We start from the raw sequence: 139,493 nt of genomic DNA, 5'->3' as shown, positions 1-139,493 counted from the left end.
GGCCTCGGCTCCTGTCCCCTGGCCTCACTGCACCCACCTGGATTTCTATCCAGCATGGTGGCGGCGTTGTTCCCAGTGAATACCCCGGCTTTATGAGCTCACCTTGGCAGTCACATAGCGTCTCACCCACCAGTCACACGCTTAGCAGGCGTGGTGGCGTGTGCCTGCTGTAACAAGAGGGTTGAGACAGAAGGACCATGTGCTCTGGGCAGCTAGACCACAGAGTGAGGCCATGCCTCAAAAAAAAAAGCTACCCAAATTCAAGGAGAAGGGGTGGCAGCCGTGTGACATGGGGACAGGGACAGCACATGAAGAATTACAACCAACAGGACAGCAGGGGACGATATAAGTCCCTTCACCGTGTCAGCGATGAAGGGATGCAGAGACAGCTCCACACCGTCACCTCGACAGCCTGAGGCGTTCCCTGCAGGGATTAGGCTTATGTGACCCATAAACATTTGTGTTTGAGTGCTTGGTGTCCCGCTGATGGTAATTTGGGAGGTGGGGACCTTGCTGGAGGAGGTGTGTTGTTGGGGATGAGTTTTAACGGTGTCACAGCCAGCTCCCCCTTGCCAGAGCTCGGCTCATCCTCCTGATGCTGCTTCCCACCTGCTGTGGCAGAGGTGACGTCCAGCCTCTGCTTAGGTCATGCTTCCCGCCCCTCCACCCCACCCCGCCATCGTGGAGCTTCTCCTCGAGACTGTAAACCAAAATAAAAACTGCCCTCCTAAAAGCTGCTTTGGCTGGGTGCTTTGTCCCAGAAATACAAAGAGAACTGCAAACTTTTCCCTAGACTTCTAGCCACCTCAAGTGGGGCTGGACGCAGGAAAGTATTCCGGTACAAGGCGGAGTTGAGATTTTATTAAATATTTCAGCACAGGCTTAGGGCTGGAGAGATGGCTCAGCAGTTAAGAACACTTGCTTGCAAACCTTAACGCCCCAGGTTCGATGCCCCAGTACCCAAGTAAAACCAGATACACAAAGTGACACATGCATCTGGAGTTTGTTTGCAGCAGCTAGAGGCCCTAGTGTGCCCATCCTCTCTGTCTGCCTCTTATCTCTCTTCTTAAAAATAAATAAATAAAAAGTATTTTTTAAAAAATTATCACAGGCTTAAATACAAGGGTTAGGAAAAAGAAGGGGTGCTCAGAAAAAGAGTGAGAACATGCCCCGAGAGCATGACTGTGGGCTCCTCCTAGAGAAAGAGGTGCAGCCAAGTGTCCTTCTAGGATCTTTCTGGAGTTCTGTTGTTCAGTGGGTGCCTAGGGGACCGCCCCCCCATCTCTGTCTCCTCTTGAGGAGCTGAAATTAAAGGTATAGCTCCAGAGTTGCCACAATCATGAACCACCAGGTCGGCACAAGCGATGCAGGACGTGGCTTTTACTGTTGTTGATGAGGTTCTGGGTGAGACTTCAGGCAAACTTTTCAGTACACAGCGGGAAAGGGGACCACGTCTTGGAGAGGTGATCATTGTGCGGGAATTCTTGCTTCTCTGCTGGTAAGCGGCTTCGTCCAGACTGCTGGGGGTGGGGGGGACCCCTTTCCCTTCTCATGCCCCACACACACATTGTCCCTGTCTTTCGTTTTATAAATATTTATTTATTTATTTATTTATTTATTTATTTATGGAGAGAGAGAGAGAAAATGGGCACGCCAGGGCCTCCAGCCACTGCAAATGAACTCACGTGCGTCTGGTTTACATGAGTACCAAGAAGCTGGACTTGGGTCCTTAGGTTTCGCAGGCAAGCGCCTTAACCACTAAGCCATCTCTCCAAGCCCTGTCCTGTCTTTCTATCCTGCCTCAACCTCACCAGCAGCCCCTGTCACTCCAACTCAGATACAGGGGCGCCGGCAAGTAAGTTGGGTCGTGCAAAGTGCACAGCACATTGGACGCTGCATCTTGCTCCTGGGGGCGGGGAGGAGCAGGGCTCAAGCTCAGCCTCGTTCCTCCCACTTCTCTGCCCATCACAGGACACATGCTTTGGAGCCCAGAGGCTGAAATTAAAGGCCATGAGAGTCCAGCAGGGACTGACTATGTCCTCGGAGTCTGGGAAAGTTCGAGGTGGCCTAGGGCTGACCTCTGAGCTAGAAGGTGATGTCTGGTATGAGCTCCCTGGTGGCCCGTGACCAGGGTTCCTGGGAAAATGTCCCAGCGGCCCTTATGTGTCTAGGTCGTGGTCCTGGGCCCGCCACAGACTCAAGTACATTCCTCGCATTCCACAAACAGTGGCAGAAGCTCATTCCCATAACCAGTCCTCTTGCGTGAAGACGAGGAGTCTGGGCCTGCTCTCTGAAGCCTGGTGAGGTGTTGTGGCCCTTGACTTGAGCACCTTGCACAGGGGGGTCCGCTCCCCAACTTTGGCTTCACAGACGCACTCGCTCCCCAAGTCTTCCCCCACCCCTTCAGTTTTTCGAGGTAGGGTCTCACCGTAACACAGGCTGATCTGGAATTCACTATATAGTTTCAGGGTGGCCTTGAACTCACAGCAAGCCTCCCTCTCTGCCTGCCGGGATAAAAGGCCTAAACCACCAGACAGGGCTCCACCTCTGTCCTTTCAGAGCAGCTCCAAGGGAAATCCAGTATAAGAAAATCAGGCAAAGAAACCGCAGCAGGCTTGGTGCAAAGCTGCCATCTGCTGGCCACTTCTGTGAACTACAGCCCAGTTTAGTCACTGAGTAACTCCAAAGGGCTTCAGACTCTGAAGCCAGGTGACATGTGACATTGCAAGAGACTGAATGAATGCACAGGCAGATGTCCAGTCCCATTAAACCATTCACTAAAGAGATTTACAAAAAAAACAAGAATGATGCTGTCTTCCTCACTAAACCTGCTTTGCTTTGGAAAAGTATATTATGTATTTACTTATTTGCAAGCAGAGATACGGGGACAATGGGCACCCCAGGCCCTCTGGCCACTGCACATGTGTCACCTTGCACATCTGGCTTTACATAGGTACTGGACAACTGAACCCGGGCTGTCAAGCTTGGCAACCAAGCGGCTTTGACTGCTGAGCCATCCCTCCAGCCCTGGAAATATATTTTTTTTCCTTCATAAAGCATGTTATTTAAGTTAATAGGGCTATTATTACTGCTGGTTTCTCCCTGAGTCAGTTTCCCTGCTCTGCTCATACCCACTGGCTCATTTAGTGGGCCCCTGGGCTGTGAGGCTACAGGTGATCAAGGTGCCTGCATGCGTCCTGTGAGCCCCAGACACCAGCACCCTGGTTAACACAGACTGGGACTCGTCCATATTGCCTTGGGTCAGTGAGAAGAAGCTAGTTGACACCTGTGGCCATATGTCACAAGCTAAAGATGGAAAGAAGACTGAGTCCCAAATATCTGAGAGCTACATTGACGGGGTCAATGATGCGGTAATGGAGGGCAGGCAACGGTGAATCTGGACTGTGTACTAGCCTGAGAGATGTTTGAGGTTCAGAAATGCCCTCCTCTGGATGTCTGGGAGGTGCTTCCACACATGGTCACGAGGACTCTGTCCTCAGGAACAGATTAATCCACTGACGATTCAGAATGCAAATCCACCATGGGAAGACTAAAACTTCCAACTTGGTGGAGGAGGTCAGAACTTCCCGTGTGGTGGAGGAGGTCAGAACCTCCCGTGTGGGGGAGGAGGTCAGAACCTCCCGTGTGGGGGAGGAGGTCAGAACCTCCCGTGTGGGGGAGGAGGTCAGAACCTCCCGTGTGGGGGAGGAGGTCAGAACTTCCCGTGTGGGGGAGGAGGTCAGAACCTCCCGTTTGGTGGAGGAGGCCAGAACCTCCCGTGTGGGGGAGGGGGTCAGAACCTCCCGTGTGGGGGAGGAGGTCAGAACCTCCCGTGTGGTGGAGGAGGCCAGAACCTCCCGTGTGGGGGAGGAGGTCAGAACCTCCCGTGTGGGGGAGGAGGTCAGAACCTCCCGTGTGGTGGAGGAGGCCAGAACCTCCCGTGTGGGGGAGGGGGTCAGAACCTCCCGTGTGGGGGAGGGGGTCAGAACCTCCCGTGTGGGGGAGGAGGTCAGAACCTCCCGTGTGGGGGGAGGAGGTCAGAACTTCCCGTGTGGTGGAGGAGGTCAGAACTTCCCGTGTGGTGGAGGAGGTCAGAACCTCCCGTGTGGGGGAGGAGGTCAGAACCTCCCGTGTGGGGGAGGAGGTCAGAACCTCCCGTGTGGGGGAGGAGGTCAGAACCTCCCGTGTGGGGGAGGAGGTCAGAACTTCCCGTGTGGGGGAGGAGGTCAGAACCTCCCGTGTGGGGGAGGAGGTCAGAACCTCCCGTGTGGGGGAGGAGGTCAGAACCTCCCGTGTGGTGGAGGAGGTCAGAACCTCCCGTGTGGGGGAGGAGGTCAGAACCTCCCGTGTGGGGGAGGAGGTCAGAACTTCCCGTGTGGTGGAGGAGGTCAGAACCTCCCGTGTGGGGGAGGAGGTCAGAACCTCCCGTGTGGGGGAGGAGGTCAGAACTTCCCGTGTGGGGGAGGAGGTCAGAACCTCCCGTGTGGGGGAGGAGGTCAGAACCTCCCGTGTGGGGGAGGAGGTCAGAACTTCCCGTGTGGGGGAGGAGGTCAGAACCTCCCGTGTGGGGGAGGAGGTCAGAACCTCCCGTGTGGGGGAGGAGGTCAGAACTTCCCGTGTGGGGGAGGAGGTCAGAACCTCCCGTTTGGTGGAGGAGGCCAGAACCTCCCGTGTGGGGGAGGGGGTCAGAACCTCCCGTGTGGGGGAGGAGGTCAGAACCTCCCGTGTGGTGGAGGAGGCCAGAACCTCCCGTGTGGGGGAGGGGGTCAGAACCTCCCGTGTGGGGGAGGAGGTCAGAACCTCCCGTGTGGGGGAGGGGGTCAGAACCTCCCGTGTGGGGGAGGAGGCCAGAACCTCCCGTGTGGTGGAGGAGGTCAGAACTTCCCGTGTGGTGGAGGAGGTCAGAACCTCCCGTGTGGGGGAGGAGGTCAGAACCTCCCGTGTGGGGGAGGAGGCCAGAACCTCCCGTGTGGGGGAGGAGGTCAGAACTTCCCGTGTGGGGGAGGAGGCCAGAACCTCCCGTGTGGGGGAGGAGGCCAGAACCTCCCGTGTGGGGGAGGAGGCCAGAACCTCCCGTCTGGGGGAGGAGGTCAGAACCTCCCGTGTGGGGGAGGAGGTCAGAACCTCCCGTGTGGGGGAGGAGGTCAGAACCTCCCGTGTGGGGGAGGAGGTCAGAACCTCCCGTCTGGGGGAGGAGGTCAGAACCTCCCGTGTGGGGGAGGAGGTCAGAACCTCCCGTGTGGGGGAGGAGGTCAGAACTTCCCGTGTGGGGGAGGAGGTCAGAACTTCCCGTGTGGTGGAAGAGGGTACAACTTCCTGCCTGGTGGAAGAGGGTACAACTTCCTGCCTGGTGGATGAGGTGTATGACTGGGCCACGTCTTGCCCTGTGCTGCCCGTCCCCCGTGAGCTGTGCATCCCCTCCCACCACATGCTCCCATCAGCGCCATGATGTTGTGTAAGAGCCCAGGCAGCAGAGTGACCACAGGCAAAACTCTCTTAAAGGTGCTTCTGTCAGGAACTTCGTATAGTGATGAGAAAAGCACCTGATACAGGAGTCCTCTGGAGCTGGTGACAGGCAGTGATGAGCTGAGGGCATCGATGTCCCAGGGAAGGGCCCAGAGAGAACTTCAGGGGGATGTCAGGCCCTCATGCTTATATAGGAAGTGTGCTAACTGCTGAGCAGTCTCTCCAGTCCTCAAATTATTTTAGTAGAATCAAAATAGGGATGCAGGGCTGGAGCGAGATGGTTCAGTGGTTAAGGTGCTTGCCTGCAAAGCCTAACATGAGCCAGGTTTGATTCCCTTGTAGCCATGTAAAGCCAGATGCACAAAGAGGGGCATGCATCTGGAGTTTGTGTGCAATGGTGAGAGGCCCTGTTGTGCCCATTCTCTCCCTTTCTCTCTTCCTCTCTCTGCTTGCAAACAAATAAAAATATGTTGTTGGGCCTGCCATGGTGACGCACACCTTTAATCCCAGCACTTGGGAGACGGAGGTAGGAGGATCGCCATGACTTCGAGGCCACCCTGAGACTACATAGTGAATTCCAGCTCAGCCTGGGCTAGAGTGAGACCCTACCTTGAAAAACCAAAACAGAAAAATAAATAAATAAATAAACAGGGGGCTGCAGAGATGGCTTAGCAGTTAAAGCACTTGCCTGCGAAGCCCAAGGAGCTATGTTCGACTCTCCAGGTCCCACATAAGCCAGATGCACAAGGCGACACCCAGCACGCAAGGTTGCACACGTGCACAAAGTGGCACAAGCGTCTGGAGTGTGATTTCAGTGGCTGAGGCCCTGGTGCACCAATTCTCTCTCACGTGCACGTGTGCTCTCGCTCTCTCATAAAAATAAATAGGGATCTAGGGTTGTAGCTCAGTGGGCAGAATGCGTGCCTAGTGTGAACGAAACCCTGGGTTCCACCCCAAGGTGATGACACACACCTTTCATCTCAGCACTTGGGAGGTAGGGGCAAGAGGATCAGAAACTCAGCACCATCTTTGGCTGCACAGAGAGTTCAAGGCCAGCTTGGGATACAGGAGACCCTGAAATAAATAAATACTCCATGCTATGGCCTTCCCAGGTTATAACCTTGAGTGCAGCCTTGAGAAAAGGCTTAACTTGTCGATTCATCCCAGGCCCCACCCCAGAAAAAAACCACCAGGCACCTCTCCCCCCCCCTCAGAGGACATGTCCCCTCCTCCCTCATACATCAGTCATCCTTTGGTGTGGATTGATTTTAATATCAAAATGGCATTTTATACAAAAGGATCTACATGCATGGGTCAAAACCAAAGGGTCCAATGACACTGAGGCTGGACTGGTGAACAGTACTGGTGTCCCATCTACAGCTGAATTTCTGTGTCCACAACCAGCGTCCCCTGACGGGAATGACCAAACACAAACACTGTGGCTGACCTGTTTGTAAAACACTGTGGTCCCTGGACAGACTCTTGAAAGGTTCTTGGGGAGAGGTCCCTGGGCGAGGTGTACCCATCTCCCACCCTGAGCATCCCCCAGCAAAGTGTGCCACACACACACCAGTGTGGTACCCAGACAGGCTCCACAGTGGCTCCTCCCTTCCAGAGTACAGGAAGAGGCCCAGGCCATCTTCAGATGCAAGGTCCTCCCGCCAACCACAAGGCCCTGCTTTTGTCAAGCCTGATGTTTGGTGGGCTCCAGGGCAGAGGGCTGAACCTCAGCAGGCCTGGATCAGGTAAATGTGACCAGAGCAAACTTGCCTGCATGGGCTCAGTTTCCTCTGGCATTAAGCCATTGAGTCCCTCTCTCTCTCCCCCCCCCTCTCTCTCTCTCTCTCTTCCTCTCTCTTCTCTCTTCTCATCATTATCATCACTATCAACATCATCATCACCTATGTCAGCAGTCACCTACTCCCAGATCTTCTTGAGGTAAAAGACATACATCGCCAGCCTTCGTCCCCCCCACCCAAATCCTCCCTGCCCCCTCAGTCCCGGCTCTCCAGGCGCACCACGGCAATGTCCAGTGTCCAGTGGCGCAAAGCATTATGGGTCCCATGCCTCTCTGGGAGGGTGAGGGACAGAGGGATCCTCCTGTTTCCAGTCCTGTGACCCTTGTACATCACAAACTCCTCACAGCCCCCCACCAGGCCTGAAACTAGCTGAGGGTCAACCTAAAACTCTGGCCTCTCTCCCCTCTCAGCCCACATACATACCACCCCCCAGAGAAAGGCTGTGTTCCTAGCAAAAAGGCTCAGGTCCTGTCCATCGTCCCTGCTGCTACCTTCCCCCGCGATCCTTCCAGAATCTCCTCAGAGCTGCGGGGGACTCGTGTCCAGCCACCCGCCACTCACCAGGGTTCGGTTTGCAGAAACTGCTCTTCGGGACAACTTCCCTGCCTGCCACAGTCGAGGCCCTCCCGCCCGCTCTGCCCTGGGCCTCCCCAACACAGCAGCGAGCTGAGGACGGCCAGCTGGCGTCCAATCCACCGGGACCCGCCCATGCCGGCGCCATGACACCCAAAGTGACGACCCTGTGTCCTGGTGCCAGGGTCCAGAACAGCGACTGGCATACCACAGGTCCTCAGTGGCCTCAAACCACTGTAGTTGGGGAGCTGAAAGTTCCTGGGGAATTTGGCCACTAGCAGGCAGCAGCAGGTGCTATTGGGGACAAGGGGAACCCCCACGGAAGCTCCCGTGCACCTTTCTAAGGGCTCTCTCTTCTCCATCCTCTGCATCTCAGTACCTGGGGTCTTCCTCCCAGCTCCCTGCCAGAAGCACACACCGTTAACCCCAAGTCCATGACAAGTCCACTGGATTTCCTGTGCGCCCCGACGCTGTCCCTAAGCCTCCACGTCCTGCAAGCCATGACCCGTCCTGACCGACAAGACTCAAACTCCAGACTCAGTCAACAAGGTCAATCTCTCTTCTCGTACCTCGTGCCTCAACCTAGGGCCACCCCTTACTCCACCCAAGGGTCTCCCGGTCTCTGTTCCCAAACGACCTTCCTCCAGCCCTACCGAGATTCTGACAGCCAAACGCAATGTGGCTGCACAGCATGGCAGAGCTATGTCAGAATCGGCCATTTCACACGAAGGTGTCAATGGCTGGTGGATGTTACGACCTGTCAGAATTTATGTCCTAAGTCTACCAGAAAAGAAAAAAAAAAAAAACGCTACAGTCCCCAAAATAAAGACTGTATGCCCTGGCCCCAACACTGACGGCAGATCCTTTGAACACACTAGGCAGGTCAGGTTTACATAAGATTAAAAAGCTGTTTCTCCTCTGGGAACCAAGGCTGTCGTTTCAAAGAGCTGAAACCGCCCGCAGACGGAGTTGGTGGCAATGTGTCCCAGCAGCCAGCACGCTGGAAGGCTACTTCCCACCTCCCCACCCCACCCCACCCCCCGGTCTCAGTACACAGCATCCATCTAGCCTGGACCACATCCCAGCCCTGGCACCTGCTTGATTGGCATCAGGTGGCTCTGACCCCAGGCAGTCACAAGGTCTGATAGCGCTAGCGGCACTCTCCCTGTGCCAGCCCTTCCCAGCCATGCCGCCATCCAAGCTGTTAATGGCCATGGTCCCGGGGGCATGTGAGACCTGTTGTTAGTCAGAAAGACATCTGCAGCCATTGGTTTCTGCTGAAAGGAACAGACCAGGAAGGCAGGAGTTAGTCCAAGGGGAAGGGGAAGGTCAGTGACAGCTGGCCAAAGCCAGGCCCGGGAGCTGGCAGAGGGGGCGCACACACACCCCCTCCTTAGATGGGCAGGGTTGGCTGTTAGTGATCAGCCCCTGGGGCAGCCAGGGAGAGGCAGGGATTAGCTGGGTGAGAACAAGAGTTAGTACAAGGGAGCCAGACATTAGCCCAAAGAGACCAAGGAGCCTACTGGAGGCGAGGCATGAGATCACCCCCAGGTGTGGCCCTGGCTTAGCAGCTGGCGGGCTCTGGGGGAGGCTGGCTGGGCCAAGAGGTGTGGGCATAAACAGGACAGGAAGCTGGGGGTGGCTTCCAGGTTAAGCCTGGGGACCCTGGGATTCCTCACCTGTTCCCTTCCTGCAAACTTGCAAGGCCCTGTCACCAACTGATGCCCCCCAAACCCCAGCTTCTGAGGGCGGGGGCACGCCTTTCTAAATCACTTTCTGAGAGAAAAATGCCCCCCTACATCTACTTTCCTTGTGAAAATTGTGCCAAAGCTACTTCCGGTTTGATTTCTGCCTTTTACCTTGATATGGAAAGAGCCCATCTGATTTCCTGTGTGGAAATTTTCAAAAGAAAAGAAAAAGGCTCTTGTACTGGTTACTAGCCATCTAGGTGCCTCTCCCTGACTTGGATTCCAAACGCCCCTCTTCTCAGAGGAAGTGCCTCTCTCTGATTGACTTCCTGGAGGCCTTAAAAGCTCTCCTCTGTGACTTATTTTTTTTTCAATGTGGAAAAGGCTCCTTCCTACTTCCTACCAGAAAAGTCTCAGTTTACGGACTTCCAGGTTAGGACACAGCCTCTCTGTGGACTTCTGGTTGCACACACTTTTGATTTCCTGTCCCAGACTTCTCCCCTTCCAAAGGAGGAACTGCTCTACCTTGTCTCCTTCCAGAGAAAGACTCACAGGTCCTTCCCTCTCTCTCTCTCTTCCCCTAGCTGGGGTGAACCCCAAACTGTAATTCAGACCCCCAGCCAGCCCACCCCCCCCCCGCATTCAGGGCCCAGGATCCCCCTGGTCCCACCCACTCCTTGGTGGCAACCAGATTTTCTGCACAAAGGAGAGAGGTCATGCTCGGAGTCCAGCGCCCCCACACATCGACAGGACCGCCTCCTCCTCTGAGCATCATGAATTAATGGGGCAGTCCCCTGCCTCAGACCTGGCCAGGGCAGCCCTGCGATATCTGTTTGCCAGAAGGAGAGGACCAGCCCCCGGGGGGCCCAGAGCTCGGCAGGGCTGGGTTAGTAAGAAGAGAAAATGGTTAGTAAGGGCTGAGTTAGTAAAGTGAGAGCACGGATAACCAGCAGACAAGGGACACCTCAGCGGACACACACGGGAGTCACTAGGAGAGAAGGAAGAAGGCACGCAGGGCCGTCAGTTTGTTAAGGGACGACAGGACGCAGAGCAGGCGCTCCCCAACCCACCCCGGGTTAGACAAGTTAGTAATAGAACTAAAAAGCTGCCGGCAGAAAAAAATAAGCTAGAGAAGGAAGCACTGGGAAAAGACGGTTAAGGGTTCAAAGCAAGTGTCTGCCCCAGGCAGAAAGGTCTCTGTGCAGAACACCCAGAGAACAGGGGGTGCCCGAGTCACCCAAGGTTCCCGAGGGACCATCCTCCCCCCCCCCACCCCTGTACACACCCTTTCTCCTTGTATGTCAAGGACTTTAAATGGGTGGGACTGCAGCCAGTTGGGGAGAGTAACAGGACTCTCATTCTACCAGCGAGGAAACGGGTTCAGAGAAGGCAAGGCACCTTGCTCACAAGTGGCAGGGTTGTCGAGTCTCACGGGCCATGCCCCGTCCTGCACGGTGGGTCTGCACAAAGACCCCAGCCCCTCAGGAAGGGCCTTCCGTCGGAGCCCCCGTCCGCTCCCATGTCCAGGCCTCTGGCGAGACCCTCGAGCTGCGCGGTTAGTAGGATCTGGCTGCTGCGGGGTTAGTACGGGCATGCTCCGGGCCTGGTTAGTGGGTTAGTCGATCTGCAGAAGGCCAAGCACCTCATCCCGGGTCACAGCGTCCTGACCGAGCCCTGGGTTAGGGTTAGTAGGTTAATCACACCATGCAGCCCTCCCGGCCGGTACCCCCACCCCAGCCCCAGCGGCAGCTGCAGAGGCCTCCTGCCTCTACCAACCCAGGCATGGGGCCCGACCAGGGCAGGGGGTCTGCAACTATACCCCCTTAACACCCGCCCCCAGGATCAAGCCTGATCTCCTGGGCCCCGCCTGGAAGCAAGGGCTTCCCTGTTTCTCCACGGTGGGTCTTGGAGCCCTGCCCTGGGCAAGTACATCCCAATGGACCTTTCTATCCAGGGTGGAAACCCCCTGCCTGGTTCTGGTCGGCCCCTTCCCAGAGGGCTGTGTCTATTCATTCTATATACACACCACACACACGCACACACACATGCACACACACACACAGAGTACACAAGCACACACTCCAGCATCCTTCCATGAAACAGCTGATCGCCAGGAACACCATGGACGTCTCTCTTTTGTCACCAACTGTCAGGCTGCTCTCACCACTGATCCACCTTCCCCTGCCTCTACAAAAGCTATACGGTGCTGGCCTGGCCCTCGGGACCGAGTTGGAACTCTCCAGGGCCTCCTGGTCTGCTTTCTTTATGCCTCTCCGTACACTAGTCACAGTATCTCCTATTACCAGCCACACCCCGAATTCCCAGCCTGGCATCTCCCACAGTTCTCCATGACGCTCAGCGAGAAAACGGTTCCATGGCCAGAACGAGACAGGAACCCTCCATCCTACCCTGTCCCTGCGTGTTTCACGTCCTCGGTGGCCCTTGAAAGGCTCTGATAAGTCCTGCGCTAAAGAAACGTATGGATCGTACAATGAGGGGTTTCCCTGGAATATTCCCTACAAACTGTCAGCTAAACTGCGAGGTTCTCGTCCCCCGAGCCCGTGCGGGTCAGCCTCGCTGGGCAGCCCTCGTGCTAGGATCTCCCCGTCAGGCCCCCAAGCACGCAGAGCCTGGTTGTAGCTAATTGCTTTTATGCTATTATGCCACCCATCCTGGAACTCTCCGTGACAGCTGGTTTTCTCCCACCTGCCTACGACGTGTAAGGACTGGAAACAAGGCTGGCCTTGCACACCTGTACCCCCCCAAAGTAGCTGCTGTGGGAAAGAGCCCAGAAGAGGGTACTCAAAGGTAGAGACTCAGGTACCCCCGGAAACGTGGTGAGCTACACAATGTGGCCACTGTCCCATGCTTGCGGGCAGGGAATGGGCTTGCCATGAACGCCCTTGGATCAGAAGATGCCAGCGTTTATACTCCGGCGTGCCCAAGATAGATCCACCCCCAGCCTGAACCCCGAGGTGGAGGGGACTTTACTGAGCATCTGCTAAGCACTCGGCCAGGCACGTGACCTCACAGACGCTGCCTGTACCACCAGAAGCACCACACTGGGCTCCCATTTCAGAGTGGGAAGTCAAGGCTGGAAGAGGCGAGTCTCGCCCAAGGCTGTACAACAGAGGGCATCCCCAAGACCCTATAGGCTTCAGGCTCTCAGGGACTTGGCTCAGTGCTGACTACGGCTTCTCTGGGTCTCCGGGGTAACTCAGCCCACCCATGCACAGCCCCGCAGTCATGAACTCACTTCCATTCATCTGCCCCTCTCGCCCCTGTGGGAGGATTCTGAAGGGGAGAGAAGATGGCCTCAGACGACCATGTTTATATAGGACCATCATTCAAGACCAGGTTGTGCGACATCCCACCCCCACCCCCCAAAACACAGGCTGATTTCCGGCCTCCTGTGTGACTGCGTCAGCAACACGACCCATTAAGGGTAGGACAGAGCTTAAGCGAGGTCACAAGTATGGGCTCTGACGCGACTGGGCTGCCGTCCTTCTTGCTTGAGATCCCAGAGCCTTCTCTCTCCCACCGCCAAGAGAGGTGACCTGAAGACAAGCTACACCACCTGCAGAGGGTGAGCCAAAGCCACCCCTGGCACCTGGACTTCCGAGCCCCTAGCAGGGTGAGAATAGGAATGTCTGATGCTGAGCTGATTAAGTACACGACCCTCCAACCCTGGGGAGAAAGACTTCCCCGGTTTCTCAAGTGGCCTGAGGAAGGCCACACCGTGCCCTGTCTCAGAAGCTGCGACCCTCTCTTCGGGAGGCAACTGTGATTGGAGTTGGAGAATGGCCAGCGGGCCTCTGGAGGAACTGTGCCTAGAGAGAAGGGCCCTGGGCCTGTCTGCCAGTCTCTGCGCCCCTTGGTAGCCACGCTACAGGGAGCTGGGTTCTAACTGGGCAGCCCCGTGTCCTAGGGAGGCTCTGGGACTCCAGCCGGCTGGATGAGGCCCGTTCTCTCTGTGGCTAGAGGACATCTGAGCTGCAGATGGGTGTCTGTGGGGACCCCTCACCTCCGGAGCATCCCCTTCTCAAAGCCCTCTCTTCTGTCTTCTCAGGCGGCTTCCCTCTCCCCCAGAACCAGTAGGCGGGGAGAAGCCTCAGCCACGGAACACCCCAACTGGCAGATCACTCACGCGGTGAAAAGACGGAGGAAAAGCGGAGATAGACTGCAGGCTCAGAGGCGAAGGCCCGCCCCCTCCCAATGCCCGCTGGTGTCCCTGCCCATGCCAGGCAGGTCCATTGAGACCCCACGCTGGGGAGGCCTGTGCCCACACACAGCTCCCAACTGTGGCAAGGACTGCAGGAGGATTTGAGTCCACACAGGGTCAGGAAGGGGCCTCCGTTCCCCGGGCAGGTAGAGACCCGGCGCTGGGCTAGGGCCTCTCCCACCTCGAGCTGTCTATCAAAGCCAGGGCAGGTCTTCCATGGCACATCTTCAGAGCCGCTCTTCTCCACGGGGACTCCATCCCAGGTGTGGGGAAGGACGCTGTCTTCCGGGAAAGGCTGTTCCTCGGGGTCCCTGTGGCCAGAATCCAGAGGTCCCTGGAGCACCGAGGAAAAAAAAAAAAAAAAAAAAAAAACAGGCTCAGGGGCTGGAGAGATGGCTTAACGGTTAAGGAGCTTGCCTGCAAAGCCTAAGGACTCCTGTTCGAATCCTCCAGTTCCCAGTCAGACGCAGCAGTGACACAAGCATGCAATGCCATACATGCCCACAAGGGAGCACGCGTGTCCGGAGTCCGTTCACAGCGGCTGAAAGGCTCTGGCACACCCTTTCCTCTCTCTTTCTCACTCTCACTCTCTCAAAAAAAAAAAAAAAAAAAAAACGGGCTGGAGAGATGGCTTAGCGGTTAAGCGCTTGCCTGTGAAGCCTAAGGACCCCGGTTCGAGGTTCAATTCCCCAGGACCCACGTTAGCCAGGTGCACAAGGGGGCGCACGCATCTGGAGTTCGTCTGCAGTGGCTGGAGGCCCTGGTGCACCCATTCTCTCTCTCTCTATCTGCCTCTTTCTCTGTCTGTCACTCTCAAATAAATAAATAAAAATAATAAACAAAAAAAAGCAAAAAAAAAAAATCAGGACGGAGCCACCTGGAAGGAAGCCAGTCATGAGGGGGATGAGGCTACAGCCTTCATCTAAGTGCCCCAACATCCTCCCCACCTGGTCCCCAACTTGTCCTCCAGGCTCCCAGCACCTACACCAGGAAGCAAAGGCTTAGGACGCACATCTAGTAGAAGAAACTTAGGAAGGAAGCCAGGGGCAGAGCAAGCAACTTTAGCTCAGCAGGCCCACAGAATACCAATGTGGGGAGCCCAGAGTGACCCCCAATACGCCAGGGAGAAGGTGTGGTGAAGCCCAGGGGGTCTCGAGTTAGCCCCCTTTCTGGAGTCCTCGCTGGAAACAAAAGCCCTCTCTGCACAAGTGTCCACACGCGCACGCACACGCAATGCTCCTTAAGGAATGGGGGCGCTGGGCTGGAGAGAATGCTTAGCGGTTAAGCACTTGCCTGTGAAGTCTAGGGACCAGGGTTCGATTCTCCAGGCCCCACACTAGCCAGACACACAAGGGCACGCACGCGTCTGGAGTTCGTTTGCAGTGGCTAGAGGCCCTGGCGCGCCCATTCATTCTCATTCTCTGTCTGTCTCTCTCTCTCTCTCTCTCTCTCTCTCTCTCCAATAAATAAATAAGTATAAATAAAATCTTTTTTAAAAGAATAGGGTGGGGTGGGGAGGGAGGGAATTACCATGGGATATATTTTGTAATCATGGAAAATGTTAATAAAAATTTTAAAAATATATATATATTAAAAAAAAAAGAATAGGGTAGCTCACCATGTCCTTGCTAAGGTGCAACGATGTGTTTTTTCACGTGAAACTCTAAAAAGATAGGGCCATGTCTCTGGCAATGGCCTCTGGAACCTCAGCATCGCCTGGGAGATATCTGTGTGGAATGAAGGAACTTATTAAAGCCTCCGTTGTGTATGTGTTTGGGGGCGGGGGGGGGGGGTTGTAGATCATTATCATCCACCCCACAAATGCCACAAGAAGCAAGTCTTCCCTCAGGCTCCCACACCTCCTCAGGAGCAGGAGTGCTCTGACCCTGGGAGGGCTGGGCGGGAATGGGCGAGGGTAAAAGGATCATTCAACCCCCTGGAAGGGCTTGTCCATCAACCCTGTCTGCCTCCCTGCCCTGCCCTGCCCAGGCTTACCTGACAGTACTCGGGCCTAGGCTCATAGCTCCTTCTACACTGGACCTCATGACGGGGTGGTCCTGGAAGACAGAAGAGCCAACCACACACAGGAGGGAACCTCCACCAAGACCCCCCTTCCACCCCGCCTCCAAAGCATGCCTGGCCTGGGCAGAACTTGCTGCTAGAGAGAACAAGGCCCCAGGAGCTACCTGCCTCTCCCTCTTCCCCTCCATTCATTTATTTATTGACTTATTTAAGACACAGAGAGAATGAGAATGGGCACACCAGGGCCTCTAGCTGCTGCTAATGAACACTAGATTCCTGCGCCACTTTGTGCATCTGGCTCTACGTGGGGAATCAGACCCAGGTTATTAGGCTTTGCAGGCGAGCACCTTAACTGCTGAGCCACCTCTCCAGCCCCCTCTTCCTCCTCCTCCTTTCCTGCCACCCAAGAGCATCATTCACAAATGTGAGGCACAGACTGAGTGGGGTCCGATATGACCCAAGAAAAACCAGGACAAGTTCTGCAGCTGGGGACAGCCAGCGGGGAGCCCTGGATACCACGGGGATCTGGAAGGCTGAGCTCCGTGGTGCCCTTGCCACTGGGAAGTCTGTGTCTCTCTCTGGGCTCTGGGAATCCCCCCCAAAAAAAAACCACCCAAGGTCACAGTAGCGGCCTGTCCTCTGAGGTAGTGGCTTGGAACCAGCGAGGGGCCTTTTCTTTTTGCTCAGCCTAGTTCCCACCCTCCCCTGACGGCTCCACCGTGGACGCCCTGGGGCCAGAGAGTGGGGAGGGGCTCAAAGACCACCATCAGTTGCCAGTGTGGAGAAGGCAGTTCAGCCCGGGGCTTTGCTCTTAGGGATGACCACACTGCATACATCAGCCAGCAGACCTGAGCCAGGCAGGCAGGGTGTCTCCGAGCGTGCTCACAAGGAGGGCTTGCTACCTCAACCCAGCTGCACACAGACGAGATGTGTCCCTGAGATGCCCATGTGTCTGCAAGGCCGAAGAGCCCTGGCCAGGTTTAGGAACACGGTTCCCAAGGACCAGATGTCCCCTCCCGCTTCTAGCACGAGACCCAGTAGTGATCTAACTGAGCTGTGGCCAAGTTCCTGGTGACAGAGTCCCAAGAGATGGCTCCGCGGTTAAAGGCACCCGTGTGCAAAGCCTAATTGCCCAGGTTTGATTCCCTAGGACCCAGGGGTACACGCATCTCAAGTTCATTTGGAGTGGCAGGAAGCCCTGGCTCACCCATACAATCTCTCTCTCCATCTGCCTCTTTCTCTCAAATAAATTTTTTAAAAAATGTTTTTAAATGTCAGCTCCAATACCAAAAATGGGTGTGAAAACACATTTTGGGGAGCTCCATAATGTGGGAATGAGCTCTTGGTGTCTAGCAGAGAAGTAGAGAAGTGATTAAGGCACTTGTCTGCCAAGCCAACGGACCCAGGTTCAATTCCCCAGAACCCACATAAGGGTCAGATGCACAAGGTGGTGCAAGCGTCTGAAATTCATCTGCAGTGTTTAGAAGTCTCATTGCACCCATTCTCTCCTATTTCTTTCTCTCTCTCTCTCTCTCTCTCTCTCTCTCTCTCTCATAAATAAATAAATAAATAAATAATAGAACTGGAGAGATGGCTTAGTGGTTAAGGCACTTCCCTGCAAAGCCAAAGGACCAAGGTTCAATTCCCCAGGACCCATGTAAGCCAGATGCACAAGAAGGCGCATGTATCGGAGTTCATTTGCAGTGGCTAGAAGCCCATTCTCTCTCTCTCTCTGTCTTTCCCTCTCTCAAATAAATAAATAAAAATAAAATATTTAAAAATAAAAATAGTTTTTAAAAAAGGGGTGGAGAAGCAAATGTCTGTCTTGCAGCCTTCCTTTCCCCTGGGATTGTGAGATACGTTTTCCCTGCACACACCAACAGAGAGACTGTCGGGCTGCACGCTGGTGAACCCCAATACTTATCTGCAAGGCTGCTCCTCGTCGTGGCTGTGATGACCTCAATTTCCTTCTCGCGTCGGCATCCCCGGAACTCTGGGAACTCTGCAAATAAACCCTGTGCAGCTCACTGGGCCACCATGCTGCCCACAGAGAGCCTGTCTCTGGGCTTAGCAACCCAGATCCTGGTTATTATCAGGGGAAGGGAGGGTCTCAGAGAACCTTAGCTGTTCCCAGAGCCAAGTGTACAGAATAGAAAGGAAGACATGGTGAGGCTGGAAAGATTGCTTAGTGGTTAAGGCGCTTGCCAGCAAATCTAAATGTTAAATGAGCCAGGTTCAATTCCCCAGGACCCACGTAAGCCAGATGCACAAGGCAGAGTGTACATCTGGAGTTTGTTTGCAGTGGCTGAGGGCCCTGGCATGCTCATATTCTTTCTCTCTCTCTCTCTCTCTCTCTCTCTCTCTCTCTCTCTCTCTCTCACACACACACACACACACACACACACACACAAATAAAGAAAAGAGAAGACGATGTGGGTTTTGAGGTCTGGCAAGCTGAGAAGAAACGCTGAGCCCTATCCCCGTACTCAAGGTGCGGCATGGCTCCGAGTAATTATTCCAGAAGCTTAGCCAGGACCTGGGCCTGCGCTCTGACATTTTCACCAGTGAGTGGTGATTTAAATTCTATCTCTGTGTACCACCAAAGTTCCAGAAATATGACCATCATTCCTCGGTCTTGTGACAGTATTTTTGCCTGGCAGGGGGCTGGTAGGGAGGCTTAGTAGTATGTGCCTCAATTAGGACACACAGATCCAATTTAAATCCTCAATGATTAGAGAAGCCAAATGATAGCTCCTCTGTAAGAGAAGGCCGAGTGTAAGAAACCATATGCAGGAGACCTGGGAGGGGACAGACAGGGAAGGGCTATAGGGGACATTTTCGGGTGACAGAAATTTCCCCATCTTCCTGTAGTGATGGCAACCCTGGTGCACACGCTTATCCAAACACACCAAAACATGTGCTTGAAATGGGTATGTTTTTCTTTTTCTTTTTCTTTTTTTTTTGTGAGGTGGGGAGTCTCGAGGTAGGGTCTCACTCTAGCCCAGGCTGACCTGGAATTCACTATGGAGTCTCAGGGTGGCCTCGAACTTATGGCGATCCTCCTACTTCTGCCTCCCTAGAGCTGGGATTAAAGGCATGCGCCACCACGCCCAGCTAACATTTTTCTTGTCTATAAATTATACCAACTCATAATGAAGCCCAGTATTCTGTATGCTCACTTTAAAAATAAAACCAAGCACACGCCTTTAACCCAGCACTCGAGAGGCAGAGGTAAAAGGACCACTGTGAGTTCGAGATCAGCCTGAGGCCACTTAAGTTAATTCCTGGTCAGCCTGAGAACCTACCTCGAAAACCCAAACTATAAAAATAAGAAAATTTGGGCTGGAGAGATGGCTTAGCGGTTAAGCGCTTGCCAGTGAAGCCTAAGGACTCCGGTTCGAGGCTCGGTTCCCCAGGACCCACGTTAGCCAGATGCACAAGGGGGCGCACGCGTCTGGAGTTCGTTTGCAGAGGCTGGAAGCCCTGGCGCGCCCATTCTCTCTCTCCCTGTATCTGTCTTTCTCTCTGTGTCTGTCGCTCTCAAATAAATAAATAAATAATTTAAAAAAAAAATAAGAAAATTACATCTCCATGAGGTTTTTTGTTATTTTTTTTGTTTTGCTGTTGGTTGGATTTTGTGGAGAGTTTTGAGGGGTTTTTTGTTGTTGTTGTTTCCAAGGCAGCGTCTCACTCTGGCCCAGGCTAACCTTGAACTCATTCTGCATCCCAGGCTGGCCTCAAATTTACAGCGAGCCTCCCACCTCGGCATCCCAGTTGCTGGGACTAGAGGCATGAGCCACCATGCCCGGACTATTTGTTCTGGTAAAATACGTTTGTGTGTGATAAAAAGAGCAAAAGTGAGAAGCTCCAGGCCACAGGCTACACAAAGTGGGGTCAACAACCCTCAGGCCACGCAGACCTGCACACACACACACACACACACACACACATACACACACACACACACACACACACACACACACACACACACACAACGCCCTCAGGGAAGTTTTGGTAAAGAAAGTGGAGCCCAGGAGCACAGAGGCTTGGGGTCCCGGCCCCTGTGGATTTGAGGGTTCATTCGACCTCACGGCAGTGAGTCTGTCTCTCCCCTGCACCCACAGAAGAAATGCAGTCACACCTTGAGACCTCCTCCGATCCCACCAAGCTGCGCGGCTGTGTGAACAAGTCAGGAACCACCAGGGAGCGCTGGAGCACACACCTGTCACAGAGAGAGAGAGGAATATGGACCCCCACAACACATACACACGTGTGTGCACACACCCACATGCACACACAAGGAGAGCAGGGCTCAGCCAAAGTACTGCGCATAGCCCATCTCCTCCAGGACAAGTCAGAAACAAAGCAGGAAGCAGAAGGCTCTGTGCTTAAAGCCTGCCAGCCTGAGCTCAATCCCTCAGTACCCACAAGTAGCCACTTACACCAAGCGGTGCACGCAACTGGAGTTCAGTTGCAGTGGCAAGAGACCCTGGCATGCCTAGTCTCTCCCCGTGCCCTGCCCCGCACCACTTCTCACTCTACTTGCAAATAAGTAAAAATATTTTTTAAAGCAAACAAGGGCTGCAGAGGTGGCTTAGCGGTTTAGGTGCTTGCCTGCAAAGCCTAAGGACCCAGGTTCGATTCCCCAGGGCCCACATAAGCCAGATGCACAAGGTGGCACATGCGTCTGGAGTTTGTTTGCAGTTGCTACAAGCCCTGGCGCACCCATTCTCTCTCTCTCTCTCTCTCTCTCTCTCTCTCTCTCTCTCTCTCTCTCTTTCTCTCTCTCTCCTTCTTTCTCTCTCTCTTTCAAATAAATAAAATATCTTAAACAACAACACAAAAAAATCAAACAAACAGGAAACCAAAATGGAGAGATGGCTCAGTGGTTAAGATGTTTGCTAGAATACCTAACAACCAGGGTTTGATTCCTCAGTACCCAGGTAAAGCCAGCTGCACAAAGAAAGTGGTACATGCATCTGGAGTTCATTTGCAATGGCTAGAGGTCCTGGTGCACCCATTCTTTCTCTCCAAGTCCCGCCCTCCACACCCATCTATCTCCATGCAAATAAAAATAAATAAATAGGGCTGGAGAGATGGCTTAGCGGTTAAGCGCTTGCCTGTGAAGCCTAAGGACCCCGGTTCGAGGCTCGGTTCCCCAGGTCCCACGTTAGCCAGATGCACAAGGGGGCGCACGCGTCTGGAGTTCGTTTGCAGAGGCTGGAAGCCCTGGCGCGCCCATTCCTCCCTGTCTACCTGCCTATTTCTGTATATCTCTCTCTCTCTAATAAATAAATAAAAATAAAATATTTTAAATAAATAAATAAAACAGGGAACCAAAAAAAAAAAACTTTTTAAACACAACAGGAAACCAATGGGCTGGAGAGATGGTTCAGCAGTTAAAGGCACTTGATTGCAAAGCCAGAAGGCGTGGGTTCAATTCCCTGTACCCACGTAAAGCCAGATGCACAAGGGGGCGCGTACGTCCAGCGCTCGTTAGCAGTGTCAGGAAGGCCCGGCGCACCCGTTCTCTCTCCCTCTATCTGCCTCTCTCTTTCTTTCTCTCAAATAAATAATAAATAAATAAATGCTTAAACAGGCCTGTTGAACTTAAAAGGTCCAAAGATGTGCGTGAAGGCGTCGATTGGGACGCGGGGTGGGATGAATGAGCAAAGACCCAGGGACGGTCTGTGTGGGCCTCTGTCAACATGGGCGTCAGCAGACTTTCTGTCAGGAAACTGGGGTCATTTATTCGTGCTACCTTCATGGCTTACAGGTGACTGATTAAGTTGTTCCCTTTTTAGGAGACGGGTGACACAGGGGAGTACTCACAAGCACCCGCCTCAGAGTGAGACTCGATTCACCCTTGAATTCTGACTCTTAAACTGCCATGTGATCCTGACCTGGTCATCTCACATTCCTCTTCTTTTTTAAAAAATATTTTATTTGTATTTATTTATTTGTTTATGAGAGAGAGAGAGAGAGAAAAAAAAATGGATGTGCCAGGGCCTCTAGCCACTACAAGTGAACTCCAGACACACGTGCCACCGTGTGCATCTGGCTTACTATGGGTTCTGGGAAGTCGAACGTTGGTCCTCAGGCTTCACAGGCAAGCACCTTAATGGCTAAGCCATCTCTCCAGCTCTCATGTGACATTTCTAAGCCTCTTCTTTTTGTTTTGTTTTGTTTTTCGAGGTAGGGTCTTGCTCTAGCTCAGGCTGACCTGGAATTCACTGTGTAGTCTCAGGGTGGCCTCGAACTCACAGAGATCCTCCTACCTCTGCCTCCTGAGTGCTGGGATTAAAGGCGTGCACCACCATGCCCGGCTCTAAAGCTCTCTTGTTTCTCATGGATAATGGATGTCAGCTTTGTTTTTCCTGTTTTTTGAGACAGCTCCATATAGCCCAAGGTAGCCTTGGCTCTGCATGTCGTCAAGGATGATGTTGAACTTCCAATCCTCCTGCATCCACCTTCCTAGTGCTGGCCCTGCCCAGCTCTAAATGTCACCCTTATCATGGGGTATCCACAGAGAAGCACTGAGCAAGAACCTTGGTGAGCCAGGTGCGGTGGCGCACACACCTTTAATCCCAGCACTGGGGAGGCAAAGGTAGGAGGATCGCCGTGAGTTCAAGGCCACCCTGAGACTCCATAGTGAATTCCAGGTCAGCCTGGGCCAGAGTGAGACCCTATGTGGAAACAAACAAACAAAGAGCCTTGGGAAAGGCAGCTTGGAGTAGATGGGGTTTGCGCCCGTTGCCCCCTCCACACCCTCAGGGTCCCAAAAGCTCAGCTCCCCACTCCCTTCCATGACGTATGCAGCAGCTTCCAGAGGGGCCACCTGGCCCTGGGAGAGAAAGGGAACACCTGCTTCGTCTGATCCCAGAAAGGGCCAGGAGACAGATGTCACCCTCTGTCTCTGAACATCTTGACTATTGTTCTGAAGACCTAGAGCGACAGATGAGCCAGGCCTCCTCTGAGAGGAGGGAGGGGGTCCCCTGGGGACAGAGGACAAGCCTCAAGTTATTCACCAGCCCATTGAACCTGCACAATGGGGCTCATGCCGCAGAAAACAAACCAGGAGGCCACCGCCTGTTCCACACAGACACAGACCCTGGATCAAGGCCCAAGACAGGACTCAGGAACTCGGTGAGTAGGCCCAGCAGGCACCCAGAGGTGCACCAAAGACTCCCTCTATCCTTTCGAGCACCTATGGTTCACAGCCCCTCGACAGCCCCAGTGACAAAGGTTGGGACCCAGCTTTGCAGATTGGAAAACTGAGTCTGGGAGAAATGAAAGCCCTTCGTCATGACGTTGATATGGGTTGGGGGGGATTCGCTCGCAGATCACAACCCTCAGCCTATTCTCTCTCCACCACAGCGCCACCCACTGAATAAAATCAGAGTCCAATCTTGCTCTGAGAGGCAGCAGGGACCAGGCCTCCAAAAGGTAACCTGAAACAAAATGTAGGACGGAAGCGGAAGTGGCCACAAGCTCCAGAAGCAAAGTTCTGGGTGCCCGAAGTGTCTCCTCTGGGAAGCGCCAGCCACGGGGTGCTCCCTGTCATCGGCACTGCGGTGCCCTCTCGGGCTGGCCTCCCAACTCACAGCCATCCTTCTCCCTCTCTGCCTCCCGAGTGCTGGGATCAAAGGTGTGCGCCAGCACGCCCAGCTAAAACTCATTCTTGACGCCTGCGGTGGAGAGAGGCTGCCTTTAAGGTCACTGAAGACTCCGAATCTGTCCCCCTGTTAAGAGGTGGGGACATGTGTAGGGAAACAAACTGGCAATGGGTAGATTTCAGGTGCATTCTCAATGGCAAGGATCACAAAGGAATAAAATGGAGGAGGGGCCTGGGACCGTTCACAGAATTCTTTCAGCAGGACATCAACGAAACTCAGGGTGGGATGAATTTAGCATCACCCTAAGTGAGGAGGGCCAAGTGGTCCCCAGGAGCTTTCTGCTTTGTTTGTTTGTTTGTTTGTTTGTTTGTTTTTTATCGAGGTAGGGTCTCGCTCTAGCCCAGGCTGACCTGGGATTCACTATGTCCTCTCAGGGTGACCTCTTACTCACAGAGATCCTCCTACCTCTGCCTCCCGAGTGCTGGGATTAAAGCAGTACACCACCACACCCAGCTTTCCAGGAACCTTTTGCCATGACTGCTGTTTGGGTCTGGGCTGGGGTGAAGGGCGAGGCAGGGCATTGTTGGTTCCCCAATGCGCCCACCACACCTGGAGGAGGGAAAGGGTTTCCAAGCCATCGCCCAGATGTGCAGCAGCAACCTCCAAGTGTGCTGACGCATCGCCCTGGCCACGTGGCCAGACACCTGCGGGCGTTCGCAGCCAGGGTCCCCTGGAGTCTGAGAACCGGGAGCCGGAGCCTCGGGACTTCCCAGTCTCGAGTGGAGTTACTCATCCCGCCTCCCGGGCTCCCCCGCCCCGGCTGTCAACGCTGGGAATTGCGCTTTGGAGAGCAGGGCGCGGTGCCCAGCGCCAACGCGCTGTTCTGGGCTGTGCCCAGCTCAGTCCAAGGTTGGCACCGAGGAAAAAACAAAGCTGCTTCTGGCAAGTTCTCCCTCCCCCCCGCGCCCACCAGCTCACCTCCTCCCAACCGCAGCAGGTGGGAGCGTTTTCCTGGGGGACTTGAGATCCTGCAGTGGGGGGTGCGCGCTCCAGCCATCCTCCAGGGCGCGCTTGGAGCCTGGGACCCCTCAGACCCACACAGTCCCTCGCTAGGACCCTTCCCTGTCTGCAGGAAAAGAAGTCTTGTCCCCTCCCCTCTCAAAATCCCCAGCCTCTGGAAGGGAATGTTCCAGAGACTGAGGAGAGGTTAGGGGTGGGGGGAGAAAAACCGGGCTATTGGTTTTTGGAGTCTCCTGAGACCATCTTGGATACGGCACATGGGTTATAGAATCCATCGCCTCTGGACTCATAAAATACTGACAATGTGGCCCTTGGACAGGGCGCTAATCCTCTCTGGATCTTCGTTTTTCCTCGTCTCTGTAAAATGGGGTTCTTCCCACCTCGTGGGACTTTTTTTTTTTTTTAATCGTTCGTTGTTCTAATCACGCTGGCAAAGCGTTGGGCAGGGATCTTCTGGGAGCGATCGCTCTGCAAAGTGACGGATTGGCACCGTGAGCAAACGTCGCAGAGAGGGTGGGTCACCTACACTCTTTTTTTTTTTTTTTTTTGGTTTTTCAAGGTAGGGTCTTGCTCTAGCCCAGGCTGATCTGGAATCCACTATGTAGTCTCAAGCCGGCCTCGAACTCACAGCGATCCTCCTACCTCTGCACTCTGTCCTTCGGAAGTCACTCTGGACGTCTGGGATGGGGTCCCAGAAGTGCAGGAATGACAGGCGCTTGGGCAGAGGAGGAGGGTGGGTGGCTAAGGGGCGGGGGCGGGGAGCGGTGGAGAAGGGAAGCCCAGGCTCCCACCGCCACCGCCACCGCCACCACCCAGCCCCTCCTGCCGGGTTTGATCCGCAGTTTGCTGCTAACCCGCTGGGCTGAAGTGACCTGAGACTCCCCCGCGCCCAGGTGCGCCCAGCAAGCAGTGGGGAGCCGGAGGGTCTTTGTCTCCCTTTTCAGATCTTGACGGCGAGACCCCACGGGTACTGGCCTCCCCCGCGCATCCTCCCCTTCCCCACCCGTGCCATCCAGTTGGGAGTCCTCCTGCATTATGGGGGAGCCCGGTCACCCACCAAATGAGGGGAGGGGTAGGCGAACGTGGTGGTCCTGGGATTCCGGGAGCCACCCTCGCCCACCACCATCCGGGTGCTGGCGGGGACAAGGATGCTACTAGGTGGGGATGCACGCACACACACACACACACACACACACACACACACACGCACGCACGCACACACACTTCCCCGTGGCTTACCTCGGGCCGGCGATCCTGAGGCTGGAGTGCAGACCGCTCTTTGTGCCCGGGCTCTCTCTGGGCGCAGAACTGGAGGAGCCCCTGCAGACGCCTCCCATCGCTGACTCCTCCCCGCACGCGCTCATCCGCAGCCTCCCTCCCTCCCTCCCTCCCTCTGGTCCCCGGGGCGCAGCAGCCTGGCGTCGTCTTTGTAGCTGCCGCAGCGCCCATGAAATTTTAATGCAGGAGCGGCTGGCGGGCGAGACAACCCCACCCCGGGCCTCGCCTGTGCCCTGCTCCCTCTCCCCCTCCACCCCATTCTCTGGCCCCCTGACACACACACACACATACCCAGTGCCCCCAGCCCTAGAGACCAGAGGCAGCCGGCCATGGAGGGGTGGGGGTGGTGAGCACAAAGGGGCGACTGAGCTGCGCTCAGCATCCTGCATCCCGGCTAGCCACGCTACCATGGCAACGCAGGCCGGGTGGACTCGCGCGCCCTGGAGCTCGGGGCAGCAGAGAGAGCCCGGGAGGTGCCCTCGGTGCCAGAGGCTTAACCTGCAAGGCCGAGGCCCGAGGCCCCTGTCCCTCCTCTGAGCTCTACCTCAGGGATATGGTCAGGGCTGTGGCAAGTTTCGAACCCGTCTGATTTCATGCCCACGTACAACAGGCACCATTTAAGAACATTTGCAGGTTTGGCTTTTGTTGTAACTGCCCTCCTGAGGGCCTGTTACATATTATATTATATTATATTATATTATATTATATTATATTATATTATATTATATTTTATTTTATTTTATTTTATTTTATTTTATTTTATTTTATTTTATATTCTAATATAGAGGCGCTGAGAAGAAGCCCCAAAGCCATGGTTCTACTGATGCTGGGGCCCTGGGCTTCCATACCACTCAGGAACATATTAGAAATATCACCTCTTAAGCTACACTCCAGCGCTACTGAGTCAATAATTCTGGGATGGCAGCTGGAAAAAGATGGGTTAGAGGTTAAGGCGCTTGCCTGCAAAACCTAAGGAACCAGGTTTGAATCCCAATGACCCACATAAGCCAGATGCACAAAGTGGCACATGTGTCTGGAGTTCATTTGCGGTGGCTAGAGGCCCTGGCACACCTCTCTCTCTTTCTTTCTCTCTCTCTCTCTCTCTCCCTTTCTCTCTAATTAATTAATTTTTTCTTAATTCTGGGATGGAACCCAGATCTATAGGGCAGCAAGCCCACCAGGGAAGACTAAGGCCCTTTCCAGCTGGAGAACTTCTGTGTTAGAACATTTCCACCTGCCTCTAGAACCCGGGATTGTCCTGGTGTAAATATCAGCTCTGCCCACGCCCCTGACCAGACATGACCTTGGGCAAGCACACAGGGCCCTCCTGAGACTCTCTTTACATAACCTCCAGCAGAGCTCATGAATCTCTGCGAGTCTGAAGGGTTGCTGTGCCTGGCGCACAGCTCGCTCCAGAAGAGCTCAAAGCAGTTGTTGCTGAATAAACCAGCCGCCCTCCTTGCATCTCCACGCTTGGAACTCCTGTTTACCATCTCTGCTGTTTAGATAAAGAGGCAGTGAGATGCACGAGTGGCTGCTTTCATTCCCCACCCCCAGAGGATCCAGGTGGGATTTGAACACATCTCTCTAGACACATCTCTTGCCCGGAACCTCCAGCTGGCCTTTAATCCTCACACTCAAGAGGCAGAGGTAGGAGGATCACTACAAGTTCAAGGCCAGCCTGAGACTACATAGTAAATTCCAGGTCAGCCTAGGCTAGAACGAGACCCTACCTCAAAAACCAAAAACAAAACAAAACAAAAACAAAAACAGGGCTGGAGAGATGGCTTCGCCATTAAGGCAACTTGCCTGCGAAGCCTAAGGATACAGGTTTGATTCTCCAGCACCCACATAAGCCACATGCACAAGGTGGCACATGCATCTGGAATTCATTGTAGGGAGACAAGAACCCAGAAAAAAAGACTTGGCTGTAGGAAATTCCCTCCTTCCAGAACAGTCTCTGGAAACTACCGCTATAAGAAGCTCTGTGCTGGGACACAGGCGCTCCACACAGCTGTCCTTGGGGAGATGAAATTCCACTACTCATGATTCAGCCTCCCAATGGACACTGGCTGTCGACTCTTGCCTTTCCAGTGAGGTGGGAGCCCACGGCATGGTGCCAGGGGAAGTGTGCCACCACAAAGTTGAAAAGGCAGAGTTATTTAAAGTTTGAGAAGAGAATTTTGTAATAAACATGTTTTTAATTTGTGTGTGTGTGTGTGTGTGTGTGTGTGTGTGTACAGAGAGAGAATGAGTATGGGCACACTCGGGCCTCTAGCCAGTGCAAAAGGATCTCCAGACGCTTGTGCCACTCTGAACACTGGCTTTATGTGGACACCGGAGGATCAAACCCAGAGGCAGGAGGATCACCAAGAGGTCAGGGCCACCCCGAGACTACACAGTGAATTACACAGTGAATTACAGGTCCGCCTGGGCTAGAGTGAGACCTCGCCTCAAAAAAACAAACAAAGAAAAACAAAATCAATGCACCCTGAAAAACACTGAAGATATTCTATAGCCTGAAAGGTCAAATGTTCAGCAAGATTTAATTTTTTAAACAATATATTTTTGTTTATTTATTAGAGAGAGCGAAAAAGGGAGAGCATGGATGTGTCAAGGCTTCCTACTGCTGCAAGAAAATTCCAGACACGTGCTATTTTGTTTGTCTGGCTTTACGTGAATACTGAATTGATCCATTTCCAAGATTTGATTCTTGATGTAAAAATTTCTTGGGAGGGGGCTGGAGAGTTGGCTTAGCGGTTAAGCGCTTTCCTGTGAAGCCTAAGGACCCCGGTTCGAGGCTCAATTCCCCAGGACCCACGTTAGCCAGATGCACAAGGGGGCGCACGCGTCTGGAGTTCGTTTTCAGTGGCTGGAGACCCTGGCGTCCCCATTCTCTCTCTCTCTCTATCTATCTATCTATCTATCTATCTATCTATCTATCTGCCTCTTTCTCTCTCTGTCGCTCTCAAATAAATTAATAAAAATGAACAAAAAAATTTCTTGGGTCAAAAGGGGTCATGAATGGGAAAAGTCTGAGGAGCTCAGAGGTAGATTTCAGTCTTGAAAGTCCAAGGTCGCGTAGCTTCATCGGCACGGCACTGGTGAGGAGGCCTCACATCCCAGCAGGTAGATGCCATCATGGTGGGAGCCAGCATGGGCAGGGGAACAACCCCAGAGAGACAGGAAAGGAGAGACACCAAGGCCGGGCTTGCTCTGCTTCTTCTTTTTCTTTTCTTTTTTTCTTTTTCTTTTTTTTTTTTTAAGGTAGGGTCTCACTCTAGCCCAGGCTGACCTGGAACTCACTATGTAGTCTCAGGGTGGCCGCGAACTCACAATGATCCTCCTACCTCTGCCTCACGAGTGCTGGGATTAAAGGCGTGCGCCACCATGCCCAGCTCATTTTTGTTTGTCTTTTTTATTTTTAAAATTTGTTTTATTGATAAATTCCATAATTATAGACAATAAACCATGATGATTCCCTCCGCACTTCACCTTTCACTAATCGGCTCTCCATATCCCCTCTCCCTCTCTCAATTAGTCTCCGTTATTTTGATGTCATCACTTTTTCTTCCTATCATGAGGGTTTTCTGTCAGACACTGCGAGGTCAAGGACATCCAGGCCATTTTGTGTGTGGAAGACTGCAATGTAAGGAGTCCTACCTTTTCTTCAGCTCTTACAGTCTTTCCGCCACCTCTTCCACAATGGAACCTGAGCCTTGGAGGGTGTGATAGAGATGTTTCAGTGCTGAGCACTCCTCTGTCGCTTCTTCTCAGCACCACCGTGCCTTTTGGATCATCCCGGTGGTCACCGCCACCTGAAAAGAGAAGCTTCTCTAATCAAAAGTGAGAGCAGTATTAATATATGGGTATAAACATTAAGAAAAGTGCTTATGGGGCAGCTTGGTGACCATAATATATGCACTTAGCCAGACAAGAGCAAGCTTTACACTCCTAAGGCTCATGACCTACCCCACCATAGCCTTTTGAATAGGTTTTCAGTATCAGGCATGTATTCCCTCCCATGGAGCAGGCCTCCAGTCCAATTAGTGAGCGGTTGGTTTCCCCAACAACAGACGTGCCACTATTGCACCTATGGCTCACTTGGCTTGGCTGGCCAAATTTAAGACTTGCAGTGTCCACTGTTGCTTATCACCGCTGATGACTTCTCTCTCTCCCATTGAACTATATGCAGCATAGCTTTTCCCAGCTTTCTGTCAGCTGGTCTACATGGAGGCGGTTTTTAAGCTCAGCTCCAGCAGGATTTCTCAGTGACCTTGCAGCCCAAGCATGTGGAGTCATCTGCAACATTACTTTTCTAATTTATTTTATTATTTATTTGAGAGAGAGAATGAGTCAGAGAGAGGTGGAGGGGAATGAATGGGCGCGCCAGGGCCTCCAGCCACTGCAAACAAACTCCAGAGGTGTGCGCCCCCTTGTGCATCTGGCTTATGTGGGTCCTGGGAAATCTAACTGATGCCCTTTGGCTTTGCAGGCAAATACCTTCACAGCTAAAGCCATCTCTTCCCCCTCCCACTCCCGCCAAGATATTACTCTTCTTATAAACTAACCAGGACCCCTTCCAAGGTCAGAGTTCCCAAGAACCCAACCACCTCCCATAATGCTGTGCTTCTTAAAAGACCCACAAGCTCGGGCTGGAGAGATGGCTTAGCGGTTAAGCGCTTGCCTGTGAAGCCTAAGGACCCCGGTTCGAGGCTCAATTCCCCAGGACCCACGTTAGCCAGATGCACAAGGGGGCGCACGCCTCTGGAGTTCGTTTGCAGAGGCTGGAAGCCCTGGCGCGCCCATTCTCTCTCTCTCCCTCTATCTGTCTTTCTCTCTCTGTCTGTCACTCTCAAATAAATAAATAAAAAATAATTTTAAAAAAATTTTTAAAAGACCCACAGGCTCTTGATAGTGCCATGACGAGGAGACTCCAGCACACACATGGCCAAACCGTAGCAGTGCGCCAACGCCGTGACTAGGAACTTGGCTTCCCCGCGCCCTGGGCTCACGGGGCTCTGTGCTCTGTGCACTGAGAGACCTTGCCCTGATCGTGACGCGCTTGGCAAAGTAGCCCAAGTGGAAGCCAGGCCTCAGTGCTCTGGCCTACGTGCCACGTCCAGTGTCCATGAGCTGAACCGTGGAGGAAATTTAGCGGTGGTCTGGAGAGATGGCTCAGTGGTTAAGGCCCTTGCCTGCAAAGCCTGGCGTCCTGGATTGGATCCGCCAGTACGCACGTGAAGCCAGATGCATAAGGTGGAGCATGCACGTGGAGTTTGATTACACTGGCTAGAGGCCCTGGAGTGCCCATTCTCTCTGTCTGTCTCTCTTCTCCCTCTCCTTGCAAATAAATAAATATATTTCTTAAAGAAAGAAAGGGGAAGCCGGGTGTGGTGGCACACGCCTTTAATCCCAGCACTCGGGAGGCAGGGGTAGGAGGATCACCGTGAGTTCGAGCCCACCCTGAGACTACATAGTGAATTTCAGGTCAGCCTGAGCCAGAATGAGATCCTACCTTGAAAAAAAGAAAGAAAGAAAGAAAAGGGGGGATCAGGACGTGCATGACTGCTGTAACAAGAGAACACACAACTGGGAGTGGAGCCCAAGGTCTCCCACAGGTCTCTTGGGAATGAGACCACTCTCGGTAGAGCTGCAGCCTTTGCTGGGGCATTAGGTCAGAAGGGATAATTTCCTTGACTCCTCCAGCTCCTAAGAGCTGCCAGGTCCCTTGGCACCTGGCCTCACCCTCCCCTTTCAAGACAACAATGGCAATGGAGCCCCCCTCACATCCGATGCTTTGCTCGGCCTCTTTCCTCAACTTTATACATTGAAGGACAGTCAGGATCCCTGTGGGCCTACCACGCATGCCCCAAGGCATCCTTGGGCTCAGCGGGCTTGCCAGGGGGAGAGTTCAATTCTCCCTGACCATGTGACTCCACACACCTCCCCCTTCCCTGGCTTCCAAGGCTCAGGACGTGGACACTCTGGGGAGCCACCACCTCACATTCCATCTGCCAGGCTGGGACAGGTCTCACGCTGAAAACCCTGTGTCCACCACCAAGCCCAGCCCCATCTTTCTCCCCCAAAGCCCCCCACCCCCAACAGAGAGAATATCATAGGACAGAGGCCTGAAGGACCTGCCTGGAGAGCGGGAAGCTCTCTCATGCATTCCACCCAATTACACAGCAGCCCTTTGCACGAGCCTGCGGCCTTTCTCTGGCCCAGAGAAAGGTGAAATGCCCGAGGCTCAGCCCCTTCGGACTGCAGAAGCTCAGCGGGGCCTGCCAGACCCTCCGCACCAATGCCTCCGGCCACTGCAAACCCACTCCAGATGCATGCACCACCTTGTGCATCTGACTTGACATGGGCACTGGGCAATCAAACCCAAGCCATCAGGCTTTGCCAGCAAATGCCTTTGACCACTGAGCCATCTCTCCAGCAACCCCCCCCCCCGTTTTAAAAACAGACCCTCAGATTGGCAAAGCTCAGGGTTCGCAGGGCTCCCCCTCCCCTCTGCCCCCCCCCCCCCAGCAAGTCTTCGCTGGGTGGTGCTCACAGCAAAGGGTCAGTCCAGGAGCCTCCTCGTTCCTTGATGTCTCTAGGGCCACTGGCCTTTTGTACCCAGTGTCTGCTGGGAGCGGGGGGAGGGGGGGGACAGAGGGGGTGCTGTCCTCACATACTCTACTCCTTTGTCTGGGCCTTTGTGTCCAGGCGGCTGAGAGGAGAGGCGTGTGTTTGCTCTCCTCTTCCATCTCATTATCCTTCTGCAAACAGGCCCAGCAGACGCTCTGCACCTGCTCCCGGGGGCCCAGCCACCCAGCAGGTGCAGCGGCCACTGCAGAAAGGCCCAGCCACGCGCCAGCCAGCGCCACCTCCCTCCCCCCACAAGCCCCGGGCGGGAGTCTTTTGTGTTTCCCCCTGCACAGGCAGATGCTGAAGGAGCCAGAAATTAAGACAGAAGGAATTGGAGTCCGGGGAGGCGAGATCCGTGGAAGACTTTACCCAGACACCTCCCACACACGTCACACTTCCCCTCTCCCCCCCCCCCCCCCGGTCCCAACCTTTTGAACAGGTTTGCCCGTGTCATCCCCACCCATGCCAAAGAGAGGGTTCTGGAAATGCAAGGCTGACCTCATCCTCCCAGGCCCACAGCCCCACTGGCCTCAGGCTTAGTAAGAAGCCTTATGTCTGATGGCAAAGCGTTGGCCCTTGCTGGTTCTACCTCGCCCCGTTCCCGCGTGGCCAGACACACACTGCTGGCGTCGCGGTGGCCAGGGAGCCCTCTCTGATTTCCACACATGGACTGACAGCGCCCCTCTCCTTTGCTCATCTGCTGTGCACACCCGCGAACACACATGCCCGTGTGTTGTACACGCACATACACGTGCGCCAAGGGTGTGCTAGAAATGAGAACCTCCATGTATGTGCACCCACCGAATGGCTGAGTCTTAAAATGTTAAATGTCATGATTCCAGAAGGCCTCTTGGAAACATCTTGTAGAAAACCAGAAGGAAGGGAGTTGTGGGCTCTAGTGTCCGGCAGCAGCACCCTCCACCCCCGCCACCGCCACCCCAACTGCCTCCTAACGGCCATCCTCCCTCATAGCCGCCTCGCCTACCTCTGAAGCACTACAGAGATGCAGGTCCCTCCCAGGAACCTGCTGGTGGCTGTGGACTGGTGACGGCATCTTTTCATTTTGCTCCAAACTCTTTGTTCCTTTTTCCTGGATCACCTCCACCTGCCTGACTCCTGTCCTCCAAGCCAGACTCAGGGGGCGCCCACCCACCTCCCACCCCCACCCCGCCCCCCCGGAAGTTCTCAGTAGTGCCAGCAGCTGGGCACTTTGGCGGAGATGGCGTTGACCTCTGTATCCCCAGATCCTGGTTCCTGGATCGATGTTATAACCTCAGCAGGGCTGCTTAGTTGTCACCAACCACACTGACTTCCCCCAGTGGGGAAACTGAGGCTGATCAAACACCTATCCAAGCCAAGGTTCAGCTCCAACATTTTGCATGCGGAATCTGGCCTCGCAGACCCTCCCCCAGATTCCCATCCTGTCTGGGCAGCAGCCCGCGCCTCAGGTCCTCTGGGTCTCTGACTCGGCCCTTGGCCCTCCGCCCTTTGCCCGCGCCGTGCGCTGGTGCCGCTGCAGCTTCTCTGCAGGCCAGCGCATTCTTTATTTATGAGATGCATCTAGGCCTGCTGCAGCCCCCGCGGAGATAGCAGACTTCATGCTGCCGCAGGGAGGAGGTCTGCAGCCACAGGTGACCCAGCTGGGGGCTGGGGGCTGGTCTGGGGCTCTAGGCTCTAGGCTGGGCACACAAGCCGGCCTGCAGGGCTGGGGACTCATGGGCGCTTTGGCACCCTGGCAGCCTGGGCCTACCTAGGCAACTGCAAAGAGCCTGGGGGAGGAGAAGGGAGTGGAGTGAGCCCCATGATGGATGAACCGTGCCTGCCAGCCCACAGGGAGGAAAGCAAGCCACACAGAAGTTGGGCAAACTCTACGCTAACTGCTTAGCTTTGTCCCTCCTCTGCTCATCTCAGGAAGAGACTCGGGCTGTCTATAAAGACGCTCTAGGGCTGCAGCGGGGCTCAGTGGGAGCGTTCTGGCCCAGCACGTGCAAGACCTTGGCTTTGATTCACACATGCTCACACGCCACACGGCTGCTCGCAGTGTAACTGGAAAGGTGAACATAAAAATATAAACTAGCGGCTGGAGGGTTGGCTTAGCGGTTAAGGCGTTTGCCTGCAAGGCCAGAGGATTCTGGTTCAATTCCCCAGGACCCACATAAACCAGATGCACAAGGGGGCACACATATCTGGAGTTCGTTTGCAGTGGCTGGAGACCCCAGAGTACCTATTCTCTCTCTCTCTCTCTTTATCTCTCTCAGATAAATAAAACTATATATACACACATATATATATGAGTTCGAGGTCACCCTGAGACTACATAGTGAACTCCAAATCAGCCTGGGCTACAGTGAAACCCTACCTCGAAAAAAAAAAAAAAAAAAATATATATATATATATATATATATATATATATATATATACAGAGAGAGAGAGAGAGAGAGAGAGAGAGAGAGAGAGAGAGAAGACCGGAGAGATGTTCAGCAGTTAAAGACACTTTCAAAGCCTAACAGCCTGGGTTTGATTCCCCAGTACCCATGTAAAATAAGATGCACAAAGTGGTTCATGTGTCTGGAGGTTATTTGCAGTGGCAAGAGACCCTGGCATGTGTGCCCACTCCCTTTTGTTTGCAAATAAATAAATAAATAATATTTAAAACATATAAGGGCTGGAAAGATGACTTAACGATTAAGTCATGTGCCTGTGAAGCCTAAGAACCCAGGTTTGATTCTCCAGGCCCCATGTAAGCCAGATGCACAAGGTGGCGCGCGTGTCTGAAGTTCATTTGCAGCGGCACCCATGCTTTCTCTCTCTCTCTCTCTCCCTTTCCCGTTGTCTCAAATGAAAATAAGTAAATAAAAATTATATATATATGGTAAGGTAGGAAGCAGAGTGTGGTGGCACACTCCTGTAATTAATCCTACCTCTTAGGTAACTGAGGCAGGAGGTTCATAAGTTCAAGGCCAGACTGGGCTACATAGATAAAATGAGAAAAGGAACAAAGAACGAAGGATTTCATATTTCTGAATTCCTGTCACTCTGGTCTCAGCAGTTTCTAGGAACAGGGTGTTCAAGGATTCGCAGCATCCTGGGGGCCGAGCCGAAGAAGGAATGCGATTTACTTCACAAGAGTCCACTGAAGGTCACTGGCCGCTGCACAGAGAAGGAACTCAGGCCCTGACCTCACTTCGTGGACGCATCTCAGGGCCGCCCGGCCCCGCCCTCCAGTCTCCTATAACGCCCGGTGGGTGTGCTTCCGACGTTTCACCACCAGGGGTCAGTGCGGGGCAGGTTCCTGCTCATCCCTGGATCCCTTGCAAGTGGAAGCCGGTGGGCAGGAGAGGATCAGGGTGCCCAGGAGCCATGGCCAGATAGTGCCAGAACTTTTGCGGCTGGGATCTTGGCGCCCACTGGTGATCCCTGCACTCGGGAGGCCAAGGTAGGAGGATTGCCATGAGCTCGAGGCCAGCTGGGCTACAGAGTGAGACTCTCAAAAAACCCAAGGGAAAAGGGGGACTGGAGAGGTGGCTTAGCGGTTAAAGCGTTTGCCTGCGAAGCCTAAGGACCCAGGTTCAGTTCTCCAGGACCCACTTAAAGCCAGATGTACAAAGTGGTGCATGTGTCCGGAGTCCGTTTGTAGTGGCAGGAGACCCTGGCACAGCCATTCTTTCTCTCTCTCTCTCTCTCTTTCTTCTTCTCTCTCTCTCTCTCTCTCTCTGTCTCTCTCTCTCTCTGTCTCTCTCTCTGTAAAAGGCAGTTTCCACGCTGCAGGTTCAAGATGTATGAGCTGGAGTCAAGCTCAGTGCTCTCATATGGGGTACCTCCTAATGCCTACGGAGGAAATAGGAGCCAGAGAAAAATGATGGTATCCTGAGCCTCAGACTGTTTAGATGTTGGAGAACCTGAACCATCCAAGCTTGCAGGGGAAGAAAAGAAGGGGCACCTTCTCATGACAGAAACCATCAGACCCCCCCCCCTTTTTTTTGAGGTAGGATCTCACCCTGGCCCAGGCTGACCTAGAATTCACTATGTAGTCTCAGGGTGGCCTTGAACTCACAGCGATCCTCCTGCCTCTGCCTCCCGAGTGCTGGGATTAAAGGCGTGCTCCACCACACCAGGCTGAGGGGTCCCTATTGGGTTGGAGAGGCCGACCTTCCCTTTACTCTGGGGCTGGGGGAGGGGAAGTCAGGGTTTTTCCAGTGTCAAAGACAGGCTCAGTACTGAGAAGATGGCTCGGCTTGCTTGCGAAGCCTCACGGCTGTGGTTCGATTCTGGGGCAAGTCACATGCACAAAGTGGTGTGAGTGGCGAGGGGCCCTGGAGCGCCCCCGCTGATTTTTCACACGGACTTGGGGTAGACCGAGGGGCCTCCCCTCCCCCAAGTGCCTGAGCCATCTGGTCCTCCCAGCCTGCCGCTAACCGGAGCCAGAGAGATAAGAGGGCATGCTGGCCTGCTTCCCTGATAATGGTGTCAGGAGTCTGGCTGGCGGCAGGAAAGGGAAGCCTCCTTCCCTAAAGCTATTTCCCTTCCATCAATCTGGGAATTACAGCCTCAGTAAACAGAGTCCCTGGGAAGGGGGGCAGGGCGGGGCTGGGAGCCCTGAAGACATCTGATGAGAGCCGTGTCCCACCCACTGGTGTGCGGCGCGGTGGGCTAAGGAAGGCTAGATCTTCAACCTCCCAGTTTCCTTCTACCTTCTTCCTTTCATTTACTTTTTTTAATTGACAACTCCCATAATTGTAAACGATATCCCATGGTGATTCCCTCCCTCCCCACCCCCCACTTTCCCCTTTGAAACCCCACTCTCCATCATACCCCCTCCCCTTCTCAATCAGTCTCTCTTTTATCTTGATGTCATGATCTTTTCCTCCTCTTATGAGGGTCTTGTGTAGGTAGTGTCAGGCACTGTGAGGTCATGGGTATCCAGGCCATTTTGTGACTGGAGGAGCACGTTGTAAGGAGTCCTACCCTTCCTTCGGCTCTTACATTCCTTCAGCCACCTCTTCCGCAATGGACCCTGAGCCTTGGAAGGTGTGATGGCGATGTCTCAGTGCTGAGCACTCCTGTGTCACTTCTTCCCAGCACCACGGTGCCTTCTGAGTCATCCCAAGGCCAGTGGTCTACCTTCTTCCTGTGCTGTCCTCGCTGCCACTTGAAGCCTCTGTCACCATGTCTTCACCGCTTGGCATCAGCTGGGTGGGGAAGCAGGCAGGCTGGAACAGGTCAGCAGAGCCACCCAGGGGAGCAGACATGGATCAGAGACGGTCACTCACATGGCCGGCCTGATTTTTTTTTTAACTTTTTTATTGACAGCTTCCATAATTACATACAATAAACTATGATAATTCCCTTCCCACCCAGTTTGCCCTCTCACAAATCCGCCCCCTCCATCATATCCCCTGCCCCTCTCAATTAGTCTCTCTCTACTTTGATGTCATCATCATTTCCTCCTATTACAAAGCCAGCCTGATTTTTTGGGGTGGGGAGGGGGCTTTGGTAGGAACCTGGAATTCACTATGTAGTGTCAGGCTGGCCTAGAACTTATGGTGATTCTCCTACCTAATCCTCCTGGCCGCCAGCTGGATTTTTACACTCCTTCCTTTCCCAGCTGTCCAGGACCTTGTCAATGCCTGTCCCTTTAAGAGGAAAGCCCCTCCCCCCCCCCCCCCCCACCCCCGCGCAGGCCACCCTGTCTGATACAGCTCTTTGTGGTCCCAGGTCAGTCCCCTGGCCTTCTCTGGTCCAGGAATTCTCTGGTTTGGGACCCCTGGTCCTGAGTGAACCCTGAGGTTAATCTTCTTAGTAACGCTCAGTGTGATGAGCGCTCCAGCCCCACCCCTGCACACCAAATAGCATCAATAATTTAAGCTCTCTTCTTTTATAACCTAGAAATATTGGCCTCCTGGCAAGATACAAAAAAATAATTTCATGCTCGTTCCTTCCCTTTCCAAGAACGCCCCTGACAAATTGTCTCTGGAGTCCATCACTCCAGCATCGCCTTGCATCCGGGCTCCCATTTTTAAAAAATATTTTATTTAATTTTTTATTTATCAGAGAGAGAGAATGGGCATGCCAAGTCCTCTAACCACTGCAGATAACTCCAGATAAATGTGCCGCCATGTGCATCTGGCTGTACAAGAGCACTGGGGAATCGAGCCTGGGTCCTCAGGCTTCACAGACAAGTGCCTTAACCACTGAGCCATCTTTCCACCCCTTGACACCCATTTTTCTTGTAATTTTTTTTTTTATGAGAGAGAGAGAGTTGGTGCTCCAGGGCCTCCAGCCACTGCAATCATACTCCAAACATGTGTGCCACCTTGTATTCACATGCAGCCTTGTGTGCTTGTATCTCCTTGTGTGTCTGGCTCACGTGGGACCTTGAAGAGTCGAACATGGTTCCTTAAACTTCGCATCTGGCTTTACAAGGTATTGCAGTCAGGTTCTCATTGCTGGCAGAAATCACCCGATCAAGTGCAGCTTGTGGGGATAAAAAAAAAAAATTTATTTTGGCCTACAGACTCGAGGGGAAGTTCCACAATGGCAAGGGAAAACGATGGCATGAGCAGAGGGTGGACATCACCCCCTGGCCAACATAAGGTATACCATAGCAACAGGAAATTGTTGACAAGGGGACACTGGCTATAACACCCATAAGCCTGCCCTCAACAATGCACTGCCTCCAGGAAGTATTAATTCCCAAATCTCCATCAGCTGGGAACCTAGCATTCAGAATACCTAAGTTTATGGGGGACAGGGGCCACCTGAATCAAACTACCACACCAGGGTATTGGGGAATAGATTCTGGGTCTGTAAGCTTCACAGACAAGCACCTTAACCACTAAGCCATCTCTCCAGCCCTGGACATCCATTTTTTTATAGCTGCCTCAGCACTGGTTCTGGCTAGGGCTATCTCTTAACAGCACCTCCAACAAATTCTAGCGACCAGGTTGGAGTGATGGATGACTAGGTTTGCTTGTAAAACCTAACGACCCAGGTTCCATTCCCCAGGAGCCACATAAAGCCAGATGCACAAAGTGACACATGCATCTGGAGTTCATTTGCCGCAGCCTGGAGGCCCTGGCACACCCATTCTCTCCCTCTCTTTCTCTGTCTCTCCTTGCAAATAAATAAATCTTTGAACATTCTAGTGACCTCCCTTACTCTCTCTCTCCTTCTATCCCTCCCTCCCTCCCTTTTTGCAGCTTCCATTTGGGCCAGGCTCTGTAGAGAAGGCTGGGCATTCATGTGGAGGTGCCCCAGGGTGTCTGGGTATTTGGTGGCCAGATCCCAGGAGAGTTGTTAGGGGGGAACAGTACAAAGGGTCTGCCCCCACCACAGGGCACGGTGGTCTATCCCAGCCTCCTGCGCCCGCAGCACCACAGTCCCCTGTGGGCTCCCCCACCCTGCCCATGTCTGTTGGACGTGGTGTCTCCCAGTGCTGGGTTCCAGTACAACCTAGGTCAATAATACGCTGAGTGCTAAGGACCAAGACAATGAGGGCTGGATAGGACGTAGGTGCAAGTATTTCCGAGCATCCCCTCCCCTCCTCTTCCTGAGCTGGTGGTTATCTGTCCCAGCAGGCTCTGCTCGCCCCCCACCCCTTCCTGCCGCTATCTGACTGTGGGCAGGGGAAGATGGGATCCAGGCAGCCAACGACAGCCAGAGGGTTGGGGCGAGGCTGCAAAACACAGGGAGCAAGTAAGGGGGTGGGGAGGACAGAGACAGACAGACAGACAGACGCAGATGAAAGCAGGCTTAGAAACGTTTTCCCTCCACTCTGGTTATGAAATGGAAGTTATTCCTTGGTCTTGAAGGCTATCTTCAGGGGAAAAAAAAAAAAGTGTTACAAGAGAGGAGACTCTGGCTGGAGAGATGGCTTAGAGGTCAAGGCGCATGCCTGCGAAGCCTAAGGTCCCTGGTTCGATTCTCCAGGTCCTATGTAAGCCAGGTGCACATGGTGGCACATGCGTCTGGAGTTTTTTTGCAGTGGCTAGAGGCCCTGGCGCGCCCATTCTCACTCTCTCTCTCTCCCCCTCTCTGTCTCTTAATAAAGGAAAATCTAAAAAGTCTTTTAAAAAAAAGAGAGAGAGAGAGGAAACTCAAGGGCAGGATATGTGAGAGAGAACTAGAAAGAAGGATAGGAATATGGGAAGATTTTCTGGGAGAGAAACTGTTGTCTCTGGCTGGCTTTGGAAGCCATAATTAGGGAGGAGTTCTCCAGAAGACATAGCAATCATCAGATGTGCCTTTAATAACAGAGCTTCAAAATTCTTATTCTTTTAAAAAATATTTCATTTATTTATTTGAGAGAGAGGCAGATAGAGAGAGAATGGGCACGCCAGGGCCTCCAGCCACTGCAAATGAACTCCAGGCGCCTGCACCACCTTGCATCTGGCTTACATGGGTACTGGGGAACCAAGCCTGGATCCTTAGGCTTTGTAGGCAAGTGCCTTAACCACTGAGCACCTCTCCAGCCTCAAAATTATTATTCTTATTATTTTTTACCCTCAATATTATGGCAATCCTTCTGCTTCAGATTCTTGAGTGCTGGGATGACAGATGCACCACCACACTCAGATTTTCAAAATTCCCGAAGAAAAAAAAAATTAAGTTGCAAAGGTAACAACAGAAGTCGTTGTTAGCTCCATCGCTGAGAACCTGCCTACCATGTATGAGGGACTGGGTTAAATCCCCACTACTGAAAAAAGAAATCTGGATATTCTATGTGATCTGAATAGCCTTCCCCATGTGTCATTGGACAAAAATTGACTTAAGGGGACTGTGAAAATGGCTCAACAGCTAAAGGTGCTTGCTTCTAAGCCTGCTGACCAGGGTTCAATTCCCAAGCCAGCCATATTAGAAGGATGCAGAATTAAAAAAGGTGCAAGTGAAAGGCAGGATGGAAAATTTTCAAGTAAACTTAGTGAAGAAACAGCTGGTTGCTACAGCTAGGGGACAGCCTGAACTGTATATTCAGAAAGGAGTAAATCAAAAATAGGCTAAAAGATAGGATGCGGGTGGCCCAAGATATGGGTTGGTTGGGTCAACCTAAACTTTGTGTCCCAGGAAGAGGATAAACAAAAATACAGTTTTGAGAAAAACCAAAACAATAAAATAGTTTCTCAAGACAGCCTGACCAAGGACTTAAACTCTGGTTATGCACAAATAAAATATGTAGACATAACTGTACAAGCTTGGCAAATGCCCTTGTAAAACCCCCTCCCCTTTCCCTTCCTTGCTAAAAACCCTATAAAAAGAAACACCCAATAGGGCTCAGGGTCGACTCCTCTGTCTCCCGCATGAGATACGTGTCGACCCCAGAGCTCTGGTTTCTGGAATAAAGCCTCATGCTTTTGCAGCAAGTTTGGTCTCCTGTGTGTCTTTGGGTGCGTGCTATCTCGATACTTGAGTGAAGGTCTCCCTCTGGGGGTCTTTCACAAGCATCTGGTACTCATTTGCAACAAGATGCCTTCTCCCCTTACACACACCACATACACACACACACCACATACACACTTGTGCATCCAAATAAATGACATTTTTAAAAAACCAATTTCTTCTGCGTGAGAATGAAAATACTTAGTAGCAGAGGCCAGTAAGTTAAAAAGGAGACAGAAAGGGAAGAGAAAGGAAGGGAGGAGGGTACTTAATAGGTTGATATTGTATATATGTAAGTACAATGATTGTGATGGGGAGGTAATATGATGGAGAATGGAATTTCAAAGGAGAAAGTGTTGGGGGGAGGGAATTACCATGGGATATTTTTTTATAATCATGGAAAATGCTAATAAATTAAAAATAAATAAATAAATAAAACCAATTTGAGGGAGGGCATTACCATGGGATATTGTTTACAATCATGGAAGTTGTTAATAAAAATAATAACAATAATAATAAACCAATTTAAGGGCTGTAGAGATACCCTAGTGGTTAAGGCATTTGCCTGCAAAGCCAAAGGACCCAGGTTCGATTCCCCAGACCCATGTAAGCCAAATGCATAAGGGGCGCATTTGTAGGGAGTGTTTTTTTAGTGGCTGAAGGCCTTGGCATGCCCATTCTCTCTCTCTCTCCCTCTTTTTCTGTTTCCCTCCATCTCTCCCTTCCTCCATCCCTCCCTACCTACCTCTTCTTTCCCCCCTCTCTCTCTCAAATAAGTAAAATAAAATACATCTATTGTTAAAAAAGTAAATGAGCAGAAACAGAGCATGGTGGCCGAGGCCTGACGTCCAATGCTGAGGAGGCAGAGGCAGGAGCCCTGCTGTGAGGCTGAGGCAGACCTGCAATGTCTGTGGCGTGGGGCCCGGGCCAGCCAGGGCTATGAAGCAAGCCTCTGGCTCAAGACATTTTTGAGCTCACCTCCAAGCCCAACAGAGACCCATACAGAAAATAAGCTTCAACTGCTTTCAAAATAGACTCTTACAGAGCTGGAGAGATGGTTTAGCGGTTAAGCACTTGCCTGTGAAGCCTAAGGACCTCAGTTCGAGCCTCGGTTCCCCCAGGACCCACATTAGTCAGATGCACAAGGGGGCACATGCGACTGGAGTTCGTTTGCAGTGGCTGGAGGCCCTGGCGTGCCCATTCTCTCTCTCTCTCTCTCTCTCTCTCTCTCTATCTATCTATCTGCCTCTTTCTCTCTCTGTTGCTCTCAAATAAATAAATAAATTTAAAAAAAAAATAGACTCTTCCAGACTGTATGCTCCGGCTAAACTTGATTTCATTGTTTATTTATTGATTGATTATTTATTGAGACAAGTGCTCTCTTTGTGGCCTAGGCTGGCCTCAACCTCAGAAGGATCCTTCTATCCCGACCTTTTCATTGCTGGGATAGCAGGTGTATACCACTCCACCAGGCTTGATGTTTGAAAATTCAATAAAGAAATAGGTCTGGGCTGGAGAGATGGCTTAGCGGTTAAGGCACTTGCCTACAAAGCCAAAGGACCCAGGTTCAATTCCCCAGGACCCAGGAAAGCCAGACGTACAGGGTGGCACATGTGTCTGGGGTTCATTTGCAGGGGATAGAGGCCCTGGTGCGCGCATTCTCACCCTCTCTATCTCTCTTTATCTGCAAATAAATAAATTTTTAAAGATTTAAGGAAAGAAATCGGTCTAGGATGTAGCTCAGTAATACAGCATTTTCCTAGCTTGTTTCTGGAGTTCATCTGCAGTAGCAGGAGGTCCTGGCATTCCCATTGTCATGCATCCTCATTCTCTCTCTTTCTCCTTCTCCTTGCAAATGAATAAATACTTTTAATGAACTGTAAAAGCTAAGAACAAAGCAAACCTGGAGTCAACAGAAGCAAATACTCAAAAGCTAAAAGCAAAGACATACAGAGTGGCGCATGTATCTGGAGTTGGTTTGCAGTGGCTGGAGGCCCTGATGGGCCCATTTTCTTTCTCTCTCTCTCTCTCTCTCTCTCTCTCTCTCTCTCTCTCTCCTTCTCTCTTTCTGCCTCTCTCCCCCCTCTATGCTTGCAGCTAAATAAATAAATAAGATATTGTAAAAGCAAAGATCAGAACTAAAACAAGGAGCAGAAGTTTAATGAAGCAGGAGACAGGTTCTTGGGGATGATCAGTAACGTCAAAAAGCACAAGTTGGTGCTGGGCTCTCTCTGGTGTTTTGAATTTCTTTATTTCAGCTTCCTGCGCTGACTGGGCAGGTTGGCTCCCAGGGGACACTGAGGCCCAGAAGCCGGGTGCCCGGATCCCTGAGCAGCTGGCTCACTGCTGGATCCTGCGGACGCTCTGCACCTGGAAGGATTGTGCGTGAGAGCCCCATTCCCGGAAGTGCTTGTAATCCCCGGAGTGGTGGTCGCTCTCCAGCACGTACTGGAACCCTCGGTAGCCAGGATATTGGGAGCACACCCAGCTGGAAAAAGGGAGAGACAGCCAAGTTACCCTCCCGAGGCGCCCATGCCCCTCCGAGCAGCTGGCCCAGAGGCACTCTGGTGCCCTGTCCACCACTCTGCCTGGCCGGCTTGTAGCTGGCCCACAGGCCCCCGGGGCCACCCTTACTTCCTCGGGCTCAGCTGGCCCGTTCCCCATGGTGACTGGATCCAAACAGAGTGTGAAAACACACGCTGGGCCAGCTGCACCTATCTGGGAACCTCGTCTGGAATCACGAAGGACAGGGTCCTCGCCCCCTAGGACCGGATGGTAAAGAAGAAGCCACCACCTCGGCCCTCACCTGGAAGGAGCTAGGCCAGGCAGTGCCAGACAGACAGAGCAAGATGGGGAGACAGGGCAGCTCCCCACTGCACCGATTCCAGCTGTCCGGAACCTCCCCCGGCTGCCCCCTATGCCCCTATCTTCTCCTCCAGAATGCTGCAGCCCGAACCCGCCCCCCAAATCCTGTCTGCGCCCCGCCAAGAGGAGCCGTGCGTCCGCTTACGCGCCAGAGTGGACGTGGAAGGAACCCACTTCAGTGCCGTCCCAGCCCATGGCCTGCAGAGACGGGTAGTCATCGCTCAGTTCGCCCTTCCTGCCCAGGAAGTTCTCGTGCTCGAAGATGGTTAGCCTTGAGTCCCGGTGGTTCTACGGGCACAGAGAGCAGGGTCACACGGCCAGGTGGCCTCTGGCACCCAGGGGCCATTGTTGACCGCGCATAGCACCTTCATCTACCAAATCAGCCTGCTTCCCAGACCTTTGGGAAGGGCGGTGGGCAACAGGTCATTTGCCCTTCCAGAAAGTTCTGCAATGAAAACATGTTGGGGATGAAAGCATGATATCTGTGACCGTGAAAGGAAGGAGGAAAAGGACCAGGATGTGCAGGAGCAGGGATCTGGTGGGAAGATGGGGTGTTTAATCCCAGCACTCAGGAGGCTGAGGTAGGAGGATCACCTTGACTTTAAGGCAAGCCTGAGATTACATAGTGAATTCCAGGTCAGCCTGGGCTAGACTGAGGCCCTACCTCGAAAAACGGAAAGAAGAAAGAGAGGAAGGAAGGAAGGAAGGGGAGGGGAGGGGAGGGGAGGGGAGGGGAGGGAAGGGGAGGGGAGGGGAAGGGAAGGGGAGGGGTAGGGAAGGGAGGAGAGGGGAAGGGAAGGGAGGGGAAGGGGAAGGGAGGAGAGGGGAAGGGAGAGCAGGGGAAGGGAGAGGAGGGGAAGGGAGGGGAGGGGAGGGGAGGGGAGAGGAGGGGAGGGGAGGGGAGGGAGAAAGAAAGACATGAATATCTGGCTTCTGGTCCTCATTCTGGCCCTCACTGCTGGTGGCAGAGCTCAGACGGCCACACGACATTTCTGAGCCTCCGTTTCCACAGCCATGAAACAGAACCAGCTATACACCCCTGCCAGCTTGTTGGAGGATGAAATGGAATCAGGAGCTGCCTGGGATGAGGGAAGTCTGCAAGGATGTTGTTCTAGAAAGCCTCCTCGTTTTCCTACCATGAGTCCACACCTCCTCACAGCTCCCTGTACTTGCGGATGCGCTGGCCATGAGCAGAGCAGGTGAACAAACTGTCATGTCCACACTCAAACACTACAAGAGAACGCCCTAAGTACCATTCAGTCATCCAAAATTCAGGGAGAAAATCCCTGCTATGACTGAATAAGAAAATAAAAATGTCATTCACTGGGCTGGAGAGATGGCTTAGCGGTTAAGCGCTCGCCTATGAAGCCTAAGGACCCCGGTTCGAGGCTCGGTTCCCCAGGTCCCACGTTAGCCAGATGCACAAGGGGCCGCACGCGTCTGGAGTTCGTTTGCAGAGGCTGGAAGCCCTGGCGCGCCCATTCTCTCTCTCTCCCTCTATCTGTCTTTCTCTCTGTGTCTGTTGCTTTCAAATAAATAAATTAAAAAAAATTTTTTAAAAAATGTCATTCACAGTCCCACCTGTGAGGCAGATACACACATTAAAAAAAAAATATGTATATTTTATTTTTGAGAAAGTGAGAGAGACAGACAGACAGCGAGAGAGGGCTGGAGAGATAGGTGGCTTAGCGGTTAAGGCACTTGCCTACAAAGCCTAAGGACCCAAGTTCGATTCCTAGTACCCACCTAAATCAGGTGCACAAAATGGTGTATGCATCTGGGGTTCATTTGCAGTAGCTAGCAGCCCTGGTGTACCCATTCTCTCTCTTTTTCTCTCTCCTCTTGGCTTGAAAATAAATAAATAAATAAATAAATAAATAAATAAATAAATAAAAGATGAATGGTGACTGGAGAGATAGCTTAGAAGTTAAGGCATTTGCCTGCAAAGCTAAAGGACCCCAGTTCAATTCCCCGGGACTCATGTAAGCAAGATGCACGGGGGGCGCATGCATCTGGAGTTTATTTGCAGTGTCTGGTCTGGAGGCCCTGGTGTGCCCATTCTCTCTTTCCCTCTCTCTGCCTCTTTCTCTCAAACAAATAAAGAAAAATAAAAAGATAAATGGCTGGAGATATGGCTTAGCAGCTAAGGCACTTGTCTGCAAAGCCAAAGGACCCAGGACCCATGTAAACCAGATGCACAAGGTGGCACTTGCGTCTGGTATGTGTTTGCAGCTGCTGGAGGCCCTGGTGCACCCACTCTCTCTTTGTATCTGCCTCTTTCTCTCTCTCTCTCTCTCTCTCAAATAAATAATTTTTTTTTAAGATGAAGAGGGCTAGAGGGGTGGCTTAGTGGTTAAGGCATTTGCCTGCAAAGCCAAAGGACCCAGGTTTGATTCCCTAGGACCCACGTAAGCCAGATGCACAAGGCGGAGCATGCATCTGGAGTTAGTTTGCAAAGGCTGGAGGCCCTGGCATCTGGCATACCCATATTCTCTCCCTCCCTCTCCCTCTCTCTCTCTCTCTCTCTCTCTCTCTCTCTCTCTCTCCCACTTTCTCTATCAGATAAATAAACAAAAATAAAATATATTTTTTTAAAGATGAAGAAAACAAGGGTCACAGAGGTGAGAGACTGCTCTGGCCACATGCATGGAGAAGGGGTGAGAGGTCGGAACGGGGAGACCTGGTTCCCGGAGCGTTCCAGGCTGTGGGGAAGACTCACGGCACAGGCGATAGGCCGGAAGGAGGTGAGCCTCTCGGCGGGGTACGCCGTGTTGCCGCTCCAGGCGTCCCAGGCCGGGTATTCGCCCCGCTCCAGCACGTACTGCTGCCCTTGGAAGCCGGCGTGTTCGAAACCCACCCACCTGCGGACAGAGGGGTGAGAGGGAAGCGGCCCCTGAGAACAGGCCTGGAGTCTCCGTGAGATCGCGGTGCTCCCAGGAGCATGTGGCCCTGCCTGACTTTGTCGTGGCCCAGGGAGGGGCCGTCCATCCGTGACCATGGTGGTAGAACCGACCACAAACATTCCAGAGCCAGGAACTCCTGCCCCAGCCCAGACCTGGGGCAAAGCAAGAATGGCAAGGCTTCCCGGGCCCAGAGTCTTCTTCATGTGGCTTCCTGTGTCCTGTTGGTCGGGGACTGCCCCGGGCAGCTGCTCCGAGGACCACACACTCGCATGCGCGTGCCTGTGTGCGTGCCTGTGTGCGTGCGTGTGTGCGTACGTGCAACCACTGAGACCGTGTTATGTGGACAGGACTCTTGGTCAGCTCCCCTGTCCCCTCTGGCTCCCCTGAGTTGGGGGACTATGCACCTTGCTCCCCCATCAGAAGCGGGGGAGGACCCCTTATCAGACCCTTCGGTTTGGCGTCACCCTGTGGGCCCAGGTGGCAGTGTGTGCCATCTGTGTGTGCCATCTGTGCACACTACAGGCACTAAATCCGTCATGGCCAGCCTCACTGGTCAGCCTGCCGGACATCTGTGTCTCTAGGGAGCTGGTCATTGGCCTGTGAGCCCCGTCTCCTCCCTGAGCAGAGACAGCCTGCTGTGAGAAGTATACGGACCAGCCAAGGTGACTGGGCGACACAGGCTTAGCCTTGACTCGGAATGACCCACTGTTGCTCTCCTTTCAGTCTTCCTAACCTTCTAGAATCTTCTGTCCAGTAGGATAGCCATTGGCCATGTGCAACTAGATATATTTGAGCTCAGATTTAATAAAAAGTAAAATTAGCCGGGCGTGGTGGCGCACGCCTTTAATCCCAGCACTCAGGAGGCAGAGGTAGGAGGATCGACGTGAGTTCGAGGCCACCCTGAGACTACATAGTAAGTTCCAGGTCAGCCTGGGCTAGCGTGAAACCCTACCTCAAAAAACCAAAACATAATAATTTAATTAAATTAAAATTATGGGGCTGGAAAGATGACTCAGTGGTTACGGTGCTTGCCTAACAACGCAGGTTCGATTCCTCAGTACTCGTGTAAAGCCAGATGTACAAAGTGGGGCATGCATCTGGAGTTTGCTTGCAGTGGCTGGGAGGCCCCAGGCACACCCATCCCCTCTGTCTGTCTTCTCTCTATCTCTCTGTGCTTGCAAACAAATAAACAAATAAAAATGTTTTTTAATCTAAAAAAAAATTAAAAGCATGCAGTTCTCGATGCGGTCCACATTTCAAATCCCCAAGGGTCACATGTGCCAATGGCTTTGGATTGGATGCAGTGCCCCAGGGCTGCAGGAAGGGCTGCTGGAGAATGCTGGTGTCAAAGATGTGTGTGAGAGCAATGCGGGATGTTTTTAGACCCAACACTCACCCTAGGGCTCTGCCCCCACACAGCTGCCTCACCCCATGGACAAGGGACCATATGAACGGCACTCTACAGCTGGGCTGGGCACAAACTGGGTAAGGTGATACAGCAGTCCTGCACACTCCCCATCACTTTAGGAGGCCCCTGAGATCCCGCTAAAGCCTAGGAAGGGGTGGGGAGATGGCTCAGGGGTTAAAGCACTTGCCTGGAAGCCTAAGGACCCAGGTTCGATTCCCCAGGACCCACATAAAGCCAGATACACAAAGTGGCACATGCATCTGGAGTTCATTCGCAGTGGCTGGAGGTCCTGGTGCACCCATTCTCCCTTTCTCTCTCTCTCTCTCTCTCAAATAAATAAAATGTTAATATTTTAAAGCCTAGGACGCCAGGGCTAGGAGCATGTAAAAGTCCTAGCTTTCTTCTCCAGGTCCCTTCCTTCATCCCCCCATCAAACTTCACATCGGGGCTCCCCAGACTCACGCTCCACTCAGCACTTTCAAGGATCGCACGGTCTCAAAGCCCAGTTCGAGCACGCTGGGGCACTCGGCCGTGAACTCGTGCCGCCGGCCCTGGAACCCTTCTTCATCCCACACCACCATCTGTGTAGGAAAGAAGGGGTGGGGGGCATGGGCGTCAGAATCCTGCAGGGGACAGGGTTAACCCAGGACTCAGAGTGCAGCCCACCAGGTAAAGTGGGAATGGAAAACGCGAGTGACTCTTAGGGCAGACAGGTGAGCAGAGGGTCACGGTTCCTATGTAGAGGATGGGCAGCTTTCACTAAAGACATGCGGCACCTCCACTTGTGTTTTGAGAAAGGTCTCACTGTGGAGCCCAGGCTGGCCTTGGACTCGTGATCCTCCTGCCTCAGCCATCCTAGTGTTGGGATGACAGGTGTGCACCACCACACCGGGTGTCCAACCTTTCCAACGCAGGAGTGGCCAAAGAAATCTGGCGGGAAGACAGTACGCAGTGGCCCAAAGGTGGGGATCAAAAGACCCAAGTTCAGCCGGGCGTGGTGGCACACGCCTTTAATCCCAGCACTCGGGAGGCAGAGGTACGAGGATCTCTGAGTTCTGGGCCACCCTGAGACTACGTAGTGAATTCCAGGTCAGCCTGGGCTACAGTGAGACCCTACCTCGGGAAAAAGAAAGAAGGAAGGAAGGAAGGAAGGAAGGAAGGAAGGAAGGAAGGAAGGAAGGAAGGAAGATAGGGGAAGGGAAGGGAAGGGAAGGGAAGGGAAGGGAAGGGAAAGGGAAGGGAAGGGAAGGGAAGGGAAGGGAAGGGAAGGGAAGGGAAGGGAAAGGAAGGGAAGGGAAGGGAAAGGAAGGGGGAGAGGAGAGGAGAGGAGAGGAGAGGAGAGGAGAGGGGAGGAGAGGGGAGGAGAGGGGAGGAGAGGGGAGAGGGGAGGAGAGGGAAGGGGAGGAGAGGGAAGGGAGGGGAGGGGAGGAGAGGGAAGGGAGGGGAGGGGAGGAGAGGGGAGGGGAGGGAGGGGGAGGGGAGGGAGGGGAGGAAGGGAAGGGAAGGGGAGAGGGGAGAGGGGACGGGACAGGGGGAGAAGGGGAGAGGGGGGGGAAAGGAAGGGGAGAGGGTGAGAGGGGGAGAGGGAGAGAGGGGCGGAGGGGGAGAGGGGAGAGGGGAGAGGAGAGGAGAGGAGAGGAGAGGAGAGGAGAGGAGAGGAGAGGAGAGGAGAGGAGAGGAGAGGAGAGGAGAGGAGAGAAGAGAAGAGAAGAGAAGAGAAGAGAAGAGAAGAGAAGAGAAGAGAAGAGAAGAGAAGAGAAGAGAGAGAAGAGACCCAAGTTCAAACCCAAGCTGTATGTGACTTTGGGCAAGTTGTTGCCCACTCTGAACTTCGTGCAGAGGACAGGCAGTGCCCCTCCCCAGGGGAGATTCTTCGGAAGGGGCGTGGGGGAAGGAGGGTAGGTGACTTCCTCCCGCCCTCCGCCAGGTCCCAAGGCCTCTCCCTACCCTCCAGTGTCCCGCCGACTTGGTGCACTGCAGAGCCATACTGCTGCTGTCCTGCTCAGGAGAAGCACGTGGTCATCCTCTGCCCGACTCTCCGCTCCGTCCTGAAGGCTGCCTTGGGCGGGGTCGGCACCCAGGAGGGACCCAGGTGCACCTGGGCTGAGGGTGGAGTCCCTTTCCCATGCCTTCCGTCTGAGACCAACACCACCCTTCTTGGCCCCATGGCCATCTCAGAATCAACCTATGTGGGGTACAATGGCCTCCAGCCCTGGACCATGGCTGGAGGGTAATGGATACATGGCACCGTTAAGGACCAAAGTGGTCCGCTAAGGGCGTCTCAAACACAGCACAGGCCATCTCGTGGGCTATGCGGATCCCTACATAACAGAAAGGCTTGGGGTTTGGGCGAGGGTCACGGGCAGCTGTCTGGGCATTTGGAGGTTCTCAGAAGATGACAGTAGTATTCAGGGCAAGAGGGACATTGCTCTGTACGCCCCTAGAGCTCAACCCTCTCCCTATCTCCAACCCAGACTTACCAAGATGGGCCCAGAGTCCATGTCAGAACCAGGACTGGCTAAGGTCAGGCTCTTATAGGCAGGAAGGGGAGAGGGGCCCCTGGAGACAAAACTCCAATTCAGCAAGCTAGCTGGCGAAACAAAAGCCAGCCCTGGCCCAGCCCCAGGGGACATGTCAGCAGCTCTGGCCATAGCTGGGAGGGAGTGCTGGCCTCGCCCTGGTTGTGACCAGCGGGAGCAGTGTCACAGGAGTTCAGCATCGTCCCTCAAGCTGTGTGACCTTAACTGGATCTCTCCTTTCAGTCTCTATTTTTTTTTTTTAATTTTTATTTATTTACTTGTTTTAGAGAGAGTGAGAGATAGAATTGGCACGCCAGAGCCTCATCCACCGCAATTGAACGCCAGATGCTTGCGCCACCTAGCGGGCTTGTGAGACATTGCGCTTGCCTCCCCTTTGTGTGTCTGACTTAGGTGGGATCAGGAGAGTAGAACATGGGTCCTCAGGCTTTGCAGGCAAGCGCCTTGACCGCTAAGCCATCTCTCCAGCCCAGTCTCTGTCTATGGACAGGACAGAAATCAACCACACCCCTCATGCCTGTTGGAGGCCTCATGCCTGTTGGAGGCAGCATGTCAACTCAGCTCTGAGGAGTACAGAGAACTGCACAGCAACATGGAAGGAAGGAGGGTGTTGCAGACAGCTTCACGTTGCTGCAGTGAACTTCCAAACCTGGCACAGTTTATAAGAGGAAAGGTGTATTTCTGCTTACAGATCCCAGGGGGCGTTACAGATCCAAGGGCGGAAGCCACTGGCTCCCATTCATAAATACAAGGGGGGTGGGGAACCACCAGCAGCAAGCAGCCAGCAGCACAGGCACCAATAGGGCAGCAAACAGTGGGGCCCAGGCAGAGCCGAGACCTCCTAGCAAGCCTTTAGCCTGGAAATCAGATCCTCCCCCAACGCACCTCAGAGCCGGACCCCAGGATCGGCCCCCAGGGACATCTCTCCCAACCAGGCAGCTGAACTCTAAATGATAAGCTTTAAACCACACCTTTAGTCCCAGCACTCAGGAGGCAGAGGTCGGAGGATCGCTGTGAATTCCGGGTCAGCTTGGGCTACTGGGCTAGAGTGAGCTTCTACCTGGAAAAAAACAAAACAAAACAAAACAAAAAAATCCCTAACGCATGAGTCTATTGGGACATAGATTCAAACTTTCAAATTACCACAGAGGGATATTGTAAGCAAAAGTTGGGGGGGTGGGTGAAGGCTTTAGACACAATGCAAAATAGAGCTAGTACCCCACCTGGGCCGGAGCTCAGGGGTCCTGAAGGATGCGCCATAGGAGAGGCGGGTAGGGCTGGATAGGGGTGGTGGGCGTGGCTCGTAGGAGGTGGGTGGGGCTAGGCAGGAGGAGGGGGCGGGGCCAGAGCCTGCAAGGATCTGCAGTTTCTGGAAGCATCCTAGTGGCTATAGGGACAGAACCGAGGGTCTGCAGTCTTCCACGGGTAGCTCATGTGCCAAACCCGGCGTGTGCCCGCTTCTCTGTGTGCACCTCCGTTTCTTGAGGGAGCCTGTCTCAGGAAACGGGAAAGGGCATGGCTGGGAAGCAGATCACCTGGGCTGAAATCCATCCTTGTCTCTTTGTCTCTGTGTGACCAGGCATCCTTTCCTTCCTGGGAGAGAGGTGCGGCAGGTCCACCCATGTGTGACTCGGATGCGGCGCATCTGGGTCGCAGCCTCTGTGGCTGGTGGTCCAGCCCTGTGTCCACCGCACGCCTGCGGGCTGAGCAACTGGGGACCGTTCCTCATCTCTCTGCGCCTCAGTTAGCTCATACGAAAATGGGTACAAGAGCTGGAGGGGGGTGGTGGCCCACTCGGTCGTCATGAGTTCAAGGCCACCCTGAGACTACATCGTGAATTCCAGGTCAACCTGGGCTACAGTAAGACCCTACCTCAAAAAAAAAAAAAAAAAAGGAAAGGAAAGGAAAGGAAAGGAAAGGGAAAGGGAAAGGAAAGGAAAGGAAAGGAAAGGAAAGGGAAAGGGAAAGGGAAAGGGAAAGGAAAGTGGATACAAGATGAGCCGGGGCTTCCGTGAGAGGTTGGGGTGTTGTGAGGATGATCGTGACTCAGCCATGAACATTTGTACCTGTTTCAGGATCACAGAAGACATTCTGGTTTCTGCCATTCTGGAGAATGATAAACGTTGTTGTAAGTAAATAATCTTTCCTCAAAAGCAGGTGTGTGGGCTAGGGAAGGTGGCTCGACTGGGGTTCAATTCTCAAGCGGCTGGACAGAAAAAATAAATGGCTCAAGGGCTGGAGAGATGACTTAGCAGTTAAAGGAGCTTGTTTGCAAAACCTTACTGCCTGGGTTTGATTCCCCAGGACCCACGTAAAGGCAGATGCACAAGGTGGCGCATGCATCTGGAGTTGGTTTGTAGCAACAGGAGGCCCTAGCGTGCCCATATGCTCCCTCTCCCTACCCCCCTCTGTCTTTCTTTTTTCTCCTCAAATAAATATACACATATATGTATATGTATATATCTTTTTGTTTTGTTTTGTGAAGTAGGGTCTCACTCTAGCTCAGGCTAACCTGGAATCCACTATGTAGTCTCCGGGTAGCCTTGAACTCTCAATGATCCTCTTACCTCTGTCTCCCGAGTGCTGGGATTAAAGGTGTGTGCCACCATGCCCCGCTTATATATCTATTTTTAAAAGTGGCTCAAGTGTCTGATGTTCCTTTGATTCCTTTGCAAGGGTAAGAGATCCTGGTACATTCCCTAACACACCACACACATCCACCAGTGTGTATATAAATAAATTATATATATACATACATACACACACACACACACACATATGTATATATCTTAAAAAGCAGAACTGTCTAACATCTAAGAGGTCTGACTCAGGAGTTAGAAGGTGAATTGTCCACCAAGAATAGCTCTCTGAAGGTGGAGGCAGAAGGATCAGGAGTTCAAGGTTATCTTCCGATATGTCGTAAGTTGCAGGTCAGACTGTGCTACCTAAGATTCTATCTCCAAAAAAGGAAGGAACGGAGCTGGAGAGATGGCTTAGCGGTTAAGACCTTTGCCTGCAAAGCCAGATGCACAAGGAGGCGCACACAGTAGCCCGACGCCCTGGAGCGCCCATTCTCTCTCTCTCTCTCCCTCCCTCCCTCTTTCTCTCTCTCAAATAAATATATAAATAAAATATATTTTTAAAAAAGGAAGGAAGGGGGCTGGAGAGATGGCTTAGCGGTTAAGCGCTCGCCTGTGAAGCCTAAGGACCCCGGTTCGAGGCTCGGTTCCCCAGGACCCACGTTAGCCAGATGCACAAGGGGGCGCACGCGTCTGGAGTTCGTTTGCAGAGGCTGGAAGCCCTGGCGCGCCCATTCTCTCTCTCTCCCTCTATCTGTCTTTCTTTCTGTGTCCGTCTCTCTCAAATAAATAAATAAATAATTTTAAAAAAAAAGGAAGGAAGGAACACAGATAGGTGGATATGAGTTATACTTCTACGTGGAGAGAAAGGGAACAGAGAAAGGAGCTGCCTTGACTTCTATAAATGAGGCTGGTTCTGAGGAGGAGGGAGAGACCGTTAGGCATGGGGGCTGGAGAGGTGGCTCAGTGGTTAAGGCGCTCGCCTGCAAAGCCTAATGACCCGGGTTCAATTCCCCAGGTCCCACATAAAGCCAGTTGCACAAGGGGGTGCACGCGTCTGGAGTTCATCTGCAGTGGCTGAAGGCCCTGGCGCGCCCATTCTCTCTGTCACTGCTTCTCTCCCTCTCTCTCTCTTTGCTTGCATTTGCAAGTAAATAAAAATATTAAAACTATATATATCAGAGGGAAGCCGGGCATGATGGCGCATGCTTTTAATCCCAGCACTCATGAGGCAGAATTAGGAAGATGGCCACCCTGAGGCTACATAGTGAATTCCAGGTCAGCCTGGACTAGAGTGAGACCCTACCTCGAAAACAAAGCAGCAACAACAACAACAAAAATACCAGAGTGAGCCGGCCGTGATGGCACAGGCCTTTAATCCCAATATGTGGGAGGCAGAGGTAAGAGGATCACCATGAGTTTGAGGACACCCTGAGACTATTCCAGGTCAGCCTGGGCTAGAGCAAGACCTCATCTCAAAAAAAAAAAAAAAAAAAAAAATAGTAAAAGTCAGAACGGAGCCTCCCAACAAGACCAGACACCCCATCCTCCTCCCCCAACTCTCTGGCAAGCAGCCCATTGTGGTGGGTGGTGGGGGTGGGGCGGTAACTGCCCCAGACGTCTGCCCAGGAGGTCTAGACCTATGGGTGGTCCCCACCACAGGCATCTTGGCCTGGGCTCCAATGGCTGCCCCTGGTCCATGGTTTCCCGACTTCCAGGCTTTGGCCCCGGATGAAAGGCCACAGGGAGGCTGTTGGCAGAGAGAAACCCATGGGTGCAGGGTCACAGCTAGTGCTGGGCCCAGGCCAGAGCGACCACAAGATGAGGCCAGGCTTCAAGGGCGCGCAGGGTCCCATGGGAACTTGTGGACCCTGGACACATCCCACTGGGTCTAGGCTGCATGCAGATAGCCCGGCTGTACTGTCCTCCCACCGCGGGGCCGGGGACTCCACTTGCCTATGAATTCACATGGTGGGAGCCTGTGCGTGGACCTCGCTCTGCCTGGGCCTCATATTCCGCCCTTTGCGAGAGGAGGTGTAGCGCATCTACCTTCCAACAGCTTTCAGCCTTTGGGAGTGCTTATTGCCTTAGCTGGACGGATGTCTGTCTGTCTCTCTTTTTGCGGTGGGGTCCCCACAGTGTCCAGTGCCTGGTTCAGGATTCCTTGCCTGGCAGCCAGCAGGGGCCCCAAGCCCCTCCGCAAACTGGGGTGATGGGAGCCAGGAGTCAGGGTGGGGTCAGAGACCAGGGGCTTCCCTGCGTGCTCCCGATCTGCGCCGGAAAGTGCTGGCGTGTGCAGTAAGCACGCAGCGCTGGGCCCGGGCCCTGCTCAGGCTGCTGAGCCAGCTGCCTCTTTGTGTCACACACTATAGAGCCTGCCGTCTGCCAGGTTATAAAATGGGGGGTTGGCCCCTGGGCACCCACAGACCCACTAGTCCTCCAGCAGGAAGTACTGGAGTCCAAAGGTAAGGGGGGGGGCTGCCACGCTGCCAAGAACTGGGTCTGGGGAGGGCGATGAAAATAAGCAGCAGAAAGTGTTCAGGAACAGATAGGTGGCTGGGGAGAAACAGAAAGAGGAATGGGAGCTGGGGGTGCTGGTGCACACCTCTAATCCCAGCCCGTGAGGGGGTGAGGCAGGAGGATAGCTGCAAGTTTTAGGCCAGAGTGGGCTAGAGTGTGAGAGCCTATCTAATAATAATAATAATAACAACAACAACGACAATAAAATACAGAAGGCCAGCGTGGTGGCGCACGCCTTTAATCCCAGCACTCAGGAGGCAGAGGTAGGAGGATCGCCATGAGTTCGAGGGCACCCTGAGACTTCATAATGAATTCCAGGTCAGCCTGGGCTAGAGCAAGACCCTACCTCAACCCCCCCCCCAAAAAAAAGACCTCAGAAGGAAGGGAGGGAGGAAAGAAGGAAGGAAAGGAAGTAGGAAGGGGAAGAGAGAGGGAAGGAGAGAGATAGGAGAGGAGGGAAGAGAGTCAAAGATGGACGCGAACAAGAGACAGGCAGATGAGGAAGGAGGCGCACATGGCCTGGAAAGAAGCATAACCCCTAGGGAGTCTTTCCCAGAACAGGGACCTTGGCGGGGGAGAGATGGGAAGCCCCAGATGTGGCGCAGATGTGTGGTCCTCCCACAGTGGCGGGGCTCCACAGTCTTGCCATGGGCGCATTCCAAATAGAGAAAGGGCGTCGGGACGACCAGCAGCTCTGGGCTGCCAAGGGTCTTCCGGTCCTGCCGAACCCTGGGAGGGCATAGGCCGGGCAAGCACAGTCCGCACCCAAGAGTGCACGTCTGCAAGGTAACGAGGGACCTCTGAAGCCGGCCAAAGCCCCCTCCACCCAACACCCACACAGCCACAGTCTTTGTTTCTAGAACGCGCGGCGCGCACGCAGCCCGTCCCTCTGCTTTGCCTGCGTTCCCAAGCCCTGAGCTGGCATCTGCGCCTCCACCTGCCCGGCCTCCACCCGAGCCGGAGCCAGGCGCCGCAGACTGGCACAGGGTCGGAACGTGCACGGCGTAGCTTCCCGCGGTGGGCAGAGTCAAGCACCGAAGTGAATAAGCCACGTGTGTGCGCTGGGTACATGTAGCCCAGTGGCCCATCCGTCCCACTGTGGCCTCGGGTAAGGGTGCCTGTCCCTCCAGCAATCCTGTCCCCAGCCAGCCCATGGCCAAGGTCAGGGTGAGCGGCTTTCGTGCCTATGACTGTGTCCCCCTGGGAAGCCGAGATGGACAGGAAGCTGCAAGGCATGTATCTCCAAGGAGGAAAAAATAATAATAATAAAATAATTGGAAGACGCCCACGGACACAGGAACGGGGGACTCACATGCCATCCCAAAGTCACCCAGGCCAAAGGTTTCTTTTGCAGCAGCGGGAACCATGTCTCAGGCTGCCAAGGCTGCGACCACCTCAGCCGTGAACCCGGCCCCCGATGCCAAGGCAAAGGGAGCCCCTTCCATTGGACTGGCACCGGCCGCCGGACCCACCCCAGCCCCGGCCCCCGCCCCTGTCCCGGCGCCTGCTTCTGTGCCCAGACCTAGCGCCAAAGTGGGCGACCTGCCTCCTGGAAGCTACAGGGTAAGGGCTAGGGTGGGGCGCTGGGCTTCCTTGAGCCATGGCCCCCGTATCTCTCCCCTTCCCTTCCTCCACAGTTCCTTCTTTCCTCCTCTTCTTATCTCCTTCTTTCTCCCTCTTCGCTTCTCTTTCTCTTTTCCCTCTCTCTTCCTCCTCATGTTCTTTTTCTTAATTTTTAAACTTTATTTATTTATTTGTAAGCAGAAGGAGAGAGAGACAGAGAATGGGCGCGCCAGGGCCTCTATCTAGCCACTGCGGACGAACTCCAGACGCATGCGCCACCTTGTGCATCTGGCTAACTTGGGTCCTGGAGAATCAAAACTGGGTCCTTAGGTTTTGCAGACAAGCACCTTGACCGCTAAACCATCTCTCCAGCCACAGTCTTTGTTTATTTTTATTTATTTAATTATTACTTTTATGTATTCATTTATTTTAAATTTTATTATTTGTAAATTTTTATTTATTTTATATATATATAAAGAAAGAGAGAGAGAGAGAAACCACGGGCTCACCAGGGCCTCCTACCACTGCAGCCACACTCCAGATGCACACTTTATGTGGTCACTGGGGAAATGAACCGGGGCCATCGGGCTTTATGAGCAAGCACCTCTAACCACGGAGCCATCCCTCCAGCCCCTCTTATTCATTCTGCCCTTTTGCCCGTCTTCTGTCCTTGCTTCCCCGTCCTTTCCCCTCCCTCAGGAGCGAAGTCTCCACCGACACACGGCCCTCCCTGTGGAAGTTCACTGGCACCCACCCGCCTTGCTCATGCTGTGCTTGGGGTGTCAAAGCCAGAAGTAGGGTACGTGGCTCAGCGGTGGGCACAACTCCTCCCAGGAGAACCACCAAGGTAGCAGGCCTGTCTTTGACCCCCACACTACCCCCCCAAAAAAGGTAATTCTGTCAGGCTCCAGGCTCCAGGCCTCCTAAAGAGCCAGACGTTCAGCCCCTGGGACAGGGCTCGTTTTCGACAGCAGATGCAGAGAACTGAGCATCCTTGGTTCATGACAGACACATGTCTGGTCTGCATATGGCTGCCTTTCATTTATGTTATTTTGTTTAATCATTAACTTAAATTTTGTATGTATTTATTAAAAGACAGGGAGAGAATGCGTGTGCCAGGGCCTCTAGCCACTGCACATGAACTCCAGGCACATGCGTCACCAAGTGCATCTGGCTTACATGGGACCTGGGGAATTGAATCTGGGTCCTTAGGCTTTACAGGCAAACGCCTTAACAGCTAAGCCATCTTTCCAGCCCCATTAATTTAAATTTTTAACAAGGCAGAAAGGAGGTACCTGCAAATCTACAACTCATAGAAAAGTTGGGATTCAGGCCGGATGTGGTGACGCAAGCCCGAGCTATACAACAAGCTCCTATCTCAGGGGCCGGAGAGATGGCTTAGTGGTTAAGGTGCTTGCCTGCAAAGCCTAAGGACCCAGGTTCAATTCCCTAGTACCCACGCAAGCCAGATACACATGTGGCACATGTGTCTGGAGACCATTTGCAGTGGCTAGAGGCCCTGGTATACCCATTCTCTCTCTCTCTCTCTCTCTCTCTCGCTACCTTTTTCTTTCTCTCCCAAATTTAATTTAGGTCCTAGTGATAGGGTTGTCATTTAAAAAAAAAAAAAAATCCTATCTCAAAAAAAAAAAAAAAAAGGGAAGGGGCTGGAGAGATTGCTTGCAAAGCTTAATGACCCAGGTTCGATTCCCCAGTACCCACATAAAGCCACAAAGTGGTGCACGCATCTGGAGTTTGCAGTGGCTAGAGGCCCTGGTGCAGCCAATCTTCCTGTCTGTCTCTCTTCTGTCTCTTTTTGCTTGCAAATAAATAAATGAATTAGAAAATAAAAAGGAAGCGTCTGGAAGGGGGACACTCCAGGACCCCATTCCTACAACTCAGTAAAGGCAGACAGAGGAACACACTCAGTTCACAAAGTGGCTCACAACACCCTCATGGGACCCAAAGTACTTGAGTTGTCTGGTTTGGTCTGGTCTGGTCTGGTTTGGTTTGGTTCGGACATCAGATGCACGGAGCTGGGCCACTCCTCACTCTGTTCCCCCACCCCCGGTGGGGGGGGGGGCTTCTCTCTCTGCAGCTGGTGGTCTTCGAGCAGGAAAACTTCCAGGGCCGTCGGGTGGAGTTCTCAGGGGAGTGCCTGAACCTGGGGGACCGCGGCTTTGACCGAGTGCGCAGTCTCATCGTCACCTCTGGACCGTGAGTGTTGGTGGGGGAGGGGTCCTCTACCACAGGGAGAGTCGCAGTCAGCTGGCATTTGATGATGCAGATTGATCGCTTTCCTCCTCATCATCAGCTGTTACCCCAGTTCTGATGGTGGGTGTCTCTGGGCCTTAGTGGTCCCTGTAATAAGCAAGCGTGATGGTCTCTGGGACAGACTGGCTGGGAAGGGCCGGCCCCGTGAGCTGAGGCCCTCCCGGCCAAAAGCCTTCCAAGGGTGTGGTCACTGGGAGTTCTGAGCAGCTCCAGCTCTGTTCGGTGCAGAGGGTGTGTAGGTGGTCAGATAAGCTTGGGTTCAAGGTCACACTGAGGTCTGACCAGTGTGGGTTGGAGTCCTATTGTAGTCACCTTCTCGTTGCTGGCGCAGTGCGCCCAACCAAAAGCAGCTGACAGGAGGAAAGAGTTTGTTCTGGCTCACAGTCTCCAGGGGACACTCCGTGATGGCAGGGCACAGCATGGCATGAGCAGAGGCTGGACGTCAGCTCTGCCACAGCAGGTGGACAATAGCAGCGGGAGAGTGTGCCAAACTCTGGCAAAGGGGAGGCTGGCTCTAATACCCATAAGCCCGTCCTCAAAAAGACACCTCCTCCAGCAAGGTTCCACCTCCCAAATTGCCATCAGCTGCGGACTGAGCATTCAGAACACACGAGTTTATGGCGGGGCGGGGGGGGGGGGGGGGCATCTGACTCACACCAACACAAGTGCCAACTCCCTCCTCTGCCTTGCTCCCTCTCCAAGCCTGTTTCCCATCTGAGGAATGTGGAGAACCGCGGGGCCCCCACTGGCCAGCTCAAGGCGGTTCTGAGGTAGAATGGGACTGGCATTTTTGTGGACACCCAAGGGGTAGCAATGATTGTCCGCCCTTGGCCACTGCCTTGTGAGTTTCCACGGGGCAGTCTGGTCCGTGTTCCGATCCAGAGGCCACTTGTGCCACTGTGCCCACTCCGGCTCTGGTGTGGTTAGCTTTCGCTCAGCCCTACCCATCCCCCAAGCCCAGCTGGGAGCAGGCACTGCAGGATGTGGCCAAGTTGGGGTGGCAGTCTGTTTTGGGTGCTGATGACTCAAAGCTAGAGCACAGAGGCAGCTCCTCTCTCTCTCTCTCTCTCTCTCTCTCCTTCTCCCTCTCTCCCTCCCTCCCTCCTCCAGGGCTGTTCCTAAAGAGGATAGACACAGGCCTGAGGTCCAAGAGTGAGGGCTACGTCAGGGGTCAGCAGGGATATGGGAAGAAAAGATGGGCAGGAAAAGTAAAGGTGGGCAGGGGGAGGAGAGGAGAGCCATGCTTCTGTGAACTCTGCCTGGCACCCAACACTGTCTTTTGAATGACCTTGGCTCAGGGGGCCTCTTTCCCCATAAACTCAAATCTGGAGCAAACTGGCCTCAAACTCAGAGATTTTCCTACCTCTGCCTCCGCACTGTTGAGATTAAAGGCATGTGCCACCACACTTGACTTAAATTTTTTTTTTTTTTTTTCGCGGTATGGTCTCCCTCTAGCCCAGGCTGACCTGGAATTCACTATGTCATCTCAGGGTGGCCTTGAACTCACAGAGAATCTCCTACCTCTGCCTCCTGAGTGCTGGGATTAAAGACCTGCGCCACCATTTTAAAAAAATAATAATTTTTTTTTAAATTAAAACACAAGGGCCAGGTGTGGTGGTTCATCCCTGTCACCCCAGCACTCCCGAGGTAGATGCAAGAGCACCAAGCGTTTGAGGCCAGCCTGGGCTGCACAGGGAGGCCCTGTGTCAAAACCAGAACACCAAATCTGAGGTAATAATACTCCCAGAGGCTCAGATGTGAGATAAGAGCTGATCCAACTTCGGTGATGACCAGCCCCATGGCCAGGAGCCTCTGGTTCGAAGCATCGCAGGCAAGCACACTGAGCCATCTCTCCATCCCCCAAGCTGTTAATTTCTAATCACTGCTTGTAAAGGGCTGGCCCTGTCCTGAGTACCTTAATGTCAAATGAATTCAGCACGGAGCTGAGATTCACGTTTATTTCCTCCCATTATCCGTCCAAGCTACTGAGGCTCTTGGACATGAGGTTGGTCTGTGAGTTCGAGGCCATTCTAGGACCACATAGTGAATTCCAGGTCAGCCTGGGCTAGAGTGAGACCCTACCTCAAAAGCAAACAATATATATGAATATAAATAAATTAATGAAATATTTTTTAATTTCAAAAAGTGCTGCAGAGATGGCTCAGCAGTTAAGGCACTTGCCAGCAAAGCCTAACAACCTAGGTTCGATTCCCCAGTGCCCATGTGAGCCAGATGCACAAGCTGGGCATGGGTCTGGAGTTCATTTGCAGTGGCTGGAGGCCCTGGTGCACCCTTTCTCCCTCTCTCTCTCTCTCTGCAAATAAATAAAAGAGGATATCTCTTGATGTGTTCTTTGGCTCTAGGTCCTTACAGTAGTCAAAGCTTGTATGAAACTTTCTATTTGTCGTAATAGTTTGCTCACATCATGGTACAAGGTATCTTATTTTATCCTCTACCAACATCCTTCATACTATCCACAGAATAGTCATGTTAGGTGATGAAGGGTCAGAGAGGTGAAACTACCTGCCCACAGTCACACCGCAGGTAAGGAGCAGAGCATCAGGTCCGCCAGCCCCAGACACTCTGGGCACACTGTGGACTTTCATATCAGCCTCCCAGGTTGCTGAGCAAGCGGAGAGAGAAAGGCAGGCTGGTGGGGAGCGGATGCATCTGCTAATGATTTTTCTCCTTGTCCCTTTGCGTCTCGTGGTGGCCCGTCCTGTGTCCAGCTGGGTGGCCTTTGAGCAATCCAACTTCCGAGGGGAGATGTTTGTCCTGGAGAAGGGCGAGTACCCACGCTGGGACACCTGGTCCAGCAGCTACCGCAGTGACAGACTCATGTCCTTCCGGCCCGTCAGGATGGTAAGTGGCGGGGGCGGGGGGAGCTGGGCAGGGGCCAGCTTGAGGTCTGATGGTGGGTAGAGAAGCTTGCTGACTGGGTGTTCAAGGGCAGGAGCCCTTGCCCTTAGTTCTGCAATGCCCTCAGTGCTGCGAACATTCTGGCACACCCTGCCCATCACCATCACCATCACCACCACCCAGTTCCCCCCGCCAGGTGCTTCCTCTGGCGTCAAGGAGCTCAGGGTCAATTTCCGCTGTTAAAGAGCCTGAAATATCAGCGTCCACCTTGATCTTCTCTCTGTGCACGACGTTCGCATGTCTGGCTACACGTCACACCCTTCTGGGGAGCTTTTAAAATCCCAGTGTCCACAGGACAAGGTGGTCAAGTGGTTAGAGAGGTGGGCTGCTAAAACCCCAGTGCCCACCCAAAACAACCGACCCACAGGGTGAAAGGCGTGCCACAGCGCGGGACAGGGCGGCACGTGCCTGTAGTCCCCACACCTAGGAGGTGCAAATAGGAAGATTGCGAGTCCAAGGTCAGCCTGGGCTACAAACCAGGCCTATCTCAAAAAGAAAAGGAAACAGCAGTGGCTGAAGGGGAAAGTCAGGGAAGGCAACCAGCACCTGCCAGTAACGGGTCACTGTATTGAATTAGTCCCGGCATGTTTAGCCAGGTCAGAATGAAGACGCCCAGGGTTCAGATCATAGAGTCACCTCAGTGATTCTCATTGTTTCCAGAACTGAGAATCCATTATCCAGAGTCGTGAGCCAACCATAGCTGACTCCTCTATGCCAGTCCCTCCTGGTGCCCAGCTTTTTTTGTTGTTGTGTTTTGTTTCTTAAGGTAGGGTCTCGCTCTAGCCCAAGTTGACCTGGAATTCACGATGTAGTCTCAGGGTGGCCTCGAACTCACAATGATGCTCCTACCTCTGTCTCCTGAGTGCTGGGATTAAAGGCATGCCCCACCATGCCTGGCCATATTAATTTTTGAAAAGTATATTATTAAAAGAGAGACTGATTGAGAGGGGGAGAGGATATGATGGAGAATGGAGTTTCAAAAGGGAAAGTGGGGATAGGGAGAACATTACCATGGAATATTGTTTACAATCATGGAAGTTGTTAATTAAAAAAAAGTATATTATTTGATTTGCCGGGCATGGTGGTGCATGGCTTTAATCCCAACACTCAGGAGGCAGAGGAACACTGTGAGTTCGAGGCCACACTGAGACTATAGTGAATTCCAGGTCAGCCTGGGCTAGAGCGAGACCCTATCTCAAAAAAATCAATCAATCAATAAATAAATAAATATGGAGGGCTGGAGAGCTAGCTTAGCAGTTAAGGCAATTGCCTGCAAAGCCTAAGGACTCAGGTTCAATTCTCCAGATCCCACATTAGCCAGATGCACATCATGGTACATGCATCTGGAGTTTGTTTGCACTGGTTAGGGGCCCTGGAGTGCCCATTTTCTCTCTCTCTCTCTCTCTCTATCTATCTATCTAATTAATAAATAAATAAAATGATTAAAAAATTTAATATATGGAAACTGGGTGTGGTGGCACATGCCTTTAATCCCAACACTCAGGAGGCAGAGATAGGAGAATCACTGTGAGTTCGAGGCCGCCCTTGGACTACATAGTGAATTCCAGGTCAGCCTGAGCCAGAGTGAGACCCTGCCTTGAAAAACCAATGAATAAATAAATAAATGAAAAGTATATTATTAGAAGATTTTATAAACTAACACCTCTACATCCCCAGGTCACTTAGCTCTAAACCTCTGCCACAGGGCTAAGGACACTGACATCTTTTCTACACCCTTAAGGAGTCTCCTTGCAGCCAGGGCTAAGGTCCAGTGACTCGATCCTTCCTCTGTGTCCCCTCCTGCTATCCTGGTGCAGGGTCACCATTGTCCCTCTCCTGAGCAGCTCCACCCTGCTGTGTTCCTGCCTCCCTTCTAGCCTGGTCCCTAGGGAAATTAGAGGGGATGTTTTGAAAACCTGCCCATCTACTTCAGCGCAGGCATTTCTGCACCTGGGGCAGGCTTGCTCATGCCAGCTCTTCTCTCTCTCTTTTCCTTTTTCTTGTTTTGTTTTTGTTTTTGAAGTAAGGTCTCATCTAGCCCAGGCTGACCTGGAATTCGCTATGGAGTCTCAGGGTGGCCTCGAACTCACGGTAATCCGCCTACCTCTGCCTCATGAGTGCTGGGATTAAAGGCGTGCGCCACCACACCCAGCTGATCGCTGTGAGTTTGAAGCCACCCTGAGACTCCATAGTGAATTCCAGATCAGCCTGGGCTAGAGTGAGACCCTACCTCGAAAAACAAAAAAAACAAACTCACAGTGATCCCCACACACACCTCTGCCTCCAGAGTGCTGGGATAAAAGGCGTGCACCACCACATCCGGCTCCGGCTCCCCTCTAACCTTGGTGCCTGGGTTAAAGGAGACCCCACTCATGCAGGGTCATGGATACCATGTTCTCAGGTCCTATTCCTGAAAAATCAATCAACAGCCACACACAGTGGCCCCTGCTGCAGCGGACTGTGGGCCCTGGCTAAGAAAGAGGAAGAGAGGAAGTGGGGGTGCTGACGGAGCCCATCTAGTCAGTGGGGGCAGGGAAGCCAGCTCCTAAAGTGGTGGTGGGAAAACTGAGTCAGCTCTGAGGAGAGTGAGTGCAAAAGCCTTCCAGGAACCTGGGAAAGCAGAGTTCTTGAAGCAGGGACGGACTAGATGTGGCCGAGGACGCTAAAAACAGGCAACTGAACCGACAGCTGCAGCCCAGCAGAGCCTCAGAGGGCGCCTAGAGGAGTTTGGTCTTGACCCCCAGAAGCAGCGGGGAGCCATGGACTGGCCCACAATAGTAACCAGGAGTTAAGTAGCACTCCTGAACTATTTATTACTCCAAGAGCATTGCTCATATGACAGCTCAGAGGTTATCTGGGGTCCCCTTCCCCCACCTTCCTTCTCAGAATCACACGCTCCTCATAGGAAGTCTTCCCTGATCCATTTTCCTTCCCTTTGGGAGGATTAACTGAACCCTTCATCTTCCGTCTATGGGAGTCTTTTAAAATACATACATATGTTGTTTAGCCGGGTGTGGTGGCGCACGCCTTTAATCCCAGCACTTGGAGGCAGAGGCAGGAGAATCTCTCTGAGTTTGAGGCTACCCTGAGACTACATAGTGAATTCCAGGTCAGCCTGGGCTAGAGCAAGACCCTAGTACAAAAAAATAATAATAATTTAAAAATATTGTTTAGAGACAGAGAGAGAATTGGCGCACCAGGGCCTGCAGCCACTGCAATCAAATTCCAGACACTTGCACCAACCTTGTGTGCATGTGCGACCTTTCATCTAGCTTCCATGGGATCTGGGGAGTCGAATGTGGGTCCTTAGACTTCGCAGGCAAGCGCCTTAACCACTAAGCCATCTCTCCTGCCCTAAGTATTTTTATTTATTTATTTTCAAGCAGAGACAGACAAAGGAAGAAAGAGAATCAGGGAGAACGGGTGTGTCAAGGGCCTCCAGCCACCGCAAGTGAACTCCAGATTCATGTGTCACTTTGTGCATCTGGCCTTACATGGGTACTGGGGAATTGAACCTGGGTTGTCAGGCTTTGCAGGCCAAGTGCCTTAACTGCTGAGCCATCTCTCCAGCCCATAAGTCTTTTTTGTTTTGAGGTAGGGTATCGCTCAAGCCCGGGCTGTGTAGTCTCAAGCTGGCCTCAAACTCACAGTGAACCTCCTACCTCTGCCCCCCAAGAGCAGGGGCTGTAGGCGTGCACCACCATGCCTGGCTTTATTGGAGACTTTCATGGAAGGATTAACAGTAAATATAGCACTCGTTTACTGAGCACCATCATACGCTGGGTGTGGACATCAGAGAGAACTTCCAGGCCAGCCTGGTTCTGCACTTCGGTCTGCTCATCTCCATGATACTCCGTGCAGGGCTGGAGAGGTGGCTTAGTGGTTAAGGCGCTTGCCTGCAAAGCCTAAGAACTCATGTCTGAATCTCTGGGTCCCACGTAGTCAGACACACAGTGACACAAGCAGGCAATGTCGTGCATGCACCACAAGGGGGCGCACACATCTGAAGTTCATTTGCATTGGCTGAAGGCCCTGGTGCACCTGTTCTCTCTCTCTCTCTCTCTCTCTCTCTCTCTCTCTCTCTCTCTCTCTCTCTTCCTCTCCCTCTTTCTCTCTCTCTCAAAAAAAAAAACATATATATATATATATATATATATATATATATATATATATATACATATGTGTAATTCCATGCAGGATATGGGTGTGGCTCCATGGAAGGGCACTGGCCTAGTGTGTACCAGGTTGGGATTAAATCCCTAGCATCACAAAAGAGGAAAAAAACAGCAACAACATCAGTGCAAGCCAGAAGAGAGTCATGTGAGGCCTGGATGTAGGTCTCTTCCAGGCCTATTACTATCACCTTGGGCATCATGTGCCCGACATCCCATCCTGTAGGTGGACTCACTGAGGCTTGGAGGACAGTGTGAAATGCCCAAGACCACTAAAACATAAAGGTCAGAAGCAGGATTCAAACCCGTTCCAAATGCCTCCTTCTCCTAACCCGAGGGCCTCCCTGTGACTTTCACTGTGTGTAACCCATTAGAGAGCAAACGTCTGGCTGGAGAGATAGCTCAGCAGTTCAGGCGCTTGCCTGCAAAGCCTAACAACCTGGGTTCAATTCCCAGGACCCAAGTGAAGCCAGATGCACAAGGTGGCACGTGCATCTGAAGTTTGTTTGCAGCGTCTGGAGGCCCTGGTGTGCCCATTCTCTGTCTCTCTTCTCTCTCTCTCTCTCTGCAAATTAAATAAATATTAAAGAGAGAGAGAGGAATAAACATCGATGGCCCAGGGACATTGCTATGGCTTAGAAATGATATGCTTTTCTTAAAGCTCCTACCCCTTGCTAGCTGTTTGATGTGGGTCAAGACCTGTGACTTCTTCCCACCATACACAGTAGGGATGCACCCAACTCTGAGCTTGAACTCACTACCTGTGGGGACAGTCGCTCGCTCTATCCTCCTGACAACCCCCTAACCCCGCTGCCCCACGCTGGACCGAAGATACTGTCATTTCGTTTTCCCAGACGAAGAAGAGGCCTCACCTGCCAGGCAGTAGCCGTGCAGAAGGGGCCCTTGTGGGCCTGCCAAGACTCAGCCCTCCAGACAACTTCAGGGGTCCCCAACTCTGCCCCTTCTCTCTGCTCCCTTCCTCCTTCAATTCCTGACCTGCCTGTGCCTCCCCAGGATTCCCAGGAACATAAGATCTGCCTGTTCGAAGGGGCCAACTTCAAGGGCAACACCATGGAGATCCAGGAGGATGACGTGCCAAGCCTCTGGGTGTACGGTTTCTGTGACCGCGTGGGCAGCGTGAGCGTCTCCAGCGGAACGTAAGAATCTGCCCCCCCGCCCCCCACCCCCCACCCCCGCCATCACACATGGCCAGGCTCCAGGCTGCCTGGGCTGGGAGGGCACAGAGCTCACGACTGGGTTCTGAGGCAGTTGGCAAACATCAGTTTAAGCAGTGTGCCCATGAGGCCCAGGGCAGATGGGGGACTGATGGCTGCTGAGATAGATGGCCTTAAAGGAGTAACCAGGGGGCAGAGTTGGTGTGGATCGAACCTGGACGGATGGAGGGAAAAGAAATGTGTGTTGGGGAGCTGGTGGTCCCTGGGGATATAAGATGGTGACCTCTGACACGCCCCTCTCTGCACCTCAGTGTTGCCGGCTGCACAATAGGTCGAGTCCCTCATCCGAAAGGCTCTTGCCCCTTGATTCCTAGAATTCGAGGGATCCCAGGCAGAGCCCTATCTACCCATGCGCAGGAGGATACTGGGAAGGCCAATGCTGAACGGGGGCGCTCCATCTATCCTCCTGCCCCAAGCCAGGCCCTAGACCCTGTGTCCCCCTGGGGGCAGATGGCAGACTTCCTCCCTCCTGTGACACTCAGGACTGGGGCTTTGCCCCTCTCCCCAGAAGTCAGCGCGCAGGGAGGGCTGGCCCTGCCTCCGGGGACTTCCTGGGCCCAGCCAGCGTGCAGGCCTGTCTGAGGGTGGCCGCCGAGTGCGGGCCTGACGGAGGGTGGTGGTGAGGTGTGGGCCTGTCTGTTAGTGGTGGTGGAGTATGGGCCTGTCTGAGGGTAGAGATCAGGGTGTGAGCCTGTCTGAGGGTGGAGGTCAGGGTGTGAGCCTGTCTGAGGGTGGAGGTCAGGGTGTGAGCCTGTCTGAGTGGTGGTGTAGTAGGGGCCTGTCTAAGGGCGGAGGTGGGGATGTGAGCCTGCCTGAGGGTGGAGGTGGAGTGCAGGTCCCCCTTTTTTTTCTTCTGAGAAGTGGGGAACAGAAACCAGCCTTTGAGCAGTAGGTCTGAGAAGGGCCTGGAAAGACACCAGGCACAGGCTAGGATGAAGTTAGACAAGAATCGCTGCCAATGCCTCCCTGTGAGAACTGCCTCAACACCAAACCCTGACGTCACCATTCAAGTGGACAGTGAGGGAGACCTCGCCACCAGCAGCCGAGGGACAGTGCCAATATTATTGTCCCCACCCCTCAGCGGGTACAACAGAGGCTCAGACAACAATCTCTCAACTAGTTCAAAGCAGTCCTCTCACTGGGGCCCAGGCTGTCTGATCAGAGATGTGGATTCCCAGGGCCCACCCAGACTTCCTCACATAGCGAAGGAGCCAGATTCATGCCAACCTGGCCTCTGGTCGCCTCTGTCCTCACAGCCTCCAGGCTTCACGTTCTTTTGTTTCATTCTGTTCACCCCTGCTCTGCACAGTCACCTTCAGTGGGATGCGTATTAACTTCCTACCTTAGCAGGCAGCATGCTTGGCCAACAGTGAGGCCAGTGTCTCTGTATGGCCCCCGAAAATACTTTATTTTTGAGAAAGCCAGCGAGCGAGAGAAAGAGAGAGAATTGGCACTCCGGGGCCACAGCCACTGCCACCGAACTCCAGACGCTTGCGCCACCTAGTGGGCACGTGCGACCTGGCGCTTGCCTCACCTTTGTGCGTCTGGCTCACGTGGGATCTGGAGAGTTGAACGACACGGGCCCTCAGGCTTCGCAGGCAAGCGCCTTAACCGCTAAGCCATCTCTCCAGCCCTAAAACACTTGCAACTGGTCGGTCGCATGGTTGTGCCCGCTTTCCAGAAGGGAGCATCTGAGGCCCATCAGAGAGGGGAAGACTGAACAGCAGCCGGGCCAGACCCGTATGACCCCGGCCAGCTTGCAGGGCTGAGTGACGGATGGGTGGAGGACGCAGGGTGAGATGACAAGGCAGCTGGTCCGAGAAGGGGCCCGGGGCGTCAGGTAGGCTGGCCATCTCCACACCGTCCTCTCTTTCCTCCCAGCTGGGTCGGCTACCAGTATCCTGGCTACCGTGGCTACCAGTACCTGCTGGAGCCCGGAGACTTCCGGCACTGGAACGAGTGGGGTGCCTTCCAGCCGCAGATGCAGGCCATCCGCCGCCTGAGGGACCGGCAGTGGCACCGTGAAGGCTGCTTCCCTGTGCTGGCCGCTGAGCCCCCCAAGTGAGCTCCCCCAAGTGATCCACGTTGTGCCCACTCGCTGCCCCCAGCCCTCCAGGCTCCGAGTCCCATCTTCCCCTGCAAATAAAACTTCCTACAGTCAAAGTGCCTCCTCGTCCGTGACCAGTGTGTGGACAACAGCATGGGGCGGGGACACATGTGACTTCCTTGCTTAGTAGTAATTATGGTAATAAACACAGCAAGCACACAACAGGTCTTTTTAAAAAAATTATTTTTTTGAGAGAATGGTCGAGAGAGAATGAGAATGGGCACTCCAGGGCCTCTAGCCACTGCAAACAAACTCCAGATGCATGGGTCCTGGGAATCAAACCTGGGTCCTTAGGCTTTGCAGGGCAAGCGTCTTCACCGCCGGGCCATCTCTCCAGCCCTGTCTTTTGTTTCTGAGACAAGTGTTCACGTATACAGGCTGGCCTCAAACTCACCCAGTAGCTGAGATCGACCTTGAACTTGCCATCCTCTGTCTTCACCATCTGGGACTACAGACATGCGCCAGCAAACCTGGTTGTAGACATTGCTGGGAATTGAACCCAGGGCTTTCTGAAGTATGCAGGGCAGACACTCTACCAGTTGAGCTACATCCCTTTTGTTTTGGCTTGGTTTTGATCCTCCCCCTCCCCCACCCCCTGCAAGGCCTTACTCTCACCCAAACTGACCTGGAATTCACTCTGTATCACAGGCTGGTCTCGAACTCATGGTGCTCCTCCTACCTCAGCTTCCGAACTGCTGGGGCTAAAGGTGGGCACCATCACGCCCAGCCTGTTGTTTTGAAGACAAGGTCTTGTTATGTTAGAACCCAGGCTGGCCTCGAACTCGAGATCTTGCTTCACCAGGAGTGCGGGGTCACGGGGGTGGGGGCCCTCCCTGCAGCAGAAGCACACGTGACCTTAGGGAGCCGTTCAGGTTATACTTCAGTAGCATTGTAATTCTTCCCGCTTAGCATTCAAAGAAACTAAGGTTCAAAAAGGGAAAGTAGGGCTGGAGAGATGGCTCAGGAGTCAAGGTGCTCGCCTATGAAACCTAACAACCCAGGGTTCGATTCTCCAGGACCCACATAAAGCCAGATGCACAGAGCGGCACATGCATCTGGACTTCATTTGCGGTGGCTAATGAGGCCCGGGAACACTCATTCTTTCTCCCGCTCTCTCTCTCTCTCTCTCTCTCTCTCTTTCCTCATTCTCCCTCCTTCCAAATAAGTAATTTTTTTTTTAATAAAACCTGGGTGTGGTGGCGCCCTCCTTTAATCCCAGCACTCAGGTGGCTGAGGATCACTGTGAGTTTGAGGCCAGCCTGAGACTAAATAATGAATGCCAGGTCAGCCTGAGCTAGAGCAAAACCCTATCTTGAAAAACAAACAAACAAAAACCCTACTAGTAGTAAAATTTTAAAAAATGGCAGGGGGGAAACTTGCCCAAGGTCTGACCCCACAGCCTGCACCAAATCTGCATTCTAAACTCTGAACCTTTGGGCGGCCCTCTTGTGATTTTGGGCCCTTCCTGCTGTGGTAGTTTGAATGTGTGTCCCACACAGACTCGGGTATTTTACTAAAGCTTGTAACTTGGTCTCCAGCCACATGGCTGGAGGGAGTGTCACTGGGGGGGTGGGGGGCAGATGCTGTGGTCAAGCCCTAAGGTGTGTTTGGGGCGGCTCTGATTTCCAGTCCAGAGGTGTGCGGAGCAGTCTGGGCTCTGCCTGGGCCCCTGCTGCCCACCTGTGTTCGTTGCCTTTTGGTGTTGCTGGCTGGTGATGGCCTGCCCCCGCCCGCCTCGCTCTCCCTCTCTCTCTGCTTGGATTCATGAATGGAAGCAGTATTTTTCCTCCGTGGATGAAACTTCCCCCTGGATCTGTAAGCTTGAACTAAACCCCTTCCTCCCATAAACTGTGTCTAGTTTGGATGTTTATCCCAGCAACATGGAGCTGCCTACAACATCTGCGTAGCAGTGGTCTGCCAAGCGTTCAAAAACCTAGTGCTTTGAGCTTTAATACACTGATTTATGAACAAAACTTTTTTATTGTTATTTATTTGAGTGAGAGGAGAGAGAAAAGGAGAAGCACACAGAGAGAGAATGGGTGTGCCAGAGCCTGTAGCCAATGCAAACGAACTTCAGACGCATGCGCCACCATGTGCATCTGGCTTAAGTGGGTCCTGGGGAGTCAAACCTGGGTTCTCAGGCTTCGTAGGCAAGCACCTTAACGGCTAAGCCATCTCTCCAGCCCATACATGAAACTTTATATCGCTCTAGGAAGCAGAAAATCAACCGCAGGTAGAAAGCAGCAGAGCAGCCACACAAATAGATCAAATGCTATTTATTGAAAGGAGGTCAAGCCGGGCGTGGTGACGCTCGCCTTTAATCCCAGCACTCTAGAGGCAGAGGTAAGAGGGTCGCACCATGAGTTCGAGGCCACCCTGAGACTACACAGTGAATTCCAGGTCAGCCTGAGCTAGACTGAGACTTTACCTTAAGACCCCCTGCCCCCCCCCCCCAAAAAAAAGAAGGTCGAGTACTTATTCGAAGCACGCACTTGCACCGATGGAGATGTGTGTAACTTTCCTTGACTTAATCAGGGACAACTGAAAAAGAGCTTTATTGTTTATTTATTTATTTTGAGAAATTGATTCGGTGTTATTTAACCTGGGTCCATGGTCCTCCCAGGAGTCTCTTGGAATTCTCTGTCTGACATTATTGACTCTTGTACCAACGTCAACTGATGCTAACCATCAGTGTCTGTAGGATGCCCATGGGGACAAGGGTGTTGCTACGGATATCTTTAGAGGAGAGAATACTTAAAGGAGCCTTGGAGGATGGAGTGGGCAGACGATTAATCCATAGAACATGGGAAAGACGCTATTCCAAGCAGAGCAAACAGTGGAGGCACCCACCTCTGTACAGAAGATAAAAAGGTGCCCCTCCTTCCTTAAGAAATTTTCCTGCCAGCTGCCAGAAGTTATTGGTAGAGATCTGTGATGCCCACGGTGGGATGGTGGTACCCTTGTGTGGTGGCCAACTTGCACAGCTGTCCTGGGCTGTGGGTAGCACCGTGAGCAAAGGCACTTGTGGTAGATGGAGTCAAGTTCACTGGAGTGGGCACAGCAGTTTGATGTGGTGTGGGCAGACAGCAGGACTAGGGAGGGGCTGCCGAACCGGGCAGGAGGTGAAATTGGTTTGAAATGTGAAGCCTCCAGATACCCCACTCTGGTTTTTCTGAGGCTCAAAGCAGAGTTGCTGAGCTGCAGAGATGGCTCAGTTGTTAAGGTACTTGCCTGGAAAGCCTAACAACCAGGGTTCAATTCCCTGGTACCCATGTAAAGCCAGATGCTCAAAGTGGCACATGCATCTGGAATTCATTTGCAGCAGCTGGAGACCCTGGCGTGCATATTCTCTCGATGTCCCCCCCCCCCCGTGTGTGTGTGTGTGTGTGTGTGTGTGTGTGTGTGTGTGTGTGTGTTTGTATGTGTGTCTTTCTCTCTTGGTCTATCTGCTTGCAAATAAATAAAAATATTTTTTAGCCGGGTGTGGTGGTACACGCCTTTAATCCCAGAACTTGGGAGGTAGAGGTAGGAGGATCGCTGTGCGTTTGAAGCTACCCTGAAACTACATAGTGAATTCCAGGTCAGCCTGGGCTACAGCAAAACCCTACCTCGAAAAAACCTATGTATATATTATTTTATATAGAGAGAAACAGAGAAAGAGAGGCAGGGAGAGAGAAAAAGAGAAAATTGGCACACCGGGCCTCAGCCACTGAACTTGAACTCCAGACACTTGCACCATCCAGTGGGCATGTGCGACCTTGCACTTGCCTCACCTTTGTGAGTCTGGCTTAGGTGGGATCTAGAGAGAGATGAAACATGGGTCCTTAGGCTTCATAGGCAAGCTCCTTAACCACTAAGCCATCTCTTCAGCCCTACCTACTTTTCGAGCGGAGGTGACACATCACCTAGCCTTCTGTAGGATGAGGCCCTTCCTGCAGCCTTCTGCTAGGGTCTAGGAGTACAGTGGGGTTTTTTGTTTTGTTTTGTTTTGTGTTTTAGTTTTTCTAGGTAAGGTTTCACTCTAGCCCAGGCTGACCCGGAATTCACTATGGAGCCTCAGGGTGGCCTCAGTCTCACGGCGATCCTCCTACCTCTGCCTCCCAAGTGCTGGGATTAAAGGTGTGCGCCACCATGCCCAGCTGTTTTTTGTTGTTGTTATTGGTGGTGGTGGTGTTTTAACATCAGGCTGACCTGGAATTCACTATGTAGTCTCAGGTTGGCCTCAAACTCACAGAGATCCTCCTACCTCTGCCTCCTGAGTGCTGTGGTTTGGTTTTTGACACAGAATCTCATGTAGCCCAGACTGGCCTTGAACTTGCTCCATAGCCAACGCTGGCCTTGGGCACCTGACTTTCTTGTGTCCTTCTCCTGAGTGCTGGGATTACACCATAAACAGCTCTTAAATTCTGCATACTACAGGCATGTGAGCCACATGCACTTAACCTTCACGCTTGTCAGCTCCAGGGTCTTGCTGGCATGAGACACGCCATGATCTTGTAATACAAGAAAGAATAAGAGAAAGAACATTAATTAAAATAGCTCAACTGGGAGCTGGCATGGTGGCACAGGCCTTTAATCCCAGCATTTGGGAGGCTGAGGTGGGTAATCGATGTGAATTTGCAGCCAACCTGAAACTACATAGTGAATTCCAGGTCAGCTTGGGCTAAAGTGAGCCTCTATCTCAAAACAAAACAAAACATGCTTGGGATGGAGAGATGGCTCAGCACTTAAGGAGCATGCCTGCAAAGCCAAAGGACGTAGGTTCATTTCCCCAGGACCCACATAAACCAGATGCACAGGGGGCACACGCATCTGGAGTTTGTTCACAGTGGCTAGAGGCCGTGGTGTGCCCATTCTCTCTCTGTCTCTCTCTGCTTGCAAGTAAATTATATATTTCAACTGAGTTGGAGAGATGGCTCAGAGATTACAGGCACTTGCTTGTGAAGCTTGACAGTCTTGGTTCAATCCCCAGTACCCATGTAAAGCCAGATGCACAAAGTAATGCATGCATCTGGAGTTTGTTTGGCACTCACATACTTTCCCTCTCCTCTCGCTCTCTTTCAAATAAAAATAGATTAATTTTTAAAAACAACTCAACTGCTGTCTAATCAATCATCAGAATTCTTATTTTTATGTATTTATTTTAAATATTTTTATTTATTTATTTATTTGAGAGAGAGAGAGGGTGAGAGAGAGAGAGAGAGTGGGCAAGCCAGAACCTCCTGCCATTGCAAATGAACTCCAGACAAATGTGCCACTCCATGCATCTGGCTTTATGTGGGCACTGGAGAATCAAACCCAGGTAGTTAGGCTTTGTAAACAAGTGCCATTAACCACTGAGCAATCTCTAGCCCAAAGGAAGTTTTCTTTGTACTTATTTAAAGAATGATTTGGGGGCTGGAGAAAACTATTTTGGGGCTGGAGAGATGGCTCAGTAGTTAAGACTGTTACCTGCAAAGCCAAAGGACCCAGGTTCGATTCCCCAGGACCCATGTAAAACAGATGCACAAGGTAGCACATGTGTCTGGAGTTCATTTGCAGCAGTTAGAGGCTCTGGAGCACCCATTCTCTCTCTGTATGTATCTGCCCCTTCTCTCTGTCAAATAATAATAAATGAATGGTTTTTAAAAATTATTTATTTTTTTTTATTTGGGGGGGAGGAGGGAAGGAGAAAGAGGCAGAGAGGCCGGACATGGTGATGCATGCCTTTAATCCCAGCACTCGGGAGGCAGAAGTGGAGGATCTCTGTGAGTTCAAGGCCAGCCTGAGAATACATAGTGAATTCCAGGTCAGCCTGGGCTAGAGTGAGACCCTACCTCATAAAGAACAAAAGAAAAAAAAAAAACCTGATAATAATAGTAAATAAATAAATAAATAAGAAGAAAAAGGCAGAGTGAGAATGGAAACATCAGGGCCTCAAGCCATGTAAACAAACTCCAGAAACATGTTCCACCTTGTGCGTCTGACTTACGTGGGTCCTTTGGCTTTGCAGGCAGATGCCTTAACTGGCAAGCCACCTCTCCAGCTTTAAACGAACAATTTTGATCTTCTTTAAGTGGTTTTCTTTTCCACGGGTCTGTCTGATGAGTCCTATAAAAAGAAAGTATACTAGGAATTCCCTCGCTTGGGAAATCCGAAAGCTCCTCCCACTCCCAGTCCTGACTCTGGGTTGCTGAGCTCAAGAGCCCCATTTTTCTTCACAAGTGCTAACAGGCAAATTAACATCCTTGAGACAAGACGCACTTACACTCGCCAAAACAAACAAGGCCCACAAGCCATAATCTCATATTAAATTTATTTGACACGTTGTAGTAAAAACAAAATGCATAAAATTGTAAGCAAAATAAACAATGATGCAGGGTAGAAAGAGCCAAGCAAAGGAAATAACATGTAATGTACAAAGGATTGGGGGAGGGTACCGTAGGAGCTATGAACTTGGAGCTCCTGCCTCTTGTCCTGCTTCTAACATGCCATCAAAATTTGAGTGTTGGGGCTGGAGAAATGACTCAGTGGTTAAGGCACCTGCTTGCAAAGCCTAAGGACCCAGGTTCAATTCCCCAGGACCTATGTAAAGCTGGTTGCACAAAGTGGTGCATGTGTCTGGAGTTCGTTTGCAGTGGCTAGATGTGCCCATTTTTTCTCTCTCTCCCCTTGCAAATATGTATATATATATTTTTTAATTGAGTCTCTTTCCCCTGGAAACAGAATTTCAGAACTTAAAGCAAGTCACATTTCAGAAACTGAAACTTCCAGTTTCGACCTCAACAGGTGCCCAACTCAAAACATGACCCAGGGACACTGGAGGGAGATGGGGGCTAGTCATGGCGTCCATCTTCTCGAGGGTTTCTTCAAGGTAGTTTTCACCCTGCAAGGGACTTTCTACCGACTCTGGCCCGAGAGCTCCCAGCCGGAGCAAGCTGGGGTGGGTCTTGGCCCTAGATTGGGGAGCTTGTGTCTGTCTTTTGAGTCGTGGGCCTTCGGGAAGACAAAATGTCTTTGTTGTGAAACATTATCTCTCCTATTCATGATGACCAGGGCTGACCCAGAAATTTTTTAAAACTGGGGTTTGGCACAAAATCTTTGGGGTGTATGCACAGGCAGAGTGGGGGGCAGAAGGTGCACCCCTAAAGCAATCGGAGGCAATGACCAGTCAGCATCAGATACCGAGTTTTAGAGAAAAGATATGCATGCAGGCCAGGTATAGTGCCGCATGCCTTTAATCCCAGCGCTTCAGAGGCAAGAGGTAGGAGGGTTGCTATGAATTCAAGGCCACCTTGAGACTCCATAGTGAATTTTAGGTCAGCCTGGGCTACAGCGAGACCCTACCTGGATAAACCAGAAAAAAAAATTATATGTATGATGTGCTTCCAGAGTGTGCCGGGGAGTTCTGAAGAATGAGCACAGGCAGCCGGCCACATACGCTCACTTGTATTCCCCGCCCCCAGGAGGTGGAGGCAGGAGAACTATGAGTTCAAGGCCAGCCTGGGCTATGTAGTAAGACTCTGTGCCAAAAAAAAAATGGGGCTAGAGAGATGGCTTAATGGTTAAGGTGCTTGCCTGTGAAGCCTAAGCCCCAGGTTCGATTCCCCATTACTCATGTAAGCCAGATGCACAAAGTGACGCATGTATGTCTGGGGTTTGCTTGCAGTGGCTCCAGGCCCTGGTGCACCTATTCTCTCTATTTGCCTCTTTTTTTCTCTCTCTCTCAAATAAATTAATAAATAAAAATTAAAGTTTTTTTTTATTTTTTAAAGAGGTGTAAAGAGCTGGGCGTGGTGGCGCACGCCTTTAATCCCAGCACTTGGGAGGCAGAGGTAGGAGGATCGCTATGCGTTTGAGGCCAGCCTGAGACTACACAGTGAATTCCAGGTCAGTCTGGGCTAGAGAGAGACCCTACCTCGGAAACAAGCAAACGAAAGAGGTGGATGGGGTCCCTGAGCTTGACAAGGTTGTCCTTTATCCTCCACCCCCGAGCACACGCATCATCCACACGTGCACAGAAGCGTGCATGTACTCATGCACACCATTTACATGTGTACAAAAAGGAAGGAGGGAAGCTGGGTGTGGGGGTTCGTGCCTTCAGTCCCATCACTGATCTCCATCGCCTGGGAGAAGCAGCCTTGGCCCCTTGGCCCCAGGGCTCAGAGCCTTGCGGCATCTGCCCCACAGTCCCCCGAGTTCTGCTCTCACCTCCACCACATCCTGTCCACACATTTACCCCCTTCCTGCAGGGCCCTGCACCCGCCGCCCCCACGCCCACCGTCCCACGGCTAACAGACTCTGGGTGACTGACCGCACACCCCCACCCCGCCCTGCGTCCGGCTGTATAAAATATCCCTGTGCTGTCCCCCTGAACCAGCTTAACCACCTGCTCTTGCCTGGTCAGTTACAGGTACTTGTTGTGATCATGAAAGCTTGCTGGGGCAGGGAAGCAGCAACCCCAACTCCCGTCACCTGCTGAATGGCCAGTGCCCAGCAGAGCTGTCAGCAAATGCCGCTAAACAAACATCCCCATCAGATGTGTCTTTCTTTTCATGCGCCTTTCTTTACTTTATTTTTTATTTTATTTGTGAGAGAGAGAGAGAAAGAGAGAGAGGGGGGGGGGGAGGGAGGGAGGGAGGGAGGGAGGGAGGGAGGGAGGGAGAGAGGGAGGGAGAGAGAGAGAATGGGCACAGGAGGGCCTCAGCCACTGCAATTGAACTCCAGACACTTGCACCACCTAGTGGTCATGTATGACCTTGCACTTGTCTCACCTTTGTGTGTCTGGCTTATGTGGGATGTGGAGAGTTGAACATGGGTTCTTAGGCTTTGCAGGCAAGTGCCTTAACTGTCAAGCCATCTCTCCAGCCCTCCCTTTCTTTGTGTTTTTTAAAATTACTTATTTATTTGCAAGCAGAGAGAGACAAAAAAAAAGACAAACACAGTGAGAATAGGCATGACAGGGCCTCTAGCTGCTGCAAGTGAACTCCAGACGCATGTGCCACCTTGTGCATGTGACTTTACATGTGTACTGGGAAATCAAACCTGGGTCCTTAGGCTTTGCAGGCAAGTGCCTTAACTGCTGAGCCATGTCTCTAGCCCTCACCTCCCTTCCTGCAGGCACAGACACATCGTGAAAACAGCTAGGCCCTGGTTAAACTGTGTGTGCTCCAGCAGTCACCAGAAGCCTCTAATGTATACTTAATAAACGCACGCTGTGGAATGTCGTTTTCTCCCTGGTCACTGGCGTCACCGAGGTTGTACATTTCATTTTGCCAGTCCAGCATCGTGCACAGGGCAGGCACGATTTCATGGCACGTGTGGACAGATGAATGGATGAGTTATGACCACCACATACCCTCGTGCCCTGGTTTCTCAGGTGTGTGCGCATGTGCAGCTACAGGCATAACTAGTACAGAAACCTATTTTAAACAGATAACACACCCACATATACACATAATTAAAAAAACGGTGGGCTGGGGAGATGACTCACCGGTTAAAGGTGCGTCTGGAGTTTGTTTACAGAGGTAAGAGGCCCTGGTACACCCATGTCTCTTTCTCTCTCCCCCTGCTTGCAAATAAATAAAGTATTTTTAAAAGAGAACCTAACGTGAAGACTGCACCCCTTTCTTTGCCCCTTCCTTCAGGTAGTGAGTGCATATGATTCTGGTTATAATATAATCTTATTTTCTGCTGAGTGGATGAAGAAACAGAGGCATGGGAAGGAGTTGAAGTTACACTGAGCTGAGATATCTAGCCTGCACTCTCTCCCAATATTGTACTGAAAGTTGTTTTTTTTTTTTAATTTGGATTTATTTGAGAGATATGGGGGAGGAAGGGAATGGGTATATCAAGCCCTTGTTCTACTGCAAAAGAACTCCAGGCGCATGCGTCACTTTGTGCATCAGGCTTTACGTGGGTACTGGGGGATTGAATCCAGGCCGACAGGCTTTGCAAGCAAGCAGCTTTAACCACTGAGCCACCACCCCAGTCCTCAAAAGTTTTTTGTTTTGGTTTGGTTTGGTTTAATCCCTGCACATTTTAGGCTGTCTGGTTACGTTTTGTATGTGTGTGTGGAGGGGTTCCTGTGTCCTGCAGGATCCCAACTCTCCTCTCTGGAAGCCATTAATTCCTCATCCCTAGCAGTGACGGCCAAAAACTGTCTTCACACGTTGCCAACTCTTGGGCTTCGGGGTGGAAGATGTCAGGATGAAACGAACCCGCCTTGTCTTGGAACCAACCGTACCTGTGAACATACCACACAGTCTTTTGCTCCGGGCTTGAGAGATGGCTCAGTGGTTAAAAGAGATTACATGCAAAGCCTGCCAACCCGGGTTCGACTGCTCAGTACCCATGCAGAACCAGACACACAAAGTGGTGCATGTGTCTGAATTTCGCGTGCAGTGACAGCAGGCCCTGGCATCGCCTCTCTCTCTCTTTTAAATAAATAAATGTATTTTTCGTTTTTTTTTTTTTTGTTTTTTTTTTGAGGTAGGGTCTCACTCCAGCCCAGGCGACCTGGAATTCACTATGTAGCCTCTTAGGGTGTCCTTGAACTCACAGTGATCCTCCTATACCTCTGCCTCCCGAGTGCTGGGACTAAAGGCGTGTGCCACCACCACCAGCATGATTAAATAAATATATATATATACATATACATTTAAAATAAACAGTGTGCCTTCTCTGACCCCCACCTCCTGGCTCTATCCCCTTGCTGCTTGTACAGACGAGGGCAGAAGAGAGCATGCAGACAAGACACGGAGCGGCCGGTCTGGGCCTGAGAACGTGCAGGACCCTCGGCGCCTCCGCTCCGGGGTCAGAGATGTGCCCTGGGCCACGCCGTACGCACGCACGCACGCACGCACGCAGGCCGGAGAACGGGCAGGCAAAGGGGGCGGGGCCACAGCAGGGGCGCGGCCACGGGGGCGTGGCCATGAGGGAGGGGCGGGGCCACGCAGGAGCCGCGGGAGGGGCGGGGCCACAGACGTGGGCGGAGCCGCGCAGGGTCCACGGGCGGGGGGCGGGGCCATGCGATGGGGCGGGGCCAGGCGGGACGGGCCAGCGCAGGCTCCGCCCCCAGCGTCGTCACGGCGCGGGGCCCCGCCCCCCTCGCGGCTCCTCCCTCCCGGCGGCGGCGGCGGCGGCGGGGAGCTGGGCTTCGCGGTCCGCCGGCTCCGCGCCTCGGCACGGTAGGTGTCCCCGGAAGGTGCGGGGTACCGAGTGTCCCCGGGAGCCTGCAGGGCGGCGGCGGTGGCAGCATCAGCAGCGGAGCGCGCGGTCGGTGCGCTCCGGGCGGGGCGCGGCGCGGCACTCGCATCGCTCCGGGTTTGCGGGGGGTTGGGAGGTGGCGGGGTGGGGGGGGTTAGTTGGAAACCGCTGAGCTCCGCGTGCGTGGGTCGGGGACGGAGGGACAGCGCGTGTCACCTCGGCGGAGTCCGCCCCGCCCCCTCCCGGCGTGGGGACCCTCCCCTTGCCCCCCTCCTCCTCCGATGCCGCCCGCGCGCGCGTGGAAGTTTAACTTGGAGCGCGGGGAGGAGTCGCGAGGCGTGGCCGCGGAAATCGCCGGCTGGGGGATGCGTAGAAGGGATGCGAGGGGAATCTGGGGATGGGGGGGCTCCCAGCCGCGAGCAAGGAGAGAGCATTTCCCCCCCCACCCCGGCCACCTGCCCCCCCCCTTCGTCGTCCTCCTCGCAGTGACCGCGGGGAGCCCTCGCCCCTGTCCAGCACACACACGGTCATCTGGTAGGTGGACAGAGGTCAAGGTCCGGTTCCCACGTAAGAGTCCGGTCCCTGCGGCGAGGGTGGGAGCCGTCCGCGGTGGTGCAATCCTCTCACTTTGCACGCTTCCTCCCCCAAATCCTACGGGACGGGGAAACCGATGCCCTGGGACCCTGTGGACGTCACATGGCCCCGGGCTTCAAGGCTAGAGCTGAGTGAAGCTCGCCAGCCCTGGCCTTCTTGGAGAAGGACGACTTCGCGTCCTGTGTGTGCTAGTTGGGAAACCCGATCGGGATGGTGAACTCCTACCCAACCTTCAGGAACCTTCTCTGGCATCACTTCTGGGAAGCTTTCTGTGGCTCAGCTCAGGCTTTGTTGGATCCCGGTCTCTTCACTGAATGTGAATTCCTTCCCCTTCCCTCCTTCCCTCCCTTCCCCCACTTCCATACTCCTTTGATCCCAGCAAGGTGGCCTGATGGTGGGGAGCACACGGGCCTTCTGTCACTGGGACACCGACCTGGGTGTGAGGCCCTGGGTCAGCATGGGGCCTGGTAGGGTCCTTTCTCCTCCTAAACTCAGTTTACTCTGGCTGCAGTATCTTAAAGAAATTTCTCCCTCGTTGGTGAGGCCATCAGACCCACTTGGAGCCCTGGCAGGTACTCACTGTAGCTTTGTTCCACGCTATTAAAAAAACAAAATCTAATGGAAATGTTCCTTTAAATTTTTTTTTTCCAATTTGTTTGAGAGAGAATGGGCGCACCAGGGCCTCCAGCCACTGCAAACAGACTCCAGATGCATGCACCTGGCTTGTGAGAGTGCTGGGGAATTGAACCTGGGTCCTTTGGCCTTGCAGGCAAGTGCCTTAACCACTAAGCCATCTCTCCAGCTCCTTCATGTAAATGCTTCAGAGAAGTTTGATTGACATGTAGCTCACTTCCCATACTCAGCTCACCCTGTGGGAAGCACACACTTCAGTGGGCTTTAGGGTGTTCACGGGGTTATGTAAAGTTATGTAATCCGTCACCACTGTCTAATTTTAGAATGTTTCCATCATCCCCCCCCCCCAAGCAACACTCATTAACAGGCCTCCTTTGCTGGATCCCTGACAACCCTCATTTACTGTCTGTCACCAGAGGTTTGCAAGATAATGCTCGAGGTAGCATTTAGCAGTACCTTTTCTTCTTCAAACTTTATTACTTTTCATGGGCGAGTAGTATTTCTTTCTTCTTCTTTTTTTTTTAACATTCCCAGCCCTTACCAGCTAATATTTCAACAGACGATGGTGGGTTAGATAACTACTTCTTTTCGGCTGTTGTGAAAAGTGTGGCTGGAGACGTCATGTGCTGATTCATGTACACGTGTTTTCAGTTTCGTCCATTGTTTACCTAGGGTTGGGAGTCCTCGCTGTTGAGTGCCTCTGGTTAACCTTGTGAGGAACTTCTGGCCAGGCAGGAGGGTTCCAGTGACCTGTTTGAGACAGGGTCTCCCGTAGCCCCTGCTGGCCTCAAGTTCACTGTGTAGCCTGGGCTTGAGCGCACCTCCTGAGTGCTGGGATTGCACAGATGTGCATTGCCTCATCTGCTCGAGGGTTCTGTAATCTGACAGAAATTTAGCCCCATTTGAAGCCGATGTGATCACACTGGCTTGGGTGCGTTGGTTATAGATGATGTTCTAGTTCTTTTAGACTGAGCGCCTTGTTAGCGAAGGAGAGGTCATCTGCATGCATGTGGGGCCACCTTGGGACCAGCACATATGGAGCAGGGATGAGTTTACATAGTGGTAGCCGGGCTCTGTATGCAGCGTGTTAACGTCTAATAAGCCCCAGCACTGGCTGGTGCAGGGGCAGCAGTGAGGGTCCCGGGGCTCTTGCAGCCCACCTGAGACCTGGCGCCCAGCACAGGGGTTTGGAAACCTGGGCTTCTGTCCTCTGTTTTCTTGCCACAGCTGGACCTACCGCTCTCTGTCCCCTCGCACCCTAGCCCCCGTGAGGTGAGGATGCTGGAGGAACTCTGGGGTTTGTGAAGTAATGAAAATTTCTTGAAGTGAGTCAGGTCTCCTGAGGTCGAACCCATAAAAAGCCTGGCTTGAGAATTTAAAGAGGCATTACCCTGCAGGGTCCAGACCCTCACCTGCCATCCTGGTCTCCTCTGGGCTGCTGCTGGGTGGGAAAGTGGGGAGCCCAACCCCCCTCAGATGCTGTTTGTTAACTCCACCTGTGTTTTTTTTAAATACTTTATCTTATTTATTACACAGAGAAAGAATATGGGCATGCCAGGGCCTCCAGCTACTGCAAACGAACTCCAGATACATGCGTCACTTTGTGCATCTAGCTTACGTGGGTCCTGGGGAATCGAACCTGGATCCTTTGGCTTTGCAAGCAAGTATTTTAATCTCTAAGCTCCTTCTAGCACCCCGTTATCTATTTCCTCCCATCTTTTTTTTTTTTTTTTTTACCTGTCTCCCATGTTCCTAGAGAGCCATCTAGGGATGGAGACACACCTGAGATTCCCTGGGCCACAGAGCCCCCACGTGGTCATAGACTTCCAGAGCCCTGTGTGGTGGTGGTACCTTGCTATCCGCAGCCGCCAGCGTGCATTGTCCTTGTGACGCCGTAGCCAGCATGGCTAGTCAGTGGTGGCTTCACAGCCTGGGGTTGTGGCAGTCAGAACGCGTCGTCCTTTAGCCAGCTTACTTGTGGCTTAGTTCGTCTTGATTTACCCAGTGGCCTCGCTGAAGCGCTCCTGAGCAGCTGCCCTTGTGCCACCCACCCCTGCTCCCGGCCAGGACCCACGCTGACCGCAGACACAGCCGCCCCGTCTGGGGCTACTCCAGCAAAGGCCTGGGATGCCTGCACCTCCTGTGTCCCTCTCAGATCTTCCCCACCCCAGGCTGTGGCAGTGAGTCACTTAGAACAGCCGGAGAGCTTGGGCCAAGCCCCGAAAATTGCAGGGAAGGATTGAGAAGACGCTTGGGGAAATGCTTGTCTGTTCCTGCACACCCACGTGTGTCATCCCAGGTACCCTGCTGAGTGGCTCTCGGACTCCAGAGCAGCCCCTCGCAGACCTCAGGCTTCCCTCCCTGTCAGAGGCAGCGACTGTCGACATGGTGGGCAGGTGACAAACACAGGGCTGCCTGGGGGCCAGCCACTGGCTGAGGAGCCCCCCACAGCTTCATGTGATGGGCCAGTGCAGGCACCGCGGTCGGTCCAGTCACGCAGCTGGGAAATAGCAGAGACAGGATTTGGGTCCAACAGCAGTGGTAGATAATTCACCGTCCTGACTGTGGTAGTTTGAAGGCACGGCCCCATAGACTCGGGTGCTTTATTGAAATTGAGTTTGAATGCGGGCGTGGTGGCGCACGCCTTTAATCCCGGCACTCGGGAGGCAGAGGTAGGAGGATCATCCCGTGAGTTCAAGGCCACCCCGAAACTACATAGTGAATTACAGGTCAGCCTGGGCTTGAGTGAGACCCTACCTCAAAAAAAGCGGGAAAAAAAAAATTGAGTTTGCAACGTCAGCCTCCAGCAGGCCGATTCCTGCTACGAGGAGGTATATCGCTGGGCTCCATCTTTGGAGTTTCACCCTGAGGTGTGTTTGGGGGCAGATCTGAGTTCAGCCCTCAGGTTTGTGGAGAGCAGTTTGGAGCCGCCGCTGTGGAGCTTGAGCCCGGCTGCTTTCATGGTGCCTGCCGCCGTAGCTGGTGCCTCTCTGCTTGGCTCTGTGAGCGTGAGCCAGCGTTCTCCGCCGTTAATGGTGTGCGCCCTAGATTCTGTGAGCCTGAAATAAACCCCTTCCTCCTATAAGCTGCTTCCAGTCGGGTGTTTGTCCAGCAAGGAGAGGCTTGACTGCGACGCTTACCCCATCTTGTAACCTGCGACGCTGAGATCTTGTAACCCATCCCGAGGCCCGGCACCTGGTGCCGACATTTGTTACAAGCATCATCCACTGATGCTCACCCATTAGCAGTCAGTCACACTCCTTCCTTGGTGGCTGTTGACTTGTGAAGGTCCCAGCTGTCGGCTCCCCTTACTCCCCTAAGCAGTGCGTGGCCTTGGGCAAAGTGCTCCCCGCCCTCCGAACTGTGTTTCCCTTCTTGCTAAATGAACGGCTTCAGCCTGGGACGCGGGTGTTGAGCTCCCAAGTCCACGCGGCTTTTCTAGGCTGCCTGCTTTGTTCTGTGGGGCTGGAGTTTGATCCTTGGGCCTAGAGCTAGGCAAGCGCTCGACCGCTGAGCTACTGTCCCAGCTTGCTCTTTTTTATTTATTTTTTAGAGAGAGTAAGAGCAAGAATGAGAGAGAGAGGGCCTCAGCCATTGCAGTCAAACTCCACAGACATTTGCGCCACCTGGTGGGCATGTGCGACCGTGCACTTGTGCCACCTTTGTGCAGCTGGCTTACATGGGATCTGGAGGGAGATTGAATATCTGTCCTTAAGCTTCGCAGGCAAGTGCCTTAATGGCTAAGCCATTTCTCCAGCCCTAATTTTTTTTCAATTTTATTTTGAGAGAGAAGGCAGATGGAGAGTGAGTGAGTATGGGTGTGCCAGAGCTTCCTGACACCACAAAGAAACTCCAGATGCGTGCGCCACTTAGAGCATCTGGCTTTGTGTGGGTACTGGAGAATCGAACTCAGGACATCAGGTTTTGCAAGCCAGTACCTTTAACTCTGAGCTTTCTTCCTATCGTTCCTTGTCCTTTTTTTTTTTTTGAGGTAGGGTTTTACCGTAGCCCAGGCTAACCTGGAATTCAGGCTGGCCTTGAAGTCGCAGCGATCCTCCTACCTCTGTCTCCTGAGTGCTGGAATTAAGGGAGTGCACCACCACGCCTGCCCCTTGTCTGATTTTAATTGAGCCAACTTTCAAATACTTCTCTTTCAAATTCTTCTCTTTGGAAGCCCAGGAATTTGGGCCACAGGGAATTGTCTGCAGCTGCCCCTTAGATGTCCTGGTCATTGGAGGAGCCACTAGTCCCCAGTGCTCATGTGCTGACTGACCCCAGGGCTTTCTGGCCCGGGGCAGAGCCCCCAGGCTCTGAGAATGCTTGGGGGTCGTCCTGATGTCAGTTAGCAAACAGGTCCATCGCTTTTTTTTTCTGTTTTGTTGTTTCTTTGTTTGTTTGTTTCTCAAGGTGAGGTCTCGCTGTAACCCAGGCTGATCCGGAATTCACTGTGTAGTCTCAGGGTAGCCTCAAACTCACGGTGATCTTCCGACTTCTGCCTCCCGAGTGCTGGGATTAAAGGCGTGCGCCGCTGGTTTTGACATTCTCCAAGAGTCCTAGCTCTGCTGGTCAGTGAAAGCCGTGTGCAGGTGCCCGATACACCTTATCTCGCCTGGGACACCCCGTAGGTGGGTGGGTGTCCCCGTCTCACACTCGCCACGCTGCGGGGACCCCTCTTACTCACCTGAGCTGCCATGAGGTCCGCTCCTAGGCCTCACTGCATGTGTCCAGTCCTAATGCGTCTGAGCCCCTCCCCTTAGCCTCTGGGGCCCTGTTCCATTCCCTGCTGTGTCTTCACACATTGCTGGGACATGACTGAGCCCCACCACTTCATGTCCCAGAATTCAGAATGAGGCCAGTCAGATCACGCGGGCTTAATGTGACAACTCTGGGCCTGGAACTCCTGCTGCTGGCCCCAGAGGCTGCCTGGAAAGCCAGGCGTGCCCAGGTCTAGTCACTGCCTGGGGAGAAGTGGCACTGGGTCCCAGACACACTCGGCCTTTAGTAAATGATTGTGGCAGGAGGCCCCATGGCAGCAAGGTTCTGGCTTCAGGCTGGTACAGGCATCAGGCCTAGGATGGTGACTTGGGAAGTTGGGTGCTGACTGTACCCAGATGCCCGAGACCCTGGTAAATAAAATACAGGTATGATCAGGAGGTTCGGAGTAGGGCCCAAGGTTGTGTGTCTAACCAACACCCAGGGGTCCTGATGTTGTTTCTCAAGACCACATTGGAAGCAGTGAGGGCCTGGATTGGAAGTTAGCACGTTCTGGCTGCTGGCTAAGCGTGGTCTGCCTCGTGGTTTTTATGAATAAAGTTTTATTGGGACGCAGCCATGCTCATTTATTGCGCTTTGTTTGTGGTTGCTTTCACGCTACAGCTGCACAATTGAATGCAGCCGTTGCTTCCGAGATCTGTGGTTTTCCCTTCCCGGAATTTTCTTTACTCTATGTCAACTGTCTTCTGAACATAATAGATGGAAATTTCCAGAAATAAGCAGTTCATAAGTTTAAATCATGTGCCGTTCTGAACAGTGTGATGAAAACGTGTTTCTTTGGGCCTTGAATCATCATCTCTTGTCTTGGGCATCCGCCCTTTGTGTGCTACCTGCCTGTTCATCATTTAGTAATTATTTCTTATCAGAGTGACTGTCACAAGCCTTGGGAAACTGTCACTGAGGCCCACAAGCTCCTGGCCGTCCTACTGAAGCCTAGCAAGAGCCTGTCTCACAGTAGCAAAGGAAAAAAGGAGGGAGAGGAAGGAAGGAAGGAAAAGTGTTCTAAAGATGCAGTTGTCTAGGGCTGTATCCAGTTGGTAGTATGCCTGTCTGGCGTGCATGCACGTGCACACACACAAAGCCCCGGGTTTGGGCATGGTGTGGCACAGAGGTATAGAGGCTGGAGGATCAAGAGGTCAAGGTCATCCTAAGCTACATAGTGAGTTCAAGACCAGCCTGGCTATATAAGAACCTGTCTCAAAGAAAAGATTGAAGAGGGCTGGAGTGATGGCGTAGTGGTTCAGGCACTTGCCTGCAAAGCCTTAGGACCCAGGATCAATTCCCCAGAACCCACGTGAGCCAGATGCACAAGGTGTTACATGCATCTGGAGTTCAATTGCAGTGGCTATAGGCCCTGGCGCACCAATTCTCTCTTGTGCTTGCTTGCTCTCGTGAAAAAAAAGATTAAAGAATACCATGTGTCTGGAGTTCGTTTGCAGTGGCTGGAGGTCCTGGTGTACCCATTCTCTCTTCTACCTCCCCCAGTTTGCAATATATATGATTGAATCATTTATCAAGAATACCTAAGAGGGGGCTGGAGAGGTGGCTTAGCACTTAAGGCGCATGCCTGCAAAGCCTAAGTACCCCTGTTTGATTCTCCAGGTCTCAAGTAAGCCAGATGCACATGGTGGTTCATGCGTCTGGAGTTCGTTTGCAGTGGCTAGAGCCCCTGGCGCGCCTATTCTCTCTCTCATAAATAAATAAATAAATAAATAAATAAATATAGATCTTAAAAAAAAAAAAGAATAAGAGGGAGGGTTCTTCACGTGGCCATTGTCTGGAAACTCATTCTCAGCATGGTCGCTGCAGAGCCCGTGACGGGTGCTGGGGCTGTGTCCCGACCTTCCTCCCTCCACAGAGTCCCCTGACATCCTGAGCCAAGCTGTGGGCACAGGCCCGGGGAGTGGGGCTGGCGCAGGCTTCCGCCTCAGCTTACTCAGGGTGTCTGTCTTCATCCGCTCTGGGTCTCCCCGATTGGTACCCATCTCTTCTGCACGTCTTCCTCTGCCATTACAGACCGCGTCTCCCCACGACCTCCCACTTCTTCCCACAGCTGCCCTTGCCCGCCTCTGCTCACGTCTCTCTCCCAGTTCTGCCCTCCCCTCTGCCGACTGTCCCTGTCTCTCCTCCGCACATCTACTTCCCGGTCTCCCTGGCTGCTTCTCCATCTCTGTCTCTGGCTCCCTCTCTTCTTCCCTCCTCTGTGTCTCGCTCCTTTCTCCCTTCTCCTTCCCTCCCTCCCTTGTGCTTGTACACTCCCCCCAACCCCCCCAACCCTCTAGCTCTGTCCCTCTTCCTTTGGCTCCCAAATGACATCCTGCCAGCACCACCCAGACCTTTGCTCTTGGATTCATGGAGAAGGTTGGTGTGGCCACCACCCGGGTGAAGGGTGAGGCATGTCTGGTGCAGCTGTGGTCCTCCGTCCCCTTCCCCCAAGCTTTCCTGTCTGGGGACTGTGGGCAGGAAGAGGAAACCGGGGCTGGCTGCTCTGGGTTCTGCGCTGGGCCTCGAGGGACCCCTGGCGCTGGCATACCGTAGGTTTCCTTGCTCTGCGGCCTGTCTCCGCTCTGCATTCCTCGTGATCGGCTCACACACACAGTAGACCCGAAGTGTGTATGTGTGGTGAAGAGTTTGGGGAGAAAAAAAAAACAAAACAGGTTAAAAGTGGGTCTTGGGTTAAGACACTTGCCCGCAAAGCCAAAGGACCCAGGCTCGATTCCCTAGGACCCACTTAAACCAGATGTATAAGGGTGGCGCATGTGTCTGGAGTTAGTTGGCAGCAGCTGGAGGCCCTGGTGTGCCCATTCTCTGTCTCATTTGCCCCCGTCTTTTAAAATAAAAATAGCAAACCAAGCTGGGCATGGTGGCGCATGCCTTTAATCAAAGTACTCGGGAGGCAGAGGTAGGAGGATTGGTGTGAGTTCGAGGCCCCCCTGAGACTACATAGTAAATTCCAGGTCAGCCTGGGCCACAGTGAGACCTTATCTTGAAAAACCAACCAAACAAACAAACAACAACAAAAAAAATAAAGCCGGGCGTGGTGTCGCACGCCTTTAATCCCAGCACTTGGGAGGCAGAGGTAGGAGGATCGCCATGAGTTCGAGGCCACCCTGAGACTCCATAGTGAATTCCAGGTCAGCCTGGGCTAGAGTGAAACCCTACCTCGACAAACCAAAAAGAAAAAAAAAAAAATAAGATGGGTCCTGAGGCTGGGGGGATGGCTCAGTGGATGAAATGCTTGTCTAACAAGCGTGAGTGCTGATGTTAAGATCCCTAACATTCATGTAAATGCCAAGTGGGCACAGAGGCACACCTGTTACCCCAGCCCTCTAGGGGCAGAAATGGGATCACGGGGCAGACTGGCTGGTAGGACTAGCCAGACCCCAAGCTGCCAAGTGAAAGACCCTGCCTCAATTAATGAGGTTGAGAGTGATTAAGAAAGATCTGATGTCAACCTGTAACACATATGTGCGCGCACACACACAGTTGGCTGACCCCACCCTTTTCCAGGTTGGGAAACTGAGGTGAAAATGTCAGTGACTCAGGCTGGAGCGATGACTTAGTGGCTAAGGCACTTACCTGCAAAGCCAAAGGACCCACGTAAGCCAGATGCACAAGGTGGCGCATGCATTTGAGTTTGTTTGCAGTGGCTGGAGGCCCTGGTGCGCCCATTCTCCACCCCCCTTCTCTGTCAAATAAATAAATGTAAAATATTTGTTTAAAAAAGAGCTGGGCATAGTGTTGCATGCCTTTAATCCCAGCACTCAGGAGGCAGAGGTAGGAGGATCACCATGAGTTCAAGACCACCTTGAGACTACACAGTGAACTCCAGGTTCAGCCTGGCTAGAGGGAGACCCTACCTTGAAAAACAAAAGCAAAACAAAAAAGAAAGAAAAAATGTCAGTGACTCACCCAGTTTTGGAGTGAAGAAGATTGGGGTCCTGGAGTGGGCAGCAGTAGAGTGTCGGGCATGTGGGTCGGATGTCCCCCGGCTGTCCTGTGGCTGTCTGCTGGGGATGGAGATGCCGTGGAGGCCTCACTCCTACGGGCGCCAGGCTGACAGCTGCGTGCTGTGCTGCAGCAGCCGGGTTAGTCTGGTCTCTGTATTCCTAGAAAGTTCCTGGGACCGGTGCTGCCTGGAGTGGAGGGGGAGTGTGTCCAGGGTGGCTGCAGGGGAAGGTGAACAGCCATTGAAGACCCTGCCCGTGTGGGGACTCTGCTTCCCAGTAAAATGGAATGACTTGTCCCGCCCAGCTCATCCAGTGTCCTTCTTGGGGCCTCACAGGCATCACAAAGGTCCCTTGGGGACACTCCTCAATGTCCTACCACAGTGTGTTTCCATCAGGTCTCAGAGAGGGGCCCAAGGCCCAAGGGGTGGAGCCCTGTGGGGATGTGTGGTTTTCTTGATCAGTGAGAGCCGGATCTCTGCCTTGCTTGGACCCAGGTCCAAATTCAGGTTTTCTTCCAGCGGTGCGGCCTTCGGTCATTTCCGTTGCTTCATTGCCCTTGCGCTTTCCTTTTGCGAGGACGCTAGCGCCCTCCCCGCGGTGGGTTTTCTGAGGGTGCAGGGGTCTCGTTCACGCGGCTGCTATGACTGGCTCAGTCAGGCACCAAGGACCCCATCAGCGAGCGAGACACACCTTGTCTCTGCTCCTGGAGGGTTGATCTTGTAGGGCCCATTTGTCCTGGGAGGGTGCTCTGGGAAGGGCACCTTAGCGGTCGGCAGCCACCACGGTCACTGTGACTGCTGTCACTCTGTCATTACTGGGGACGGGCAGCAAGGGAAGGTGTGGAAGGGCCGTGCTCTCGGAACGCAGTAGCAAGGTTCTGTCACGGTCATGATCGCTGTGTGCTGATGGCCTGTGTGCCACATGCTCCGCTGAGGGTATCTCGGGTGTCCCTGCCCCTCACCCTCCGGGCTGTGTTGTGACCGTCCCCACTCCAGGTCAGAGAGCACGTGGAGCACTGGGACACTTGTCTGGACAGGTGGAGGAGCAGGATTCAAACCCAGCTCTCCCTTCTACCAGGGGTGAGGCCACTTGGCCCAGCCTCGTGCCTCCCTGATACAGGAGTGAGAGGCCCTTATCCCGCTGTCACCCCGCGGGGTCACTGCCGCGACCACACTGCTGGCTTCCAAGGCTGGGGCACCCCATGCTTATCCTTCCCTTGCCTCGCAGGTCTGCTCTTGGGACCCTCCTGCACTTACTGCTGGGGACAAGGAGAGCCCAGAAGACCTGAGGACCCAGGGAGGTCGAACTGTCTCCATTCCTCTGACCCACCAGGTCCCGGGAAGTGGCTCCCCCCCCCCCCCAGCCAGGAGCTCACTCTATCCCAGGCTGACTTGGAACTCATTCCGTAACCCAGGCTGGCCTCGAACTCATGGTGATACTTTTGCCTCAGCCTTCCGAGTGCTGGGGTTATAGACACGCATCACCACGCCTGGCGGCCGTGCCTTGTCTATATGTGATGCCATTGGAGCCTTGGGACTTCTCATGACCCGCTCGGAGTGGGCCTGCCCCGTGGTTGGTGTGAAGGTTACGCCCGAGACACGTTGTCTGTCTTCCTGCTTCCAGGAGCAAGTGAGGAAGAAGGTCTCCAGTCTGTCCAAGAGAGGGGTTGGGTTCTAATATGTACTACCTCTCAAGCTAGGGCCAACATTTGATTCTCATCCTTCTTCTCTTCTCTTCTCCCCTCCCCCCTTTTTTTTTGTTTTTTTTTTGAGGTAGTGTTCGCTCTAGCCCAGGCTGACCTGGAACTCACTATATAGTCTCAGGGTGGCCTGGAAATCATGCCGATCCTCCCACCTCTGCCTCCCGAATGCTGGGATTAAAGGTGTACGCCACTATACCTGGCTTTTTTTTTTTTTTTTTTTTTTTTTTGACATAGGGTCTCACTCTAGCTCAGGCTGACCTGGAATTCACTGTGTCGTCTCAGGCTGGCCTCGAATTCATGGCGATCCTCCTACCTCTGCCTCCCTAGTGCTGGTATTAAAGGCGTGCGCCACCATGCCTGGCTTCTCCCTCTCTTTCTCCAGGCTTTTGCTGTGTGGCACAGTCTGATCTTGAACTTGCAATCCTCCTATCTCAGCCTCCAAAGTACTGACTGGGATTAGCGGCATGTCTCAACCTTGCCTAGCCCATGTATGGTGCTCTTAACCCATGCCCACCCTAAACTAACACACCAAATGCTGGGTGCTGCTTGATGAACCCCAAAAGAGGCGGAGGCCATCTTGCTGGGGCCATGACACCCAGCGGGGATGTGTCCTTTGCCGACTCTGTTCTCTGCCAAGCCTTTCACAACGGAGAAGCGGAGTGTGAGAGCGGCAATGCCTCCGGCGGTGTATGGGGCTGTCGTGTGGGCCAGAGAGAGCAGGTTGGGGTGTCGGGAGAGTTAGTCACTTGAGGGAGCCAAGAGGATATTGGCAGGCACCTAGGCACTGGGGACACCGCTCCACCGCCTGAGGAGGCAGCAGTGTGCTTCAGATACAGCGAGGGGCCACCATGGGGGAGAGGACGTGAGGTGGGGGCTGCTTGGAAAATGGGGCAGAGAGGTAAGGTGTTGCAGTCAGGATTACATTGCTGACAGAAAACACTCAACCAAGAGCAGCTCGTGGGAGGAAAGGGCTTATTTTGGCTTACAGACTCGAGGGGGTCTTCACAATGGCAGGGGAAAACAGTGGCATGAGCAGAGGATGGACATCACCCCCTGGCCAACATCACAATAGGAGAGCATGCCATACACTGGCAAGGGGAAGCTGGCTGTAGCACCCATAAGCCTGCCCCCAACAATGCATTGCCTCCAAGAGGCGCCAGTTTCTAAATTGCCACCAGCTGGGGACCTAGCATTCAGAACACCTAAGTTTATGGGGGACACCTGAATCAAGCCACCCCATAAGGAGTGTAATAGCCTGGACTGGCTTTCCTGAGGGAGACAGGAAGGTTTCACAACAGAGGAAGGGCCATGGTTTGACTTCATGTGGTCACGCTGAGCAGGGACCGGTGAAACTGGCCACACGGGGCAGGCTGGTAAGAAGCGGGTGCGGGCACACCGTGTTGAGAGTCCGGTGACCCTGGCAGATTCTTGTCCTGTCTTGAAGAAGTGTGGCTTGGCGGGGTTGAGGTACCTACAAGGTTTATATTTATAGCTTGAGATAAAAGGATGGTTTCTCCCACCTCCTGCTACCAATGCAGGTAGGGCCTGGGAGACGAGCAGATTCCATCCCCAGCAGAAGGCCCACAGGGAGCCTCAGCCCGCAGGAGCCTGCGGGGAGGGGACAGGCATCCTGGCATAGGACACCCCAGTACCTGGCCCAGAACGTTGGCGTTTGGCACCACATAAGGAAAAATCTTACAGGCGTCCCTATACCCTGGAGCGCATGTGAGGAAAGACAGGCAGACAGCCTCCATGGCCTCTGATCTGAGGCCCCACTGCCGGTTTATGGGGTGTGAGTGTGGGGGTGTGTGCCAGGCACTGGGATGTGGGTGAAGTGGTCAGAGACCGCAGTGTCTGCCACTCCTATGATCTGGTGCCCTGGCAGGGGATAAATAGGGGTTTATGTGTTCCTTGGTAGCAGCCAGGAGAAGGGTGTGGGTGTCAGGTGCCCTAAACAGTGACGCTGCTTCAGCGCTGACATGTTTATTTTTTTTAAATATGTTTGTGTGTGTGTGTGTATGTGTGTGTGTGTGTGTGTGTGTGTGTGTATTTATTTATTTATTTTGAGGTAGGGTTGCACTCTAGCACAGGCTGACCTGGAATCACTATGTAGTCTCAGGGTGGTCTCGAAGTCACAGTGATCCTCGTACCTCTGCCTCCCGAGTGCTGGGACTAAAGGTGTGTGCCACCATGCCTGGCTAATATGTTATTTATTTATTGGAGAGGAGGAGGTAGAGAGAGAGAAACAGAATGGGCATGCCAGGGCCTTCAGCTGTTGCAAATGAACTCCAGACGCGTGCGCCCCTTTGTGCGCATGTGCGACATTATGCGCTTGTGTCACTGTGCGTCTGGCTTACGCGGGACCTGGAGGGTCAAACATGAGTTCTTAGTCTTTGCAGGCAAGTGCCTTAACTGCTAAGCCATCTCTCCAGCCCAGGTTTATTATTTTTTTTTAAATACTTTTTAATTTATTTATTTGCGAACAGAGAAGAGAGACAGGGAGTGAGAGATTCTGAATGGGCGTGCCAGGGCCTTCAGCCACTGCAGACAAACTCCGGATGCACACGCCACCGCGCATCCGTCTTCACGTAGGTACCGGGGAATTGAACCTGGGTCCTTTGGCTTTTCAGGCATGCGCCTTGACCACTAAGCCATCTCTCCAGCCGCACTGGCAAGGGACCTTCCAGATCACAGAGAAGGGGTTCAGAGAGCATCTGTGCCAGGTCCCCCCCCCCCTGCAGAACTGGGAAGTTCCTTTGTGCAACCTCCTTGCCACCGCTCAGTGTTGTCTTCTGTTCCGTTTTGTCGCTGAGATAGACGTGTGGGTCCCGGGCGTACGCTCACCCTCCTCCACCTGCTGGTTTTCTTGGTGGGAAATGAGGTCGAGGCCCTTTCTTATGCGCGTTCACTGTTGGGTCGTGACTGTTCCTTAGTGACCTTGCCGAGCTCCGCCCATATTCTGAACCAGACATATCTCATTTGATGTGTGGCGTATCATGGTATGGGCCTCCGTTTGATCAGCAAGAGGAGGGACCAGGAATTCTGAGCCTTGAAAATCATTGATTTGAGCTGGGCGTGGTGGCGCACACCTTTAATCCCAGCACTCGGGGGGCAGGGGTAGGAGGATCGCCATGAATTTGAGGCCACCCTGAGACTATATAGTGAATTCCAGGTCAGCCTGAGCTAGAGCGAGACCCTACCTCAAAAAAACAAAACAAAACAAAAATCATTGGTTTGGGCTGGAGAGATGGCTCTGAGGGTAAGGCGTTTGCCTGCAAAGCCTAAGGACCCAGGTTCGGTTGAGCAGCGCCCACGTAAGCCAAATATGCACAAGGTGGTACCTGCGTCTGGAGTTCCTTTGCAGTGGCTAAGAGGCCCTGGCATGCCCATTCTCTTTCTCTCTCTGGCACTTTCTCTTTTTCACTCTCAAATAGATCATAGATAATAATTTTTTTAAAAAAAATCATGATCGGCCACATGTAGCAGCACAAGCCTGTAAGCCTAGCCTGTCTGTGCAATTTAGTGAGGTTCTCTTTCAAAGTAAGAAGTAAAACGTGGGTGGGGTGTGGCTCAGTGGCAGGAGCATTTGCCTAGCGTGGGTGAGGCCCTGGGTTTGATCTCTAGTACTATAAGGGGGAAAAAATGATTGAAACTCTGGGCAAACCCTTCACCTAGGTGGGCCTCATTTTCCCTCGCTAAGCCCTGCAGGGTGTTGGCCGTTTCCTGGAGTCTACCAAGGGCTGCAATGGAAGCTGGAGACTAAAACCGCCTGGCCCTGGGAGCTTTGCACCCCCACATTCTGTTTCTCAGGTCAGTTCTGTTAAGCACCTGCTGTAGGCCGGGCTCAGGCCTCGCTTCTGGAATGCAGTTCTGTCCTCAGGGGGGGCTGCGCTAGGGAGAGTGGGGTTCGTGGGAGCACAGGAAGCCTTGACCAGCTGAGACCTCCACCAGGGCTTTCCCGGCGGGGTCACAGTACAGTCAGCCTGTCCTGGCAGCCACAGGTGGGGCATTTTCATGGGTGGGCACCCAGGAGATGGGGCGCACTACTTCTCACTCCCTGGCCTCCCATCAGGGGCAAGCAGGCCACCTTGCAGGTGACTGTGTCTGGAGACAGGCTTGGCTGACTCCCCACCCCCCCGCCAGGGGAGGGCTCACAGACAGACACGTAGGAGAGCCTGGCGTGCCGCTTGAGTCCCCCGTGATGCACGGGGTGGTCCCCACCTCATGGAATGAACTGGAATGCTGAGGACGAGGCCCTGCCTGGACCGTTGACATGATGCTTGCGGAAGGCAAGGGTTTGGGTAGGCTGAATGGGGCCGTGTTTCCTTCAGTCAGTCAGCTGTGACGCATCCACCCTAGGAGCCACCCATGGCTGCTGCGGCGTGGGAGTGGGTGCGGCAGGGCAGACGTTGCCTTCCGTGCGTAAGTGTCAGGGCAGGTGCTCACCTCTGTCTCTGGAAAACGAGGCAAGTGTCCTTCGCCAGTTGTAAGGTTTATGAAACCTAAGTGTGGCTTCTCCTGAAGACAGTGTGCGTCCACCAGCACCCCAAGTTCGAAAGGCGTTGTACTTAAATTAGGAAAGTAAACTGTCGGGCTGCAGAGATGGCCTAGTGGTTAAGGTGCTTGCCTGCGAAGCCTTAGGACCCAGCTGCAATTCTCCAGGTCCCACATAAGCCAGATGCACAAGATGGCACATGCATCTGGAGTTTGTTTGCAGTGGCTAGAGGCCCTGGCGCACCCACTCTCTGTCTCTAAAAAATAAATAAAAATAAATTTAAAGAAAGAAGTAGGGCTGGAGGGATGGCGTAGTGGTTAAGGCGTTTGCCTGAAAAGCCAAAGGACCCTGGTTCAATTCTCCAGGACCCACGATAGCCAGGTGCACAAGGTGGTGCACGTGTCTGGAGTTTGTTTGCAATGGCTGGAGGCCCTGGTGCACCCATTCTCTCTCTCTCTGTCTCTCCCTCGCCCTCTTTCTCTGTCAAACAAATAAATAAAATATTTTTTAAAAATACTTTGTTTAAAAATAAAAAATAAACTGTTGTAGTTACCTTCGTGTTGCTGGTACAAAGCAACCAACCAAAACCAGCTAATGGGAGGAAAATTTGTTTTGTTTTGCTTTTAGAGACAGAGAAAGAGAAAGAATTGGTGTGCCAGGGCCTCAACCACAGAAATTTAACTCCAGACACTTGTGCCACCTACTTGGCATGTTTGACCTTGTGTTTGCCTCACCTTTTGTGACTCTGCCTTACATGGGATCTGGAGAGAGATGGAACATGGGTCCTTAGGATTTGCAGGCAAGTGCCTTAACTGCTAAGCCATCTCTCCAGCTTGAAAATTTCTGTTTTTAATATTTTTATTTCTTTATTAGAGAGAGAGAAAGAAATAGGCAGGGAAAGAGAGAGAGAATTGGCTCACCAGGACCTCCCTCCAGCTGCTGCAAACAAACTCCAGGTGCATGAGCCCCCTTGTGCATCTGGCTTTATGTGGGTTCTGGGGAATCAAATCTGGGTCCTTTGGCTTTGCAGGCAAGCGCCTTAACCACTAAGCCATCTCTCCAGCCCCCAAAAGGGTCAAGTGGTACTCGCGGTGGGCAGGTTTGGCCTGCGCACAGCTGGTCCCCGTCCTGCATGACTGGACGTGTATGGACACGGGTCATTCTGGCTGGTGGCATCTAGATAACCCAGTCCCCAGGATCGTCCCTTCACTCAGGAACATTTCATCCTTAGCAGGTCACTCTGCCTTCTCGGTCTGGTAGCTCAGATGGCTGGTATGGCTAGATAGGCCAGGTGGCACAGAGGACCCTCCCTTGCCCAGTCCTGGAAGTGAGAGCCAACACGGGACTTGGAAGTGATTGGCACCCAGATTGAGTCCTCCAGGCACCTCCTTTGGCCTCAGTCTCTGCCTCGGGCACACAGGGCACTTGTCAGCTTGGGGAAGGCAGCGCCGCAGCGGGCAGTCCATGGTGAGGAGCACGGGTTGCTGCTGGCAATGTGGAGGGGTGTGGGGGCACCGCAGGCAGGGGCATTTGCAGTGCCGAACCGCTGGCTCTGGCCCAGGTAGCTCCCAAGGTGCCGGTCACATGCAAGAGCATGTCCCTTCCTGATGGGTGGGTCAAGGAACCCGAGGCAGAGGAGCTTAGCCATGCACTACCATGCCTGCCGATTGCTGATTTTTAAAAATATTTAGTATTTAGTTGGGGGGGGGGAGGGAGGGAGGGAGGGAGAATGGGTGCGCCAGGGCCTCTAGCCACTGCAAACGAACTCCAGACACATGACTCACCATATGTATCTGGCTTATGTGGGCACTGGGGAATCAAACCTGGATCCTTAGGCTTTGTAGGCAGGTGTCTTAACTGCTAAGCCATCTCTCCAGCCCAGATTTCTGTTTTTTTGGTTTTTTTTGTTTTTTTTTTTTTAATTTATTTGAGAGCGACAGACACAGAGAGAAAGACAGATAGAGGGGGAGAGAGAGAATGGGCGCACCAGGGCCTCCAGCCACTGCAAACGAACTCCAGACACGTGCGCCCCCTTGTGCATCTGGCTAACGTGGGACCTGGGGAACCGAGCCTCAAACTGGCGTCCTTAGGCTTCACAGGCAAGCGCTTAACCGCTAAGCCATCTCTCCAGCCCTTCTGTGTTTTTTTTATAAAAAAGTTTCCTGATTTTTTTGTTGTTGTTGTTTGTCGAGGTAGGGTCTCACTCTAGCTCAGGCTGACCTGGAATTCGCTATGTAGTCTCATGGTGGCTTCGAACTCATAGCAATCCTCCTACCTCTGCCTCCCAAGTGCTGGGATTAAAGGTATGCGCCACCATGCCCGGCTTGTTTCCTGGTTTTGGAACACCTGTAGAGACTGTTCTCTAAAGTTTGAAGCTTTATAAACATTCTTTCAGTGTTCAGAAACTCAGATTTTGCCAAGTATGGTGGCACACACCTGTCACCCCAGCACTTGGGAGGTTGAGACAAGAGGATCTCGAGTTTGAGGCTAGCCTGAACTACATAGCAAGACCTAGTCTCACATTCAAGGGGAGCTGGACGTGGTGGCGAACACCTTTAATGCTGGCACTCGGGAGGCAGAGGTGGGAGGATCACTGTGAGTTCGAGGCCACCCTGAGACTCCATAGCAAATTCCAGGTCAGCCTGAGCTAGACTGAGACCCCCACCTTGAAAAAAAAAATATGAAGGGGCTGGAAGATGACTGAGCGGTTAAAGGCACTTGCTTACAAAGCCTGATGGCCCGAGTTTGATTCCCCAGTACCCACGTAAACCTAGATTCACAAAGTGGCACATGTGTCTAAAGTTTGTTTGCAGTGATGGGTGGTCTGACCCCCTCTTTCTCCTTGCAGATAAATTTTTAAAAATTTAATATTTTTATAGGGCTGGAGAGATGGCTTAGTGGTTAAGTGCTTGCCTGTGAAGCTTAAGGACCCCAGTTCAAGGCTTAATTCCCTAGGACCCACATTAGCCAGATGCACAAGGGGGCGCGCGCGTCTGGAGTTTGTTTGCAGTGGCTGGAGGCCCTGGCGCGCCCATTCTCTCTCTATCTATCTACCTATTTCTCTATCGCTTTCAAATAAATAAATAATAATAAGTTTTTTAAAAATTATATAAATTTATTTATTTGACAGAGAAAGGGGGGAGAGAGAGAAAATGAGCACGCCAGGGCCACCAGCCACTGCAAATGAACTCCAGACACGTGCGCCCCCTTGTACATCTGGCTAACGTGGGTCCTGAGGAATTGAACCTGGGTTCTTTGGCTTTGCAGGCCAATGCCTTAACCACTAAACAATCCCTCCAGCCTTCCAAAATTTTTTTTAAAAATCAAGTAAGCTGGCTGTGGTGGCACACGGCTTTACTCCCAGCACTCGGGAAGCAGAGGTAGATGGATCAGACCCACCTGAGACTACATAGTGAATTCCAGGTCAGTCTGGGCTGGAGTGAAACCCTACCTCAGAAAACCAAAAAATAAAATAAAAAATAGAAAAGTTGCAAAGGTGAGGGTGATTTGACCTGTGCCAACAGTAGTCATGATAATGAGGTTGATGATCACAGTAACGAGAGTGCAGAGCAACTTATCCATTCCTCAGGAAAGCCACAGGGCCCCACCGCTTCCGTGATGTTCATTTCTCAGGTTGTCGCATCTGTGACCCACAGCCATGAGGGGTCAGGCTGGACCTGTGGAGGAGCTGTCCCTGAAGGTGACAGGATTGTCCCGCACAGACAGTGGAGAAGGAACCAGCCACAGGCTGGGGCTGATCACTGAGGGTGCGAGGTGCCTTCGGGGCCATGTAAAGGTCCTAGGGTAGACCTTTACTGTCCTCAGACCGACCGCCTGCATGTACGTGAGACCCTGTGATTATACTCCAAGCACGGAAATGCACGCTTTAAACAGGTGAAGAGCTCGTGTGAATTATAAGCTGGGGCTGTTCCGGGAGATCCAGAGCCTTTCGCATGTCTCCGTGGTGAGCAGTGTGTTGTTTGCAAAGGTGACAAATTGAGGGCACTCCTTTCTCTTCCTTGTGCCCCTCCGCTGCGGCCGCGGGATTGTGGCTTGTTCCATGTGGAGACGGGGCTCTTAAGCCGGGCCTGGTGGTGCCCGCCTTTGATCCCAGGACGCAGGAGGCTGAGGTAGTAGGATCCCTGTGAGCTGGAGGCTAGCCTGGGATGAACTGCCTCGTGAAGGCAAGGTCAGCCTGGGAAAGAGTGAGACTCAACCTTGATTCAAACAACCGGGGCTTTAGTCCACCATAGATTTTTGTCCCTCAATCTAAAAAAGATTTCTTTAGACAAGATTGATTCTGATAACAGGTCTCTGTCCCCTGGTCCGGCCGTGTCATGATGTCCAGCCCCGGTGTTGATTTCTGCACTTGCTGGACGGGCCGCCTTGTCTCGTGACAGCTCTCTCCTCCGAGAGGCTCCGGGACGCCCTGCAGCTCCCACGCCAGAGAGCCCATGTCCCATCAGGGGTCCCAACTGGAGCCACACACAACTGCTCCTCTGTCCGCTGCTCTGCTTGCCCGTGGTGTGGACGCTGCCTGTGGCAGGACTTTGCCCCTCCCTGTTGGTGGCGCACGGTTAGAGCAGCTGTCACTGAGTCCGCTCTGCACCTCCCTCACAGCAGGGACCGGGCAGCAGTGATTGCCAAACTTACTTTCCAGGCGAGGCGTGGAGAGATGTCACTGGCTGTGGGTCACACAGCCGGGCTGGGATCGCACCCAGCCTGCGTTGACACTCCTTGGGGGGGCACACACTCACCCTCGTAAAACGTGATCTCAGCCTTTGCCACGGTCAGGCCAGGCTTCAGGAGGCTTGGGGTGGGGCCCAGGAAATAGATCTGGAATGCCCAGTGGACACTCTGAGTGGCAGTTCTTAGGGAGCCCCGAGGGGAGGTGGTACCTGCTACCTGCTACAGTGCGGCTCCCGCATTCCCACTTTGTGTATCTGTGAGAACACAGGATGCGTTACCTGTGGGCTTGCTTGTCACTCACTGAGGACCCTTTCAGCCACCTACATGGTGAAGGCAGTCGCTTCCAGCCTTTTTTTTTTTTTGAGGTAGGGTCTCGCTCTAGCCCAGGCTGACCTAAAATTCACTATGTAGTCTCAGGGGGTCCTTGAGCTCACAGGATCATCCTACCTCCGTCAAGTGCTGGGATTAAAGGTGCGCGCCGCCACGCTTGACGCAACCTCTTGTTTTTGTTTTTGTTTTTTCTTAACGGTCTCACTATGTAGCCCAGGCTGGTCGCAACCTTCCCATCCTTCAGCCTCATCCTCCGGAGTGCTGTGTGATTACAGACGTGTGCCACCACATCAGCATGTGGCATCTCTTGAAGTAATCAGAAGAGGCAGATTCGAGGTTGGAGAGGCTGCTACCGGAGTGACACCGTACATATATGTCACTCGGCCTTTATCAGCGGAGAGGAGAAAGCGTGCACTTGGACAGAGTGCCTGATGGCTCACACCTGTAATTTCACACTTGGGAGGCTGCGGCGGGAGTGTCGTCGTGCGTTCCGGTGACACCGTATTAACTCCCTGCCCCCCACAATGCTAGGGGGCGTGCTGCAGTGACGCCATCATTTTCAGACAGTGCGCGCCACATGACGGCGGTCGTTTCACACCGCTGATCTGCTTCGGGCAACATCCCCTCAGACCCCGGAGGGCTGCAGTGAGCTGCGTTTCCATGGCTACTGGTGGCCCGTGAACTCTCAAGTCCCCTTTTTCAGTCATTGCTGTATTCTGCTGTGGTGTTGATGTTGACCAAAATCTTCACTGTGTCCGGGGACGGGCCCTGGAGCCCTTTCTTACTGTCAGGGTGTGTTGTGGAGCACGTGGACGTCCAAGCCCACCCTACAGGGAAGGACGAGGGCCGTGCAGGGAGCAAGCATGGCGGTGTGCTGGAACCCCAGCGTGCAGGAGCCCGGGGCAGGAGGAGCGCGGTGCCGCATGCCCTGTGCCCGTTGGTGGTGGCATGGCTGGGTCCCTCCTAGGTGCGCAGACTCCCGCACCAGTGCTCAGCCCCAGCCCCCGCTTCCTGCCAAGTTGTGGAGACAGGATCCTGTGGTGGGAGGCAGTGTGGGCTGCGGCAGGAAGCCTGGCCCCTTCCTGTTTGCAGTGTCCTGGGGCAGAGGCCCTGCCGCCGGCCCCTGCAGGAGACCGGGAGCAGAGGCTTGGGGGCAAGTGGATGGGAGCCCAGTCTCACTGTGTAAGCCGCTGCTTGCCCCCGAGGATTGAGCCCCTATCTCTGCGCTGCGTGGGGCTGTGGTGTGGGGAGGCGGTTCAGGGCCGCTGGCATCTCACACACCTGAGGCCCAACCAACTTAAGCTCTTGGAGCCTCGGTTTTGTTTTCTGTAAAATGGGACAGTAAAACTTCTGCCCTGTAGGGCTGGTGTTAAAAGCCAACATGTGTGTAAGACTTACAGGCATAGCTGAGTGAGGTGGCTCATGCCTTAGAGTCCCAGCACTGAGAAGCTGGGACACGCCTTTAATCCCAGCACTCGGGAGACAGAGGTAGGAGGATCACTGTGAGTTCAAGGCCACCCTGAGACTCCATAGTGGATTCCAGGTCAGCCTGGGCTAGAGCGAGACTCTACCTTGAAAAGCCAAGAAAGAAGAGAAAGACCTAGGCAGGCACAGTGGAGCACGCCTTTGATCCCAACACTCAGAAGGCAGAGGAAGGAGGATAACTTTGAGTTCGAGGCCACCCTCCAACTACGTAGTGAATTCCAGGTCAGCCTGGGCTAGAGTGAAACCCTACCTCGAAAAACCAAAGGAAAAAAAAAGACCCATATTCTGTTTAATATTCATTTTTCCATTTCTCTCTTGCTTGCCAAAGCTGACCACTGAGTCCTCCCACAGGCCCTTCTGTAAAAGGTCTGAACCACCCACAAGGACCTTGTCCTGGTCCCTGAAATCTTGTCCCCCGGGTCTGTGGTACCTGGCGTAGTATGGAACTGTAGGACCCAGTCAGCTCTCTGCCCGGGTACCTTCCTACTGGAATGCATTCACTTGAGGTTGCGTGCATGACACTTAAGGCAGCGTTTGCACTGAGACAATGACATCTGGCTCACAGAGCCTTTGGGGACCCTTCAGTGAAGAGCTTGGTGGAGGGCTGGAGAGATGGCTTAGTGGTTAAGTGCTTGCCTGTGAAGCCTAAGGACCCCAGTTTGAGGCTTGAGGACCCACATTAGCCAGATGCACAAGGGGCGCATGCATCTGGAGTTCATTTGCAGTGGATGGAAGCCCTGGCGCACCCATTCTCTCTCTGTCTATCTGCCTCTTTCTCTCTCTGTCTCTCTCTCTCTCTCAAATAAATAAGTAAAAAATGAACAAAAAAAAATTTTTTTTTAAAGAGCTTGGTGGAGCTGTGGTGGGGTTGTGAAGCTGATGTAGGGAAAGGAAGCTCCAGCAGACTTCTCCTCAGGACCCCGCCTTCTTTGGTTCCCAGGCTCCTGTCTGGTCTTTGCACTGTGGATGCAAAGCTGTGGGCTCCCTGGCACCATCCTGTTTATTAATTTGTTTGACAGAGAAAAAGAGGGAGGGAAGTAGGAGGGAGAGAGCTCGCCAGGGCCTCCTGCCACTGCAAAGGAACTCCATGTGTATGTGCCACTTTGTGCTTCTGGCTTTATGTGGGTCCTGGGGAATCGAACCCAGGCCGTCAAACCTTGCAAGCAAGCTCCTTTCACTGCTGAGCCACCTCTCCAAGCCCCTGGCACCATTATATCCACGTGTTGTCAACTGTTCCACAGATGAGGGTATGGGGCTCAGAGAGGGCATGGCACACTCCACTCAGGCCCCTGAGCCATTTCTTTTTTTTTTTTTTTAATTTTTGTTGTTGTTGATTTTGATTTATTTATTTGAGAGTGACAGACGGGGGGGGGGGGGGGAGAGTGGGCGCACCAGGGCTGCTTAGCCACTGCAAATGAACTCCAGACGCGTGCACCCACTTGTGCATCTGGCTACGTGGGACCTGGGGAACTGAGCCTCGAACCGGGGTCCTTAGGCTTCACAGGCAAGCACTTAACCGCTAAGCCATCTCTCCAGCCCGTGAGCCACTTCTGATGGGGCTGTGAACAGAGGGGCAAGGAAAGCATGGGCACCGTACCCGGATCGTACTAGGTGGAAGTTCAGACCCAGTCAGGGACGGGATCCTGGGCTTAGGAGCGCAGGCTCTGCAGCAACAGACAAGGGGTTCTTTCTGGCTCCTGGCCGTGTGGCCTTGGACAAGTTGACTGCTCTGAGCCCTGGCAAATGGTTGGTTCGCAAAGGAGCATGGGATGAACCAGCCCCTCCCTCCAGTGGGCATGAGGATGCGTGCACGCGCGTGATCCTGGTGCTCCGGGACGGTAAGGCTACACAGCAAGACCATGTCTCCAAAAAGAAAAAGAAGAGAAAAAGTCCTCGGCTTAGTACCTGACCTAGAGCTCATTAAACAGTACCTGCTCTTTGGCAGTGTGCCATCCTGCCTGCCCTCTTCCCCTGTGCCCCCAAGTCTCCATGCTTGCGTGTGCGTGGTGTGCGTGCATGTATGCGGGCCTCTACGTGCAAGCGTATGTATGCCAGAACTCATCGTCAGAAGTCTTCATCACTCTCTGTTCTTTTAAAATATATATATTTATTTATTTGAGGCAGAGAGGGGAGGTTGGGTGGAGAGAATGAACACGCCAAGACCTCTAGCCACTGCAAAAGAGCTCCAGACACATGCATCAGTCACCTTGTGCTTCTGAATCACGTGGGCTCTGGATTCGAACCTGGGTTCTTAGGCTTTACAGGCAAGCACCTTAACCACTAAGCCATCTCTCCAGCCCTCCACTGAATTCTTTGAATCAGGATCTCACTGATTTGGCTGGACTGGCCAGCCAGCAAGCCCCAGGGATTCCATGTCTCTGCCTCCCGAGTGCTGGGATTACAGGTGCATGCCACCATGCCTGGCATTGGCATGGCTGCTGGGGATCCGGTGCTGAGGTCAACGCACTTGCCAAGTGGCCCGTATGGGCTCCACGGCCATGTACCCAAGTCAGCTCTAGGGAGCCAGCTGCCAAACATGCCTCTGACCTGCCCATTGTGGTATACCACCACCTCTTGCCCACCCAATCTATGACCCACCGTGCACCCTGCTGCTTTTCCCACTGCCAGTTGACCCTCCTCATGCTTGAGTGCACACAGTAATAATTTTTTAAATTTTATTTATTTATTTTCAAGCCAGAGAGAGAGAGAAGAAAGACAGACAGAAGAAAGACACAGAGAGAGGATGGGCACAGGAAGGTCTCTAGCCACTGCAAATGAACTCCAGATGCATATGCCCCTTGTGCATCTGGCTTATGTGGGGCCTGGGGAATTGAACCTGGGTCCTTTGGCTTCACATGCGTAACTGCTAAGCCATCCCTCCGGCCCAAAAATAATTTTAAAAAAAGGAGTCCACACAAGGCTGGAGAAATTGCTCAGCAGTTAAGGCACTTGCCTATAAAGCCTAATGGGCCTGGGTTCCATTCCTCAGTGCCCACATAAAGCCAGATGCACAAAGTAGTGCATGTGACTAGAATTCATTTGCAGTGACAGGAGACCCTGGTGAGCCCGTATTCTCATTCTTTTCTGTCCCTCTCACCGCTGCCTCTTTTTCTCTCTCTCTCTCAAGTAAATAAAATTTATTTAAAACAAAAAGAGTAGCCAGGCATGATGATGCACACCTTTAATCCCAGCACTTGGGAGGCAGAGGTAGGAGGATCACAGTGAGTTCAAGGCCAGTCTGAGACTACTCAGTGTGATCTAGGTCAGCCTGGCCTAGAGACACTCTACCTTGAAAAAAAAAAAAAAGACTAAAATAGGCGGGGGGCTTTCCTGTCCCTTCCCCTCCTTCTCAGCCAGTTGCATTTGAGTGGGTCGGTGTCTCTGACAGGGAGTCTCTGCCCTCTGCCCAAGCAAGCTCTGGTCTGGTCCCTCAGCCGCGCGTGGGAGATTGGAGCGTGGTGGGTGAGAGGTAGTGGGGTCACAGTGGTCAGGCCAGAGCCATGTTTGGCAGCTGGTTCCCTAGAAGCAGAGCTTGGGTACATGGCCCTGGCCCCCATCCAAGGCCACTTGGCAAGTGTGGTGATGACCGGCTTCGCCAGCTTGCGGCCTCTGCTGCCAGCTCCCCGCCCCACCCCGCTGCTTTTTTTCCCCCTCAGAACCCCTTTGATCTGCCAAGCATGGAGAGACGGTGCCGGTTTAGACGGCACAAACGGCCTTGAGCGGAGTCACCCCGTCCTCCCCCGGTTGAGCAGGTCTCGCCTCAGACAGGCATTTCCTCCCTTCACAGCACGCGTCACAGGGCTGCTGTCTTGGTTCCCCTCTGGAGTTGGCAGCTCCCTGCCAGCAGTGACCTTCGGCCGTTGTTCTTGATGAATCCTGCCAGTGCGAGTGCCCCCTGGCACACGGTAGGTGCTCAGCCAATGGTCTCGGGCAGGTGGGTCTGATGTAAGAGCTTGTCTCAGGCCACACAGCCCGTTTGGGTCCCTTCCTTCCTGCAGCCCTTGGGTAGCTCCAGGGTGAGCTGAGAGTGGGCACCCTCCGTGGCAGTGAAGCCTGGTTCCGAAACTGTCTTTTCCGCTTCCTGAGCTGGGCGGCCTTTCATACCACGTCACTGCCCGAGCCGCAGCTTCCTCCACCGGCGGGCATTTGACGGTGTTTCTTTTCTCGTCTGTCCTCCTCCCAGTGTTTCTGGGTGCCAGTTAGATGGGCTCATCTGGCGGACCTGCCTGCTGTGGGGTTGTGCTTGCCCCACAGCCTAGTGATCTGCAAAGGGCAGAACGTGGTGTGCGTGCGCGTGTGCACACAGGAGCTGATGGAGGGTGGAAGCAAGGCAGGGCATGGGGAGCTCTGGCTTGGCATTGAATATACAGTGGTGCTTACTAAATGTTCACCCTATGCTGGTGTTCCTCCTGTAAGCAAGGAGGGCTCTCTGACGCCACCCCTTCCTCTGACCTGGATTTGAACTTTAAGCGGCTCTTGTGATTGTAGTGGCTGCAGATTGTGCACACAGCTGAGGCTGCAGGCCAGCCAGACCCATTGGTGCAGAGCAGGGGGAAGTCAGGCACCAGCCGTAGGAGCCGCAGGGCTGGCATTTCAAGGACTGCCTGAGGGTGGCTGGTCAAGAGCCAGTTGCCTCTGGGGAATTTCAAATACCCTGGCTCTGACTGCTTTGTTTTACCAGTGAGTCCACCACACCCAGGAATGTCTACCTGAACGTCCTGTAGTTTGGGGACAAGATGTGGCTAGTTGCCACGGCTACAGCCGGGAGCTCTTCTCTAACCCAGGTACTAAGTAGCCTGGGTTTCAGGATAGGAAGAATGAAGGGACTGGAGTGAGGGCTCAGCAGTTAAGGCGCTTGCCTGAAAAGCCTAACGACCTGGGTTCGATTCCCCAGTACTCATGTAAAGCCAGATGCACAAAGTGGCACTTGCATCTGGAGATTGTTTGCAGTAGCTGGAGACTCTTAACATGCCTATTATCCCTGTCTCCTCTCTCTTTCTCACTGCTTGCAAATTAAAAAAAAAAATTAGGGCTGGAGGGATGGCTTAGCAGTTAGGCCCTTGCCTGCAAAGCCAAAAGAACCCAGGTTCAATTCCCCAGGACCCATGTTAGCCAGATGCACAAACAAGGTGGCATGTGTGTCTTGAGTTCATTGGCAGTGGCTGGAGGTCCTAGTTCACCCATTCTCTCTCTTTCTCTCTGTCAAATAAATAGATGAAAATTAAAATTAAAAAAAAAAAAACAATGATGGAGGGAGGCAGGAGTGAACAGGAGGGACAGAGGCCAGAGAACTGCAGCCGGCACACAGCCAGCTCATCCCCACCAGGGGCACCAGTGACAGTCACTGCTGACCGTCCAGAGAGCTTAATGCTGTCCAACCTGAACGCCACACCAGCCCCTGGCTGAAACGAGGAAGACTGAGGCTCTGAGGGAGCCACGTTACGGGCCACCGCCTGAGACCGGAGCGGGGGGGGGGGGGGGGGGCGTGGAACCAAAGGGGTCAGTGGCCGGCTTGTCGCAGACACAGCCTTCCATCAGGAACCCCGTTAGGAGCTGGGCTTGGGGGTCTCGCAGACCTGGCCGGGGAGACTGGTCCTGTTAGTTGCCCGGCAGCTCCACTGCTCTGCGTCTTGGCGCCGTGTTTGCTCCTCCGTGAAGCTGAGAGCAGTCCGCCTACCTGTCAGTGAGGTCTGAACGACGTGAGCCGCCCCGTGTCGCGCAGAGGTGGCGGCGCGTCGTCGTTCAGCTCCAGTGGGAGCCGCAGGCTGAGTGCCGGGTTGAAGCGGTGGACGTCGGCAGGGGATAAGGCATTCCTTGGTGTGGGGTGATGCACATCCTAGTTGACCATACTCAGCGCTCCCAGGGTGAAATGGTGTACTGGTAGCTCTTTCCTGTGCCTGAAGTCCAGGGGGCCCAAGAGGAGGGGTGGGCCTAGCCGCAGAGACTCGGGGGGGGCCCCCAAAGTCAGCAGTACCCCTTCATTCACCTCTTGTCTGTGAAGTGAGCCAGTTCACTTCTTACGGGGACAGGTGACTCCAGACCCCAGCTGCACCATCATCCCCCAGTGTCCCTCCCCTCAAGCTGTTGTTCGATGACTGAGGAGCCCAAAGGCCACTCCGCCTTGCCTCCCACCCAGCAGTGTCTCCTCCACCCCACAGGGCTGTCTGCACCAGAAATTGTTGGGAGCAGGCGGGAGCCGTGGAGCTTGGAGATGAGAGCGCCCCAAGGAGGTGAGTCCCCCCGCCCAGCGCCCCCCCCCCCCCCGGCCATGACTGTTCCCAACACTGCCCTGGGCCCGGGCACCCCTGCAGGCCCGCGTCGTGTGCCCAAGCAAACTCTAACCAGAGCACTCTGCGTTCAGCCAGCTGGTAGAAGGCCCGAGCAGAGCTGGGTGTGATGGTGCACCCATCGACTCAGCCCTCGGGAGACTGAGGCAGGAGGATTGTGACAGGGGCTAGGCCAGCCTGAACCACAGAGCAAGACCTGTCTCCCCGGAAGGATGGCAGCAGAGGCTGTGGGTGGGAGCTCAGCCCTGGCTCTCCTTGTCTTTGGGGATTGGAGAGTACGACACGCTCCATGGTCACCTGGGACCCCCCTTCCCCTTCCTATACATCCTCCCTTCCTATACATCCTTGGGTAAAGGTTGCATCGTCCCCCATATCCCCCCCTTTTTTGGTTTTTCAAGGTAGGGTCTCACTCTGGTCCAGGCTGACCTGGAATTAACTGTGTAGTCTCAGGGTGGCCTCGAACTCTACCTCTGCCTCCCGAGTGCTGGGATAGCCCGGCCCATACCCCATTTCATCAGAGAACACTTCCCAGCTTCATGTCACCAGCTAGCAACTGCCAGAGGCAAGATTTGAACCCTCAGAATGTAGGGCTCCATAATTGAGGCCTCACCCACTGTCCTTACAGCCAGAACACGAGTGACTCTGCAGGGGTTCTGTGGATCTTCCCACCTGCCTACATGAGGCTGCTTTCTTTTATTATTATTATTTATTTTATTTATTTATTTATTTATTGTTTTTTTCAAGGTAGGGTCTTGCTCTGACCCAGGCTTACCTGGAATTCACTGTGTAGTCTCAGGTTGCCCTCAAATTCATGGCAATCCTCCTGCCCCTGCCTCCTGAGTGCTGGGATCATGGGGCTGTTTTCTTCTGATGAACAGCTTGGGTTTGGCCTATCAAGACCTCTGTGGCTGTGCAACCTTGGGCAGGTGGCTTCATCTCTGAGAACACATGATGCATGGCAGATGTGTTAGCAGAGATAGCATTGTGTAATTGTCAAAACACAAAGCCCAGGAACTTTGCTACACTTGAAACACTGAAGCTGGGCTGGAGAGCGAGCTCAGCAGTTATGCCAGCAAAGCCTAATGACCAGAGTTTGATTCCTCAGTACCCACATTAAAGTCGTATGCACAAAGTGGCATATGCATCTGGAGTTCCTGTGCAGCGGCTGAAGGACACCCATTTCTCTCCCTGTCTCCCTGTCTGGCGTGGTGGCGCACACCTCTAATCCCAGCACTCGGGATGCTAAGGTAGAAGGATCAGCCTGAGACTACATAGTGAACTACAGGTCAGCCTGGGCTAGGGCGAGACGCTAACTCAGACAAACCAGAACAGGAGCTGGAAAGGTGGCTTAGCAGTTACGCACGGCGCTTCCTGGAGCTGATCCCTGCTCTGGTCTCCTGAGTCAGCACATGCACACTGACCTGACTGATTCTGGAAGCTGCCTTCAGTTCCCAAATTGCAGCACCCCATCCTTTCACCCACAGAGGTGCTGATGCCAATTCAAACTAAGGTGTGAACAACCCCTCCGCAAGAGCCTGGACACCGTGATCCTAGTGAAAGCATTTGAGTCTAGGTCCACCAGGAGAGGTTCCTTGAAATCTTGTAGAACCTCAGGGTTCTATCTGAGAGCTGTCCTGTCCTACCAGCATGCCTTGCCCTCCAGGTCATTCTGGGCAGAGCTTTCCCTTGCGGCTCTGGGATGAGCTCAGCATAGCTGGCAGACCCGAGAGCACGTTTTCCAGTGGTGAGGCCTGACTGTGAGTCAACGCCTCTAGAAATCCTCGCTCAGCTCCCTGAGATCGTGGACCATCCCCTTTCCAGTGGAGGTCAGGGATGTGACTCGGGAGCCAGCCAGGGCCCTGGGCTCTCAGCATGTTGTGCTCCAGGCCCAAGACTGTTCCCAGCTGATACCAGCTTTACACTGGGCTGTGCCCGAGGGGCTCCTCGCAGCCCCGCACCCTTGTGGGTGGGTCAGCCGCCTCTAAACCTGGTGATCTGGGTTGAATCTCACATCTGAAAAAGAATGTCACCTCCCCAAGTCGCTTCCAACAGACCCTGCAGCAGAGCCACCTGGAGCCGAGTTCTTTCTGCCTGAGCTTCCACGGGGGCAGTGCCCTCTGCTGGGAGCCCCTTCCCTGCCTACTCAGGAGACATGTGACCTGTGACTCCCTCCCAGACGTGGGTCCACAGTGCCAGGAGCCTTGGGGACAGAGGCGCAGATTCTTAGCTCAGGGCACACTGGTGCTTGTTCACTGCTGGAGGGAGGGAGCAGGTGTGACCTTGAGGGGCCAGCAGGATTTTGTTTTGTGGTGTTTGCTATTACCCAAGCTCAGGCATCCAGGAAGGGGCAGAACTAGGATTCGAATCCCAGGCTCTCCCTGACTGGTTCTGGAGTGAGGTGGGAGGGGCAGGCAGGGACGCTTGAGGCTTGGAGACACAGCAGGGGTAAGGCGGAGGAAAGCCCAGCCACCCTGAGATGGCCCAGCACCCTCCCAGTGTGCACTGGGCCCAGGCCGCGGAGTAGAGTGACCTAGAGAAGAAGGGGTTCTGTTACTTGAGGAGCCCCTAGAAGGCCGTGGTCAGCTCTACGTTTCAGAGCCGGCTCCTGTCCCTTTCTAAGCAAGGTTTAGGAGCAGGGAGGGTTTGCAGTGTCCTCCTCTGTCTCTGCTGTCCGTGGAGCTGGTCCGCTGCCCCTGCCCCCTCTTCCATGGTTCCGCCCACTGTCTCCCTTTTAGACTTTTAGCCCACATAGGGCTCCCTTCCCAGACTCCTGAGCTTGCTCTCAACTGGGACTCTGCCTCCTCCAGGAAGTCCCCCAGGCTTCCCCCGCTCCCTCTCACGTTCTAGTAGCGTCTAGGTTGCTCCTTTGGAAGCAGTGGGTATGGTATGTCCGCTTCCTGTGAGCCTTGAGGGAGTCCGGCTGCCTGTCCCTGTCCAGCCCCGAGCACAGTGCTGGTGCCGTTAATCCTTAATGGACATGTCCCAAGTGAAGATGGGGTGAAGGGGTGATGACTGTGGAAGGGACACACAGGACTGGCTGGCCTGGCTTTGACTCTTGGACCCTGATTCAGCGGCTTTCCAGCTGACCAGCTGTGGGCAAAATCTCTGTGCCTCAGTTTCTTCTACAGTGCTGCGGAGGAAAGTGTGCCTTAAATACTGACAGAAGGGACCAGGGATACGGCCGACAGGCCTGTGCAGTCCCCTGTCCTCTAGGGGGCGATGTTGTAACCAGACCAGTTTTACTTGTTTGGTTGTGTTTGCTGTGTGTACGTACGTGTGTCTGCATGTATGCGTATGTGTGTATGTATATGTGTCTGTGCACGTGAATGTGCATGTGTGCGTGTTGTCCAGTTCCTGTCGAGGGTGGAAGCTCGTGAGCAACACTCAACACTGATCACCTTCCTCTGTCTTTCTTCACCTTAGTATCTTTTAATAATTTTTATTTTTATTGATTATTCACCTGACTGTATGAGCCAATCACACGTTGGTCCCATTCCCCTTGAGTTATATCTCCTCCCCCCCCCCATTCCCCGTCCCAGCTCCCCTGAGGGCCCTCCTCCGTGGGGTTACTGGTGTTCGCCATGGGGTCCTGAATGCATTAGGCAGTCTCTGGGGTAAGGGGATATGATGCCTCAGGATTCTCCTTCCCACCCAGGCGCTCTTACAGTCTTTCCATCCCCTCTTACGCAGTGTCCCCTAAACCCAAACCTTGGCGGATGTGTTATTTATAAGTCTACTTGAATGTTGAGCTCTCTGCAAGCTCTGGAATTTTGCTGTGCTGAGTTTTGAGTGTCCTACCGTCTCTCACCCTCTCCCTGGCACAGTCTGGCAGGATAGTGAGAGCAGCACTCATGTTTCTACCTTCCTTTTATTTATTTTATTTTATTTTATTTAGAAAAGAGAGGGGGGAGGGGAGAGAGAGAGAGACTGGGTGCTCCAGGGCCTCTAGCCCTGAACCTGGTGCCCAAGGCCTGCAGGTTCTCACGGGCCTGCGTCTGGTGGCCCTTCCCAAGGCGGGATAAGACGGGCGACGCAGCGTACCCCGTGTGGGGTACCAGGCCAGGCTGACGCCCCCGCCCGTCTCCTCCCTGCAGGTGTGGCCGTCAGGTGAGGCGGGGCCCCGGGCCGGGCATGCGCCTGTCGGTGCGCAGGGCGCTGCTGGCGGCCGGCTTCGCGCTGGCCCTGGTGCTGGCGGCGCAGCTCGGGCAGCAGGCTCTGGAGTGCCGGGCACTGCTGGGCAGCAGCTCGCGGAGCCCGGGGCGGATGCGGCCGGAGCAGGAGGAGCTGGTGATGCTGGGCGCCGACCGCGTCGAGTACCGCTACGGCAAGGCCATGCCGCTCATCTTCGTGGGCGGCGTGCCCCGCAGCGGCACCACGCTCATGCGCGTCATGCTGGACGCGCACCCGGAGGTGCGCTGCGGCGAGGAGACGCGCATCATCCCGCGCGTGCTGGCCATGCGGCAGGCCTGGTCCAAATCCGGGCGGGAGAAACTGCGTCTGGACGAGGCCGGCGTGACCGACGAGGTGCTGGACGCGGCCATGCAGGCCTTCATCCTGGAGGTGATCGCCAAGCATGGGGAGCCGGCGCGCGTGCTGTGCAACAAGGACCCCTTCACGCTCAAGTCGTCCGTCTACCTGTCGCGCCTCTTCCCCAACTCCAAGTTCCTGCTGATGGTCCGCGACGGCAGGGCCTCGGTCCACTCCATGATCACGCGCAAGGTCACCATCGCGGGGTTTGACCTCAGCAGCTACCGAGACTGCCTAACCAAGTGGAACAAGGCCATCGAGGTGATGTACGCGCAGTGCCTGGAGGTGGGCAGGGACAAGTGCCTGCCCGTGTACTATGAGCAACTGGTGCTGCACCCCCGGCGCTCGCTCAAGCGCATCCTGGACTTCCTGGGCATCGCCTGGAGCGACGCTGTCCTGCATCACGAGGACCTCATCGGCAAGCCCGGGGGCATCTCTCTGTCCAAGTGAGTGGTCCCCCCACACACAGAGCTTCTCCCGGGTCCCAGGCTGCAGAGGGGCTGCCCCAGCCCCCCCACCCCACACACACAGCTTCTCCCCGGTCCCAGGCTGCAGAGGGGCTCCGGCCCCTCCGGCGCTGTGGCACCTGTGTCGTGGGGAAGGTGTGGGAACTGGGTGCTTGAGAGCTGAGCCTTGCTCCAGCTTCACCCCTCATGTCCCCACAGCCTCCAGTTCTCTATACTTTTGTTAACGTGTATCATCCGTTGCTTACGTGTGAGTTGTGAGACGCGTGTGTGGAACTTGTGGCAGCCCTCCCTCAGCACGGGTGCTGGGACTACAGGTGTGAAGCATCCCAGCCTGCGTCTGTGTAAGGTGTTGATTAACACATTCCACGAAGCCGAGCTCCCAGGCCTGCAGTTGGCAAATGAACGTGCTTCCCAGCAGCCCCGCGCTCTTTCCTTCCTCACTTCTTCCCCCAGTTCTGTCTTTCTGTTTCTGTTCTGCTTCCCTGGGCCATCTCTTAGCTGGGACGGAAGCATCTAGAAATATGCCCTCAACCCCTCGGTCACCATGGGCAAGACCTTCTTAGCCCCAGGGGTTGGTAACCCTGGAGCTGGGGAGACCCAGGAACACAGAGAAGACGGTTAGCCGAGCTGGCGGTTGCACAGCAGAGGGCCGGAAACAACGTAGGAGCCCATCTTTGGGGGATGGAAAAAATAAGCCAACAAGTTCACACTTTGAAATACTGCCTGGCTGATAAAAACAACAGCAGGGGTGGGGAGTTGCAGAGCAAAGCACATAGCATATAATTTCTGAGGGTTTTGTCTTTTGTTCTTTTTTTTTTTTGAGTGCTGGGGGTCAAACCCAGCGCCTTGCACTTGCTGGGCAAGCATTCCGCTGCCTCCCGGGCAAAGAGACCCACAGGTGTTCCGCGTGCGGGAGACCCAGACCCAGCCGACCCTTGTTGAGCGCCATCCGCTCTGCCGAGCACTTTCTTTTATGTTAGCTTGCTCTTCAGAACAGGTCATCTCCCACTCACGGATGTGGAAATCAGGGCTGGGGAAGGTGCCTGCCAAGGCCACGTGGCGTGAACCCAGGGGCCTGGTTCCCAAGCCTGCCCCGGGCTGCTGTCCCGCTGAGAGCATGGAAAAAGGAAGGATGGGAAGGGCGTGCGCGGCTGCCTTGGGAGCTGACAGCTGCGGCGCGTGGCTTCCTCCGCCTCTCTCCTTTTTCAAGGACAGTGATTCATGGTAGCCGTAGATATTGGGATTCGTCATTGAGAGAGCACAGGAGGGGAGCAAGAGGTGATGAGATGAGAAGGGTGGGAAGGGCACAAGGGAACCTGGAACATGTAGGGTGAAAGCAGAGAGGACACTCAGGTTTGGGGGAGGACATGGCAGGGAGGGGAAGGGGAAAAAGAAACCAAAAAACTGTTTGATGAAACCTAATTCTTTGTGTTCTCATACAAGTTTTTGTTGTTGTTTGAGGTAGGGTCTCCCTCTAGCTCAGCCTCACCTGGAATTCACTCTGTAGTCTCAGGGTGGCCTCCAACTCACAGCAACCCACCCACCTCTGCCTCCCGAGTGCTGGGATTAAAGGCGTGCGCCACCGCGCCCTGGCTAATTTTTTTTTTTTTTAAATAAAGTTACGTCTGAGACATGAGGGGCTGGAGAGATGGTTCAGCAGTTAACATGCTTGCCTGCTAAGTCTAATGGCCCGGGTTCAGTTCCCCAGTACCTGTGTAAAGCCAGATGCACAAAGTGGTGCATGCATCTGGAGTTCGTTTGCACTAGCAACAGGCCCTGGCAGGCCCATTCTCACTCATGTATTCATTCATTATCCCCCCCCTTTCCTTGCAAATAAATGAAAGTTGTTTTTTTTTTTTTTAAAGAGATATCAGTGGTCCAGAAAGAAGTACCTTCCCACCAGCCTCACCGCCAAGTCTCTTGGCTCCACTGCTCTTCCACAGTGGATTGATGGGGCACAGCGGCCCCTGTGGACTCACAGTCGATGGGGCAGAGCTGGTCTGGGGCTGGGTCCTCCCTCCCTATCCTGCTGCCCCAACCTTGACCACAATGCCCTCTCTTCCCCAGGATCGAGCGCTCCACGGACCAGGTCATCAAGCCTGTGAACCTGGAAGCTCTCTCCAAGTGGACTGGCCACATCCCCGGGGACGTGGTGAGGGACATGGCCCAGATCGCCCCCATGCTGGCTCGACTCGGCTATGACCCGTATGCAAACCCACCCAACTACGGAAACCCCGACCCCCTTGTCATCAACAACACACACCGGGTAAGTGCGCGCATGCGCACAGAGGCATGCTCGCGGGTCTTGGAATCTGGAGCAGAATGGTTTTTACAGACATGGTGATACTGGTGCTTTGAAAGAAACAATAATAGGGCTGGAGTGGTGGCTTATTGGTTAAAGCATTTGCCTGCAAAGCCAAAGGACCCAGTTTCAATTCCCCAGGACTCACATAAGCCAGATGCACAAGGGGCACATGCATCTAGAGTTCATTTGCAGTGGCTAGAGGCCCTGGCATGCCCATTCTCTCTCTCTCTCTCTCTCTCTCTGTCTCTGTCTTCTCTCTCTCTCTCTTTCTGCTTGCAAATAAATAAGTAAAAATTTTAAGTTATTAAAGAAAGAGGCAAATATAGAGAGAATGCGTGTGTCAGAGCCTCCAGCCACTGCAGACGAACTCCAGACGCATGCATCACCTTGTGCATCTGGCTTACGTGGGTCCTGGGGAATCAAACTGAGGTCCTTAGGCTTTGCAGGCAAACACCTTAACCACAGCTAAGCCATCCGTCCGGCCCACGGTGCTTCTTAAATTTCCATTCTCACGCGGACCACCAGGAAGCTCAGAGCCACAGTGCCCAGCTCCTGCCCTCTAGCATCTAACGGCAGGCGTGCGTCTGCCCTGACGCTACCCTCCCCTTGCCCTCCTCCGTCTCGTTGCCTGTTCATAGAGGGCTTCAAGCTTTCGCTGAGCGTGGGCCTGTGTAAAGAAAGTGCTGTTCCCCTGTGTTATTTGTGTATTTTTTGCACGTGTGAATGCGCATGTCTAGAAAAGCCAAAACATGACCTCAGGTGTTCTTCAGAAATGCTGGCCATCTTTTCTCTTTTCTCTCTCTCTCTCTCTTTCTTTTTTTTGGGGGGGGGGGTTCATGGTAGGGTCTTGGCTGTATGTATCCCAGGATGACCTGGAATTAGTCTCAGGCTGGCCTAGAACTCAGAGATACTTGTAACTCAGCCTCCCAAGTGCTAGGATTAAAGGCATACACCATCACACCCGGCTCTTTCCTCTCCTCTCTTCTCCTCTCCTTTTCCTTCCCCTACCTTTTCCTCCTCTCCCTTCCCCTCCTCTCGACAGGCCCTTTCCTTGGCTTGGAGCCCTCCAGTAAGGTTAAACTGACAAGCAAGCTAGGGTCCTCCTGTCTCCACCTCCCAGCGCTGGGACGGCAGGCGGGCATCAACATGCCTGGCATTTTCACGTGGGTTCTGGGGCTTGAGCTCAGTTCCTCATGCTGGGAAGAAGAGCTCAGTGCATGTTGGCTGGGTAGGTGGGTAGATGGCTGGATTAAAGGACGGACAGCCTGGTGTGGTGGCTCCCATCTTTAATCCCAGCCCTCAGGAGGCGGATGAAGGGGCACTGTGAGTTTGAGTTTGAAGCCAGTCTGGGCGTCAGAGCAACATCTAGGTCAGCCCAGGTTTGAAGAGACGGCTTAGTGGCCTGTGAAGCCTAAGGACACAGGTTCGATTCTCTGGATTACACATAAGCCAGATGCACAAGGTGGCACATGCATCTGGAGTTTGTGTGCAGTGGCTAGAGGACCAGGAATGCCCATTCTCTCTTGCTCGCTCGCTTGCACGCGCTCTCTCTCTCTTCCTTCCTCCCTCCCTCTCCCTCCCTCTCCCTCAAATAAAAATAAATTAAGTTTTTTTATTTGCTTTTAAGAACACCTCCAGGCAGCATTCCACCCCTCCCCTCCCCTAGAGACCAGCACCTGGAGCATTGGAGATTGCAAGAAACCAAGGATCTCCCCCCACACCTCCATATCACCTGTTCTCAACCCGACCTCGCCAGCCAAGACAAGCCCATAGTGCACTGGGGACTGGCTGGCTTCGCAGCTCAACGTAAATGAGGCAGAAACCTGTCCCAACAATGAGCATTGCTCTCACTTGGTCAGAGAAGCTGCGTTTTGCAGACAATAGTGACTACTGAGGAGACTCAAAACTGTCAAAGTGCAAAAACAATGTGGCGCCTTTAATCCCAGCACTTGGGGGGGGGGGTCAAGGCCACCCTTGAACTGAATTCCAGGTCAGCCTGAGCTAGAGTGAGGCCCTATCTTGAAAAACAACAACAACAAAAAATAGCAGGTGTTCGGTGATGGACTGAATTTTAGTTTACTCTTTGGTTTGTTATTGTTCACAGTGATGTATTTCATTCCCCATGGTGATAGTTCTTTTTTGTTTCTTAGGTCTTGAAAGGAGATTATAAAACACCAGCCAATCTGAAGGGTTCTTTTCAGGTGAGAAAGCCCAGGGGACTTCTGTTCTCCCCCTCCCATCCCTGGCACGGGGACATGAGGGTGCCCTTGGCCCCTCCACCTGTCTCCTGTGTCTCCTCCATCCAATCCCAGCAGCTCTCTCTCTACCTGCCGTCCTGCCGTGTGACCTGGCTGGAAGATGACCAGGCACTTTCTGCCCCTGGCTTTTACCTCAGTCCTGTTTAAGGCAGTATCTTCATGCGTCTGCCGAGAAGCGAGCTCCACGAGGGTCGGGTGTGTGTGGCAGTGTGCACGCCACCGTTCCTCCCATGGTTGGGCCAGCCCTCCTGGGATGTTGGTGGGGGGCATGTCAGTATAGACGGACTTCTGACATCTAGAACTGTAACAGGGAAATTTGGGTTCTGGGGTGCTTCCTGGAACCCCAAGTCCTGAGTTCATACTTGCAAACTAACTGAAGAACTGGCAATCCCAGATTCCAGAGAATGATTTTTTTAAATAGCTGCATTTTATTCAGATTTTACAAAGGAGTGCAGAAAGGGGAAGGCTGGAAGGTAAGGTGAAACAAAGTGGGGAGAAGAGAAGTACCCCACGTGGAGCCCCAAAACCCATGTGAGCCTCGTGTTGCTCAGATGTCCATGTGATCAGCGGGATCTGGGGGAAAAATGTGGAAGAAGAAAGAAAGTTTGAGGAGCTCCTGCCATGTGGGGAGCTGGAGGGGATCAAGAGCCCATGCGGAGAGTAAGGGCTGAGGGGCTCCCAGCTGGGCCTGGGCTAGGGCCTAGGATGAGCCCCTCCCGGCTGGGCCCGGGCCAAGCCCACCCTGGCTGAGCAGAGGGAAAAACTCACCCAGAACCCGAAGTTCCCAAGTGATCAGAGAGAAAAAGAGATGGTGAGAAAGCCTGCCCTCCCCTGGCAGAGGTCTTTATAACTTAGGGTGGTGGCTGTCTTTGGGCCCAGGCAAACCAGAGGGCCAGCTGGCTGGTTAGGACGAGGGTGTCTCAGGAAGAGGTTAGCTTAACTTGACCAACCACAGTGTTTAAATCCTATGAATGACCTTCCTCCCGGGAGTGGTCCTTACTGTTTGTGGAAAAACAGTTCTTTGGAACTAGGCAAGAGCTAAGAGTGATATTTCTGCATGTCTGTTACTTATTTGGGAAAAAAAAAAAAAAACACGTGGCTCTCACCCTATGGCTGTCCCTGTTTTAATTATAAGATTGCTGACGACTGGGTGTGGGGACCGTGGCTTGTTTCTGTGCTTGTGGCTGCTGCTCAGTGCCAGCTGAGGTGTCCTACCCTCACACGATCACCCACCTGCTGGGCGGTGCCCTTACCAGTTGAGATGGTCACAGCCTGCTCTCTGCAATGCACTGTGGGCACTGGACACTGCTTCCTCTTAAGATCATTTTCGGCTTTTTGCATCATGTCTTGTGCACATCATTGTGATTTGGCCTCTTCTGTGGGAGGAGGGAAGTGACACTTGTATATTTCATGTGCGTGTGTGCGCTTGCACACACATGCACACCTACATGCACGTGGAAGCCAGGGGACGGCCTCAGGTGTCGTTCCTCAGGAACACTGTCCACCTTCTATTTTGAGATGTCCCTCATTGACCTGGACCTTGCCAGTTAGACTAGAGTGGCTGGACACCAAATGCTGGGGGTCCCCTGTCTCCACCCGCCGGAGCTGGGAATACAGACGTGCACCACCATGCCTGGCTTTGTTGTGTGGGATCCTGGACTTGAACTCAGATCCTTATGCTTCCAAGGCAAGCATTTACCACTGAGCCATCTCCACAGCCATACTTTTTTTTTTTTTTTTTAGCTTTTAGATTTTCGAGGCAGTTTCTCACTCTGACCCAGGCTGACCTGAAATTCACTATATAGTTTTGGGGTGGTCTTGAACTCACAGCGATCCTCCTACCTCTGCCTCCCGAGTGCTGGGATTAAAGCATGAACCACCATGTCCAGCAAGCCATGTATTTTTCTTTTTCCTTTTTTTTTTGCTTTTTCGAGGTAGGGTCTCACTGTCACCCAGGCTGACCTGGAATTCACTATGGAGTCTCAGGGTGGCCTCAAACTCACAGTGATCTTCCTGCCTCTGCCTCCCAAGTGCTGAGATTAAAGGCATGCGCCACCACGCCCTGCAAGCCATGCATTTTTAAGGACTGCGGTCAAGAGGCGGGGTGCATGTCTGTCGTCTCAGCACTCTGGAAGCTGAGACAGGAGGATGTCCAGAAGTGGAATAAAGGAAGAAGCAGGAAGCACTGTGCAGTTTTTGAACAGCAAGGCTGACGTCTCGCAAAAGGAATGACCAGTTTCTGTCCCTGGAACACACAGGCCTTCTAGTTAGCCTGGGACTGTTGTGGGCTGCTGTCAGAAACATGTATGGAGCGTGGCCCAAGTCCTACCTGATAGACCCTCCCCAGCTCGGCGCAATGACATCCAGACCCTGCTTCCTGTCTGCCCCTCCCCCACTGCCCATGCGGTGTAATAAAGGGTATAAAAGCTAGAAGCACTCTTCGGGCAGCCTTCCATGAGTGAGGCCATGCGTTCTCCAGAACACTGTGCAGACCATCCACGGTGACCATGAAACCCAAAGACAGGCTGACTGAAGGCTTAGGTGGTCAAGACACTCGGACACTTGCCTGCAAAGCCTAATGACAGGTTCAGTTCCCCAGTACCCACATAAAGCCAGATGCACAAAGTGGCCCATGTGTCTGGAGTTCGTTTGTAGTGTTGAAGGCCCTGGCACACCCATTCTCTCTGTCTTTCCTCTCTCGCCTCGCCTCTCCACTTGCAAATAAATAACTTTTTAAATATTTCAAAAAGTTTTTTTTACTTGGGCTGGGCTGGAGAGAATGGCTTAGTGGTTAAGATGCTTGCCTGCAAAGCCAAAGGACTCAGGTTCGATTCCCCAGGACTGACATTAGTCAGATGCACAAGCAGGTGCAAGCGTCTGGAATTCGTTTGCTGCGGCTGGAGCCACTGGCGTGCCTATTCTCTCTCTGTGTCTCCATCTCTCTCTCTCTCTCTCTCTCTCTCTCTCTCTCTCTCTCTTTTCTCCATCCCTCTTTTCTCTGTCAAAATAAATTTTAAATATATATATTATTTATTTAATCAACAATTTCTGTAACAATAAAAGTATTTTTTTTTAAGCCGAAGGACAGCTGGGTGTGGTGGCACACGCCTTTAATCCCAGCACTTGGGAGGCAGAGGTAGGAGGATCACCATGAGTTGGAGGCCAGCCTGAGACTCCATAGTGAATCCCAGGTCAGCCTGGGCTAGAGTGAGACCTTTCCTTGAAAAACCAAAAAAACAAAAACAAACAAACAAAAAAAACCAGCCCAAGGACAGGAAAATGTCAACAAAGTGGCTCATGAAGCAGGAAAGCAGCCAACGTGGCAGCTCCCCTCGCCTCTGTGGCCCCCTCCAGCCCCTTCTGTCTCATCCTCTTCTGGTCCATATCTTGGCTGAGGGGACAGTTTCCGTCACCGGCAAGGGTTCTGCAGTTATCTCCCCACTGGGGGGAAGGGGGGTCGCGGTGCAGTGCAGTTCTGACACTTAAGTACCACTAAGGACCCGGAGCTAGCCCTGGTCCCACTGGGGGGTTCTGTCCCCCAAGACCATCCCTTCAACGCCAGCAACAGCAAGATGCCCAGGCTGTCCCCAGCCAGTGAATAGCTCAGCCCAACGGCTCACAGGACTCGGGGAAACATCTTACCATTACCCGCTTCTTACAAAGGAATCAACTCAGAAACCCCCAGGTGGAAGAGGTGCTGGGGAGACATGAGGGACCCGGGCTTCCATGCCAGCTCCTAGGGCCCTGCCTGGCAAGCAGGCCTTCTCACAGCTGATCACATGTGGTGGACGGAGCAGGCCGTTCTTGTACATATGGGCAGTTAGTGACCACTGGAGAGGGACTTGGTCTCCCAGCCCCCAGCCCAAAGTGTGCCACTGGTCACCATGTTAGCATACCAAAGGCACTTTGATCACACTCAAAGGATGAATTCCCCAGGATTTAGGAATTGTAGGCCAGGAATGGGGACAAAGACCAAATCCTATCACGACCTGTGTACAGACTTGGCGGCACCTTGTAAAGGGCTCACAGACTTTCTGAGCGCAGCAGACCTGCCGTGGGGCCTGGGCTTGGCGTGCTCCTGTATGTGCGTATGTGTGACAGACAGCTGCTCGAGAACCGGGCTGGGCAGGCTGGGTTCCACACGGTCACCCCGTGTCGTGACTGAGTGGCTGAAGGCTGGTCTTCCCGGGAGAGAGACCCTCGCATCTGCCACCTGGCTTTGACCCCCTTCCTCTACCTGTCCCCCTCCAGGTGAACCAGAACAGCACATCCTCGACCTAGGAGGTTCGTGATCTCCAGGTAAGTCTTCCTGCCTGCCTCACTGGGACCCCCATCCTTCCTTCCCAAGCCCCCTCCCCCGAGATGTGTCCACCTAGATGGGCTGGCCCAACCCTATCTGAAGTTTCCAGGGTGATGGCTACAGAGCTATTTGTAGAGTAGAGGCTTAAGTCTCTGGCTTTGCATGGGGGGGGGGGGGTGGAGAGCAAGGATTGATCTGGACCAGAAGGAGGCCTGCCTGACACTGAGGAGAGAGCAGGATGGAGCCACTGGCGTGCCTATTCTCTCTCTGTGTCTCTCTCTCTTTTCTCCATCCCTCTTTTCTCTGTCAAAATAAATTTTAAATATATATATTATTTATTTATTTAATCAACAATTTCTGTAACAATGAAAGTATTTTTTTTAAAGCCGAAGGACAGCTGGGTGTGGTGGCGCACGCCTTTAATCCCAGCACTCGGGAGGCAGAGGTAGGAGGATCGCCGTGAGTTCAAGGCCACCCTGAGACTACAGAGTGAATCCCAGGTCAGCCTGGGCTAGAGTGAGACCCTACCTCGAAAAACAAAAAAAACAAAAACAAAAACAAAAAGCAGCCCAAGGACAGGAAAATGTCAACAAAGTGGCTCATGAAGCAGGAAAGCAGCCAACGTGGCACCTCCCCTCGCCTCTGTGGCCCCCCCAAGGGGGGCTGGAAGCCATTTCTGTGCTGAATGTGGCCTGGCAGTCCTGCCTCTGCGAGCTCAAAGCAACTAGTGATCTAATAATAGTCACCAGGAGGCCAGTTCCAGAAGTCACTGCCAAGGCATTCAGCTGGGCACTGTTGTTACGTCCCTTGGCCCTCGCGGAGAGGGGCTTTCATTTGGTCAAAGCCACACAGCCCGCAAATGGCCATATACCCACCCCCAACCCTTATCACCCAGAGTTTGCACTTTCAGAATTGCTTTCTTCTTTTTTTTTTTTTTAATAATTTTTTTTCACTTTTATTTGAGAGAGAGAGAATGGATGCACCAGGGCCTCCAGCTGCTGAACTGCACTCCAGACATTTGTACCACTTTGTGCATCTGGTTTATGTGGGTCCTGGCTTTTTCGGTGCATATTTAAACAACTATTTAGGGCTGGAGAGATGGCTTAGTGGTTAAGGGTAAGGTGCTTGCCTGAAAAACCTGAGGACCCATGTTCAACTCTCCAGGACCCACGTAAGCCAGACTCATGGTGTCACAAGTGTGCAAGGTTGCATGTGCACACTAGGTGGCACACAGCATTTGGAGTTCAACTGCAGTGCCTGGGGGCCCTGGCATGCCAGTTCTCCCACCCCTCCCTCTCACTCCCACTCTCACTTTCTGGCATTAAAAAAAAAAGCCAGTCTGTTGGGTTTGCCTCAAAAAAAATTACTCATTTATTTATTAGAGAGAGGGAAGGAGGGAGAGAGCAAATGGGCATGCCAGGGCCTCTAGCCAACGCAAACGAACTCCAGACACATGCACCACCATGTGCATCTGTCTTATGTGGGCTCTGGGGAGTCAAACCTGGGTCCTTAGGCTTCGCAGGCAAGTGCCTTAACCACTCAGCCATCTCTCCAGCCCTTAAGTGCATATTGTGTTAAGGGATACAGAAAGGGATTGTTGAGTTTAGGAATTCCAAAATAGAACTCTACATCCAGAGAAGCGCTGTGATTAATGCCTGCCTCCAAGGATGGCTGGGGAAGAGGGCAACTGGCCTGGGTGCAGTGTTCAGAAACCGTGAGTGCTGAGTGGTGGCGTTGGCACGGGGGATTAAGAAACCACAGCCAGGCATGGTGGCACGTGCCTTTAATCCCAGCACTTGGGAGGCAGAGGTAGGAAGATGGCTGTGAGTTCAAGACCACCCTGAGAATACATTGTGAACTCCAGGTCAGCCTGGACTGAGTGAAACCCTACCTCGAAAAGCCAAAATGGGGGAAAAAAAGCTTGAGTGGTGAGAAGTGGTGGTGTTGGCACAGGGGTTCACACCGCCGTGAGTGAGCGTACTTGCCACTGTACCCCCTAGTTTAAGGGAGACTAGATGTCCTCTCAGAGAGGTCAGGACCAATTTGTACTTCTCTTAGCAATTTTCTTTGGGAGGGCCACACTGAGCCGAACACAGGTCTCTGTGGCTGCTAAGCGTACGTTCTGCCAGAGAGCTCAGCCCGACCCTCCCTGTCACTGAACATTAGAGGCAGAGCTACCAGCTTGGACTCCTTGCTAGTTACCCTGTCTTCTTTTAAAAAAAAAATTATTTATTGTTATTATTATTGACAACTTCCATAATTATAGACAATAAACCATAATTTCATCCTGCTCACTTTCCGTTCCTCAACTCTGTTCTCCATCATATCCCCTCCCCCTCCCAGTCAGTCTGTCTTTTTATTTTGATGTCGTCATCTTTTCCTCCTATTACGAGGGTCTTGTGTAGGTAGTGCCAGGCCCTGCGAGGTCATGGGTATCCAGGCCATTTTGTGTCTGGAAGAGCGCGTCGTAAGGAGTCCTTTGCGTCAGCTGCAAGGCTGGGGACCCTCGTTCTCTGCCACCATCAGGGTGCCCGCCTGGCATTGTGCTGAGGTCTGGGAGTTCAGGTTGATTCCGGTGAGAAGGAGCCTCACGCCCAGAGCCGTCCTTCTCCCGTTCAGCCTCGTGCTTCCTGACAAGTGCAGTCCCGGGCTGCCTTACTCCAGGGCGGTTATCTCCTGATGGGCTCTGTCAGTGAGATGCCACATGGAGAAAATGCTGCTCATCCCTGGTACCGAGTGGCCTGGGACAGATGCCGACCCTCTCCTTGCCTTGGAAGGTTCCTTAGTATTTACCTCATAATTGACACAACTTCCCTTTTCTTTGGTTGGGGGGGGGACTAGGGATTAAAGCCACAGCTGGTGCTCCACTACTGAGCTACCTAGCCTTCTTTTTTTTTTTTTGTTTTTGTTTTTGTTTTTCAAGGTCTCACTAGCCCAGGCTGACCTGAAATTCACTATGGAGTCTCAGGGTAGCCTCAAACTCACAACGATCCTTTCACCTCTGCCTCTTGAGTGCTGGGATTAAAGGCGTGCACCACCACGCCTGGCTCAGCCTTCGTTTTTTTTTTGTTTGTTTGTTTGTTTGTTTTCTTTCTTTCTTTATTATAGTCAGTGAGAGAGAGGGAGGACGGGTGCGCCAGGGCCTCCAGCCACTGCAAACAAACTCCAGACTCATGTGCCACCTTGTGCATCTGGCTTGTGTGGCACCTGGAGAACGAAACCTGGGTTCCTTGGCTTTGTAGGCCTGCGCCTTAACCGATAAGCCGTCTCTCCAGCCCCAGCCTCCTTTCTTTAGTGCTGTTTTTAATATCTTTATTTTATGTTCACTACAAGTTCTTCTCTTCTTACCCCAGCTCCCATTACCCCGGATCCCCTCCTCAGTGGGGTTATGGCATTCACTGAAGGGTCATGAAGGCCCCAGTCAGGCCCTATGGGATAATGGGAGACTGTGTCTCGGGATATTCCTTCCCACTCTGTGGCTCTTAATATCTTTCCATCCTACCTTCTGCAATGTTCCCTGAGCCATAGCAGGCCTGATCCCAGCCCTTTTTTTAATTTTTTGAAGTAGGATCTCGCTCTAGCCCAGGCTGACCTGGAATTCACTATTCACTCTCAGTCTGGCCTCAAACTCATGGCACTCCTCCTACCTCTGCTTCCCAAGTGCTGGGATTAAGGGCATGTACCACCAGGCCCAGCTACCAGCCATCTTTTTAAAAAATATTTTACTTTTCTTTATGTATTAGAGAGGGAGGGAGAGAGTGGGCTTGCCAGGGCCTCCAGCCACTGCAAACAAACTCCAGATGTGTGTGTCCCCTTGTGCATCTGGCTTATTTGGGTCCTAAGGAATTACCATGGGTCCTTTGGCTTTGCAGGCAAGTGCCTTAACCACTAAGCCATCTCTCCAGCCCCAGCCGTCTTTTTAAAAATAATATATATTTGCTGGGCGTGGTGGCGCACGCCTTTAATCCCAGCACTCGGGAAGCAGAGGTAGGAGGATCACCGAGAGTTCGAGGCCACCCTGAGACTACATAGTGAATACCAGGTCAGCCTGGACCAGAGTGAGACCCTACCTGGCAAAAACAACAAAAAAAAGTAAATAAATAATAATAATATATATTTATGAGCAAGAAAGACAATGGATGTGCCAGGGATTCTTGCTGCTGCAAATGTATTACAGATATATGTGCCACTTTCTGCATCTAGCTCTACCTGGGTCCTGGGGGATTAAACCTGGGATGGCAGGTTTTGCAAGCAAGTGTCTTTGACCACTGAGCAGTATTCCTAGCTCCCCCTCTTCCAACCCTCTTCATACTTGGTTATTTTGAGACGGGGGCCTCTTTTAAGTTGCTCAGGCTAGCCTTGAACTCACCCTAGTCCAGCCAGACGCTGACCTCCTGATCCTCCTGCCTCAGTCTCTTAAGTTGCTGGTATTACAGACCTGCACCCCGTAGCTAGAGCCAGCCTCAGTTTTCCTTTGTAAATAAGAAAACTCAATCTCTGAGGTGAGGTGGCTGCAGGTTGAGATGTGGGTGAGAATTCAAGGACTCTTTTAAAAGTTAAAATTCTCCCAGCCATCTGGAATGTGTATATATATAAAGCAACGCATGCTTGTGCGAGTGGATCAAACCATACGTTCCGCAGTCTCATATATAAATAGAAAAGGTTCTATTTCCAAATCACTCCCCGGGGTCCAACGCTGTCCCCCTCTCTTTCAGATCTCTGCAAATGGCTCTGCTGCCAAGAAGAGAAGCTGCTGCGTCCGCGTGGACAGTGGTCTCCTGTCCAAGCCCTTGCTTGCTGTCGGGGCCAGAGTGGAGCGGCGGAGGGCGGCTGTTTGCATGTTTGCACAAGCTGGACCGGGGAACCTCTGGCTTTAGACACTCCAGGGTGGAGAGCGGAGTGTGGAGGCAGTCTGTCCTTGGAAACTTGGGCCTTTTCTATTTTTTCCCCTTGGGAAATTATTTTTTTTTAAAGAAATGGATTTGCCATCTTCCCTCATTATCTGGCTGCCTTGGTGGCCCCATGTGCTGGGACAAGGCTCATGACCCGTGCCTCTCCTGGTGACCTGGATGCTGAGCTCCTGGATCTATTTAAGCATTTAGTATTTGAGGCTACGAGTCCTCAATTCTACTCAGCTTCACAGAGAGAAAAAAAAAAAAAAAGAGCATTTTGATAATGTGAACAAAGGCCCATTTGTCTGTGCCTTACTTTAGTACTGAGGGAGTAGGGGTTTTTGTTTCCTACATGTCGAATCTTGTCCCATGGACCAGTGACGTACAGAAGCTGTCCAGAGCACTGTGGACGCTTGTCAAGGTCCAGTGGCCTCTGTCAGGCCTCGTCACTTAAAGGAGTTAAAGGATGTGTGGTGATGGTGCCTTTCTGGGAGGGTTCACAGGCAGAGGCCGCCTTAGTGGCACCTCGAAGGTCCCCTAGGGATTCTTCCCTGCAAGTATGCATGGACATGGATGGTGACCAAGAGGGCGGGACTTAGCTGAGCCAATGTGCGAGGTCTCCCAGGTGTGGAGCCACCCACCCTTCCAGAGGGTGTGGCCTCCCCAGGCTCCCATCCCAGTCAAATCATTAATGTCTCAAGGGCCTGGAGTCAGTGTCCCCTACCCCGTCAGGGGCCAGGCTGGGGGCCACTCCAGTCCTGCCAAGATAACTCATTGCTCATATGTTCAGTGACCATCTGAGCAGCTAAGAGTGCCCGTGTTGATCCACACCTTCCTGCAGTGCATTTCGGGATCACGTGTGAGGTGTTGGCAACGCCCACCAGTGTCCTGGGGTATGGACTATGCAGCCAGGCTCTCTCCACTTACCTTGGTGTTGCTGTGCTGAGGTAATTGACATAAGCAACTCCACGAGCAAAGAAGTATTTCAGCTCACATCCTAGAGGTATCGATCTGACATTTCAGGGAGGGCGTGGTATAACAGCTCACATCATGGTGGATTACCAAGCACAGGGGAACACGGGTACCCAGGGGTGGGTGCCACCCAGGATAGGGTGGGTCTTTCCCTCTCAGTTAATACCCCAGAAACACTCTCTCAAATACACCCCGAGGTGTGCCTCACCAGTCTCCGAGGTGATTCTAAACCCAGGCAAGTTGATGATGTAGATAAACCTGCTAGCTACGTGGGCAGAGACTTCCTCTCCTCATCTGTGAAGAGGGCGTGTTGGTAGTGCATGGCAGTGTTGGGAGCCACAGCTGGCAACACTCGCCCTGGGTTTCCTCAGGTCACACCAGAAGGCCATCTGTGAAGACCCAGGATCTCCACAGTAGTGCCCAGGAACATACGGGTAACTAATAGAGGGAGAGGGGTGGATGCTGCCTCTGGTCCCCATGCAGGGGTGATTGGGTCTCCTCTCACAGTCCACTCTCTTCATCCTCATCCTCTCATTTGAGGACAGTGTTTGCCTGTTTGTTTGTTTTTAATTCTGAGCACTCAGTGAATGCATCTCCAAAAACAGAGCTATCTGAAGAAGTTTTAGAAAGAATGCAAGAGGCCCTATTTGTACTTCTCAACACCCCCTTTCTTCCTTGAAGCCACCCTTTCCTGTTGGAACATAGTATTCCTGCCTTTTCCTATGAATTTGCATACATATAAATACAGCCTTTTCTTCATATCTTCCGTCTCGGCATCCACAAGTTTAGCCAGCTGGGATGAAAAACTTTTGGGGGGAAAAAAAAACAAAGATGGCTGTACTGAACACAGGCAGACTTTCTCCTTGGCAGTAAGTAGTCTTTGAAAAAGCCAGGTGCAGTGGCTTTGCTTATATCCTCAGCATTTCATGGAGGCTGGAGGATCAAAGGTTCAACACTAGCCTTGGACACAAGAGACCAACGTGGGCTCTGAGATTTTGTCTCAAAACAATTTTTTTTGGTTTGGTTTTTTTTCAAGGTAGGGTTTCACTCTAGCCCAGGCTGACCTGGAACTCACTATGTGTTCTCCGGGTGGCCTTGAATTCATGGTGATCTTCCTACCTCTGCCTTCCAGGTGCTGGGATTAAAGGTGTGAGCTACCATGCCTGCATACCAATAAATTTTTAAAAAATTTTTAATTTTGGTTTTTCAAGGTAGGGTCTCACTCTAGCCCAGGCTGACCTGGAATTCACTGTGTAGTCTCAGCGTGGCCTCAAACTCACAGCGATCCTCCTACCCCTGCCTCCCGAGTGCTGAGATCAAAGGCGCGTGTGCCAGAGAGCCAGGGAGAACGAGCATCCTGGGCGTGGTGTGTACTGTGTCATTGTGGAAAGAGGAACCCACCTCGTGGTGCCTTTCGATCGGGGATAAGTGGACGAGAGCTGTCTCACTGGATGTGCAAGAGAAGTCAGGAACAAGTGACCCGGCTGGTGTGGCTCCTTGTGCAAGCCACCCCTGGGGTGCCTGTCAGCAGTAGCTGCACCGAGCGTTTTGTCTTCTCTGAGCTATGGGGCTGGCTGGAGTGGAGCTTCCGGATAGACGGTTATGCAACTGGTCACCAGCCTGCTCAAGTCATAGCCCGTGGCTGCCTGTGTGCCCAAAGCACATTATACAGAGCTCCTTTTTGCACCACTGCTTCAGACTGCCTGTGTCAGGTCCTCCAAAGGACTTAGCAATTTGTCATTAAAAAAAAAAAACAAAAAACCTCAGCTGGGTGTGATAATAAACACCTGTAATCCCAGCACTCTAAGGCTGAGGCAGGAGGACCACAAGTTTAAGACCAGAGTGGGCTACATATGAGACCCTGCCTGGGGAAGAAAAAAAAAAAGCTGAAGAGATGGCTTAGAGGTTAAGGAGTTTGCCTGCAAAGCCAAAGGACCTCAGTTCGATTCCCCAGGACCCATGTAAGCCAGATGTACAAGGTGGTGCATGTGTCTGGAGTTCGTTTGCAGTGGCTAGGGGCCCTGGTATGCCCATTCTCTCTGATTTTTTTTTTTTTTTTCAAGGTAGGGTCTTACTCTAGCTCAGGCTGGCCTGGAATTCACTATGTAGTCTCAAGGTGGCCCTCGAACTCACCGTGACTCTCCTACCTCTGCTTCCCAAGTGCTGGGATTAAAGTCATGCACCACCATGCCCGACTTTCAAATAAATTTTTAAAAACACAAGAAAGGGACACACCAGTTAAGGCCCCTCTCTGCAAAGCCTAAGGACCCCAGTTCAATTCCCCAGTACCCACATAAGCCAGATGCACAGAGTGATACATGCATCTGGTGTTTGCAGTGGCTACAGGCCCTGGAACACTCACCCATAGTCTCTCTCAAATAAATAAGTAAATAAAATACATTTAAAAAGCAGGGCTGGAGAGATGGCTTAGCAGTTAAGGTGCCTGTGAAGCCTAAGGACCCATGTTCAACTCTTCAGATTGTGCATAAGCTAGATGTACAAGGAGGTACATGCATCTGGAGTTCATTTGCAGTGGCTAGAAGCTCTGGTGCATCCATCCTCCCTCTCTCTTCTCTTTCTAATAAATAAATGTTTTTTTTTTTTTTTTAAAGAAAAAGCACATAGCTGGGCAGGGTGGCATACACATTTTGTCCTGGCACTTGGGAGGCAGGGGTAGGAAAGGATCACTGTGAGTTCAAGGCCACCCTTAGACTACATAGTGAATTCCAGGTCAGCCTGAGCTAGAGTGAGTGAGACCCTACCTCACAAAAATATACAATAAATAAAAATAAAATAAAACAGGACTGTGAAGATGGATTCAATGGTTAAGGTGTGTCCCTGCAAAGCCTAAGGACCCAGGTTCAATTCCCCAGTACCCATGTAAAGCCAGATGCACAAAGTAGTACATGCATCTGGAGTTCATTTGCAGTGGCCAAAGGCACAAATAATAAGAAAAAATTACATAAAAGGTTGAGTGCGGTGGCACATGCCTTTCAGCCCAGCACTTAGAAGGCAGAGAAAGGAGGATCACCATGAATTCGAGGCCAGACTGGGACAACAAAGTGAGTTCCAATTCAGCCTGGGCTATAGTGACTGTACCTCAAAAACTGGAGGGGGGGAAAAAAAAACAGCATGGTGACACATACCTTTAATCTCAGCCTAGGTAAAAGGATGGTGAGTTCAAGGCCAACCTGGGCTAGAGGGAGACCCTACCTCAAAAAAAGGGGGCGGGGGTGCTGGACAGATGGTTCAGCAGTTAAGACACTTGCCTGTAAAGCTAAAGGACTCAGGTTTGATTCTTCAGTACCCATATACAGCCACATGCACAAGGTGGCACATGTGTCTGGAGTTTGCAGTGGCTAGAGGCCCTGGCAAGGCCACTCTCTCTATTTGCCTCTTCCTACCTCTCTTTCTCTCAATAAAATATTTTTTAGCCAGGTGTGGTGGTGCACGCCTTTCATCCCAGCACTCAGGAGGCAGGAGCAGGAGGATTGCCTCAAGTTCAAGGCCACCCTGAGATTACATAGTGAATTCCAGGTCAGCCTGGAGTAGAGCGAGACCCTACCTTGAAATAAACAAACAAAAAAAAAAAAGGAAGAAAGAAAAATATTTTTTAAATAACAGTAACAAAATCTCGGGCTGGGGCTGTGGCCCAGTGGCATAGCACTTTCTTCAAATCTCCTCATTGTGTCTACTTGGTAAATCTTCTGCCTGTGCTGATGGGTGTCATCAGTGAGGAATCCAGGTGGCTTGATGGTCAGCCCTGTGTTTGGCAGCAGAGGACATCCACTGGACCTCCATTGTTTCCTGTCCTCTTTGCTCGGTGAACTCTCTCAGTCCCGTGAGTCAGCAATTCAAGTCAGCAACTCTCTAGACTGATGCTGGCGGGGAGTCCTGCCATCTGGAAGCTTCCTAGTCTGCAGCTGCTGCCTGGAGCATCCAGAGGCTTCCTGGGCAACCATCCAGGTAGCCTGTCCGCATGGCACGCTCACAGCCTGGTGGTCTAGGGTGGTCAGACTTCCCCCGAGCAGATGCCACCTGTGGTATAAAGTAGTGACGCAAATGGTGACTTCAGAGATGTGCCTGGAGCTGGCGTGGCATCGGTGCTGTTCAGTTTGTCACCTAGTCCTCGAGAGAGAGGGGAACGAACTGAAGGCCGCGGGCAAGTCACCTTGTAGAGGAGCATGTGGCCAGGGAGATGCTGGTGTAGCCCTCTGTGGACCAAACCACATTTGTCATTAAAAACACATGCTGGAGCTGGGCGTGGTGGCGCACGCCTTTAATCCCAGCACTCAGGAGGCAGAGTTATGAGGATTGCTGTGAGTTCCAGGCCACCCTGGGACTGCAGAGTGAATTACAGGTCAGCCTGGGCTAGTGTGAGAGCCTACCTTGAAAAACCAAAAAAAAAAAAAAAAAAAAAGCTTGGGTGTGGTAATGTACACCTTTAATCCTAGCACTTGGGAGGCAGAGGTAGGATCGCCATGAGTTCAGGGCCATCCTGAGATTGCATAGTGAATTCCTGGTCAGCCTGGGCTACAGCGAGACCCTACCTCAAACCTCAACCCCTCCCCTGCAAAAAAAATAAAATAAAATGCTTGAGGCTGGAGATGGTTTATTGGTTAAGGCACTTGCCTGCAAAGCCAAAGGACTCAGGTTTCATTTCTCAGTACCCAGGTAAAACCAGATGTACAAGGTGGTACATGAGTCTAGAGTTCATTTGCAGCAGCTGGAGGCCCTGGCATACCCATCCTCTCTCTCTTTCTCTATGGCTCTCTAGAAACCAGCAATAAGAAATACTGAGAGGGGGGGCTGGAGAGATGGCTTAGCGGTTAAGCACTTGCCTGTGAAGCCTAAGGACCCTGCTTCGAGGCCCAATTTCCCAGGGCCCACGTTAGCCAGATGCACAAGGGGGCGCACACGTCTGGAGTTCGTTTGCAGTGGCTGGAGGCCCTGGGGCGCCTATTCTCTCTCTTTATATATATATCTACTACTTTCTCTCTCTGCCTGTCACTTTCAAATAAATAAAAATAAATTTTTTTTAAAAAAAAGAAATACTGAGAGGGAAATCAGAACTGCTAATCTTAGCTTATCTGGGTTTCCAATCCTGCCAAGTTCAGGAAAAAAAAATTTATATATATAGTGACAAACTGCAAAATAAGGATGAGCCATGTGCCACGGCATAATGTCACTGCCCTAGAAAAAGTTTATGTGCTAGACTTAAATATACCAGCTTTGAAAATGCTACTTAGGAACTGTTTCTATGGTACCAGCCTATTTAAAACTGTGACTGAGGGGGCTGGGGAAATGGCTTAGTGGTTAAGGCGCTTGCCTGCAAAGCCAAAGGACCTAGGTTTGATCCCCCAGGACCCACATAAGCCAGATGCACAAGGCAGCTCGTGCATCTAAGAGTTCGTTAGCAGTGGCTGGAGGCCCTGACGTGCCCATTCTATCAATCACTGCTCCTCTCTCTCTTAAATAAATAAAAATGAATAAATAAAATTGTGACTGAGCAAGCCCTCCCCCATATTTGGATATTTGAGGTGATGTGGAGATAGCTGTGTGCCATAGGCTGTGTTAGGGATTGGTTAGAAGTGTGACTGGAGCCGGACACGGTGGTGCACACTTTTAATCCCAGCCCTCAGGAGGCAGAGATGGGATGATCGCTGTGAGTTCGAGGCCACCCTGAGACTACATAGTGAATTCCAGGTCAGCCTGGACTAGAGTGAAACTCTACCTCGGAAAAAAAGAGAAGCGTGATAGGCAGGGCTGCAATGGCAATGGCAACTGCCTTGGGAGGTTGAGGGACTGAAGACATGATGTCTGCCCAGGGCTTTGGCTTTGACCTTAAACCCACAGATGTCAATCTGTAAGCATATGCTAGGACAAGAAAACAGTTCTGATTGGGGGGGGGGGTATAGGGACGATGGCGCAGATAAGGCCACCAGCCTGAAGTCTGCTCTTCCAGGTGCCAGGCCTGGTCATGCGTCTTTCAGTGTGGTGTGGGCACTTTCCCTCTTCCAGGGTCTCCTCCGCTGACCTCATCTCTGAACGGAGTGCTGTGGACCAATGAGTGTCCTTCTCTGCTGCTGCTGCTGAGGAGCCTGGTTGCTTGGCAACCCCTTCTGGGAAGGCTACATGTCTGAGCACCTCATTGGGAGTCTAGACACGGGCCTGGATGTCCCCAAGTCCCAAGGCAAAGGTTTTTGTGAGAAGTATTGGGACATCAGATGGATATGAGGCCCTGAGTCTCAGCCTCCGGTTGTTTTCTCCCTTGATCTTTCCAAAATCTTTTGTTTTTAAGTTTTTAAATTTTTTATGGGCTGGAGAGATGGCTTAGTAGTTAAGCGCTTGCCTGTGAAGCCTAAGGACCCTGGTTTGAGGCTCGATTCCCCAGGACTCACGTTAGCCAGATGCACAAGGGGGGGGTGGGTGCAGGCATCTGGAGTTCGTTTGCAGTGGCTGGAGGTCCTGGCGTGCTCATGCTCTCTCTGTGTCTCTCTCTCTCTCTCTCTCCCTCCCTCTCTATTTCTCTCTCTGTCGTTCTCAAATAAATAAATAAAAATAAACCAAAAAAACAAAAACTATTTGAGATAGAAAGAGGCAGATAAAATGGGTGTGTTAGAGCCTCTAGCCACTGCAAATGATCTCCAGAAACATGCACCACCTTGCGCATCTGGCTTACGTGGGTCATGGGGAGCCAAACCTGTGTCCTTTGGCTTTGCAAGTAAGCGCCTTAACCACTAAGCCATCTCTCCAGCCTGAGCATGAAATCTTGAGGAAAGAAAAAGCATTCATCTTTAAACTGAGAGGCCTCCCTCCACACAGTGTGAGGACACTGCGTTTTAAGTGAAAATGTCTTCAGATTTCTACTAAGCTCTTCATGTGCAAGCAGCGTTCATGTATTAATTTGCGCTGTTTTTTGTTTGTTTGTTTTTCTTTAAAGCAACCATCTTAGAACTGTACTGCCATTGTTCCCAATTTACAGATAGGGGAACTGAGGTGCAGAAAGGTCAAGCTACTTACCACAGGCCCACATCCAGAAAGCCTTCATTGTAAAATAACACCAAGAGGTCTGAGGAGATGGCTCCATGGATAAAACACCAGATGGAGGGCTGGAGAGTCGGCTTAGTGGTTAAGGCATTTGCGTGCAAAGCCGAAGGACCCAGATTCAGTTCTCCAGGATCCATGTAAGCAAGATGCACAAGGTGGTGCATGCGTCTGGAGTTTGTTTGCCATGGGTAAAGCACTTGCCACACAAGCCTGAACAGCCAACTTCAGATAACTCAGAGTCCACATAAAAGCTAGAAACCAGGGCTGGAGGGATGGTTTAGCAGTTAAAGTGTTTGCCTGCAAAGCCAAAGGACCCTGGTTTGATTCCCCAGGACCCACGTTGGCCAGAAGCACAAGGGGGCATGTGGTTCTGGAGTTCCTTTGCAGTGGTTGGAGGCCCTGGTGCGCCCATTCTTTCTCCCCGCCCCGTCTCTGTCAAATAAATAAATAAATTTTAAGAAAAAATTCTCTCTCTCCTCTCTGTCTCTCTCCTTGCAAATAGATAAATTTTTAAAAAAGAAGCTGAGGCTGGAGAAATGGCTTAGTGGTTAAGCGCTTGCCTGTGAAGCCTAAGGACCCCGGTTTGAGGCTCGGTTCCCCAGGTCCCACGTTAGCCAGATGCACAAGGGGGGACACGCGTCTGGAGTTCGTTTGCAGAGGCTGGAAGCCCTGGCGCGCCCATTCTCTCTCTCTCCCTCTATCTGTCTTTCTCTCTGTGTCTGTCGCTCTCAAATAAATAAATAAAAATTTTAAAAAAGAAGCTGGAAACCGCAGCTGCCGGTCATGCCACGGTTTCTGCCAATAGTGAGATGGGAGGCAAAGGCATGAGACTTCCCCTGGACCTCTCAGACCCCTCCAGCCTGGCAAACGCAACAGTGAACAGCAATGAGGAGGAGACATCCTGCTTCAAATGAGGCAGATCAACACCCTACAGCTGTCCTCCATACACCACACACACCAAGAAACAAATATTTAAAAAAGTACAAGTGTCCTATGAGATGATGTTGCCGTTTGAAGCCCTATCACCTCTAAATTTTTGTTGCTCTTTTCTGAGGTATATACAATTTTAAGCCCAAATCAAAATGCTTTATCTTTTCTCCTTTGCTCTCTTATTCCGCTCTCCAGCAGACACTGAAGTCAGTTATACACTTTCCCCTTGACCTTCTGTTGCCACAAGCTCAGGATCTAGTTGTTGGGTTTTTGTTTTTTTTTTTCCAACTTCATACTGTGTTTTAGGCATGGATCACATGTCATTGTGGACACAAAATTCAGTAAGTCAGTCCACATTTCTAAGAACCTGTGTTTATATTTAACTGGCTCCATATGGAGTATTATTATTATTATAAATTATTAGCAAGCAGAGAGATATGAGAGAGAGAATGGGTGTGCTAAGTCCTCTAGCCAGCGCAAATGAACTCCAGAAGCATGCATTACTTTGTGCATCTGGCTTAGATGATGATGATGATTTGGTTTTTCAAGGTAGGGTGTCACTTTAGCCCAGGCTGACCTGGAATTCACTGTGTAGTCTCAGGGTGGCCTTGAACTCACAGCGATCTTCCTACCACTGCCTTCTGAGTGCTGGGATTAAAGGCGTGTGCCACCATGCCTGGCTTATTATTATTTTTTATTTGAGAGAGCACGCGTGTAAGAGACAAGAGAAAATGGGCATGTCAGGGCTTGGTAACACTGCGAACTCCAGACATATGTGCCACTTTGTGCATGTGGCTTTACATGGGTACTGGGGACTCGAACCCGGGTCCTTAGGCTTTTCAGGCAAAGCACCTGCAGGGCTGAGCCCTCTCTCCAGCCTGAGAATGTAT

The 139,493-nt window shown here is 52.8% G+C and overlaps 3 protein-coding genes and 2 long non-coding RNA genes across 6 annotated transcripts; 2 read left to right on the top strand and 3 right to left on the bottom strand.

Annotated features, from left to right (window-relative positions):
- Nucleotides 1–10,212: 10,212 nt before the first annotated feature.
- Nucleotides 10,213–16,049, bottom strand: LOC123454018. The gene is made up of 3 exons (XR_006633147.1): nucleotides 15,744–16,049; nucleotides 15,367–15,475; nucleotides 10,213–14,082 (listed from the first exon to the last, which is right to left on the bottom strand). It is a non-coding gene; the product is annotated as an uncharacterized LOC123454018 (long non-coding RNA).
- A 1,404-nt stretch (nucleotides 16,050–17,453) lies between these two features.
- On the bottom strand, nucleotides 17,454–25,756 carry LOC123454019. Its single transcript, XR_006633148.1, has 3 exons — nucleotides 25,646–25,756; nucleotides 19,912–19,992; nucleotides 17,454–17,772 (listed from the first exon to the last, which is right to left on the bottom strand). It is a non-coding gene; the product is annotated as an uncharacterized LOC123454019 (long non-coding RNA).
- Nucleotides 25,757–43,979: 18,223 nt separating this feature from the next.
- On the bottom strand, nucleotides 43,980–51,372 carry Cryba4 (crystallin beta A4). The gene is made up of 6 exons (XM_004670946.2): nucleotides 51,352–51,372; nucleotides 50,819–50,869; nucleotides 49,334–49,452; nucleotides 47,280–47,421; nucleotides 44,706–44,848; nucleotides 43,980–44,183 (listed from the first exon to the last, which is right to left on the bottom strand). Exons 1-6 carry the CDS (start codon nucleotides 51,370–51,372, stop codon nucleotides 44,036–44,038), a joined length of 624 nt encoding a protein of 207 aa, XP_004671003.2. The 3' UTR covers nucleotides 43,980–44,035.
- Nucleotides 51,373–56,366: 4,994 nt separating this feature from the next.
- Crybb1 (crystallin beta B1) lies at nucleotides 56,367–70,819 on the top strand. Its single transcript, XM_045132952.1, has 6 exons — nucleotides 56,367–56,452; nucleotides 57,862–58,070; nucleotides 60,169–60,287; nucleotides 63,074–63,206; nucleotides 68,450–68,592; nucleotides 70,552–70,819. The coding sequence occupies exons 2-6, from the start codon at nucleotides 57,873–57,875 to the stop codon at nucleotides 70,733–70,735; spliced, it is 777 nt and encodes a 258-aa protein (XP_044988887.1). The 5' UTR covers nucleotides 56,367–56,452; nucleotides 57,862–57,872; the 3' UTR covers nucleotides 70,736–70,819.
- An 11,079-nt stretch (nucleotides 70,820–81,898) lies between these two features.
- On the top strand, nucleotides 81,899–131,384 carry Tpst2 (tyrosylprotein sulfotransferase 2). Of its 2 annotated transcripts, none has more exons than XM_045133010.1 (7): nucleotides 81,899–81,945; nucleotides 110,774–110,845; nucleotides 114,997–115,875; nucleotides 117,964–118,162; nucleotides 120,352–120,402; nucleotides 124,711–124,758; nucleotides 129,475–131,384. In XM_045133010.1, exons 3-6 carry the CDS (start codon nucleotides 115,034–115,036, stop codon nucleotides 124,738–124,740), a joined length of 1,122 nt encoding a protein of 373 aa, XP_044988945.1. In that variant the 5' UTR covers nucleotides 81,899–81,945; nucleotides 110,774–110,845; nucleotides 114,997–115,033; the 3' UTR covers nucleotides 124,741–124,758; nucleotides 129,475–131,384. The 2 variants fall into 2 exon arrangements, with proteins under 2 accessions (XP_044988945.1, XP_004671001.1); XM_004670944.2 differs by lacking the exon at nucleotides 81,899–81,945 and adding an exon at nucleotides 108,403–108,520.
- The last annotated feature ends 8,109 nt before the right edge of the window (nucleotides 131,385–139,493 follow it).

Source organism: Jaculus jaculus, chromosome 13 (genome assembly GCF_020740685.1).
Source record: "Jaculus jaculus isolate mJacJac1 chromosome 13, mJacJac1.mat.Y.cur, whole genome shotgun sequence".
Classification (NCBI taxonomy): Eukaryota; Metazoa; Chordata; class Mammalia; order Rodentia; family Dipodidae; genus Jaculus; species Jaculus jaculus.
This window is presented reverse-complemented; position numbering and strand designations above follow the sequence as displayed.

What these genes read in the sequence shown, in the direction of transcription:
- Tpst2 (XM_045133010.1), top strand. Translation starts at nt 115,034, where the DNA reads ATGCGCCTGTCGGTGCGCAGGGCGCTGCTGGCGGCCGGCTTCGCGCTG. An exon ending in TCATCAACAACACACACCGG is followed by an intron (nt 118,163 to 120,351) that starts GTAAGTGCGCGC and finishes TTTGTTTCTTAG; the next exon opens with GTCTTGAAAGGAGATTATAA. An exon ending in ATCTGAAGGGTTCTTTTCAG is followed by an intron (nt 120,403 to 124,710) that starts GTGAGAAAGCCC and finishes GTCCCCCTCCAG; the next exon opens with GTGAACCAGAACAGCACATC.
- Crybb1 (XM_045132952.1), top strand. Translation starts at nt 57,873, where the DNA reads ATGTCTCAGGCTGCCAAGGCTGCGACCACCTCAGCCGTGAACCCGGCC. An exon ending in CTCATCGTCACCTCTGGACC is followed by an intron (nt 60,288 to 63,073) that starts GTGAGTGTTGGT and finishes TCCTGTGTCCAG; the next exon opens with CTGGGTGGCCTTTGAGCAAT. An exon ending in CCTTCCGGCCCGTCAGGATG is followed by an intron (nt 63,207 to 68,449) that starts GTAAGTGGCGGG and finishes GTGCCTCCCCAG; the next exon opens with GATTCCCAGGAACATAAGAT.
- Cryba4 (XM_004670946.2), bottom strand. Translation starts at nt 51,372, where the DNA reads ATGGACTCTGGGCCCATCTTG. An exon ending in AGTCGGCGGGACACTGGAGG is followed by an intron (nt 49,453 to 50,818) that starts GTAGGGAGAGGC and finishes TTTCCTACACAG; the next exon opens with ATGGTGGTGTGGGATGAAGA. An exon ending in TTCCACGTCCACTCTGGCGC is followed by an intron (nt 44,184 to 44,705) that starts GTAAGCGGACGC and finishes CCCTTTTTCCAG; the next exon opens with CTGGGTGTGCTCCCAATATC.